The following is a 144,179-nucleotide window of genomic DNA, read 5'->3' as shown; positions in this document are numbered from 1 at the left end:
AATGAGAGAAGGGTGAGTATGCGGCTACCTTGCTAACCGTGGAAGAGAGAAGTGGCTAAACTAAAACACTGAAACACTGCTGACAGCAGAAACGGCGACGGGTGCAAAAGGTAGCATGGTTGTTAGCACGCATGTAACTGAGCTAACTCGCAGCTAAGCTAGCTAACGTCATTTTTTGGTGTTTAATTCGTTTTTATGGTTAACTTCAAAGCTTGGTATACCGCCGTGTCAGAAACAGCTCGTTTCGACGGTCCAGAAATACATTGCTTAGTGATAATTCATCATTCGTCGGATATGCACCTATGTGACTGAAATAAATACATTTAAGGAAATTGATAGCTGTCGATAACGTTAAACGTTTATTAACGTTAGCTGGCTAATGCTAACTGTCAAAGCTGCCTTGTTGCAGCTAGGTTAACTGTTCAGTGCTTTACACTTGGCTGGAAGCAGCTGTCCACATCTCTTCCTTGTGGGTGGGTGTGGTCAAGACATTTTTCAGGCTTGTAATTTTTTAGTGTAAAGTGTTAGGTTATCCTCCGTTTGTACCGGGAAACAACAAATTTAACGTATCCTCATTCCTGGTCTTGTAAAGCCGCACCACTGTCTGCTTGCTAGTTTATACTCTGAACATCTGATTAGGTAAAGTTGAGTTTTTCAGCTCATAAAGATTAGCTGTCCTCCACCTCTTAAATGGCTGAACATGGAAATTGAAATTGGCTGTGTTGTTCCCAGTAGCTTAATAGTTTGAGTGAAAGAATTGGTGACAAAGAGGACTTTTGGTCCTCGGGAGTTACTTAGATCCTGGCTGCTGGGGGTCAAACCTTTTTTTATGGCCATTACATAAGGCCCACTGCTTTGAAGGGATCATGTTTACCATAGTATATAGATGTATTTACATAGTGCCTTGCTGATTTTTAATTATAAATAATAATACATTTTATTTATAGGCGCCTTTCAGAGCCCTCAAGGACACTGTAGTGAATATGTACAACATTGTCAGAATATAATTGATAAGTACTTTATGTATGTTAGTAATACCAGAGATAAGCTTATGACTACCTTTCATCATCAATCATCTGATCCATATACACCTATTACTATATATAATTTAATGAATAATGATCAGTAATTTCTGGCAAACATATACCAGATACTTTTAACAACATTCCCAGATGTGATAATTTGTTGTTTTTCCTTATATTGGCAACATTCTTTATAAATGTACTTAAATTTAACAAAATATTATTTTGTAAATACTTTCCTTGATCATGTACATTTACACTGAACCACTTTCTCTTCTCTCCCTTGTGCTCTGGTTCTCGGTACAGAGTGCGTGTCTTGTGACTCAGCTCTTGTGTAGCCATGGAGAAGCCCTGGAGGCTGTGGGGGGCAGTGGAGCGTTGTACCCTGGCTCTGGCCTCCTGGTCCTGGGGTGCTTGTCGAGTCTCCCTTTTGGCCCTCATCCTCACCTTCCACCTCTATGGAGGATTTTTTCTCCTCGCTCTTATCCTAGCTTCTGTGGCGGGCATCCTCTACAAATTTCAGGATGTGCTCCTCTACTTCCCTGACCAGCCCTCCTCTTCTCGCCTTTATGTTCCCATGCCAACAGGAATCCCTCATGAGAATGTATACATTCGCACCAAGGATGGCGTGAAGCTAAACCTCATCCTGCTGCGTTACACAGGAGGCGACACGCCTCCTGGAGTAACCCCTGGCAATCAAAGCAACCCCACTTCCTCCGCTCCACCAACCATCCTTTATTTTCATGGTAATGCAGGTAATATTGGTCACAGGGTGCCAAACGCCCTGCTCATGTTGGTCAATCTGAAAGCCAACGTGGTGCTGGTGGACTACCGTGGCTATGGAAAGAGTGAGGGTGAGCCTAGTGAGGATGGGCTATACCTGGATGCCGAGGCCACACTGGACTATGTCATGACCCGTCCTGATCTGGACAAGACAAAGGTGGTACTATTTGGCCGCTCATTAGGGGGTGCTGTCGCTGTGCGCTTGGCATCAGTCAACCCTCACCGCGTAGCAGCCATTATAGTTGAAAACACCTTCCTCAGCATCCCCCACATGGCAGGGACTCTCTTCTCCTTCTTGCCCATGCGCCTGCTGCCCTTGTGGTGCTATAGGAATCAGTTCCTGTCGTATCGACAGGTGGTGCTGTGCCGCATGCCCTCGCTGTTTGTGTCTGGTCTGTCTGACCAGCTTATCCCACCAGTCATGATGAAACAACTATATGAGCTGTCGCCTGCGCGGACTAAACGTCTGGCCATCTTTCCAGAAGGCACACACAACGACACATGGCAGTGTCAGGGCTACTTTGCTGCTTTGGAGCAGTTCATGAAAGACCTGATGAAGAGCCACGCCAATGAGGAGAGTGCTCAGCCCTCATCTAGTGTCACCATAATCTGAAATAAACAGTCAGGGACGGTCTGTTGATTACGGGTTATGGGCTGGAGGAAATTGATTGGATGGACTTCAGTGTTGTTTGGAAAGAATGTACATTTTTTTTATGCTTTTGTCTGGGTTTCTATTTTATTTCACTTTCTACCTTTCACTTTCTGTAAATGTAACATATTTGTTAAAATTATTTGACTATTTCAAGTTTTAAGAGAGGGCAACAATGCCTTTGTGGCTTCTTTTGTGTTACAGCTATGAATGCATGTATTTATGACCTTAAATGAATGAAGCCAGAGCATACATGCCCACACTGCAAAATATGTCACGACCACAAAAGATAGCTGTAATGGGTCTACTGATTAAACAAAAATTAAACAATTGTTCATAGTATGAGGACCTAAAATATTAGAGTGAAAGCCGATTGCTACTGGATCTAAAATTTCACATCTTCTGATGTACAATACTATACAAACGAGACACTGATAATGTGTAGGCCTATACTGTATATATCTTTGTTAATACAGAACATTGCACTCCTTTTGTTTAAATTTACCCAAGTGTGTTATGTAGGCTAACATCTTCTGAGCAATACTTTGAGGAGCATTGGGATGTTTTGGTGCGGAACATCCTTGCAGCATCTTGGCATGACATGACATTGTTGTACTTATATAAATATACCCTTGAAATGTTGTTGGGCACAATAGCATAAACAAACTTGCTGTTGAATAATTAAATTCAGCCATAAAAAAGTTGAGTGCTGAGATGAAGTGGTCAGTAAGAAAATGTTGACATGTTTGTTACTTCAGCATATCAAAAATAACTTTTTAAGATCTTATTTCTTGTCAAATTAATTCTGTTTCCATGCAATTTGGATATCTACAAGATACTCTCCCTGTTACTCAGTCCTATTAAAATACAACTAGCACAGAATATTTAACTGTTGAATGGGCTCAAGTTGCTATTCAGCGACTTTGGCTCCTGTAGTTTGATAAGGAACATTTGGTCTGTGTGTGGTTTTGTTGTTAAAGGATGGGTGCAGATTTATTCATGTCTCTTAGTACAACACGATTACACAATATAAGTTGAAATGTTATTGGTTCTCCTAATATATATCCAGAATGATCCAGGAAGACATGATGGATTAAATCTACTCTCTTTTTTTATGAAAATAATTGACTCCAAAGTTGAGCAGAGGTTTCAACCATCTGAGTAAGATGAATGAAATGGGGGTGGGATGGAAACCCATGTGAATTAGCAGGGATAAAATGGATATATGATATTTTGCCCAGACTGTATTGAAGTGCTATACAGATGGAAACAAACCTTTTACCAAATTATATGCAGGCACAATCCCTTAGCTGTGAAATTCACACAATATGAAATGGTCCATGTGGGCATTTGGCTAGAAAATGAGCTGACAATGGGCTGTGTGTAAACGTAGGGTTTACAATGAATAACATAATTTATTAAAAATATAGAAAGTAATCCAAACTGTTTGCTCCCACATGGTAACCACTAGCTAGCAAAATCTAGTAAACCTTCTAAACTGTGTACTTTGCTTTAGGCTACAGGTTAATTGAAATAATTGTTAATAAATGTAGCATGTTGTCTTTTGGGTCAGACAGTGCAGTAACATTGGCAGAACTGTGCTGAATGCATGGCTACAATTCAATTAAATGTTCACAATTTTAACCAAAACATGCCATGAGACATAGTTTTACTCGTTCACAGAAATTATTCCGACCCTTTGTACCCCTCGACAGGAGGAACAATTGCGACCACTTTCTCTCTCAACAACATTAATATGTGTGTATTGTATTAAGAGAGTCTTTAAAGAATGTGAACCTATCCTTTAAGAACTAAAAATAAATGTTATTTTCAATCAAATGTTGGGATTATTTGTTTGCTATTATCAGCATCATACTTGTTAATTTGAGGATTCTATGTTCTCGTCTCTCCCCATGCTGTGGCAAAATGGATTTACTCACTTGGAGGGCTTTTGACGAGCTAATTAACCTTTCCTGCATGTCTTCCAAGGAGTCTAAAAGCCTGATGATTTGAACATCTGCTCTTGCTTTCCAAATGCAGGTTGCTGCACTGCAGTGGTATTAAAGCCATTTGAATACAGATGTCCTTAGCCATATTGATACTGTTTCCAAACAGTAAGCAAACAAAAATTAACAAATATCAAAAGACCAAATTTGTTTGTGTTAATGTGAACTTGAACAATGGTGTAAAGGCTACTATGAATGTAAAGTGTGGTCTTAAATTAACAAGTGTGCTTTTACAAGAAATAATGTATAGATGTTCTTTTCTCCCTTTTGTAGTGTGACTTTTTTTTTTGCCACCAGTGGTACGGAAAACTTTCAGGCATTTATTTTGTGTCGTATCAAATCCAGTAGTTGAGTTTGATTTGTTCCATCATATGTTGCACAACATTATTATCCACTCATTTTGTTCCACACACTTTGTTTTGCACACTTCTGCTGTTAGTTATGTTGCGCCATCTTTCCATTCAAGAACAGATGTAGAAACTCGTCATTGACTGGATTTATTGTTTTGGTTGCTGGCCTACAGTAAAATTGGGTTTTTATCCTAGACAATTGTATTCTTACTGTCCAATGAAAAGAAATGGAATCAAGCTGAATGTCTCTTCATTTTTTTTTTTATAAAGAAAATAACTTGCCAGGTATTCTGCAAATGCACTGTAGAACATACTTTATATGTTCATATGATTGTTAATAGTGTGGAATGAATGCCGTTGGAGAGCGTTGGCATAATTTGGAATTTGCATTTGCATTTGCAAGCTGGCATGTGATTACATTGAGTCTTGGCAAAATTCTATAATGGACCTGCACAGTGTTGACATTGTTTGTGTACATCTACCGTGACTTACAGCGACTCGACATCAAAGAAACATTGATGTGATTTCTATAGAGTCAGACATCTGAATGATTCATTTTTATCTTCAGTATGAAGCAGTCAGTTTGAGGGTTTTTTCCATTTTACTTGTTTTTTTTCTATTTCAAAACAATGTCGACAACTTCTTTTGTAAGCACACATTTCACTTTCTATTTTCTGTACTGTAACACGCAATAAATTGCTACATTGAAAGTGGTTGTCTTGTTTGATTTTTTTGTTGTTGTTGGTGTAAACAACCTTTTTTTTCAGTGCAAAAGTTCCAAACGTATGTAACCTGGCATCACTTCACTTTTTTTATTCGGGGAATTGCAGATTGTTTTTTTTTTTTTTTGCTGTGTTATGTTGCAGTTGAAAGTTTTTTTGTACTTCCTTCTTTCAGTGCGTGTTGTCAAATTAAAAATGGAACGCAGCCATTAATAATGTCTATTCCCCCCCCCCCCCCCTCTCTCTCTCTCTCTCTCTCTCTCTCTCTCTCTCTCTCTCTCTTCTCTCTCTCTCTCCAAACTATTTCCCTACCAGACTGTCACTTATCTAACTGCCTATCTGTCTTTCCACTTTCTACTAACTGCAACTATCACACGGGGTATTTTTTAGAATGTGGAGAAGAGAGGGAGAGAGGCTTATCGGGTCAGGCAGGAAGCCGTGTGTGGTTAGCTGAGCGGAACAGTAGAGGGGAAGCTGTTCTGCCCTTTTTTGTAGAGTTTTTGTTCTGCGTAGCCCCTGAGACTTAAGTGGAACCGGCTACAGTAGGGACAAATCGAGAGTTAAGGAAGTCGGTGAAGCTTTTAGACGGGGATTAAGGTTAAGTCAGAGGCTCTAGAGACGGCATTGATGACCGGAGCAACGTCCACCATTCCTAACCCAAGTCTATCATAAGAGAGGCAGTGTAGTTCAGGCCAGAGACTGGTCATGCCGCCAGCGTGACTTTTCCGGAGATTGTATGGGCCCAGCGATGGTGGCTTTGGCAGGTGCGGATCCCAGGGCTGGACATAGAACAGATGAAGGGAGACTGTCCTGGCCGGTTTTCCTGCTGACGCTGGCTGCCGTCACCTCCTCCTCTCTCTCAGCGTTGTCCCTGTATCAATTGGTGGCTCTCCGAACTGAGGTCGAGGGACTCAAATCAGAGGTCTGTCGCAGGAGAGAAGAGGGACAAGAGGCCAAACATGCAGGCCAGGTGAGTGACGACTAGGCCTTGAGGACTTCCTCATCTGCACACGATTGGAAAGACCAGCATTTTTACCAGCATTTGTTGTTTTTTCCAAGCACACTTCATTTTGTTTCCACAGACTGAGAATATCAGTCGGAGAGGCAGCCAGGAGTCGTTGCACCAACAGGGGTCCCAACATGCATTCACCCTGGTCAGGAGGAGAAGATTGGTCTCTGGATCAGAGCCATCAGGTAAGACGGTTGGGTGTGCCTGAGTTTGAAACCTCACTGGCAATGTGTTATGCAAATCTTATGCAAAACTAAACTGTTTCTTTAGTTTACATGGAGCGGTGGTGTATTACAAGTCCATTGAGTGTGACCGATTTCATTCCTACTATTTAAAGTTCTTCAGTTCATTCTTTATTATCATATTTATTTATACAGCTTGAAATGTCAAATCTGTACCTCCTGCCTGTAAACCTGTGATTCAGGAAAGTGGGGGGAAAATTTAGAACAAGAGTTATAGCCGTGTTAATGATAATCAGCTTTGGTGATAACCACTTCACTTGATGAGATAATGCTACCATCAGCTGAAGCTATTTGACAATCCCTCGGGTGATCAGGACACCATTACATGCAGTATGCTGTTGCTAAGTGCTCACTTTGTCAATGAAATGCCCCGAAATGGTAAACGGGAAAGAGCAGAAGGAAAAGGACAGAAGCTACGGGCAGATTGCCAGGAAACCGCAACTGACCAGTGTTAACAATTCCTCTTGTTCGTCACAGTTTCTCAGCCTTGTCTGCAGTTGTTGGCCAACAGTAGCAGGAAAACCTTCAGGAAAGGTACAGTACAGCTGACCTGGTCATTTGTAATAAAACATACATTTGATGTCATTTACGTTTTACAGTTTCGCATTAAATTTTGTCTTTGGAAGTTGTCATTCAATGTACTAGAATTCAAGTATATTTCCCACTAAAATGTTAACAAACATCTGTGCAAAAACTGTAATCAGACACCAGTAATTTATTTGAAACATGATGTGCTTGATGATGTTTAGCTTTATGTTGCTCTGACTTTTTTTTTTTCATGAATTTGTATTTCTTGGATCAGAACATAACTCGGAGACGCACACAGGTATCCCCTGGCAGGCTGGGCTGAGGAGAGGCGCTGCCCTGGAGGCAGACGGAGACAGCATGCTAGTCAGAGAGGAGGGCTTTTACTTTGTGTACAGCCAGGTAGGTCTGCGTGTTGTAGTTTCATAATCCCTCCACAGGGAGGTGCTGCTAGTCTGTTTCACCACATTTTACAAGCCAAAGAGGATTTGTCACACATTGCAGAAAAAAAAGGGTTGTGCTTGATCTAAGAACACATTTGGTTAACAGAAAGGTCAGATGAAGTTGTGTAAATGTTGCATGCATGATAAATGAGGCAGCAAGTGATTTACAACCCGCCTGACTGTTTACACACATGCCTCGTATCTTAACACTGAACCCGGTGTTTCTCATGTGCTCAGGTCTACTATATGGACAGCACCTTCGCGATGGGTCACGTGGTGATCCGGAGGAAGAGGAATGTGGTCGGAGACGAGCCTCAGTATGTTGTCTTGTTCCGCTGCATCCAGAATATGAACCCCATCTACCCTTACAACACCTGCTACACAGGAGGTGAGCCTGATTGTTGTCTGTGTCAAGCTACGTTCACCCTATTTTACAACAGCTGTTGGAAGGTCAGTGTTTTTTTTTGTTAAGCTCTCAAGCGTGTCTGTCTGTGAATTGGCTGCAAATGTGTGTCAGTAGTGGGGAATGAGTGATTGCTGTTTGTGGCAAGAAAAAAAAATGGCAGGTCAGTATCTGAAGTTTACATTTGCGTCCCTCAGGTATTGTGAAGCTGGAGGTCGGCGACCACTTGGAGCTGCTGATCCCTCGCTCCTCAGCCAACGTGTCCCTGTATGGGGACGCCACCTTCCTGGGTGCCGTCAAACTGGCTTAAAATGCATCACCTCACACTTGGACCCGAGGGACTCTGTTCTGGTGGGAGGGAGGTGCCATAATGGGAGCATAACATTGCACGGGTCTGGTGACCTCACCTGACTATTGGTGATGTGATGAGGCGAGGCGAGGTGAGAAGAATGCCGGAAGCAGCCATTTCTGTACCGGCTGAATGATGGACTGTGTGGCTCCTAGCTTGTTCAGCCTGTGGCACATGAAGGGGACTATGAGTTTCAATGAGTTGTCTTTACTCTTATAAAAAAATATGTTCACCATATGCATGTAACTACTGCTGTATCATGCTCATTCCTATGACCCATCATGACAGAATGTTGTAAAAACTGTCAGAATAAAGCGATTTCCCCCTCAAATAACACTTATGAGACGTCACGTGTTCCTTGTGTGTCATTCTCATGCTGTTGATCAATAATCTTTCCTTCTGTAGCAGCAGTATAAGCAAAATAGTTCTCACATGCTTTGTTATTTTAAGACATTTGGATATTAACCATTTAAGTTTGTCTAACTGATTGGATTCAGATGCAATAAAGTGACCGCTCTGTGCAAAAGCATCTGGGTGGAGGTTGTTGTTCCTTTGTTGGCCACTAGAAGGAAAGACTTCAGCGTGGCAGAACACCTCGCCAGGCAGCAGAGAGAGAAACAGAGCTGATGTTGAGCAGGAATAGTGGAACTCAGGTAAAAGTGCCTATTTTTAGAGTCACAGATTCAAAGGAGCTGCTGCTCAATGCCTTTGTAATACCACAGGAGCCTGGAGGAAATAGCCACATGTCCTCCAGGGATGATTCCTCATGTTAAGTGGAGGGAGAGAGAGAGTTGTCACCTGTTGGCAGGATTCAGGCACATTTTGACCGAAGGATTTCAAGATTTAAGGCACATTTTCATAACCGAACATTCTGTGTATTCTGGGAAAATCACTTATAATATGTGATGGCAGAATACCCTCTATTATATTCAGAGTACATTAGTAGTAGCTATAATTCCATTTTTTTTTTGGACAGGAAACTGTATTTTAGGCTGCTATCTGTTGAATAAATACAACTAAAACAACCTATGTTTTGCCGACACACATTTGTACTCATTTGTAGTTTTGTCAAATTTTGTCAAACAGAAAAAACATTCATCATCCAACTCTGCGATTTCAGTGAGGAACCTTCACATTAGTTTGGAGTAAAATCCAAAAACACTTTTTCTGCCTTCGGGACATCGTCCCCCCACCGCAATATTTTCAAACTCCAAATGGCCCCCGCTGTGCCATCGGGGTGACATAGTGTAAAGCACTCTGAGTGGTCGGAAGACTAAAAGCGCTTTATAAATGCAGATCCATGCTTCGAGCAAAACCAAACTGCTAACTTCAATAAATACATTATTACAAAATTTTAGTCATGAATAATAATCTAGTTTCCTCCCTTTTAAAATTTAGAAATGGTGACACATCATTATTTTTTTTTGGTTTAGCTTCAGGCCTAAACCCTTTGAAGTTAATCCACATTAAAGTAGTCAAATGCACTTGACCTTTCAAACATATGTTTTACTTAAGCCCCTTTATTGCCCCAGCAGATAAGTTCTGTTCATTTAGAAGAGATTGATGTATAAATATTTTTGCAGTCCACCTACCTCTGTGTAACTCACTCCCTCACTCGCTCGCTCACACACATACAAGCCTTCTGTCCATCGGGGCAAAGAGTTAGACAAAGCCCAGTGGGTGGTCACTTCTTCACTCGGCATTTTGCCCTCGGAGTCATGGCTCCATTCGACAAGAAGCGAGACCAGAAGAGGGGGAGGGAGGAAGAAAGTCTAAAATAGAAGGCCGAGGAAGAACGATTTCAAATGGACTTAATGGATAGTAGTAGCCATTAGTGGAGGAGCAAGGGGAAGGGAAGAGTGGGGCTAAACCAGAGAGAGAGAGAGGGCCAGGCCCTGGGTACTACAGCCATGGAAGTCAGAGAAGCTCTTTGATGATCTGGTAAACAGAGCAGGCGGCTGTACAAACATGGTAACAGAAAAAGAAGAAGTAGGAGGAGGGTGGGGTATGAGAGAAGAGGGGAGCACAGACCTCTATAAACGTGTCAAGCATGATCCCCCCCCCACCCTCTGGGCCAGAAATGTCTTTGTGTGGTGCCATGGTGACGACTGGTGTGTTGGCGGAAGCTGATGTCATTGTGGGCTCGCCTCTCAAAAGAGAAACCAGCATCGGACCGGAGAATCAGGAAATGAGACCTGCTGTGTACACATGCTGGCACTGTGTATAGTTCACACACATGTTGTGAGTGCACGGAGTCATAATATTATGCACAGAAAAAATGTAATTTAATTTGCATTACAATGACGTATTATATTGCATGTATTTTTAGGTGGAGCTGACAAGAAACAAGTCGAATGGTTGCGCTAATATGTAAAAAAGCTATAAAAACACTGTCAAGTCTTAAGAAGCAGATCTTTTAAAAACTAGGCTTGAAAAACAACACACATATTGTTTTTTATGTTCATCTAACAGGCACCATCTTCGCTGTGAAAGCTATACTATCCACAGGAGGTAGAGTAAGCACGATAACCTCATTTCGATTTTTTTTCTTTTTTTTGATATTCTCATGAGTACAGAATATTTTTGCTTTCTTGTAGGAGAGAAGGGTACATTCAGCAGAATCATCCCTCCCCAGTCCTTAGAGCCTGTCTCCTGACTCTCCCATCTTTTAAGGCTGCATCCGCGTTAAACGTGGACTTAAGCGTCTCCGTGTCCCCATCTGTCCTTTCCATTCCCTCCCTCCTCCCTCTCTCTCCCCGTTTGGGAGCTTTAGGACAGGTCTGACTGATGACGGGGGCTAAAGGTGATCCCTGAATCCTGATTATAAAACGCAGCGTGTTGTGTTTCTGCCAGGCGACCACCATAAACACACACTGCGGCTTTTTGCCAGTAGACATAAGACTTGTGCATGCACATAGACATCGCATTCCTCTAAATACCGACAAAATGTACAGCATTCACATCTTCTCGCTGTGGTATGGTGTACTACACGGTTGTTTCCGTGTACGTCCTCCTCTAGTATTTGGGGATTACTTTGATCTGCTGCAGTCGGACCAAAGTAATCAGGCTGATCCAGAGCCCTCCAGCTGAACTGGCAGGATTTCTCATTTAAGTGAGGATTTGGTCGATCAACAAACTGGATTGTGCCACCCGCTCCTCTAAGGTCTATAAACGCCATGCTCTGTGCCTGCCACGCTGACAAATTCTAATCGAGTCAGCCTGAGAAGACACGCACTAATTGTTTTCGATCCGAAAGATGTGACTGACCCAGCAGAATGAGAGGTTTAGTTTTTAACAGCGTTAACGTTACATCTGGTTTCTTCTCCCCTGACTGCATGGGATCTGGCAGGAATATGAGCTGATCTATAATTCATATAGTTCTGCCTCCGCTTGGAATCAAACCGCGATGAAACGCCAGACTTGCAATCTGCATGTTTGCAAGAAAAGTGAGAGCAGATTTAAAAGTTGTCTCTATTCGACCTCGTCTTGATGAATCTTGATTTTTTTTTCTTGGTATTTTTCTTGAGGCCATCTGCCTATTACACGAGTATAGAGAAAACATCACATTGAGTAGAGGAGGGAAGGATTTTGGTTTGTCACAACCCTCCTTTGCTCCATCCCGACTCCCACACGGCTCCAAGATAGAGCTCTGGTGCACGCCAAACATTCACACCATAGATTATAATATTATTATTCTGTGTCCTGAATAAATCCTGAGTCACTGAAGAAGGCAGATTAATGTTATTTTAGGTATTTACTTTTTCCTGTCCAATCTCCTGTTCCACACTCCCGGCCAGCTGGTGGCGGTAATGCGCCTTTAAGTTGGTAGCGACCCCCGATAAAAGAGAAAAATAGCTAATTGCGAGTTGAGTGAGCGTTAATGCTGCAGCGCTAATTTGAACGACGATAGTCACGTCTTTTCCCCAAGAAAGGGAAACGGGGGTCACAAAAAAGAAAAGAAAGAAAGGAAAGAGCAGCAAGGAAACCGACGGAAACTAACTAACTGTTTTGTTTCTAGAGAAAGGTGAGTACACGGTTTAAGAATGTTTTAAGCTAATAGCGGTTGTTTAGATTGAAGGCGGTTCACTTGCTTGGAGCATAACTGAATTGTAAAACATGTATTAATTAATATCATAAGTTAATTAGCATTATGGGCTCATATAGTGGCAACTAAAAGTTATTCAGGTAGCCCGTATTATTGCGTACCAGGCTAGCAGGTTAAGAGGGTATGTATGGGTTAGCAAACTAAGATTTTAGCTTTGTCTTATACCATGGTAATAAAAAATACTAAAATAAACATGAACATAATAATGGTCTTTTTAGCATCATACTCTTAAGCAGTTTAATGCACGACCTGGTTGACACAAATGAAACACAACAGGTGCATGCTGGGTATAGCTGTATTAAATATGCTAACCTGCTAGTAGTGGAAACCCTATACCCATGGGTGGATCCTACAGTGGTGATTTCTACATCAACATAGACATGTTTACCTTCATTAAGGTGTGTGAGACCTTTCTGCAGTAAATCATTGTTAAATTTGAGTTGTGACAGAAATGCTGAGACCTGAAGAGGCAGAGAAGTTGAACCCGAAGCGGACTGAGGGAGTCTTTCAGGTGCTCAGATCGCCGACAATGACCTTGATACAGGTGAGTGACTTTGCAATAACAAAGTCATTCATGGATGCAGATAACGTGGCTCACTTACACTTGCTATCCGGTTCATGCTGCCTGCTGCGTTCACGTTCACTGCTACCCTCATAATGCTTCTTGCACCAGCCGTGTCCTCCTTTTGATTTATTGTTGGTCAATTTCTTGCCGTGTCCTCTTTTCGTGACGCTGACATACATGCACGCAGCACAAGTCATTTTACTTTTACAGGAGTATTCTCGTAGCCTAGCCTACTCTTTCCATCCTTGGAGTTAAGGGAATGAGAAGGCATGTAATAGATAGCATGCACATCAAAGCTGCTTTTGTCCTCCTATTTTCACTATATGGTTTCACTTTCAGTCCATTGTGTGTTTGTGTGCGTGTTGGTGTGTAGTGTGTGTATGAACTCCTGTGTCAGTCATTCCCACCAGCTGCTTATGGGCTTGTGATAAGCAGTTGTAATTAGAGATTTAAACTCCCGTCTCACTCTGTTTTTTTCTCTCTCACAAACACACACGCTCCCAACTCCCAAATCTCTCTCCCTCACTGACTCACGCTCTCTCTCCCTTTTGAACTACCCCCCCACCCCCCTCTCACCCAAACTGGCACACTCCCCTTTCTCTCCCCCTTTTCTCTGATGGGATGTCATTGGAGGATTTGAGCCTATGGGTGTAGATGCAGAGAGAGCTGGGAGTTGATTTTCTCTCTCTCTCTCTCTCTCTCTCTCTCTCTCTCTCTCTCTCTCTCTCTCTCTCTCTCTCTCTATCTTCAGATCTTCACATCTGAGTCCTAGATTGTGTCTGGATGTTATTTTCCTAGCTGCAAAGAAACCATGAAGAACTACGGGGGAAATGCTACAGTGAGGTACAGTGCCATATGTCTCCTGTTTGTGTTGTTCAGCTGTGTGTGTGTTTCTCTGTTTGCCAGGCCTGATGGCACAATGTTTGGCCATTGGCAATTTGTTCTCACTATGGTTTTCTTTATTGTTCACGTGTGTTCCGTAACTGAACAAACATCTTACATAGAGAACGAGGTCTTTCTGCATCCTTTCTGCTTTATTTGTTTTTCCAAGTGGAATCTTCTTAAACGGCCTCCGTCTTTCCGTGGACTGGCCTTTTTGTTTATTTCTCTTTTCTTTTGCCTTCTTGCGTTCCGTTGTTTGCCCTGTTGCATGTGTGCCGGCTGGCAGCACAATAAAAAGGGAAAACAGGTTTGTTGGCTCGATCACCGCATACACTGCAAACACACTCCTCCAAAAAAAAAAAAAGCCTTTGGGGTACGAGTTGTCTGTTGGGAATCGTCCCAGATTCAGAGGACCTTGGGCGGCTTTCAGCCAAATGGCGTGCGGTTGTTGTTGTGATGTGAGCGGCGTCTGCCCGTGTGTCAGTGGTAAGAGAGGGAGACAGATGAGAGACAAGAAAACACAACAGCAGAAGGTAGACAGGAAAAGGTGAAAGGCATCTAGACATGGAAACAGAAGCTTTGTAATGGGCAGAAAGAAAAGAGCAGCGGGGAGACCGTGAGGAGAATAGTTTCTAAAGCTTTCTGCTTGATGTGACAAAACGTCGCCGAGTACCAGACAAGAACATAACTCTGCCTGTGTCACCCCACAAAACTCTGCTTTTGTTTCACGGGAGCTCACAGATGGGCTCATTCAGGGGGCTGTGTGTGTGTGTGTGTGTGTGTGTGTGTGTGTGTGTGTGTGTGTGTGTGTGTGTGTGTGTGTGTTGGTCTGAGAGAGAATGGGTGGTCGTGTGTGTTGAAGTTGCTGGCATTAAACCCTCGGGATGCAGAGTTGTACGCGTTAAATACTTTGTAAAAGATCCATCATGGTAAAGTGAACCAGCCATTTCAGTCACGCCCCCCCCTGCTCCCCTTCCCTTCAACAAGATGTGTGTTTGTGTGTGTCCTACACCCATCTGTGCTCATCCAGATTGAGTTATATGGATGACAACGTTGCATGGAGGTATCACTATCACACAAATTGAAAAGATTATGTCAGCCACATGGTTCCATTATGCCATTTTCCAGCAGTTGCCTTCTGGCTTGTTGTTCTTCTTTCATATGTCTCTTCCTTGTAACATGGCAAAGTGTGTTGCGTTGGTCTTTGGGTGTAGCCGGCGAGAGGCCAATGTCTCAAAGCTGTAGTCTGTCGGTCTGCGTCAGGACGCGGGCCCAGTCCCCTGTGCTGTGGTCAGCTGTTGAGCCACATGGTCTCAAGACTTAGTCACCATCCTCCCTGATAATTATGGGTTGATTTATGAGTTAAAGAGAATGATGGCGAGGAGCAGGAGGACTGGAGGAGGAGGACAAAGACTTTACCCCTGCAAGAAAGCTGTTTGATGGATATGCTGCTGTCAGAGCTCCAGAGGTGTTCAAGGGAAATACAGCTCCCCCCCCCACTGTTTCACTCATGTAAAGCAGTCCACCGGCTGTGTTGCAATGCCGAGGCCCCGTGGCTGCGGCAAGATTTAAATGGCACCTTTTATGCATGATTAAGGAGGGGGAGGCTTGTTCTGGCCATGTGGCATGGTCATGAAAGTCACAACTGCTTAACATTCAAAGAGGAAAAGCTAGAAATGACAGCCACCACCTGTGTACCTGGATGGCCGCCTGATCAGTCAAATTAATCGGGTGACAAATTTGCTAACACCCAACTGTGGGCCTGATGGTCCAAAGCCTTTGTCTGATTTATTTACGTCTTGGTGTCCACGGAATGATCTATTCTTACATGTAGATGAGACTGGCTGGCTACCACGCTTACTGGATTTCCCTTCCTTACCTCCACCTCCCCCACCTTCCCATCAGGAAAAATCACATGCTTACACACACATACATACACCAAGTAGTTAGATGCAGGTGACGTCAGAAGGCAGACAGCTGACTTGGCAGTCGGAGGGGGGAGGTTGGGGTTGGGATGGGATTAAGGGAGTTACCGTTCATCCAGGGAAGCCATAGATTAGTTTCACCCTCAAATCTGATTAGTGCAAATTGTAATCCCCACAAATGTGCTATTTATAATTGGCAAACTATGACTTGCGATGCCTGTCGTGTATGACTGGAAATGTGCAATATCTATAAGAGACATGCATTTGACTGACAGAAAGAAAAATTAAACATGAGGTGTAACGCATTCCCGTTCTTGTTGACATTTTTCCTCCATATATTTCAGGTGTTTGCGTGAGTGAAAAGAGCCTGAGATTTAGATGAAATCCCAGACTACTCCACTGGGTCCCGTGAGACTAGGCAGTTGGCGTCCTCAAACAGCAGCTAAAGCTAATGACAGGTGGTGGGAAGCACCAGCAGCAGCAGGAGCAACATGTTATTTGGGTGTGGAACACTTCCAGCAGGCTAAGATTAAATCCAAACCTTTGCTCTTCGATTCCCCCCCATCTGATGAAACAATGTCATCAAAGCAGAGCTGTCTGCATGGATGCAATACTAAGCAGGTGCCCTGGATGACCAAGCCGTATAGGATGGTAGTCGTTGTCAGAGGAGGGGGAGGCTGCTCCTCATGTCGCCCTCATCTTTCTATAGAAGACTTCCTCATGTTAATGCCGGCTTGCCGCCACTGGCATGTGACCGGCGGCCTTGCAGACTTTGTTTCCCTTCCAGGGCTATTATTGTACACCGTGTCAATAAGGGACATCAATGTCAGGGTGGATGTCTGGACTTGCCAGGACTTGCTTCTGCTGCGTGTGTGTGTGTGTGTGTGTGTGTGTGTGTGTGTGAACATGTAAGGCTTCCCACCTGTTTTGTACTCAATCTGGAATAGTGCTGTATTTCATGCGAATATTGCGATAGAGCAAACAGGGCTTGAATGTGCGCTTGTGGACGGAGAGGAAGAGCACTACAGGTACTTCAGTGTTACGAAGGTAATTTTGTGTGGGAGTGGGAGCTGGAATGAGGCAGGCGGCTCGTGAAGCCGTTCGTTCTCTCTCCTCCCTGGAAGGTGTACAAGGGCAGGTCCATGAAACAGAACCGCTTTCCTGCTCCCGTCACTATAACACACACACACACACATGCACGCACACACGTACGCACGCACGCACGCTCACCACAAAAAACCTGTCCAGCTACCGGGGTCTTGCCTGCAGCTAGACAGTGTATATTAGAGGGTTGAGTATGAGCCCAGCTGCAGAGCCATGCAAATGACTTGGAACAGAACTGGTTAAGCATTCCCTTTAAAAATATCCGCTTTGATCTATCCAAGAAACTATGGGGGGAGTTTACGCTGAGATGAAAGATAACGCCCGGCTGTGATGTTTGTGTGCTTGATTTCAAACATGTCATCCCTCACATTCAACCTTAATCAAATTAGGTCAACACTTAATGGGGCATGATGTTAACCCCCCCCCCCCCCCCTTTTTACAATGCTACGATCATGCTAATCTACCCGTCAAACTGTTGTCTACGAAAGAGGGGAGAGTTGGATGACGTGTGGGTGAAAGAGTGAGGCAAGAAGTGGAGTGTGAGAGGCGAACGGTTGAGAATCAGATTTAACACACAGCGGAGCTGGAACATAGTGCTGGAAAAAGGAGGGGAATCAAGGTGAAGGGTAGCGTGAGCGGCGAAGAGGAGGGGATGATAAAGGACTGTCTCTCGGTCTCGTCATATCCTCTCTGCTCATTTCTGTTGGTGCAGATAAGCGTTCAGAAGAGAGGGATAATGTCTAGGTAAAGCAGCATCTCATCTGCGGAGGGAATTGCTTCGGCTTTGGATTACAGGTTCCCTCCTCAGGTGAGTGCGTGTACGTGAGTGATTCTAACCACTAGTCTGGTAATTTCATGCCCCCGATGTACCTCAATTCAGAGATTTAATACACGCTCACCCCCGTAACCTCACCCCACCTCTCTTTCTGTGTTTCCAACTTCCCACCTCCGTTCAACCTTCTTACATTTGCCAATTGACCCTATTCCAGAGTAGAGGGTTCAACCGGCGCCACGGCCACAAACATAACTCACTGTAATGCAGTAAGAAGGTGTTGTTAAGTAGTGAGTTGAGCCCGGCTACAGCTGGAGCTTCATGGGAGGCCTGGGACTGGTTCTTTGTAGCTGTGTCTATGAACGAAGTGATCTCCAGTCTGACTGGACCAGTGCAGTTCTTATAGATAAATAAACATTACTGCAGTCTGCTGTATGTTGAGTATTAGCAGGCACACATAGTAACTTAATTAAATTAGCCCATTCCATTTGTGTCTTCTGAGCAAGAAGATAGAAAAAAAGCACGTTCAAATTCCTGCAGGAAAAATTTACTCACTTTTCAGTATACATCAGTCAACAGCTGAAGTAAACTATCAGTTACCAGCCATGGGAATAAGGCCCGAGAATCCGGTCGGATAAAACCACAATTAATTGTGTGAGAAGCAACAGAGAGATTAAGGAAGGACGGGCGCGGGGATCGATGCGGACAGATGGGGAGATTCTCCAGGAGGAAAGCACGAGAAGCTAATTAAAAAACAGATGATCTACGAAGAAAGAACAGATCCCTGTCTTTTCTAGAGACATCTCTCTCTCTCTCTCTCTGTCAGCTTCTTTTACAACCTCTGCCTCTGTGTCCTTTGTCCCACTCCAGAGCATCGTCTCCTCGCTGTCTGACAGGTGGACATTTTGAAGTTATTTCCCTCATGTGGGATCGGTAGGAAGGCAGTTTGAAACGGTCGGGAGGAAAGGGCTTACTGGGACGTGGTGTGTTTAAGTGTGCGTCTTTGTTTGATTTGGCTCTCGGTGACCAGCACACCCCCCCCTCCCCATTTCCACAAGGTCAACACCAGGATTATTAGCAGAGAGGCACCGACGTAATTATGGTGATGGTCATTAACTATTCATCACCTCACACTACTCTGCTGGGCCAAGTGTTTGTGCTTACGTGTGGCTCTGTCGTGTGTTGTTTTTATGTGTGTGTGTGTGTGTGTGTGTGTGTGTGTGTGTGTGTGCAAACGAGACAGCTGGCTCACGTCTAAAACGAGAGGTTCTCCAGACGCACCTATTGAGGCTCTGTTGTGTCTCCCAGTTCTCTTTGTCTGCCGGCTCTGTCTTTATGGGGCAGCCTTGACAAAAGTACACCCGTTTGACCACAAACTCTTCGGGGCGTGTTCGCTACATGAGGTGAATCCCGGCGCCTCCCCTTTATGTGTTTTGTACCCTCCCACTCAGTTGTGATAGTAGAGAATAGGGTGGGGGGGTGCGAAGGGGGGTATAACTGTACCCCCTCAGATAGAGTAAGTGGGCTGGGTTCACTGAGGTCTGGAGAGGGGGGAGGGACGTCAAGAGAGAGAGAGACACACACAGCCATAAGAGAATGAACAGCTCCAAGCAGCAGAGTTGCCATGGCTACGGGGGGAAACGGATGAATGAATGACATCACAGTGGCGGGGAGGTGAGAGAGTGTGAAATTGATTTGGTGGCGGAGCACGGGGAGGTGGCTCTTGTTGGGTTTCCGTCGGGGCAGACACATTTCTCTCTCTCTCTCCTCCGTACCTTTGGTGTCTCCCGTGGACGAGCTCTCACTGGTAAGGCTTTTTTTTCTCCGTTTCCTCCCGTCCGAAGGCTCATTTACAGGCATTCACTCCGATGACTGTCTTGTCAACATGTGAGACGGACATAACGAGGGGACGTGTGTGTGCGTGAATGTGCCTCGGATGTCATGTGGTGCTCCCGGCGTGCCGTTGGGAATGAAAGGGAAGGCAGATGTGCTGTGCAGTTGTCGCGGGTCTATATATACATGCAATGAGACGCTTGGTGGGGGAGAATGTGTGTGTTTCTGGCTGGGAATGAACAGCTGATTGTGCAAGAATGATTCCAATGTGAGTTGAGACCCTCGCTGTAACGAGAAACAGTATCTGTGCATAGGTTGTCATGAACATGAATCGGTTGTTATGTTAATGTGTATGAGAGAGGGACACGGTATCTTTTAGTGTGCTGATCGCCCTCTCCACGGGGACATCAAAGCACATGGTCAGCTATTGAACAGCACCCTTGGAGCTGGTAAAGTGTCGCTAAAGAGCACTTCTGCAGAGAAGCTGCTTTTCCAGACCTCGGAAAGTGAACCTGGCTCCTCAGATTCAAGAAGTGGTCCAACTTGGCGGTGCAGGAACCTGCTGCGAGTTCATGGGCAAAGCCTGTGCCATTCATCCGGCTGTGTGATTAATTGCAAAGTTGACCTGCATTGACCCCCCGGGGGACAAACAGTCAGAGTTGAAAGGCGGGTGCTAAAGGTCACAGCAAAGCCAATCAGAATCCTTAGCTCAGTGTCTCTTTTCCTTTGGCCAGCATCCAGAATGGGGGGAACAGATTACATCGGGGATCAAAGGATCAAAAATGTAGGCTAGATTTGGAAACCATAATCTATTACTAGGACTTTCAACTGGTCTGCAGATCTGTTGGAATGCACCCCGTCTCACGTTATGGATGGACGTTTGGGCTGGTGGTTGGTTTGACATCTTTTCAGTGGCTAATGGCTAGCATCAAGGCCACACATAGAAGCAGAGCATTCAAGATCCAAGGACGCTTTACTGCAGTCTGCAGGCAATCTAGTATGGTGGCCCTTCGGGGCAGGTATAAGAACAGTGCTGTCTGTTTGGTTCAAGGGAGAATATGTTAAGAGAGACATTTACATTAAGATTTGCATAATGTATCTGCTGTTCCCAACTAGACTATCTTGTTCTGTTCAGAAAATCACAGCAGCCAATATAAAGGGTTATTTTGAAGGCCATGACGAGACATGTAGCACATTTACCTGCATGCTTATGGCTGATAAAAGTTTTAAAAACAGCAGGGGGTTATTGTTGCTATGTGAAAGTGGGGAATCATAGTCAACTTAGTTTGCTTCAAACTTTAGTCCACAATGTGCAAGTAGAGCCGAGGATGTGATGCTGCGAAGGTGTCTTTGAGAAGGAGTGAGATGCCAGAAGTCAATCTGTCTGGCCTCAGCACATAATGCAAGCTCAGGGCATCAATTATGAATAGGGAGGGGATGAATATGGATGAGGCTATTTCAGACAGTTTAATTTGAACCTGAGGCAGGTGTAGCAACCTGCACTGTAGGTGTGGAGATTTGTGGCAGTATGCCCGCCTTCTTGTACAGACAATACAAGGGAGGTCTGTCATGTCTTTTAAGTCAGCTCGCTGAGTGAATTTTTTCCCCTAGTGTTGTAAGTAAATAATGAAAGTCGACTCTAAGTCACTCCGCTCAGATTTTGCATCCTTTCTTATGTGAGTTCTTATGTGAAAGCTGGAGGCGTTTCAAGGTTGCGTTGCACCATGATGAGTTGTGTTTCCAGCATTAAGTCAGGTTCAGTGCGTGCATGTTTTCGTGAGTGTCTTTCCTCCTGCTGGTCTCAACTGGTTGGCAACGCTGTGGTCCGATATGGCGACTGGACCTGAACATGCCCTCATACACAGACTGTGTGTAGGGTTTTAGCATGTAGGCCTACTTTATGAGTGTCACAGGGATGTTAAAACTGTTGGATCAGTAACATTCATTATACTCAATGTACTTTGGGGAAGATGGGTAAAGTAACATGTGTTGTGGCACATCATGATTGCTGTAGAAGGCCATACTTTGACATATCAACAGATTAACAGCCTAGCACTTTCTCTTCCTCACTCCCTCTCCCCCCATCTCTTTCTTTTTAGCTCATCTCTATTGTATCTCTCTTTTTTCTGTTTGTGTTATGGGCCTTTTCACTGCAGGATGTTTTATAGGGACCATGGAGGGTTTTACCTTCATTTACATCACTGGATCGTCCCTTTTAATCAGCTAACTAGCGTTAACCCAGGAATTTGTCTGTGTGTTCACGTAGCGGAGACTGTCCTCTATCCTCTAACTGGAATTATAATTGTAATGTAATTTAGTGTTGATTTGTGAGAGATTGAGTGAGTCAAATCGTCCATCTTTGTTTCAGTGCTGTTCTATACTAAAGCAGAAAAATAAGTGAAAAACTCAATTTCTATCACATCGGTTAAGACATCACACAGTCAAGGAACATCTGAGCACAAAGATGATAAATGACTGTGTTGTCTACTCAAAAATGGTTCCTCAAACAAATCAGTCACTTTTTAATATTTCATCGGCTCGATGCTGCTCAGTTGAGATGCTGAAATGCAAACAGGAATGCACGAAAGCGAGTTGAAAAGTTTTGGTTATTACAGTTTCTCTCACTGCCACTCTTTGCTCTTAACAACGCGTCTCCGCTCTTCTGTGTGCTTTTCCTGTTTTTGGTTTATCAAGACTTTTCCAGTCGACTGCAGAACGGCTACATCAAACTGAAGTTTCATGAAATTGAATTATTGTTGATGCCACTGTGACCAAATGTCTGTATACTTGCTGTGTTTGTCTTGTGATCTGTCTGTTTAATGACTCTTGCAAATCGTGGGGATTTCAGTGATATGGGAAGCCCTTTGTTTTGCGCTTTTGGTTTTTGTCTCAACGTCAGCTAGTCCAGCTACAAACTGGACCAGAAGAAACATGGCATTCTTATCTAACTGCACTTCGAGATCCAAAGTCAATAATTGTTGATTCCTAGCATAGCTCCATTTTCATTTCATGTAGAATGTCACAACTTCCATATGATGCAGACAGTGCTATAAAGTTGGGCTGCACGATTAATCGCAATCCCGATTTTGGCTTCCCACAATTCAATGAACATGATCGACTGGGATATTGACGTAAATAATATGCGTCCCGCTCATCGAAAACTCTGCTGCATATCAAATCAAGTGCTTCCCGAACCAACAGCGAGCCACCAGGGGGCGACGAAGATGGCTTCACTCACTGGGAGCTGTCTTTTTTTGTGAAGATCTTTTCTCAGTGTTGCAGCTCCTGTGTAGAAGAGTAATATATTGTGTATAATTACAAGCTCAGAAGAGCTTAAGAAGAACCATATTTTAAGTCTTAATTCTGTGAAATAGCAGGAATGTAGCACGACATGGGTGTGAAAGCAGTGTTTGGTTTATTTAAACGGGAAATTACGATTACATATTCTTCGAATCATTACACTCAAACCTAATTATTATTACACTGGTAATTATGCGGTCTTTCTCTTACTCTTGCCTCACTTTCTACCATTTTGCGTCACTCTGTATCGTAACAGCTGGTGAAGTATAATTGTAAATGTTCTGTGTGTTTTGCTGCGTTCACTCTCTTACACACTCAGCAGGTATTTTAGGGAAGATTGGTACTTGAATTTGAGCAGCTGTGAAAGTGGCACGATGGCCGTAAGCAGAACGGCGATGTGGGTTAGGAGTTAGACCCAACTGTGCACGCGGCTGTTAGCTCACAGTGAGTCACTAATACACCGTGTGTCAGGCACTGGTCATGGTTTTCACTCTGAGCCAGCCGAGGACAGAACAAGAGGACGCCGCTCGCCCCCCTGAGCCGAGTGCTGAGAGTATGCGGGACTGTGCCGCTCTTTTGTTTCGTCTGCTTATTGATTGTCTCCCGCCGAAGCTCGCAGCCATCCTTTATGTTGCCATGTTGTCCATTGTGCCAGCTTGAAACCAGGGAGCTAGGGAGAGGGAAGTGAAGGAGAGACAAAGGCAGTCAGAGAGAAATGGACCCGCTATCCCAGTTTGGGGGATTTCCGGGGGTTGACGAGTGGAATGGAAATATAATTATGGGCAGAAATTCAGTGCTGTAAAGTGTGAGGGGAGACAAACTGGCTCATATGTTATTAATTGTTATAGCTCTCCTCTGCCTTTGTCCTATACTAATTTGCTTCATTTGTCTGTCAAATTGTCCTGACTCAGACAGGTTTTTTTTCCTCTTTATTTCCCCTCGCTCATGATACCATCATGCCCTTTTCTTTCTCCCCACGTCCAGCGGTGATAATGAGCTTAATCAGTCTGCCAGTGCTCCATTTGTAGTAATCCACCAGCTAGAACATGCTACACATGTTACCTCGGTGTCCTTCCCTCACCCCTTTTTTCCTTCCTGCTGTTGTGAAATTACAGGAGTTTACTGTGGCTGCTCAATTGCTTTGACAATCTATGCCACAGTGTAGGAATTATGATATTATTATGGTAAAGTTATGACATGCTATGTCTCCCACCAGATCACTCCGTTAGGATCATATCCCTTCAAAGCTAGCAAGATGAATTATGAAGTTTTTTTCTAGTCTGTCTGTTTCGTGGTGATTTGGAAATCATATCTTTTGTCTTGATTGTAAGTTTGTATGATGATCCTCAGAGGTGACTTGAGTACGATTGAAGGGTCAGGAGCTTTTTGACACATTTGAGTGTGTACTTAGCAGACCGATCTGCCTGACAGCAGGCGTGTGGAGCTGAGTGAGTGATGCAGCCTGTGTGTTCCAGGGCAGATTGTCCAACTTGTGGATGACTTGTTTCCCAGAACACAAACAAGTCTCAGTTCAGAAAGAAGGAATGTTATTAAGATTTTATTGGCAATGGCCATTACTGTTAGGGCAGTGTATTGTTTGATATTTCTCAATACTATTATCAATACAAAAAAATCTATAACTTTTTTTAACCAAATATATGTATTTTTAATTTAAAGAAAGAAACAAAGAGCCACCAAATTCCAGGAGATTGAGCATAGTGTCACTTCGCAGCAAAAGGGCTTACAAGTATTGCTTGTTCATCCTCATACCCATAAAGCAGATTTATGAGGAGGAACTGTGTGACTCTGCAGACATGCCTGTTCGATCAGAGAGCCTGTGAGCTGCTGAAAGCAACACTTGACTTGTTAACAACTGCCTGCGATTGAGCCACACTATATAAGCAGGCAGTTGTTTTGTTCTCCAAAAGAACTGTGAAAAGTAATATTGTGTCGGTCTGCATTTAATTACCTTCTATATGGATTCAAGCAAAGTACATAAAGCTCTATTTGATACCGTGGACTTTCTCTGTGCTCTGCACCATCATGCAAGGAAGCCTTTAAATCCTCCGCTCGCAGGCAACAATCCACCTTGGAATTCACCAATAGAGCTGCAAGGCTATTAACTAGTATTATGAATATTAAATAGTAAGCCCTGCTGTTCAGTTTAAACCCATTTTAAAGGGGGAAAAAAGCCTGGATTACAATATAATCTAGCCTAAAGGTTGATTCCCAGATTATAAAAATATTTCACACAGAGGTCTCAATCTACACTTATGGGAAACTGTATTTTTTTTAAAGAAATTCAGCAATGTGCTGAAACATCAAAGTGGGGTTTTGCGATATGTTAAAATATTCCAATCATCACCGTCACCTCAACAACCTGCCACAGTCTGTCTTAACCACACAGACATTAGACACTTAAACAAGATGCACCTTTTAAATCGGCTACCATCTAAATGTTGTCGGTGTTTGCATCACCATAAGATATTTGTTCAGCCTTTTACACTGAGGTCATACATATTTCATTCTTTCTTGCACATTTTCATCTCTTCTTTCCTCAGCAGCTAGAAAACAACCCACCAGGGTGTAACTCATCATGTAGACCGTCTGTCAGCACCCTTGTTAATGCATGGCTGCTCACTATGAAACCTAGTTGTTCCATATTTTAACATGAGTTTGAACTAATCCTCCAAAAACAACCATCATGCGGCTGAAAGGATACGGTGGAAGAAATGCTGACGTTGCTTTTGTGTGTTTTTAAGGTAAGCTTAAGATGATAACAACAACATAAAGTCTTAAGGTGTAATAAATAATCGGCCTTATAACATTCAGGTTGATACTATAGGTTGTGGTGCTGTATAGTTTAATTCCATTGCCTGTGCCTTCCAGTTCCATTTCCAATTAGTTACAACCTAGTACAAATATAAAGTCTCACATAAAGAAATAAACAATGGGCCATTTCAGAGTGTTTCATCAGTGGCATAATTAACAAAAAACAACAACCGTGCAATTGGCAATTTAACAATAAAACCCAATGTAGTGACGAAAACACAAGCTGTCCCTGCACAGCTGAACCACCACAGCACTGCGTATTGCAGCAGACTTTGTACAATGCACATGGCAAATAATAAAATTCACTGTGTATTTAATATAAAATGTAGTGTTGCGCCCCCGAAGCCAACACATTAAGCAAAAATGCTGCTGGAAATGCAGGACAATCAAATGACTTTGACCTTGTGGGTACAGAGGTGAGGAGTGAAGGTAGAGACGGGAGGAGGAAAGGGAGATAACGTAATGAGCAGTGTTGTAGCACTCAAGATTGGTCTTGGTTACGAGACCAGTCTCGTCTCGGAATCCACCACATTATTACTTAGTCTTCACAGACAAAGAGCTCATTTTATTGCAAGACTGATAATTCATTTGATTAATTAAAGAAAACAAAGGAAAATTCCCCAACGTAGAATTCACCTCTGCAACGCCTTTTTAATGATTTTATAAAGGTATTAATCATGGTACACTTATAAATACAAACATTTATAGTATGCTAATAAAACAGGTCAATAAAGAGGACTGTTAATCATTTTTTCCGTGTCGGTTTTTTATCAAAATGTGGATCTTTCAGATCAATTTGAGGAGGGCCTGAGGTTTGCACGTTCCACATTTTATAGTAAGTGTGTCATGCAGTGTGGGAATCACTCTTGGTCTCTGTCTCAACCCCCCCTACGTCTTGGTTTTGTCTTGGTCTTGTCTTGGTTTCGATTTAGTTTAAGTTTAGGTGGTTTTGACTACAATGAGAGTTCCTCATTAACAAGAGATTGTAATCACATAGTCTTGTGGTCCATGGGGATTTGAGGTATTCTAGTTCCTGTTAAATGACCATGCTTGCTTGTTGAAAAAGCTCCATTTTGTGTGAGTGTGTGTGTGTGTGTGTGTGTGTGTGTGTGTGTGTGTGTGTGTGTGTGTGTGTGTGTGTGTGTGTGGCTGCAGGTTTTCTAGTCAGTACATAAGGTATTTATTTGCACGGCAACATAAAGCAATACATAATACATGCAAATGTAAAATGTGGCTGGTAAAATAAATAAGTATTTATTTGTGTAAACGTATCAAATTTGATAAATAATAAATCCAAAGCGATCTCTTTTCATATATAATGCATCACCGCAAACTTGCCAAGTGCCTTCAGCCTTGGCATAATTGGGCAAACCATCTGACATCCCCGCATTGTTAGCGCCGGTGCCGGTATGTGAGCATATGCACACACTCTAGGGTGTTACCCATAGAGTCCCACGGTGGTAACACAGTCGTAGTATTGACTGACACCCGGGGGTGATGATGGCAGAGCGATGGCTGTGTCAAAGAGAATGACGTTTGTCATCTCCTGTGGGACGAAAGCTGTTATAATGAGAGTTTGTCAACGCTGTATGGAAGCAAGGAGACGCAATCTACCAGCGTTCATTCACACCATTAGTGCTGATCCTCGACAAACGTGCACACAGATGTTGTTGCACGTGCTAGGATGATGGGGGAAATAAAATGGGCTGCATTTTTAAATGACATTCATAATGGACGCCTTCTCTCTGTTATCTATCTCTATTTTCTTCGCTCTTTCTCTCTGTACCTCAACGCTTAGGAGCTTGGCCTAATTGTAGCTGCAGAGCGGTAGAAATGATGAGGACGGGACTCTCCAACCCATTATCCTGTCGCCGTTACACAGCAGATGACTTTGCTTCTGGCGGGGTATCTCATATTGAGACCTTTTGTTTCTTTTTGATCTCAATGCCATAACTTCTCCTCTGATATAAGCAGTCACATGTCTAGCGCTGCAGGTGCAGGCTTTCTCCGTTAATGCGTTAAGAACATTCGGATGAAAAAGCATGACATTTTTTGTCAGATCCACACTGCTGTGAGGTCTGGGTGTCATTGTGTTATCCTTGGCGTGTGTTGTCTGTGCGAGTGGTGTTTGACTTATTTAGGAGTCGAGTATAGTGCGCACACACACACACACACACACACACAACCTGCATCATACCTCGGTAGATGTTGGAGTAGTTGTTCTGGCAATGTTTGGAGCTGGAGATGCAGTGAGCTGCTTCTGTGACCTGATTTCCTACGACAGGAATTACTCGAGCATTCACACACACACACACACACACACACACACACACACACACACACACACACACACACATCCATCTCCCAGCCTCTGCTTTCCTCTCGTTCCCTTTTAAGTTTTCTCTGCTGCTTCTCTCCGTTCAGTACCCTCACCTGCTCCTCACATCCGTTTTCATCCCGTCTCCACATGCACATGTTTGACAGCAATAGGAGATAACAGCCCCCACCCCCCCCCCCCCCCACAGAGTGCAGCATGCTACTGTATATAACCTGCAGATCTGTGAGCACCGTGGCACAGATTTCTAAAATGTGTGCCACGATCCTGCTTTATTCACACACGGCACACCTCGTTAAGCTGTTTTACGCTCCTCTCTCTCTCTCTCTCTCTCTCTCTCTCTCTCTCTCTCTCTCTCTCTCTCTCTCTCTCTCTCTCTCTCTCACTCTTTAGTCTGCCGTTCTTCCCCACTCCCCTCCCGGGTCTTTCTTTCTCTTCTCCTCTGCTCTCGCTCATCCTCACCTTCTCACCCTGCTCGTCCAAATCCTCTTCTCGATGCAAGGCTTTGGTATTCATATTATGCAAATCAGCCTCAAAGCACAAAGTCACAGAGATTGCCCGACTGACACCGCAAGCACATCACTTAACACTGTGTGTGTGTGTGTGTGTGTGTGTGTGTGTGTGTGTGTGTGTGTGTGTGTGTGTGTGTGCGTGTGTGTGTGTGTGTGTGAGAGAGAGAGAGAGAGTGTGAGCGTTGGAGCATGACATCATGACATGATATAATGTGTGTTAATGCACTGGTCTCAAGCCCTACCATTCTACTAAACTGTACTTATCAGTAGTTAATTTGTGGCCAGTTTCAGACTGTTGATGAGCACTTAACCTGTCACCGCACCAAAAGCCGCACTGCAGCAGCTTTCTCTCTCCCTCTCCCTCTCTCTCTCTCTTTAGCTGTCCTTTTATCCAATTTAACACTCCCTCTCTCTCCCCCGTCTCTTGCCATCGCTTGCTTATTTTTCCTTCTCTTGCTCCCCCTGCTGTATCTGCATTTCCTCGGTTTTCCATTCTTATCTCGACCCTTCTGTTTTCTATGACGTCCCTTTTTCTCTCTCTCTCTCTCTCTCCCTCTCTCTCTCTCTCTCTCTCTCTCTCTCTCTCTCTCTCACTCTCACTCTCACTCTCACTCTCACTCTATCTCTCCCTCTCCCTCTCCTTATCTTTCCCCGCTATATCTAGTATAGGAAGGCGCAATTAATCCCACCCCCCGGCTGAGAAGGTGGAGGATAGTCCAAAGAGGTGTGCATCTTATGAATCACTGCGTATGTGTGCGTATGTGTGATAGAAGGAGACTGTGAGGGGGGTGTGTGAGGAGGTGAAGAACATTGCGTCATTGGGGGTGTGTTGAGCCGGAGGTGGGCAGAGTCGGCTGTCAGTCAGTGACGCGAGCGGAGCACGTGCGTTGGTCATGGCTGAGAAGACGCTGTGCAACGTTTATCTGGCTGTGGGCGAGGAGAGCTAGGAACAGCCGCAGCTCCTCTTGCCGACGGGTTGATCGAGGGAGTGAATGTCTGTGTGAGTGTGTGTGTGTGCGTGCATGTGTGTGTGTGAGAGAGAGAGAGAGAGTCTGGATCTGTGCGTGTGTAGATGCTGCACGGGCTGCAACCGGAGCTGCTGCTGTTGCCGTTGCCGCTGGTGAATAATGCAGACAGGGGGACGGAGTTTGGATAGCATGCAGGGAGCCAGATTAATAATGCATCCTGCCGGGTTACGAGCTCTGCATTAGTTAGTTTTGCTGGAACCTGTAGCTGCCTACTGTCTGCCTGCCTGCTTGACTTACTGAGTCCCTGCCAACCTTTCTGCCTGCCTGCCTGCTAGCCTTTCTACCTGACTGGCGGACTGTCTGACTGAGTCAGAAAATGTCTCACTACCATTTCATCAAATGCTGTAAGTAGCCATTCACCAGCTTTTTCTGTGCATGCCAGTGTGTGCGTGTGCGAGTATCCTTGTATGCCTCAGCCATGGGTGTGTGACTGTTATACCCACACTTACTATTTATATATATGCAGGTTCATTATGCTGTGAGTTTACGTGCCGAAGAATTCTGTCACCAGCTGCTGACACAGCAGCACAATCTCAACTTCAAATTCTGTGTCCCTGTGTGTGTCCTTGTGTGTCTGTGCATGTGTGTGTCTCTCTCTGTGTGTGTGTGTGTGCGCAGTAAGTGGGTGTGCGAGGTTGCTGCAGAGAGCTGCTGCAGATGTGTGAAGTTGACCGGTGAATGCGGCAGGTACTGACAGAGGGAAAGAACGATGAAATAGAGTCCCGAAAGAACCAGATCCCATGAGCTTCTGGCATATTCATAACACAGTGACAGACTGGGAGAGAGAGAGAAAGTCATTGCAGAGGGAAGGACAGATGGAGATGGAGAGAAACTGAGGGTGATTTTAGAGGAGCATTGCAGAGAGAGAGGGGGGGGGGGGGGGGTAGCAGGATTGGGAAATGGAAAGGAGGTGATGGTGACGTGAAGAATGCGGCCAAGTGCTGAGAAGAATGATGAGCAGACTTGGGGAGGAATGAGGGACAGAGATGCTGATATTTGAGAGGTGAGGACAAGAAAGGAGGGAAATAGGGAGAATAAAAGAGGAGGGGAAAAGTGAATGAATAGTGGTGATGCATGCTGCCACAAAGTCTCTCCTTGGCTCTAAGAACCCTACCTGTCTCACCCCTCAGCCTCTACATGCATCCGTCTACATCCTGCACATTTATGGTGTCTGCAGTTGCAGCCTGTGTATGTGTGGTGTGCGTGCGTATGTTTGAGCACATGTGTGTGTGCTATTTTCTCATTTACAAGCTCCTGCAGTGCTGTCAGTGTTATTAGCTGGAGTCTGCATGGTTCCACATTGAATCAATAGCTGATAGCCCGGTGATGGGATAGCAGGGGAAGAAAACTAATCCTTCCTAGCCCCCCCCTTCCTTCCTTCCTTCCTTCCTTCTGTCTCTTCACTCACTCATCTCTCAGATTCATTCAGCGTCGTTTCCCATTGGACTCAACTCTTCTGTCGTTTCCCTCTCATTCTCATTCCGTCTGTCTGTTCAGAGCCATTCATCACAGAGGAGCAAACGGCGGCGTTATCTTTGTCTACTCAGAGCAGACATTATGTCATAGTTTTTGCAAATGTTGGAATTAAATCGGAATTATTCGTGTTTTTATCTGTTGTGTTGATGCCAATTTACATCACGTTTTCATTTGAAAAATGGAAATTCAAGCATTTATTGACTGAGGGCAAGTTGTTATTGATCTTTGCTGTCAGCGCTGGCCACATCTGATGTTTTCATGTAAAAACGGAAGACAAAGAAATTCTCCTGGGAATAATACACCACCCAATATTTGTATATTAACAGCACATCCAGCCACATTATACACAGCAACACACTGCAGGCTATGGCAAGGATTTTATAGTCACAACATATCACAAAATTAAGTGCCACGTGTGAACCGCTGTGCGCTTAAAGAGAACCTTTTAGCAACACTTACCATACATCATTATTTATTTAGACAAATGCATTTGCATCATTTACTAACGCAATGTCGTTATTTTACGCCAGGATGCTCATAAATTAGTTTTTAATCTAATGGATGCCCATCCACCACATAACTACCGTCTATATACCTTAATGTCTTGTGAGTGAGTCATGTCTGTACCTTCATGCCACATTATGTGACGCCTGTCGTGTGCAGGGAGTTCATGGGTTGATGCGACTGTAGCCTCGGACGCCTGTACAGTAGATGAGATATGAGGTTGACAAAGAGGGTGAAGGATAAAGTGAAACCAAGGAAGAGCTGACAGTCACAAAGTCAAGGCAGAGGTGGAGACATGAACAGATAGGAAAGTCGAGTTCTGCTCCGATTGTACTGCAGCCCTGCACTGTGTCAGCATTGGACACTTGAGGGTTTTTACTGTGGACACACACTGGACACACAAAACAACTCCTACTGCGGGTCACATATCAAAATGGGCTGTGTAGAGGTCATTAGGGGAGGAAAAAAAGGAGACAATGACTCCTTTTGCTGGGGACTGTGGAGAGATGTAGTGGTGTGATATTGTAAAAGACAGGCGGTTGAGTGTGTTGCTGTGTTTCCATGTGTGTGTCTGCTCAATGTGCAGCCAAGTTCCGAAAATAAAATACAGTTGAAGGAGGCACCTGGCATGAACAGTGTAATAATGACCCCCCCTCTCTTGTCTGGGCCTGAACACAAAAGAAGCTTTTTTAAATGTCTAACCAGAGCAGATGGCACTGGTGCATTATACAGGATGTGTGTGTGTGTGTGTGTGTGTGTGGCAAACCAGGGTGAAGGGGGCAGGTGTTTGAATAAGGGTGTAGATGTGAGAGAGGCGGCACCTCCATTTGTCTGCCTGCATGGCTTTGTCTCTGCCAGATAAAGATCCGGTCCAGACACACCTAAGCCCCTACAGAGAAACGGCAGTTCACTGTGTAAAGTAGACACAAAGTAGCAACAGTCGCCCAACGGCCAGTCGAGGACAACGTTCGAGGAGTTTCTGGCTCCTGAATGTTAGACTGCTCAAATACACACACAATGCAAGGTGAAGAGAGACGGTAGCGAGAAAGGTACGGACGTGGTTTGGGTACAACGTGTAGTACTTCAAAGTCGCCCCACTAACAATACTTTCACAACAGATTGGTGTCACCAAAGAGAGATGAGACGCAGACATAAAAAGAACCGCCGGAGATGAATGGAAAGACAAGGATACTCCAAAGGGGGCAAACTTCAAACAAAAATGGCCCCGACAGAAAGAGAGCAACAAAGTTTGATAAATGAATGAGGTGTATAGACAGGATCGGCCAAAGAGGGATGAGTTGGTGGGTCAGGACACGGTTCCTACAAAGACACGTTCCTCCTCATATTGTACCTGTCCGTTGGAGTGGCTGTAACATTATCAATATGATAAATGTCAGATAGATGCACATACTTTTACTTAGAAACCACCTTATATAATGTTTTGGTTTATGAGTCACCCATAATACTATACAACTTAGTATGTCAGAAAAATATTTAGTATGTCCCCGATACATAGTGTCAGGTGCAGAATGCCAAAAATACGAGGATGTCCCACTGCATTCAGTCACATTTGGCAGTTTGCAAGCAATGCTTCTCTGAAACCGAGGCCGATGGCAGCCTGATGACATGTCACATCACATCGGATGTATAAGCACGAGAGTCAGAGCCCAAGGTGCAACGTTACGGTCCCGGTTGTATGCATACTCAGTAAGTGAGTAAGAAGAAAGTGAAAAGATAGCATGCAATTTGGAATGCAGCCTCTTGCCGGAGCCCACCTACTGCACAAGCGCTGGACGTGCTCACCATCCAAGCAGACCATAACAGGTTTAGCTGCTGCCTGGGATGAGATGTGTTTGGCTGAGTTCCACTGAGAGATTATGCGAAGTCAGGACAATTACTGCGACAGGAGAGACGGCACACGAGACGCTGCGGTGCTTCTCCCTACTCAGCCCCACGGCTAAACAGACACAGCAAATATCCTTTATAGTACATATGATAAACGCCCCCCACATGCAGCGTTAGCATGTGTTATCACTTTGACACTGTCTCATTAGCTCAGTATCAAAGTGTAGTAGAGTCAATACTACTGCAGCGTTTTCACCCATTTCTCTTTTGCCCTCTAGGTTGTTTCCAGCTATGTAATGTCTTTCGTCAGAACATGGAGATAGACCAGTGCCTGCTGGAGTCTCTCCCCATTGGCCAGCGGCAGCGGCTGGTCAGGAGGATGCGCTGCGACCAAATAAGGGCGTACTACGAGAGGGAGAAAAGCCTTCAGCGCCAGCAAGGTGGAATCAAGGTTCGAGTGCCGCCTGCCCACCGCAAGAAGCGCCGTGTCCGCTTCAGCCTCGCCGATGTCATACAGGATGCCATCATTCGCCATGACGACAAAGAAGGTGGGCGCACGTATGGTGTGTGAGGGTGTTGAGTGAAAAGTAGAAAGCTTTGAGGCTTTGAAGTGGGCCAAAACAGTGCTTGCGACTACAAGTCACGCAATTTGTTCTGCTGGAAGGTTGAAACTGTCTGGGGAGAACACAGGGAAGCTTTTGTATTGACACAAACCGCTGTCAAGTAAAAAAAAATGTACCTCCGCAGAGATGATGATGTCCCCTTTTGAGAGCAAAACAGTAATTCCACAGAATGGCAGTCACTTTTTGTTGGACTCTCTGTAAAAGCGGCTGCACGGTTCAGTCACACGGGGGGTTGAAATATTTTTCAAAGATAAACCAAAAGTAAGAAAAATATACAACAGATCTTTTTGGTTGGTTGCTGGGCCTGGCTGGTTTGTGGTTTCATGTGGGTTTTCTGATGTGTAACACAAACAATAAGTAATACATCAAAACAAATATTAGCATGTTGAAATATGAGACAATGGATTCCAGGCATTGTTTCCAACATTCAGGCATTTGTTTCACACAAATGGGACTTTGCTCATTCTGGGTGAACTTGAATGATTTTGACTTTTAAATGCAGATGACAATGATGATAATAATCAAGATTGAATATGCACTCGGGACAAGTATCCTCTGTCAATCGGGCAAAAGGACTATGGGCCTCATTTACCAAAACGTTTTTTGCTCTTAATCAATGTGTCAAAGTGTCCTGCGATAACTTTTTTTTGTGATGTGACACTTTACATATAATTGAGAATACTTAAAATTGTGTTCTTACCAAAGATCAATTCCCACACAAGAAGACATTGGCAAAAGTCAGGATATTGTGAAAACTGCATAATTGTGTGTTAAGAAGAACTTTCTTCTTTAGATCAGGTGCTGAATGAGGCTTTCCTCATAGGATTGCAGCCTCCTCGCCTCACAATAAAGCCACACTAGAGTACTGGATGTTTTTGTGAGATCAGAGTCAACAGGTCCTCACACTTTACTCTAAAAGACATTGATTTTTTTTTTTCTTTTTGTCCAACCTCACCGTCTTTCTTTCTTGGCTATGCCAGTAATTTGCCAATCATTTGCTCAGCTGTCTGGGTGTATCTGTGTCAGTCCTACCAGCAGTCTTTGCAGGTCACTGTGTTAATCTCTACTCTTTGACTGCCAATGAGCTTCAGCTGGAGGTCTGTGGAAGCAGCTGGTGTGCCATTGCAACAGCCAGACTGAAAAGCAGGGTTTGCTGGCTTGGCGTGGATCAGATCTGCCACTATGCTTAACGCATGCCTACCAATCAGCCGCCGTCACAGCATTAAACTGGTACCAGGCTAATGTTTGCATTGCTATGGGAAGACCTCCTGACAGGAGTCACCACTTAGTTTATAACAGACCTCCTTGGGTCGAGGGATTTTTGTGAGCCTGTGGATCCGTCCAAACCACTTTGAGGATCAGCACTCGCTCCATCTTGACAACATTTCTCGAGCGTTCCTCAATGGTCCTGGTTGCCAGATTGCTATCACTTCGTTCTCACTGTTGCTGCTTAAGGTACCTCTCTCCTCCTTTTGTACGGTGATAGAATTTGCCTCAGGCTCGGACTTTCCCCAGAGTAATGTTAATCTGAATCTTTTCCCCTTACTACAGAGGTGTTTTAAGAGAGGAGGGATAGTGTAAACACACTTGTTGCAATGAGAGCCCAGGGGTTAATCTGATGGGTAGCGGTTAAAGAATAGGTCTCTCGCCTGGAAACACACATTTTAAATGGGATATGTGAGGGCTGATTTCGTCTTTATGATGGAAGTGGTTTCATAAAATATGACGATTTGTGATATCTTTATTATTGTATGCAGTGAGTGTTATTGTTAAAAGCAGCCATGAATGAAGGTTTAAGTGTGAAATAAAACCGATGGACTGTGTCGAAACGTGGTAAAAGGCCAGCAGAACTGCCTGTTAGTAGAGATACAATGATACCTTTAATATTGCCGTTACCTTGAATGAACTGTACTCATGTCAACTTAATTAGTTGTCAAATTTACAACGTGTCCCCCAGATGTGATGGTTTATTGTAAAAAATGGATGGAAAGATGTTTTGGTGACTCAACATTGTTTAAAAAGACTTGTGAGAGGAAGGGAAAAGCCAAATAAGACCCAAAGAAAAGAGGCGGAGAGGGAAATGGAATGAGAGCGATTGAGTGAACACTTGTTATGTCTTAATTAAAGCCTGTTTTCAGTCAGCCAGCTTGAGAATTAGATTCATAGATAGCGCAGAAACTCAGTCTGCTGACAAGGCGCCCAGGTAATCAGAGATATCCCACAAATGCGGTCGCACAAGGATTTGTTTTCTTATCGGCTGCATTGTACAGGAAACAGGATGAAGGAGAACGAGATAAAGTGAAGCAGTGTGGAGAACAAAGGAAAAGTTGAACACGGTGGGAAAATGAGAAAAACTGGAGAGCCGGGGAAATTGAAAGGCAGCAGAAGCGAAGCGTCGGGTTAAGGTTAAGGTGAAAAAACGAACGGGAGAACACAGACTTATAGTGGAGTACAGTATATGATAGGAACATACTCTATCTCCCATTCCTATCTGTCATATAAACATCTGGCTCACTTGTGTTTTTGACATTTGGTGAAATTGCTTTTTCCCAAACCAATCTCTTAACTTCATCAACGCAAGACGCCGGTGGAAGTGCAGCAGCTGTTAGCCTCGTAGCCATGAAACCGACAATCTATTTTTATTTTGTCTTCCCCCTTCGACAGAAAAATGATATTAAATTTGACGTTTTTGGTCTCTGGTGAGGATTCCCTGACAAAACACGGTTTGAGAAATGTTTGGAGGTGATGTAAAGCATTTACAAGCTCATGTGTCTCTTGCTAAGTATTCTTGAGCTAAACATTGCACCCTCATCTAGTATGCCACATGCCGGCTCTAGCATTGCAGCCGGATTGAATTAGCATCCTGATTTATCCTAATGAGATTTTAAATGATGCTACATCATCTGACATTGCTGTACTTGTTTAGTTCTAACATGGTCTATTGCTGTGAACTCATGTTGTCTGCATCTGCATATGTGCACACATTTGCAATCTGACTCCAAAGCATCCGTCAGACCTACCGTTATTGATTAAGTGAGTATAGATCCGTCCTGCAGGGGATCACAGGCTCCAATCAGTTCCCCATAGTCGGGAAGCGAAACTAAGAAGCTAATAGCTTATCGGTATAGCTTTCGGCCGTGTGCGCGGTGTTCTGCAGCACTGCTTTGGACACAATTCATAAAAATGGATCATAACATTGCTAAAAATAATAGTGGCATGTGCACCATGTCTAGTGTTATACAACGTACAGCCATTTGTGTTGATGCAGTCCCCGCCTCCAGATCAGTGCAGCAAAGCTTCCTAACAGAGCAGTTAAAAACTGGGCTCCCACTGAGCCCCTTAATTCAGAGGAACTCTGCAACAAGGGGAAACTGGTGCTCATAGTTCTCCTTAGGCCTCAATATTGAACCAATATCAATATTCAAATGATCATAAATGATAAATAGGTCGTTTCTTTCAAAGGAAGTTGAAATTCTCTAGTCATATTCACTTGTAGTTGTAATGGATGTGCTGGAAGACAGGGAAGAGGAGAGATGGGGAAATAGGTGAATATAGATGTTAGAGAAACGCAGTGATATTCCTCTGCGATTGAGTATCCTGGGATCAAAGGCACGTCACACACCCGTCATGTTTTTGACAGAACGGGGCCTCGGCCCAAGGAGGTGGTAGAGGAAGATGTCATGATATTTTTTTTGCTAGAATCCAATTTAAAACCAAAAGACTCCAAGTCTGGTACGTCAGGGATACTTTTAATCTTAACTGCGTCATCAGGCAGCATATAAAACCTTTCATTGGCAGCTTGTTTATCTGAGCTTCTAACATTAAACCTTTGGTTCACGCGATGACTCAGCATACCTTTTTATATTCAACGAGACGACTCCTTCGTTTGAGATGTATTAAAATCCAAAGAGACACGGTAAACTCAATATAGATGTGTGCAGGGGATTGCATCCTATTTTCCTCTGATAATGTTATATTGTGATTAGCACATTTGTGCTGAAATCATCATCTAATTACGCAACATTTTGAGGTAACGTTTCTGCAACGCTACTGCAGATTCGTCCTTGGAATACAGCTAATCTTACTTTGTGAAAATGCATTTATCACCCTGTTATGTTTTCTGCGTGGCTGCTGAGATATAACACCTGCAAATCCATCCATAAAATCGTCGTATTTCAGTACAAGTGGGCAGGAGACGCCTGTTCCATTTTACAAAACTCACCATATAATAATCTGCATTTAGAGTCGGGCATTATTGGAAAACTGTACTGTGCCTTTTTTCCATCAGGATCATAACCACTGAAAAATGTCAACGCTCATTTTGGAAACATAGAGTTAGGTGAGACGGCGTCTCCTGTGACTCCGACTGTGTGATTAAGGCCCAAAGAGACAAGAACATTTATGATGGTGAGGGATTTTGAACAGAATCTCATATGGTGCCGCCAAGGAATGATGCTGTAGATGGGGCGAATGTGTCTAGGTTGCTAGATGAAAATTGCATATTATGGGGGATACGTTATAGGGATTTCTTATTGAATTCATGGAATGTCACGGTCCAGTGAGATGAAGAAGAGCTAAGGAATGAAAAGGCGGGAGTTGAAGAAAAGTAGCTTTAATCTTGTACTGTCACCACAGAGCATGCACACTCAGCATGTGCATAATAGCCACTTCAACAAGTTCAACAAGGACTTCTATTGTAATGACTAACATATCTTGCTGTGGAGGTCTGTGATATTGCTTCGTAGCGTTGATGGAACATATATTGAAACACCCTCACTTTTCCTCTCTGTGTGGGAAAGAAGAGCAATATTCAGGTGCTGTAAAATCACAAAGACAAGTTAAGAGGAAAATCTCTGCTAGTGCGAATGACGCCATAGAATTAGAGGTGAGAAGGTGAGTCATCAGGAATCAGAAAAGTACTAATTCACTCTAGTTTTTACGTGGTTTTGAGCTGCGGTTTGCCAGTAGTGTGACGCCTGTCGATGACGCAGCGCCTTATTTAGGGTTTCTCTCTCTCTCGTTTCTTTTCTTTCTTCCTGTCCTCTTTTCCACTCTGGTACCAGTTCCCGTCTGGTTGCCATGGAAACACCACATACGTCTCAAACAGCTGTTTTGCAATTTTTCCACAAAATGACAGTCGTCTTTGCTCGGCGCCCACTCTCCGTTCCCTTATCAGCAGGAACACACACACACACACACACACACACTAACAAAACCAAACCAGTATGTAATCAAACACCTGACAACGGCCACATGAAGCTTTAACACTGAGAGAAAATTACTGTTGTTGCTCTGGGACCAGTATATTATAGCTGGTCTAAAGATATACTTCTCTATAATGACCAAATTCCTTTTCCATTTCATCTACATTACAACAGAGACATTTTTTACTGTAAACCCACAACACACCTCCTGAAGTGAAAACTCTATGTTCTTGGATAAAGCTACTTTTAACTGTGAAATGCCACAACAACAGAAGCCTGTTCTGGAATCCACCTTAAGCCATTCAGATCGGTCGCCAATTCTAAAGACCCTGACACACCAAGACGATTATCGGCCGACAGTCTAAAGCGCAGACAATGGCAACACATGCACATGCGTGCTCTGTGTTTTGGTCTAGAGATGTTCCATCATTTCTGGTTATCTTTTTTTGGGGCGACAATACAGATTCCCGCTGTTTGCTGTTATGGAGATATTGCAAATCGAGCGAGAGCAGAACGTACGCTCAAGTCTATTGGACGTCGGATTGGTGTGTCAGGGCCTTATCACCTTCAGAGCATTAAGACAAGAAAGTAATTTGTATCCATCCATTGTCTACCACTTATCCTGTATTCAGGGTCGCAGAGGGGGCTGGAGCCGATCCCAGCTGTCATTGGGTGAAGGCAGGGTTCACCCTGGACAGGACGCCAGTCTATCACAGGGCTGACATATAGAGACAAACAACCATTCACGCTCACATTCACACCTACGGGACATTTAGAGTCATCAATGAACCTATCCCCATCCTGCATGTCTTTGGACTGTGGGAGGAAGCCAGAGAACCCGGAGAGAACCCACGCTCACACGGGGAGAACACGCAAACTCCACACAGAAGGAACCCGAACCCGGGACCCTCTCGCTGTGAGGCGACAGTGCTACCCACTACACCACCGTGCAGCCCTCATTTGTATACAAAGTATCCATTGTTTTATGACCACGTGTAAAAAGTGAACCTGTCCTTTAAGTTACTGTTATCTCAAAAGAAACTGGCAAACTCACTATTCATGCAATAAGCAAATGGACGACTTCACACAGACTACAACAGTGGTCTGTTTTGACGACTCCTACGATGGTACAAGAGTACTATTGATTCCCGATGGCTATACTACCAGACAACGTTTACCTTCCTCCCCCCCCTCTAACTGCCTGATGGTCAATATGTGACTCTTGACCTTTGACCTCTCTTTAAAGACATTCAATAATGTGCCATGAAACTCTGATAGGTGCTTCTACCAAATACTAACACTAACCGGCTCCAACAGATGGGATGTTTTGCACACCAGACAACTTTTCCTGACAGCTCTCATTCAATAGTACATTTTCTGTGAAGAAGCAAATTGTGTGAGAAGGCGCTTGCTTAAAAACCACTGCTCCACATTCACTAATGAGCAGCCCTGTGATATAATGTTTGATAGACAGGAAAGCAAGAGCACTATTCCCTGGTAGCCGCTTTAGTACTAGACAAGCCTTAATTGGCGGTTCACAGTCTGAGCCCCAGCAGTACATTGTGGAGACGGGAGATAATTGTGCTGATTGACTGAAAGGTTGGCCACTTTGTTTCTCATCAACCATTTAAAGGCCATTAAGCACTGACGGCCACTAGAAAAATGGGGATTTGGCGTGTGCGCTTCCCAAATGATTAGTCAATTAACTGATTAGTCAACAGACAGAGAATTGACTGATGACGATATTGATACTTGCATAAATAAGTTCTGGAGAATATGAAACATTCAAAGGTTTTTGGATTAATTAAATAAAAATGTTGTTCAAATCCCAAACCCACTATATTGGCTTCAATATAATAGGAGAGAAGGGACCTCACATTGGAAAAAATATAAAAATTGTACCAAAAAATAATTAATTGACATAATTAATTTAAAAAAAGAGTTAAATGATTTTGTTTTGATTGACTAATTGATTGATTGGTGTTATGTTGTATGGTAACCGTTATCTTTGACATTTCTTGGTAGAATACATCATTCACTTATTTTTGAAAAACAAATAATACATTGAATCTATAATGAAAACAAATATCCTTACTAATAGTAGATTTACCCAGGGTGCCTAAGAAGTGGGATGATGCATGTATGCGTGTCCCTGTGTGCAGTGTTGGATGAGGTTACTTAAGCATGTCTGTCTACATAATGACCCTTTAAGTGAAATGACCTCATGGGGGTCGTCAGGGGCTCATTAGCTAAAATTACTGTAATTAACTTGGTTGCTGTCCTCAGAGCAATGTGCTTTGCTTAAAGACTGTGTGTTTGCGGTGGGATTGCGTGACAGCGGTGGCTGTCTTGCTGGTAGTCTTCCAGGGTTTAGTCAGTATCCATCTAGTGCTGTCAGTGTCAGTGAAATCACATACGTCCAAACCACAGAGCTCCACCACCCACCCCATCTCTGTTTGCCCATCCCGCTCTATTTATCTGTCACACACTCTCTCTCACTCCCCTCTTGGGCCGAATAAATAATATATCAGTGGTAAAGTAAAATCGCCGCGACCTTGCTCAGCAACTACGACTGTCATCATTTGTTTATGGTTGACTGGCTGATCCTGTTTGTAGTGGTGGTGTGTTTTTTTTTCAGTATATCCGTGTCGTTGTTTGAATGGGTTGTGCTGCTCACTGGAGCTGAGAGCTGTGATGTGGATGTGTGTCACCCGGAGGCTTTCTGACCAGCTGCTGGAGCAAGGAGCTGCCGAACACCCACAACCGAGCACTGATCCACGCCGACGCGTCAAGGACAATCAGAGGACACTCGACACACATTGGTTTCGATAGAGTGGCATGCATCGGTGTGTGGGTGTGTGTGTGTGTGTTAGTGTTGTCTAAGTGCATCTTCACTGTATGCCCTGAGCGCCGGCCTTTCTTCACATACAGCAGGTGTTAACATGTGGATGCTTGTTGTGTTGCAGTGTTACGTCTCCTGAAGGAGGGAGCGGACGCCAACACTGCCATTGCTTCTGGGGGATCCTTGCTACACTTGGTAGGACACACACACACATGCACACACACACACACACACACACGCGCACACAAAACAAATCAATCTTAATCTTAAAGCGATTCTATATACGGCATTCAGGGCATGCAATGCTCCCCAGCTCATGTAATAAACCTTCATATTACCTTGTTATTTATTGTGAATGGCGTTTGTCCCCACAGCATTCCCTTGCACTCGACACATACTAGGCAAAGGTGGAAAATGTATTACAAAATGTGAAATATCAACATTAATTTGAGCACAAATTGTGTACAGTAGAAGTATTATCTGTATGCTCTAAAATCACAATATGCAAAAAATATATATATATTTTTTTATCTACAGTACAGCTACGCTAAATGAAAGTTATTTTTTTCATTACTCAGTTGTTTTATCAACTATCTTTGCATGCAGATGTGTCCATATATACACACATATATATGGGGATTTAGATTTCCAGACCCTAGTAGCCCTATACATTCTGAATCTTTCTCTTTTTCAAAATCAAATCTGGAAAATGTCACTGAAGTAAATATTCCAGCAAGAACTGGGGTGGTGTTGTCCCAATAACTGTGATTCATGTCGTTTAATCATGAAACATTTTACCCCTGTGGTGATACATGTCAGCCTATGTAACTCTTACAATTTTTTCCTCACTTTTATTCATTATTTTGCACCGAACCACTCATGTGTGCTGTTTATAGTTAGCAATGCTTCAGGAAATACACACTTGTAAACACTAATAATATAATATCTGCTGTGATCGCTCTCTGCAGTGTGCTCGCCATGACAACGTGTTTGCGGCGGAGCTCCTGATTGAACGAGGCCTGAATGTGAACCTGCAGGACGAAGACCTGTGGACTGCCCTGCATGTAGCCTGTGTGTGCGACCATGCAGACGTGGTGCTGCTGCTGCTGCTGGTGAGAAAAACACACACGCCTATGTGAACATGCAGTATGTCGGGGAGGATGACACAAGCACACAGACAATCACTAATACGCGGACGCATAGTTTGTAATTTAGTAATTTGCTCGTTGAACCTCGCGACTCCGAGCGTGTCAGCTACAAATTAGATTAGTGTTTTGCAATGGCTTGGCATCCTAACTCCATGTTTCCGGTCGGCTTTGAAGTAGCTGCATTCACATTAGTCAGCCAGAATTTTCCTATCCAAGTGGAGCTTCTTCCATTGACGAGGGGTTTTGGATTACCGAGGGTCTACTTTCCATTCTCTCACAAAACCGGCTGAAAAACGAGAATATTTAGAATTTGGGCATTAGCATGAAATCAAAGAGAGGGCCTGCTCCGTGGATGGTGTTTCCAGCTCTTGTCGGGTCTGTCTTGACACGAGCTGCAGTTGTACTGATTAGGTCCATAATGAGAACGGGGGCCAGCTGCAGGGGAGGGCATGCACATCCAGCCCAGTCACTCGGTGGGCTGGGTCTGTTCTGCTGCTGTTTGATTAGACCCAGGGAGTCTGCAGCTCCGTAGGATCCAGTACCGCCTGGTTCTGCTGATTGGGTCCTGAGTGATTGCTGTCTGTCTGCAGGCAGGAAGGAGACGTTTCCCGAGAGGAAGCGATACGTTTGAAGAGTTGCCATGCGAAGGATGTGCAGACGGGTTCTGTCAGCCTGTAGCGACTGTTTCATGTGTGAATGTTTGCATATTTGCGTTTAATTTCCCTCGAAGCAAAGATTGATGCGCGCTGCCTTGTTTGCAGAGTACAGTGTGATATAGATACACCAAATGCAATTTAGTGAGTTATGCTTTCATGATAGACAATACGATGAGAGGAGAGAGAGAGAGATTTAGTACTGCTCCCTGGGAGGCAGTAACTAAATGTCTCCCATTCACCACCAAGACAGAGCCATTTTCTAATAAATGAGGTCATGTTTACAAAGAAGTCAGCCCTGTTTGCAGAGAGCAGGGGGTAAAGAAGATGGAGAGGATGAACATTTCTCAGAAATTCCAAAAATCACATTCAACACTGGAGAGTTCAGTCGTTTTTTCCACTTCAGTCTAGAAGCATCAAAACATTTCTTCAGCTTTCACGGCTTGAATGCCCTTTGATACTAAGTGCTCATATATGTGACTGCATATGCTTCTTTGTGTGCGTGGTTATGACCTTGTGCATGCCTGTGTGATCGTGCAAGTATGCGTGTCGTGAGGAGACAAGTCAGATAGGAGTCACGAAAAATGTATTAATTACCAAAATATTGCACATTTGCATGGAGCGTTCATTTCTTTTCCCGGTTTCATCAGCAGGAAAGCTCAACGCTCTTCCTGTCGGAGGGTAAAAATAGCTTCAGTCAAACCACATTTCAGATAGAGATGCGATCCCCCCCGTTTCTTCTATTCATTCATTTTGACACCCGTCTCCTCCACCACAGACCCTGCCAGTGCCCAGTCATTCTGCTCTGCCGCAAGCTGCAGCCTTATCGGAGCTGTAAGTGGGAGATCTTCCCCCCGAATATGACGGGTTTACATTTTAATGAGTAGTAGAACAGTGGTCCCGCCAGAGGAGCCTGACTGGCAGCTTTATCTTTGATTGGCACACAGGAAGGAATGGTGTTGCTAATATGTACTAATCTATTGTGTCCTACTCCCCCCACATTCATGTGTTTCCCTTCCCATCGTCCTCTGCTTCTGTCCTTCCGTCTTCTGTCTCTAGTTCCTTCATTCAGAAGAGGTTTTTGCTGACAGAGATGTTACCAGGCTTGTCTTGTGGTGAAGGCGGGGGGGGGGGGGGGGGGGATTACTGCCAATCCGGGATCTGTGTCCGGATTGGCAGTAATGTTAACTCTCTTATCTCCTGCCTCCAAACAGCAGGGGAAGAGTAAGCCAACTGTCTCATTCCCAACCCATTTCCAAACATATTCTTCGCTCCAGCTCTGGTTAATGTTGGTCATTGTTGGTTTCCGAGCAGATGAAAACATGGCATGTGTATTCTTTAGGAAAGATTACACTAAAATATTACAATGTTATTGTAATATTAAATGGAAAACAGTCGTTATAAAACAAAACCAGATCAAACTTTACCTTTTCATCTAGATTTCAACGTCGTCCGGTGTAGTTAGACTCAAACACGTGCATCAGAGTGAATTAACAGAGACTCTTGATCTACATGTGTTACGTCTTAGCTGGCCTTTTATTTAAAGCCACAGCCCACACAATACTTAGCAGATCTAACTTCTTATAGAGGCTCAATTATGTAGTCGTGCTTCCTCTGAAACTCTGAACTGAAAAGATGTGTTGAATGATTTAACTTAATTGCAGACTTGCCCTACTTCTGCGTCGGTGTCTCCTCGAGAGAAAGTACACAGTGTTGAAAATAAGGACTGTAAAAGAACATAAAAATGATTACAAACTGTTAACCACCACTTTTGCACTTTTTTTTTTTATCAAAATTGTTCTTCTTTCCTTTTCTTCCAAGTCAATTTGCGCCGGGGAAGATGTAGCAATGCAGTCACTGGATCCCTGGGAGACGGGGTTTGTTTCTAAGTGTTATTTCTCATCTTAGAGTTCAAAAACCAACAGGGTTACAGTCGTAGAAGTGACCCACTTTCCGTGCTTGTAAGCGATGAATTTAAAACTTCTGAACTCTGAGTCCTTTGAAGTCACGATTAACAGCAAGCCCCCAGCTGCTCTTCACACCAGTTGGATTTCTGTGGATTTGCTGTTGGTAATGTAGTCCTCCGTCCTCCAACGTAACAGTGGTTCATCGAGCAACTGTTGCACGTTCCTATGCTCCATAATGTGCTTGAATTCATGTCCAAACCTTCAAGTATTCTAATTCAGATGTATCATTTTGGGAACAAACTGCTTAGGTATGACACAATCCACTTAATATTCATATAATGCTCATGTGAGTAAATATTTAAAGTCGTAATGAAGAATTGTCCTGGCTTTTAGTCTGTTTTCTTATTCTAGCATTAGTATTTGCATGATAATATCAATGAGAAGAGATTTGCGGTGATTCACAAGTGTGATCATTACAGTCTTCCCAGCAGCCTCTGTTGTTTACAACCCATCACAACACCACAGCTGAGCAGATGTTGTGTTCATCAGTTCAGAAGGATATTGCTCAGTTGCTTGTTGCTTGCTTATTTTGATCATTCAATTTTGGGGTTCTCTGCCATTTAAAAAATGAAAATCGAAATAAACAAATGTACAGTATGAGTAAGCTAATGTTTTAATAGAGACTTTTCAGTTAATGTGCACGTACATTTGGGGATATGGAGCGCCGATCAACCTACAAACGCCAAAATAAGACAACCTCGTCAGTTTTTTGCCTCGATCAGAAAGAAAACCAAAGTGTATGGGGACCCTTGCTTTGGATGATTCCTACCAGGCTGTGACTATTGTGACAAACAGTGTGACTCCCCCAGGGAAAGCTTTTCACTGCATATCTGCTAGTTGTTATTGATTCGGTGGCAGTCACTGCCATTATGAACCACGGACAGCGTAGTATGAACACATTTCCATCTCTGGGACGTCGAAGGTGGATTCATCATATTGTGGCTGGGGAGCGTGTCGGGGTCAGAAGTCAACCTGTTAGCCCCTCGCAGCCTGCGGGGCTGCCAGCCAGCGTCGACTCGTTTATATCCGTCAGCACTTATCATGTGAGCGCAGGCACATGATTAATGTCTCTGGATCAATGGCCCACGCATCACGATTCCTTCACCATAATCTTTTGTGTGCCATACATGGAACTACAGATAAATTATTTCTCCAGTGACAGTTTGTTTTATTGTTGTTAAAGCAAGTATAGCATTAATTTAACACATTCTTCACAGTACACATTATGTTGGACCAATTTTTGCCTCCTGGTGTGAAATATTACTTTATTTCACATTTTAATAAAACTATTCTCAAAGCATTCATACATTTCACGGCCTATCCAGCTGTGTTTTGCTCGGCTGCGAGGGAGGCCGGTCGCTGGTCAGTGGCCTCCTGACAGACAGACAGCGAGATATATCTGTCAGCTGATAGCTTCATCCAGTCAGACCTCTATTGATTTTTACTTGTCCTGTGAATTGTCTGGGTTAACACACCCCTTTATTGGCCACGATGCAGAGCGCACACACACACACACACACACAGTAACACACACTCACATGTTAACAGGTCTACGCAACACAAATGCAGCTGTCAGGTTTATGAGGAAGTTGACTACTGTTTTAGGGTCGAAGCACAAATCACGAGGAAAATAGATGGAGAAGCCTGAGTTTGACATTAGGGTGTAAAGGACGGGGGTGGGGAGAGTTGGGGAGACGGGTGGGCTGAGGGGACATGATTATATGTGCTCTGACTAGCTCATCTCATCTCATGCTCTTCAAGCTGTGCCCCACGTTGCGATAAGGTTTTCTTGTTTTCTCATGAAAAGTGGATGTTAATTCATTCCCTTTGTTAAGCCCTAGCGGGACCCTCTTAGGTGAGCGGCGACAGCTCCCACCAGGCGACACAGATGGGTGCACAATGGAACCGCGGCACTCACCAGAACATATCCTCTGATAACTGGGATTGACAGCATTGTGCTGCCTGAATGCCGCTGTAATTGCTCTGCATTTCTTGAACGAAGGAAGTTTCCCTTTGAATATGTATCACTGGAAACCAAACATGGGCTTGTTTATGAATCGATAAAGAGTTTTAAGGTTGCACAGAGGGTTTCAGGCTCGGTGTACTTTGTGGTTTTGCTTCTTGGTCTTCGGAGCACTAAAGTTAACAGTTTGTTTCTCGGTCAGCCGACATTTCCAGCCCTCTTGCTCCCATTTCTTTCTTTCTTTCACCCCACCCCTTCCCTCCCGGACTAACTAAGGACTAGGTCATAAATCTCTTTGCCGCAGTGCAACTGGGTCGTTAGAATTCTATTAGCTGTAAATATTCAATAAGGATCCTCAATTAGAGTCCCCTGTCCCTGTTATCAGACCTGGTCCAGCTACGATCGTTACGCCGGCTTGTCTTTTATGGCTACGTCAAACACCGGGAAGAGATTTATGGCTGACAATCGCCTCGTGAAAGGATGTATGTTACTTTTAGTACCCAACCCCAAAGAGGGAATGCTAAAAAAAAAAAATGAAAAGGACGGAAGCAAAGTCCACACAAGTAATGTGGCGTCGCTTTATTGGCATATACACATTTCCGCTCTACTGGTAAAGCGTTGTAACATTTTTACAAATAATGAGTGCAGTCGGGTTACCTCCGAAGAAAAGCAATTAATCATAACCATATTGTGACCAACGACTGTGCTGTCAGAGTAACAGCCCGAGGGAAGGCCTCGCCAGTTATCTCCTGCTACTCTGGCAGGGTCCTTCTTGAATAAACACACATTAATCTTGTCACACACACACACACACAAGCTCACCCCGATGAACCCAGGTAACGGTAACCAACACCCCCACCCCCAGGCCCTTATTTAATGAGTTCTTTAATTCACTGTATTGTCTGTTAATGTCTCCATGGTTTTTGCTCAGGTACTCGCCTCTGGGAAGCCAAGATAATTGTGCCCACTTCATCATCGATTTGTCTGTCTGATGAACCCGCCACAGCTAAAAAACTCTGTTGTATGTGTCCTCCCTGATTTCTTCTGATCTGCGCGCGGAAGGCCGGGGTGAACGTTCTGCTGCAGGACGTCAACGGAAACATCCCGCTGGACTACGCATCCGAGGGAACTGAGACCAGCTACATCCTCCGAAAACACCTGGAGGAGAATGGTAACCCTCCCCACCTCTCATTTGTTTTGCATTGCACGGTGACAATAAGGACAGAGAGGTCACATCAGTTTGATTCATTAAAATACGTTGGCTCTGAAACAGAGCAATTAAGCGTAGTGTTTATTCCATTTCCTACATTTAGGAAGGGATAATGCGAATGGCTGAAATGTCATACTGGCAGGTAAACAGGAAGCATTCTGTGTGTGTGTGTGTGTGTGTGTGTGTGTGTGTGTGTGTGTGAAGGTGAAGTACACCCACGGGCCTAATGATGGTGGTTGGCCATTGGGGCTCTTGTCTCCCATAGAGAAAAGAGAAGGTCAACACAGGAGCTGTGAATAACAGAGATAAAGGCACAGGCGAGTTGGAGGCACACAGAGAAGAAGCGTGGTGGAGGCACAGACGTAGAGCGACAGAGGGAGAGGCGGAGAAAAGTGCCAGAGAAATACGGAGAGACACGCAGGGATGAGGGGGAACGGGAACCTGCTGACGAAGCCAGAGAGAAGCTGATCTAGACAATGATGGAGATCCATCTGCCATTGGCCACGAGTTCACATGACAAATGCAAGCTTCTGACTGCAAACGGCTAACTCATCAAAGCTCAGACCACCCTACACTCTCTCTCTCTCCCACACACACACACACACACACACACACACAGGCTCACTCTCTCTCCAGCCACCAAATCTTGACTTCTTTTCTGAGCTTCTGTCTGCCAGCCCCCGTGGTGATCTCTCCCTCCTGCCCACCTTCAGCTCCCCCACCCCACGAAACACGCTCTTACTCACACAGGCTTACTCTGCCTCTGTTGCTATAGCAACTTGGCCGTACACTTCCTATCCCCGTCAAGATTGTGTTTGTAGGGAAAAAGATAAACTGTCCATGTGTGTCTACAACAGGGCAGAGTTCTATTTTTGTTCTGGTTGTCGTCGCCAAGTCACTTGTGTTTCATGTTATATGGATCGACCGTAGTATTGGCGTTGTAGAGAATGTTCTGGTAATGTTCCTCTGAGCATTTCTTGAAAAGCTACACACCCTTTGGCTCCCGTTTGTTTTTATAAAATAAACTCATTGATTGGCTAATCCAACCAGTCTACTTGGAAAAGTCCCATTACTTAGTGCCCTAGAGCTTATCTGAATGAAATATAGATTGATTGATAATCAATCAACACCATTACAGCACCCAAAGTCTGCTGTGTGCATGTGATTATAGAGCAGTGCATTGATCGTCATAGTTTGAAACGGACGCCCTTGTAGACCTCTGTTTGTCTGTGTCGGCCCGGGAGATGAGTAACCTTGAGCTGATCTGAAGTCAGGAGCTGGAGCTCTTTATGACTGTTGGATGACTGTCAGATTGTTTTTATTGAAGTGTTATCAACATCAGGATCAATTGTGGCCATCACTTGTAGATGTGTTGTAATTCAGCAAAATGTGAAAAAAAAGTGTGTAAGAAGTCTTTCCTTGAATGTTACTCATCCCTACGAATTGCAAAAGTCAGTAAACTTCAGCTCCTTAAACTCTAACGGTTTAATATTGGGTTTAGGGTTTAAAGGAATAGTTCACATTTTTGCAAGTTAGCTGTTTCATCAGTTTTTCGTCAAATTCCTAAAGATCTGAGAGTGACTATTCTATTTCCCAACTGTCCAATTATTCCTTCAAGTATTAGAACTTAATGTAACATGTGGGTCTCAATCTTTGTGTTTTTAGGTGTGGATGTGTCATCCATGCACGCCATGAAGATGCAGAGACCAGCAACGATGCTGTCTGACGTTAGACAGCTTGTAGCCACAGGGGGAAGCGTCAACCAGCCCAATGACGACGGGGTCACACTGGTAAGCAAGGTCACACGTGTGTTGGCGCGTGAGCTGACCTCTCTCTCTTCCCCTGGTCATGGTTTGTTTTCTTTCAGCTCTGTTTTTATTACATACTGTAGCTTCTCCTTTTTGCTGTCATAACTCCATCGTTCTCTCTCTGTAGCTCCACATAGCTTGCGCCAGTGGTTATAGAGAGGTGGTGTCTGTGTTGTTGGAGAGCGGAGCCGACCCTCATCCTGCTGACAACAACTTCTGGACTCCGCTCCACCTGGCTGCTAAATACGGACAGGTAACTCACAGCTGCTCAACACAACGTCAGAATGTTGTCGGCATTGATGAATTAGCCCCCCTTAGTTTCTACTCACCTAGTTACGCTGATCCAATGTGATTGTATACAGTAATTGAATGAATGAAATAACGAGGAAATTATTGATGGATGGCTGCCTCCGGTTACCCTGCGCACACTCTGATAAACTGCTCTTTTTGGGCCTATTGATTAGAAAGTCAACCTGCTGGCACAGAGCAGCACTGCGCATGCATTTGTTAGAGCATTTTAGATGAGCAGTTTAATGGTCTCTCTTTGAGGAAAAAAAGAAGATTGATTTCCGGATGGGTGGAGGTGAGCAGCTGGGAGTGATGAGATCTGCTGGTTTGGGAGGGGTTCGACTACGGAGGAAGAGAAGTGATCACGCTTCACATCTTGCTGACCCAACTGGATATTTAATTACATTTCTGGATTGTGTGCTTGGGCTGCTGACGAAGAAAAAACATTCATTCGGTATTTACAGTCGCTCTCTACTTCTTTGGTTCATCCACCCTGAAGTTTCAGCCTGTTTTAAAACGTTATTGCTTCCTTGTTCCATTCCTCTCACACGATCCCTTCATCCAGCTGTTTGTTTGTAAACGATCTTTCAGATAGCAATCTTCTGAATGCAATTATAACCTCCTATCGTCTCTTTGCTTTTTAAGACTTTCTGCACACGCAATTACTCTGCGTGTGTGCGCGCGTGCGTTTGTGTGTGTGCACGTGCAATATGTAAGTGCATCTGACTTGAGAGTGGCAGTCTGGAGGATTGGAGAATCGATTGGTTTCCCATGCAGCGCTAAATCACCTCGGCCTTCAGCTCTTTACTGGTGCCAGGGCTTTGCCTCGTGCATACCAACGACTCCCCGGGTCCTCTTAACGCTCACTTCCTGTCACCGTTCCCTCATACTGACAGTGACGTGTCAGTAGTGCTGATATTTTGCGTTCAAGATTGCTGTATGTATTGAGCCAACTAAATGGCTGGTCCCAGTAAGAAGAGGTTTTGCTGGTGTGAGGCAGAAGCAATCTGTTGCCTGGAAACACTTGCTTGGCAACTGTAACACTAGCTGGTACGTTAAACCCAAAGACCCCCTTCTGCAGGGTGGCGTACGTACTACATTGACCCTTTAAGAAGAAACATGACCCTATTACTGCAGCTAATTAAGCTTCCCTCCCTCGGCCTCGCGATAAGTTCGACCCTCTCGGCGGCCCTCGCTTGAGGCGAAGCTCTGCAAGATGTGTTCTCTTGAGGGAGGGATTTAAAATAGTTGTGTGTGTGGATTTTCAAGCAAAAATGACAGGATGGTCAAATACAGCTCTAATGGGATTGGATTAATTTATTCCGTTTTATAATGAAGGGAGCAGCCACGTGGATCATTTAAGTACTCTAATGTTAATCTCAAGATTATTTTTCAGATGTGTGAAATATTATGAAAAGGACATTCGGGTCCCTAGCAATGTCTATTTGAAACTACATCAGCTATGAGGTTGCTCTGTCCCCGGTGATCCCGATGAAATGACCTTTTCCCGATCCCCCCCCAACCCATTAAAGAGTTCAGATCTTGTGGTGCCACTGACGCGCTCTCCGTATTTATAGGGTGTGAGTGCAGCTGACGGGGTTGTGCATGCAGTAGAGATGCTGTAGACTTGGAGGCCAACAGCTGTTGACGTGGGTCAGAGCCAGCCTGCTGAATGTGCTGAGTCACTCTCTGGCGTATTGCTAGCGATGTCATACCGCTGTAGGACAAAAAAAAAAGTTCTGCTGCTTTGGGTCGCTCCTCCAGAGCCACAGAGGACGTTACACAAGTGTGTACAAAAATGGACAAAATCATCTTGATGTGGTAAATTGGTGTAGTGCCCCTTTATTGTTTTTATATCGTAGGTTTGATTACATTGAAGAGCCTTTTTGATGCAGTAAATGGCTGAATCAGTAACAATAGCTTCTAGTTAGATTTACCAGCTCAATTAAGTTAGCTCAAGCATAATAAAGTGGCAATTTGCTCTTTAATATACTCTGTGTACCAGTTAACTACAAAAAACAAAGCGTAAATATGTTTGAGGGGTCCTTATATACAACTGCATTGCAGCTAAATGTACTAGAAAAACGTTTTTTGTCCAAAATAAGGAATATGTTTCTAATCAAAGTCAACATAGGGAGGATGGTCGGGGCACAAAGGACTTTTACCCAGACGCAACGTTCAGGGTTGCATAGTGAACAGCAGAAAGGGATCCGTCAGGTTTATTATTATCTTAGAATGCTCTTGTTAATTAGGTTCTTGGTCTCATTGTCATTTTTGAAACAGTGCTTTTCTATTCATCGAGCCGCCGAGACGGTCGCTCCGTCATCTCATCTAAATGACCAAGAAATGATAGAAGAAGATTACGGTGCATTATAAATAAATCGAGTCACACTTAATCACAAATCAGTATTCACAGATCGTGCAGTGCATCACACGTCCCGGATTCTCCACTGATGATACTCAGAGAGAATGCAAAACGAAGATGAAGGAGTAGTGCGAGGGAAAGGAGGACAAGTCTGCCTGAGAGCCTGTGTGAGCGCAGACTAAAAGAAAAAAACCTAGACAGAACAACTGAGGATGCAGAGGTGACAGCCGTCACATGTCACTGTGTAGAAATGAGGGTCGACCGCTTTGGGGTTCTCCCACTCTGACATGTGACAGAAGATACGCTCATTATTAAAGGATCTCCTCAGTCAGGGGGCAACGCTTGTAGACCTTTCATGGGTGACATACTTTTTTTATGTCATCTTCTCACTGCCACAGCATATTCTACATTTATACATATACATCTGCAGTGTAGCCATAACTGTCTCTCCTATAAAATCTGCTATGAAATGCTTGTTTTGTTCTCGCGCTGGCGGTTTGAAAGCAGATGAAATGTTGCCCTAGAAATGTTTGATTTTTTTTTTCTTTTCTTTTCTGGGATCTAATGAAAATGGATGTGGGTGTTTCTCCCATCTCTTACAGACAAGCATCGTTAGCCGGCTCCTGAGGCACAGAGCAAATCCAACTCTGTCGAACTGCAACCAAGACAAGCCCTCAGGTAACGCATTTAAGCATTCATACACACACAAACATGAATGCTGGAATGGGAAAACGCGTTTTAGCAATTAAGAGTTAATGACGCAAAGAAGAGGAGGAATTGATTTTTTTTTTTGTTACTTATCAAACTGCAAATGCATAAATAATCACTGTGATCATATAAAACACAGGCTCATATACACAAACACACATGCAGTGAATGTTCCTCCATCATCATCAGTTCCTGTTGAGCCTATCTGTGCTCATCTGAGTGTATCTGCAAGAGGGAACTCATTCAGGCTATTAATGAAATAACACCTTACTTCTGCCCGTACACACATGCACTGATTAAAATGGGTTGTTAGCAGTAATCAAAAGAGGCTCGCTTGATTGTTTTGCTAATGGGCATGAAAGAACCGTATCATTATCAGGGGGCATGTAATATTATTTTTTTTTATGATGGACGCTTACCAGATAGAGTAGCAGTCATTCAATGCAGGGTGTGCATGTGAATGTCTGGTTAAGGTGATCCCATGTTCACTGGTAGGTACTACAGTTCAAGACTGAATGAAGGATCAGTGATTTAATAATGAGTTGCAATACCGCTACCATCTGAAAAATGATGCCTCACTCTAACAGTAGTATTGTAATTATGGTCCCCCTTTAAAATCTCACCTCCGAAATAGATTTTGCATTTAAAGAACCCTGTCATATGACCACTAGTGGTGCTGTGGAGCACCGTTCTGCTCTTAGTACAAAACCACATAAACGTACTGGATATAGTGAAGGGTGATGTAAATTAGGGGTAATTTCTAATTTACATACCGGCATGTTTATTCATTTCAATGATATTAACGTTTGAGTGAAAGGCATTATTGAAAACATTTTCAAACTCCCCTCCCTCCCTCCCACACACACACACACACACACACACACACACACACACACACACACACACACACACACAATCTGAATAGAACTGTTATAAAACCATTCACTGAACCAGGCTGCTGCCGAATGTTGTGTCAGTGTGAAAATGATGAAATGTGTCAAAGAGGGGCTTCGGGGCGTCTATCTTCTCCATTGTAGGGTACAATACCATAGCTGCCTCGAACCATTTACTCCCATGGCTTCATCACTCCGGCCGTAATCAATAGCCTTTCTAGCATGTGGGCTCAGAAAAGAGTCGAGACAAGCCCTTAGAGACTGAGACAATCCCCCTCGTTCTCACTTGGAGCCCCTCCCTCGGCAGCCAGATGACGAAAGGAAGCCAGAGTAAGAGATGGGAGTCTAGGGGGTTGTCAGTCAGACAGAAATAAAAAGACAGGATGAAGCCATTCCCCCTCCCTTGTGCCCTGTTAGACCTCATTACAGATGGGGGATCTTATCTCCCCCTTCCTCTTAAGCACAGTTGGATTGATCCACAGTGGGGTTCACATCCTGCAGCAGTGCAGGCTCATCTACGAGGTTGGCCATGGGGGAAAGAAAAGTGAACAGAAACAGAAACAGAAAGGCATGCTTGGGTGTTTTAGAGTGTATTTTAATCTTTAAAATATTACTAGTGATATGTTTTTTATTTTACTAAATGGTGAGAGTTTTGGAGCTTACAAATTTGACCTTTTTAAAATGTTCATCTATATCATATTAAACTGGTGTCTGTGAACTTCAAATATCACAACACATGTCTGCTCTGATTAGCCTGTCTTGTGTGTTATGTCTCCAGACATCTCCGCGTCAGAGCCCATAGCAGAAATGCTGCTGAATGCAGAGGAGAGCTGGCTGCTGAGGCTAAAGGACCCCTCTGCTCCTCTACCCCCCACTGACCAACGCTATGATGGCGGCTCTCACGACCTCAACACTCCTGTCAAGAACTTGTGGGTTAACAGTTTCATGGGCACAATTATTTTCTTATGGTTACTTCACAGATTGTGCATTTTCTCTAATTCTTCACCCTAAATCTGCTTTCTTTCCCTCTATCTACTGTCTCTTTTCCAAATACTTGCCCACCCACCTATCACACAGAAACCCCCTGGGTCTCTCAATTTCTAAGCGGGACAGCCTGCTGGAGAAGTGTGCCATGTTCAGAGAGGCAGGTGGAGCGCTGACCCGGCAGCCCTCGCAGGACAACGGCCTCGATGGCCCCTTCAGCTCTGGAGCCAACAAACTGGAGCAGGTACCTTGTTGTTTTAAAGCTCCCGCACAAAAAAATCTGTTTTTGTTGCTTTGCTTTGTTTTTTATAAATAAAGGAGAGGATAGAAGATATTCAGCTCCAGACCAATTTAAAATTAGCCATTTTTATCTATTTCAAGGACTTTTTGTCTGCTTCATCAGGTTCAACATCACACAGTATGTAATAACTGGTGTTGTTTCATAGACATCTATCAACAGACCAAGAGGCAGAAATGAAAGCATGATAATTGTTACACACTTGAGTCATGAAGTTTTAATTGAGAACTACTTTTCACTTTGCACCTCAGGTGAAGCTGATGCCTCCGGCTCCCAACGATGACCTGGCGTCCCTCAGCGAGCTGACCGACAGCAGCCTGCTGTACGAGATGCAGAAGCGCTTCGGCAACGACCAAATCTACGTAAGACACCGACGTCCTTGTGCCGTTCAACGAGTCCCACTCAGCATTAAACATGCATAACACACACAGAACAGAGAGACAGACAAACATGGACACAGGCGTAGCTGGGCCACTACAGTTGTTTATTTAGTGTTGTGTTGTTTACAGTCTGGGAATTTCAGGGGGTGATGTTTGGATCTCATCGTATGATCTTAAACCCATGAGTGGGTTTCCCTTCAGCACATGCACATGCAGTGTACTTTGCCTCTGAATTGTAAGGAATGCCTCCAAAATAGCGTATTACTCTCGTGAAGACTATTGTGCAGAGATTATTTGTTGATGCCGAACTACTTTTAACAGCCAATGGTTGGTGGTGTAGTTATTTTTTCTGAACGTAGTATCTTTAGTAGCCTCAGTAGTCTGTACACCCTTCTGTGTTCATGAGCTGAATCCTCTCCCCTCTCTGCCTGCCGACTTGTAGATAGGTACCTAAACATTCTCTCACACACACACTTACACTGGAGACCGTTGCAAAATCAATAGCATTTAGATTGATTGGAGAGATGAATCTTTATATTCAGGAGTAAAGTGCCACAATCTCCAACAATTGGTCCATTTCTTTAGTCCTGCCGTTTTCTCCCTCCCTTTAACACTGCAGACTGGCACCTACTTCTCCGTGGGGGCCGAGCTCTCTAAAGACTGGAACCAGATCAATGTGGAGCTAACTGGTGCACTCTTTTCTCTGTGAAGAGGCGGTAATAGTCTGTTATTATGGAAACCCAGATGGGCGACAGACAGTGGGGTTAGCCACAGCAGGGGACAACAGATAAGGGGTATGACAATAAAAGGCAGAAGAGTGGCGGATGAAGAAAAGAGAAATGATTAGAAGTCAGAATAATGAGTGCTGGACTTGAGGCACAGTCCAATTTGGAAGAAGAAAAGGTGAAAAGAAGGGACAAAGTGCAGCTATCATGGGGAAGTAGCGGCACGCTAGATCCGATTGTGAATAACTCGTCTGTCAAATAGGTGCACATGGTACAGTCATGCATTATGCTCCGTTCTTATCGCCTCCTCTGTCCACTGACCTGTATAAGGTATGACCTTGTGTACATTATAGAGAGCATTTCAAGAAAGAGGTGAACAAAGCAGAGATGTGATGAAGGACAGGAAGAGGGAGGACAAAGACGGTGAATGCTCCATATGTTCCCAGCAGGGTGGTCAGAGATGGGGCTTTGAGGAGAGGTCTGCTGCCTTCTGCCAGGATGTAAGGACCAGTGCACCGTTAAACCCCTAAGCTAGAACTGTTAATGTCACCGTCAATAATCCAACCTTCTTCACTTAATATTGATAAGCTGTTTCTCAGACGAGTTTTACTCAGTTGGGTAAAAAAAAAGAGCTAAACTTGTAGTGTGGATTCTGCTCTGTGTCCGAAGGCAGTGGGAATATGTTCAAGTCATTAACCTTGAGCCCGGGCCTAAGGACGGAGCAGCGTGTTACAGAATGTTAGCGATGTCTGCACTGTCCCAGGGGACGGAGCGTTAGCTTTCAAACAGCCTCCGGGACACTTTGTGAGAAACACAGGGTTAGCAGTTTAGTGGAAAGGGTCAGGAATTGGTTATTTATTTATTTATTTTTTATCTAAACAGCCTCAGGGTTTGTGTTTATGCTGCGTGGGAGGGGAAGGATCGTTTTGTCTTTTTTTTTTTATTGGTGCAAAGTAATTACTGAGGTTATAGTCAGCCGTCAGCCACGAGATTACAATATTCCTATGGTAATAGAGATTGTCACCGCCATGGATTCTGTTGTAAAGGAAGGAGTGGAACAGCACTGTTATTTTCAGTTCAGTGTTAACTTCAGGCAGTCCTGTGAGTAATTATGAGCCAGCTTCAGCCTGTTTTGTACCCCAAAATGAAACGTTGTACACAAGTGGATTCACAAGTAAAAGATCAGTCAGGTGGGTTCTTCTTCTCTTTTGTAGACTTACATCGGACACATCCTCCTGCTGGTCAATCCCAACAAAGAGCTGCCTATCTACTCCACTTTGGTAAGCCTGCATTCACATGACCTCCATTTCACATTCAGGCTTACAATATATGCCGTGCTTTGCTCTCTTAATGTTGAATCTGCAGGTGTGTGTGTGTGCAATGATCCATGCTTAAAACATGTGCCTTTACATTTGGTAGGCTATGCATTTTACATGCAAACACATACTATAAAGCAGGCATGTTTGCTGTATAATAAGCAGAGCATGAACAGATTAAATGGACCTTGTGGTTGATAAATAATGCAGTTTTCCTGTCAGTGATACACAGCACAGGGCTGACTCTGCATCCGCTAAGGAAGTGAGGGATCCGGTTTAGCACACACACACACACAGACTGACTATTTCCCTCCCCACCATATAGATAATATATAGAAAAGCGGCATATTTGCCATTTGCAGCAGCTAGAGGAGAATGGCTGGACCCAGTAGGGGTTGGATGGAGGGGGAGACATCCTTCTCCTGCCATGGCAGAATGAAGCCAAGCCCCCTCCGCCATCCCATTCCTGCCTGTGGCATCCATACCCCCGCTGAGAGGGTATGTGGATGAGCAGGGAGGAGCCACGGTGAGAAGGACATATGTCACAACATGTGTGATCTGCTGTCTGTCTGTCACCCCCCTCTGGTCTGGGGGTCCACATGGCAGACATACATTGTGCATTGTTTAAACTGTTGGTTCTGTTGTGATATTGATCTAATTAAGTTGTAGTTTTTTCTGTGAAAGACTACAGATTGAGAAGCAATGATATCTGGATCAGAACCTCCATATAAAGAGTGAAACACCTGAATTGGTCAGAAGCCCCAAAGAAAAAATCTTCCCCAAAACTCATTTTCGGTCCGGTGAAAAGCCCTACTTGAGTTTAATTATTCAAAGTTCTAATGGATCTTTTTCAAATTTGGGTCCCCTAGAAGAATAGCGGACCCAAATGATGTGACCGTTGCCATGGTAATCGTCATTTAAAGTAGTGGATTCGAATGAATCATATTTTAATGCCTCACGTCGGGGTCCTGCTCACCTTCATTTCTCAATAATAACCGGCTCGCTGTACATTCTTCCTCACTTATAATGAGTTATTCTTAGATGGATAGTGCTGGTTCTGGAATGTGTGAGTGCTGTCCCGGGTGCTGAAACACAGAGGACAGTCTCAACAAACCCAGATATTTTATTGTAGGTGCAGTATGTTGCTCTAGACTAGTGTATTCATTTATTCATTCATTAGTTTTTATGGGCTATCCCTAGAAAACATTTGAGATGTTTATTGCACATTTGTAGCATTTGTTTTCATTTAATTACGAGGAAAATCCCCTGACTTTTGACCTCATCTCTTATTAGTTAATAATAGCAAAGTAAAGTACAATATTAGTAAGTAATGACCACGAGTTTGAGGAAAGTTCATGTTGCTCAGCGCATGTGTGTGTCTATGATACTTAAGGTTGTAATCCAATTCTCTCTCAGGTCAGCCAGCTGTACCTGAGCTCCACGGGTCGACTGTGCTCCTCTCTGCCACCTCACATCTTCTCCTCGGCGGAGAGAGCGTACCACATGATGCTGCAGGAGAGACGCCCGCAGTGTTTCATCTTGAGGTACACCCGCCTACTTCAACATGCAAACGCACACCCTCACACACACTGAACTCTTTTATTATTATAAGACGAAGCAAGGCGTTCAGCTGGCCATCTGGTTTGTCCACACCCCTCTGCCGTTCACCTGTTAAACTCTCCCTGAGGGACTTATATCTCGTATCTTGAGTTGAGCTGTGGACCTTTTCGATGTTCTTGCAGCGATGGGAGCGGTGCAGCGCCTCGCTCTTTGTCCTTGGCTGGACGGAGGCAGTTCCCGGATTGCAATTAAATCCCGTTCCGGCTCTCCAGTGACATACCCGCTGAGTTTTAACCAATCTGGCAGAGAGTTAATGCGCCCTGGCCACAGGCTATCCATCTCACTCACACAAACAAACCACATACACACACACTAGGACACCATACCATGCATTGCCTTGTATACACACTCATTCTTTCCCCACTTCACTATATTCCACCTTTTCTTTCGTTGTCCCCACACACGCACAAAACACATACACACACCTACATCAATCGGAGCCCATCATCCCCTGAGGCCAGTGCTCTAACAAAATGTCCTTGAAATCTAATAAAACCTGGTAAATGAAAAGACAGCGGAGAGGCCTTTGGACTCAGCACTCAGCAGGGCCATTAGTTGGAGACCTGGTAACACACGTACAAACACACAGACGGACGGCGCACCGCCGCACACTGCGGTCATTAGTGGAAGCTTCTGACCTTCTCAAGCCATCTGCCTGGCGTGACTCTGCTGGTCTCAGCTCTCTGCATGTCGGTGAGCGTCGGAGCATGTACTGTAGAGGTACCTTATGTCAGATTAAATATCCACTCAACAACATTAATTAATTAATTCAAAAACAGGCCTCCACCGTAAGACAAGTTGTGGCCTCCACTGCGTGTGGACAATAGTGATCAATGGAGCATCTTTAGTCATGTGGAGGTCTACGCAGGGGCAATAAGATAAGATAATATACACTTTATTGTCCTTGCAAGGAAATTTGTCTTGGAATCCAATGCTGTCATATAAAAAGCTGCTTTACAGCTTTTTCAGGTAGGTGGAGACGTGTAACCAAGGTGACAGATGTGTGAAACACCCTGATGACTAATGCATAACACCTATTCTTCTGAGACACATCCAGAAAAATGTAACGCAGAGATGCTTGGTCTTTGTTCTGTTTTATTGTTAAAACAAAAGGCAGGAGTGACATTAAATCCATATTTTTCTGTGTCTCTAGTGGTGAAAGTGGTTCTGGGAAAACAGAGGCCTGTAAGCACATAGTGAGACACCTGACGGCCCGTTCCAGCCCCAAAGGCTTTGCGCTGGAGCCCAGAATGAAACACGTAAGTCTGGTCCTGATGCTCTTCCATTTTACACTTCAGGCAGTCGCTGCTTACATGGCTCAGGAAGACGTGATGCAACCGCAGCTTTGTGGGCACGAGTCTTGAATCCTTTGTTGCTCTCGTGCTCTTGTATCGTTACTTTGGATTTGCTAAAAGGAAACCAAAAATCTTCCAGTAGACGCTGTTTTTCATTTCAAATTTCATCCTCTGCACAATCAGTCCTCCAGTCGTAGAGAAATGCACAGTATTCACGTGGTCTCCAAAGCGAGGCGCTAAACTGGATCGTGCATCCCTGCGCTCATGTCTTTACTGTGCTTATTGTTCCGTGTCACACGTCATCTCTGATCAAAATTCAGATAGCACCCAGTGTAAGGAGGCGGTGGCCATAGTTGTGTAGATGCGTCCTGCTGTTCTTCTTCCTGCCGTGCCGGAGGAGAAAATAGATGTATGGATTAGGACACACAGTGTGGGGGCTTTACTTGTGTGTCTGCCTGATAGATGTTAATTTGTCAAAAGGAACCTTAGAGCATTCAGACCCAGTGTTTAGCTTCACATCAAGATTTCCATTGAGGCGACTCAATCTCTTACAATTCTGTGTCTTTACAGAATCTACAGAGAGAATTGTCTGGGTGTTATTCTTATGGGGCCTTCCCTTTTTCTTATACTAGTGTATATATATATTTTTTAAAAGCAGTGTACAATAGTACATCAAATGCCTTTATCAGCTCCATGATGGATTTTCCAGTAAAGCAGGAGAAGCTACAATGGTATAGAAACACATGTGTCTTATTATTGTGTGAAAAAGAAAGAAAGCCCTCTTGCCTCGTGTTGTATTCCCCGTTGTGTAGTTATGGTTCAGATTGTGACATGATGGTGGTGTTTAACACATGATTCACTGCTCCGCACTCCGTCCATCAGTTGAGTAACAGAGCAGTGTGTAGCCTGGGATTGCAAGTGCTGTGTTCTGATGAAGTCATCGTTATGTAGTCGATATCTGGGTCAGCTCGCTCTCTGATCATCCAGGGACACAAAAAATAAATAAAAAATAACACTCTAGTCCTCATGTAACGGGTGCATATTGACATCTGGTGGTAGAAAGTGGAATGGGAGCAGAACCTCCTTTTTAATTCAGGTTTAGAAATCTGTGTTGGAATTATACTATGCGTTGGGTTTCATTATTTTTTAAAAGAATGTGTGAATGTAATAGATATTCAAACTCGCTGCTGACATTTGGTTTGACAAAATCTGCAGGTTAACTGCATTCTGGAGGCCTTCGGTCACGCCAAGACTCTGAGGAACAACAACTCGAGCCGCTTTATCAGGCTGTTGACCGTCCAATACTGTGACAAGAGGAGGACACTGCTCAGAGGTAACCTCCGTTTCACTCAATGCAAACTGATTGATTGTTTGTAGGCTTTGCTGAGAGATAGACAGGAGGGGAATGAGAACCTGATGAGGGTCAAAACATTGTTTTTAATTCTTCAAAGTGTCTTTTATAATATATATAATAATAATATTTTGGTTTAGATTTGCTATACCCTAACATAAAATGTTCCATAAAAAGTCCATTAATGTGTGTTCTATTAAATAATCAATAATCAAATATATATTGTGAAAAAAACGGTGCAAAAGAGTTATTGATTTCAAAATGAGGATCATTACTCTACAGAGATCCTGGTTATAAACCATTTGAGATTTACAACACGTCACAATGCTACTGTGTGATGATTTAGTTTGCTGTAGGATCAGGTGCACAATAGTGAAACACCAGCAGGGGGCAGTACAAGCTCATGACACGTTTTACAGTCCTGTTAACCTTATTTCACTCCAGTTAATTTGATCGGTGAGCAGTGGCTACTACTGCTGTCATCTGTGGAAATGTGACATGTAACACATGTGTTATTGACATCTGATGTTTAAGCCCGCGTGTACACCCACATGCTGGAGAAGTCTCGCCTGGTCCACCGGCCTGCTCACCAACACAGCTTCAACATCTTCTATCTGATGGCTGAAGGCCTCTCAGCTGAGGAGAACAGCGCTCTTTACCTCAACAATGTCCTGGCTCATAGGTACGTGGCCGTCAGCCGCCGTATGTGTACTGATTCATTCATTCATTTTAGAGGGCATTACTTGCTTACATGAAGTACATGCTGCAAGTAACAATATACAGTTCAATCCGACGCGGATGATATAATACATTCATATTTGATATCTTACATTCATATTTGATATCCTCAGAGTGTGTCTGTGCATGCATGCATACATGAGTGTAAAAGTGTCAACTTTTAACAACAGTGTCTGTGTATATCTGTGTCCCTCTCTTAATTTTATCCTGGTTTTTAGTTGTATTGCGTTGAACATAGCTACTCATGCATGCTCAGCGTGACAGTGACAGTGTGATTGTGGGTTACTCTAACTGTTCGGTAATCCACTGTACTCAACCGGTGTGGTAACCACTGACCTGAATCGTTATGTTTGGGAGCCTGAGAAGGACTCTAGCCCCTTTGTTATGACACCAACCTTATGTGTCCCCATGCGTCTTTGCCGAGTGTGTGTGATCCAGTCCTGCAGATTAAAATCCCTTCTCCTCCCTCCCAAACATAGCTCTCTGCATACTGTGACTGGAACTGTATGTAACTCCCCATAAATCTACCTCATTAATCTTTCGGATCTTTGTCATCCAACGATATGCACATAAATTCCTGCTGAGCACACACGTTGATGTTCGGAACCAATGCACCTGTTCACTGACCATAAGACACACCTTGTCCTCTATGATTGTATTTGTGGTTGTCTAAAATATTTGTCCACATTGTCTCATCCTCCTGTCCTTACCAGGTATCTCAGTGGAGGACTTCCAGGGGAGAACCCTCCAGTAGCTACAGCCTCTGCCCAGAGTAGGGAGCGCCTCGCAGCAGTCAAACAAGCCCTGCGAGCCCTGGGCTTCAACAAGCAGGTATCGATTGGCTTTGCATACGGCCTGTTTATTTAAAGGTTATTGACATTCAAAGTGTTGATGTTACAGACCCGTTAGTAGCCACATATGAGGTCGTTGAAGAGACTTTACTCCAGGTTTTCACTTAAGGACCAGGACCCTCCCACGGTGACCTCTCTAACCTCACCGACAGCAAAGCTAATGGCCCATTCTTTGGGATTTTTGTTCAATTTGTAAAGGCAAATATTTAAAAATAATGTATGACCAGGATATTATCCCGGTAATACCTGGTAAATAATGACATGGTCACAAGTCATTTCCAAGTGGAAGAGGATTGCTCATGCTCCATTAAGCAATTGACCACAGCATAATGGATTGTGGGATACTGAGGGATGCAAAGGACACGACAGCGTGTCCTGCAAGTTCAGGTACAAGGAGTGTTTGAAATGGGATGATATGATCCTGAATCCTCATGTATTTTGTATCTAAAGATCCTATAAAACACAGAAGGAGAAGGAGTTTAATATATGCAAGCTGCGTGCATGTAGTGCGCTGCAGTGTGTGGTACAGTACGTCCTGTGCATCACCAGCTGCGCTCCCAGCCCATTATCAGGTTCTATTCTTGGATTCCCAGTCAGCATCTGTCAGCAGTGAGTGACCACCATCTCACCTTTTAATCCAGCAGCAGTCAATACACAGAGGCAAGGGCTAAGAGACCCGAGAAATAGAGCGACAGATAGTCTTATAGCAGAGGGCACTGGTTCTCCACTGGATAAGAGAGAGTCCAAGGGACAGGAGGAGTGGGGGGAGTAGGAGTGGAAGTGATAGACCACCCATTGGTCTCTGTCTAAGTCTAATCAGGGGAAGACTCCCAGTCCAGACCCAAAGGTCAATCGTCATTAACGCTCCCTATCGCTCCTTTTCTCTCCCTCTCGCCCTCGCTCCCTTTCTTCTCCTTTTCTAAGCTGGGAACGTCTGTCTGTGTATAGAGTGTCAGACAGAGACTAATGCTTGTGTTTATCTCCCAGATATCAGCTCCAATATCCTGCCTTGGGAGAGAGTGCACACGTAGACATATTCACACACACACACCCTCAAACTCGAACATCCCCCTCAGAGAGAGAGAGAGGGAGAGAGGGAGAGAGATTCAGAGCAGTGGGTAATGGGGTATTCCATTAAGCGTCCTCTACTCAAGGGCAGAGAGGAAGGGAGAGTGGGATGGAGGAGAAGAAGAGTGGGGCCGAATGAGGAGGGTTGATGCGTCATAAAAAAATGTTCAGTTTTCTATTTTTGCATTTATTCATTTTTCATGGGATTTACAAACAGTAAGATGAATATAGAATATCCCCAGTCCAGAGGTTGGATTTAGGATCATAACAGTTCCTCCTCATGTCATGCAGTGCAAGTTGGTATTCAGCAGGAGGGAAAGCGTAAAGCATGATTTTGATTTCACCAAGATTTTACTAATTTTCACCTGCGAGTAGTTGTTTCCTTTCTAACTCCCCACCTTCTCTCTCTCTCTCTGCTAGGAGGTTGACTCAGTGTTTATGCTGCTCTCTGCTGTGCTCCATATTGGGGACCTACGTTTTACTGCGTTGACGGATGCCGACACAGCCTTCCCTTCTGACCTGCAGCTGCTGGAAAGAGGTCAGTGCCCCCCAGTCACATGACCGGGTTCACATTTCCAGCCTGTGTGGAGGTGGGATGGGGCAGGAAAGGGGGGGTGCATGAGACCCCCTCATCTTGTTTACCTCTTCGTCATAGCTCCTCCCTTCCTCACCCCCTTGGAGTTCAGCTCGGCAGCTCGCCAGCATTAGCTAAAGGCCAGACAGTCACCTGTTTGGCAAGCCCCGATTTCTGCCAAACCGTAACCACGGTGAGGAGAGATCCCTCTTAAACACACACTTTCCAGCTATCGGTGTCGGTATTTTCTCTCTTTCTCCTGATCCCTCATTATGCAACCGCTACGTTTACTCCTGTGACCCCTGACCCTAGTGAGATGGTAAACAGATGACATCAGCGACCGAACGGGAAAGGGCTAGCTGTTGTCAGGGAGATGTGATGTCAGCAAAGGGATTCTGGGTCGCTGTCACCTGGTTCTGTAGTTGTTTACGAGTCCTGCTCAGAAATCCGCTGATGACTAACTGCTGCCAGCTCGACTGATCGATTATGTGGGAACGATCTGAAGGAGCTCAGCTTGTTGCGCTGGCAGCGTGATGTCATCGCGACATCATCGTCAGATTAGAGAAGAGCAGGTTTATTTATGGGATGTTTGCAGCACGACCCTTCTGACATCCTCCCGTTTAATTATTAAGGCTGTTTAATGTGATGTTTTTCACTCTGTCATCATGACACCATCAGCTATTCTGCTAGTTTCATTCTCTCTCCTCCTCTTCCGATCTTCCTCTGCACAGTTGCCGGATTGCTGCAGGTGTGCCCCAACGACTTAAGCAACGCCCTCACCTCTGACGTCCAGTACTTCAAAGGTATCCACTCACCGGCCTTCCCGACATTTGGTCCTCTCTATTGTTATGGAGGATAGCCAAACACACTTTTGTATGATAAGCTTCCTGTTTCTTTGACCTTCTATCGAATGATCTTCTATTGTTATTTAACTGTTACTCAGAGGGATCTTTGTGTCTTTCAATTGTCAGTCTGGCTGAAACATTGTACAGGTTTGTTTTTTCGATTCCCGTGTTTTTTGCAGACCCTTCATACAAAATAACATCAATTTGAAAAGACGACTTTCTACCATCTAAAGAGTAGTTCTCCAAAACCATCTGAATGTCACAAATTATGGAAGGTGACCCCAAACCTTGTATGTTTTAACATAAACATGTGACCAAGATATGCGCAGAGCGTGGCACTACAACATGTATTACTACATTACCTCAAAACTATAATTGGATAGGATCTGCACGATCTTGTCAGCCAAAGCTTTATGCGGAAGCTGAGATGAGCTGAAACCTGCCGGTGATATCGGCCCTGCAAATGAATCAGATGATCGATGTTTTGCAGTAGGACTTTCTTTATTTTGCAGCAGAAAACACCTTTTTTTTTTGTGACATCGCTTGCTGTCGGCTAAGTTGTCAAGAAATAGTTTTTTGCCTCGTCCCCTTTTGTGTCAGGTGACGTGATCACTCGGCGCCACACAGTGGAGATGTCAGAGCAGCACAGGGACCAGCTCGCTAAGGCCATCTACGGACGTCTCTTCAGCTATCTGGTCAACAGCGCTAACGAGTACCTACAGGGACAGGACGACAGCATCGGGTACAGCCGCGCGCGTGTGTGTGTGTGCGTCAGAGTCTGTGTGTGTGCGCACTGATTTTTATTTTTGTTTCCAGCGTCACCTCGTCCAAAATAATTTATTTGGAAGCCCAGGCTGTTGATAACCCAAACCCCACAGACGTAATGTATCTGTCATCGCATGAGAGCAGTCTCTCACTCGTTGCTTCTGGAGGGACGGCGCTGATGTGTTGACATGATTCATAGTTTAGAGTGGAGGTTTGTAATAGTTTACATGGCATGAAAATCACGTATCGGCACGCTGAAATGAAAAATAATGAAGAACAAGATTGGAGATAGAGGACAGACCCAAGGTTTAGGTGAAGGTCTCACACATGACAACATTAAAATCACACACACACACCCAGGTGGAGGCCACTGGAATCCTTGTGTTGTTGATGTTGTGAGGTCTTATCACACTCTGCCTGATAACTGGTGCTCCATTTTCTGGAATGTGTTCGTGCTTTGCCTTGTTTACACACAACATCATAAATGTGTCAAACACACTACTGGTGCACCCCCTTCAGATATGCACACACACACACACACATGCATGATAATTGTTGTCAGAGTAACGCAAGCAACAAAACAAGTTCTCACTGTAATCCAATGTTTAAAATTGTACATTTTTTAAACATTATGTACATAATACATATGCTGGCTATCTGTTTCTTCCAGTGATCCTGCCTTGGAAATTGGGATCTTGGACATCTTTGGCTTTGAAGAAATCCAAAGGAATGGGTTCGAGCAGGTGGGACGATACTTACTTTTATTAGATTTCAGTCAAGCCCAAAGGAACACACTGATGTTGTTGTGTTCCTCTTCCCTTGAGGCCAGCAAATTACTTCTTCTAATCAAGCCGAATGCATTCATGGCATTCCACGATTAACATTGCTGGCTTCCAAGGCCGTCCTGAGCTATAGAAATATTTGGGGCTGTTTTCTATTTTAGCTCCAGACATTTTGGACTAGTAATTGTAATGAATGAGATGAGGTCTGTGGCCGACTGTGGCGTGATTTTCAGCTGTCCTCAAATGAACTGAGAGCCGACACAATGACCGGTCTGTGTGTGAAATGTCCGAGTAATGGGCAGCTTCAGACCACAGTGTGTGTGTCTCATTTTTATATGATTTACTTTATATTTTTGGAGTCACGATACAAATCATCATTGATTCTTTATTCAAAATCAAAGCTTGTTGCATATAAATTTCTCCAAACTTTCTTTTATTCTCTTTCTTTCATCATTCTTGCTTTCTTTCTTTCATTCATTTCTTCATTCTTTAGTTCTTTCTTGCCCCCCCCCCCCCCCCCCCCCCCACCCTTATTATGTACACAGATGGAGGAGCGTGTCTGCGATGCTAGGTTGTTTTCATGATGTCAGTGTGTGTGATTACATTGCGAGTGCACAGAGAACATCATGTGCAGCTCTCCACAGCTCACCTGTTATGGACTGTAAATCTGTCATGTGCTAATCAAGCATTCACTGTTAATAGACTACCCCATTGTAAGACCAGCAGGGATCAGGCAGACAAGTGTATCACTGTGGGTGTGTGTGTGTGTGCGTGTGCGTGTGTGTGTCTTAGAGTGTAATTCATAGTACTCAAGAGGTTAAGTGCTTATTCCTTCTATTCAGAGCTTACATTCCCTCCCTGTGGAACTCCCAATCGCCTCCCAGCCTTTATTATGGCCTGTGTGTTTGTTTTTGCTTACATGCGTGTGTTTTTGTGTGTGTTTGTGTGTGTGTGTGCTTGTGTGTGTGGCATTAAGATGTCAGTGGTCTTAGCCTTCCACTGGATATTCTCTAATCCAAGTGGCTTGGACCTTTTGTCCTCGGGTCACACAGAGTGCAAGTGCCAGAATGGAAGAGAAGGGAGGAGGCCAACAAAACGAGAGAGAAAAAAACAAGACACTATCTCTGGCAGGTGGTGGCAATGCCCACCTCTTCCCCTCAAACATCTTCTCTACCGTCGCTGCCAAGCTGCCTATCAATATCGGCCGGTCACACCACCTGCCACCCACACCAGAGAGATGAGCGGCGAAGCGAAAGTCTGGAAAAACAAACTCGATGATCCCTTACAGTAGATGCGCCACATCGGTGACGAGCAAGCCCTCGCACTCTGACATGTTTGTACACACGTGCAGACACATACACAGGCAGGCTCCACACGCCCAGCGTGATCAGGGTCATTAGGGCTTGTTAATTAGAGCTGTGTTTGTCAGGGCTGTGTTGTACCTGCTCAGCACTTTGCTAATGAGCTAACTCAATCAACCACCTGCTGGGACTAAGCCTTTAATGTACTAGACTTGGTTGAAGACAAGGAACAGACAAACGGTGAAAAGCAGGACCATGCTCTCCTGCACTGCATCACAACAACGCTCGGCCAGATCAGCACTTCTCCGTGGGCAAGCCGTGAAACAAAATGTGGGTCACGCCATTGTCCTGATTCAATCGCATGACAGCGCCCAAATAGGAAAAAGTAAAGCATGTTTATTTATTTTCACACCAGAGGAACAATCAGTCTTTTCAGTGAGTGGACAAATCGTGTACACATTGTTACCCAAAAGCAGGCCTTTATGTGAGCACCGAATATAACATCAGTATTTCCCTTTATTTAGGAGCTAGTCATTATTACCAACAAGATTTGTGTTTGACTACAAAGGACAGATGCATCACATCTGACAACTCGCCGGAGTACAACAACGACAAGTTGATTGCTAGACTACGAGACTGTAACAGGTTTTTCGTGTTCCACTTTGGTGTCCCGTGTTATTCCACTTCATATTGGAGGTTCCTTCTCATTACATCAATGTGACAAGATGTACTTGAGTCTCTCCTACCCAGAGCTCCACACGCACACACACAACATAAACACACACACACACACACACACACACACACACACACACACACACACACACACACACACACACACACACACAACTGATTGACTCCTGCTTTGATTGGTTGACTGTTGGGTTTGAGAGTTCATGTGTCTCAGCAGGAACACTGTGTCCATATTATAGTGGGATGGAATAAAGGCCCTACATGGGGACATCTATTACTATGTATACCATGCATATGGTGTCCCTGTAAACAGCTCTCATGAGTTTGGGTCTGGTGTGTCATTTGAGTCGTCACTTCATTTATCCCCGATTGACTTCCTCGCTGGTGCCACAGCAGGTTGTGTTCTGTTTTTAAAGAGGAATGTCATAGCGTGTGCACCGGAGTGTGTGTTTACAGGTTGATGTGTGTGTGTGTTTTGTGCATTCCAGCTGTACGTGAACATGACCAACGAGCGGCTGAGGCAATACGTCTCCGAGGTGCTATTCCAGCAGGAGCAGGCTGAGTGTCTGCAGGAGGGCATCGCCATGGAGACTCCGCGCTCCCCCGGCAACCAGACAGCCGTTCTGGACTTCTTTCTTCAGGTACTGTATGCTGTCTGGTCCAGTTTGGTGTCTCACGGCACCAAAAAATCACACGGCCTAAATGTAGACTTTCAAACATTTGAATAACATACACATACATACATGTTCCTGTAATACAGACTGTTTTACTGTAATATATCTATCTATCTGTCTGTCCATCCATCCATCTCTCTCTCTATATATATATATATATATATATATATATACACACACACACACACACATAGAGACAGATAGATTTATGGATAGAGGATCGATGAGTACCATGTAATTGTCCCTTATTCGTCCTTCATTGCATCTTACCTTTCCCCCTGTTTCCTGTCTGTCTATAATCCATATCAATAATGACTGAAATGCCCCAGAAACATCTAAAATAGAGCAGAATGACCATAGTTAGTTGATATCGGAGGGACAACTATACCCTACAGGGATCAATAAAAGTGTCAAAATGAAAATAATTTATCACTGTTATTATCAAGAGTGCTTTGTAAACATGACTGACATAAATAACATGTCAACCCCTGTTTGTCCATCCCCCAGAAGCCTCAGGGACTGCTGTGCGTGTTAGATGAGGAGAGCCAGAGCCTGCGGCCAGCAGAGCAGGCGCTGTACAAGAGGCTGTCAGCCCAGCTGGACTCCAATCCCACTCACGGCCTCTCTCTCACAACCAAGGATGGCAACGGAAACCCCCCGCCCAAAGACCAGGGCCCAGCATTCACTGTCAGCCACTACGCCGGACAGGTTTGTCTGGATTACAGAAAAATGGATGTGTGTGTTTGTGATATAGAGGTGGTAGGGCTGGGTAGTATAACATGAATCCATCATGACTAATTGTCATTTCAGAAGACCTCTAAAAGGCTACAGAAAAACTATAGGAGATAGATTTGGCAACCTAAACACTAGATCTATTCATCTTTCCAAAAAAAAAAGCTAATATTCAATTTCAAACTGGCTCATTCACTATTGTTTTGTCTAAACTCTAAAAAGTAATGATATAACATTACTTATTACTTGATCTCAAAAGTAATACTTATGTTTCTCATCACATTGCCTCCACTTCCTGGAAGCAAAATCAGTTCAGAAAATAACCTGTAATGCGGTCGGAAGCCAGCAAGTCAGTAAATCAGTCTGCATTCATCTATGAATGAAAGTGGTTGATTCCTACAGTATCTGTGATTGGAAATGCTATACCTTCAGGCAGCAGGACACGTGTTGATAAATCCACAGCCTTCGAGGAGCACAGAGCTGTTACGCACGGCCATCCACCCCATTTACCTTCATTAAATCACCTGGAAACGGTGCCAGGCTGCTACAGTATAACCACACACGTCAGACCGGTCGGTTATTACTCGATATTCTGCTTGTTTGCGAGTGAGACATCTGGTTACCGGGGCACATCGGAGCCTCTTTCCCAGCAGTGAGACCGATGATGTGAGGGAGTATTTAATAATCTCCACACCTGCTGATCGATGGTCAGCTTTGCCCAGCTGTTTTACACGTTGCGCTGCGGCACATACGTGAACCAAAACAGAAGGTACGCACAGAGCCTGTCCAGTGCAGCAGTAACACCTACAACTACACACGCTCCTGAGGAAACTAATAATGTTACATTTTGACTTCACAAAGCTTTACAGGTGTGTAGTTTAAATCAAACTGTAGGCTGGGCTCAAACATAGGTGTGGTCCAAGGGAGCCAGAAGCAGGGAGAGGGGTCATTGGCCCCCCAACTTTGCACCCCTGACCCGGTTTGATGTCCTTGACTTTGGCGATCCTATTACAAGATGGTCTTTGCTCAAAACGATAATTTTGCACGTACGGTTAATTTGTTTAATTTGTTTTTCCCACCAGGTCTCGTATGACCTCACAGGATCACTCACAAGAAACAAGGACTCCCTAACTCAGAATCTCCTGTTTACGATGAAGTGTGAGTACCCGATGAATAACACGTATGAGCACAATGTGGCGTCAGAGCACGCTTGATCACAAAGATGCACTCTTGTCTAAACTAACAGCGCACAGAACCGCTCTTTGTCTGTTCACTTGTGTGTGTGTGTGTGTGTGTGTATGCGTGTTTCTTCCTATACGCAGCAGACAGCAACGTCTGTGTGTATATTGTCTATAGAAGGTGCCAGATGTGGGGTGTTGTGGTTAGCGGCACACAGGCAGTCGTTGTGTGACTGCCAGTCCAGCCTCGCATCCAGCAGCCTAATTGCTATAATTTCCATGATGAGGCTAATCTTCTAAAGGCTAGCCCTTCACTCACACTTGGCTGTTGTCCCTGCGTCTGGCTTAGTTGATGCGTCGCTGGCATTCAGCTGCACACACATACGTACAACGTGGTTTCTTCTTACGGATGTGGCCACCCCCTCCCTACTTTGAGTTGAGGCCTTACAGCTAATAGGAGTGGAGAGCTATCTGTGTAAGGCTATATTCAGGCGGCGGCAATGATTGCTTGAATGATTGCTTAAGTGAAAAGACAATTACTCTTGAAGCCGTGTGTAGTTAAGTCTTAAATGAGTCCGGGACGCATGTTTGTTTTTCTTTGCATGATACGCCTACCTGCCGTCATCCTTTCCTCTTTCTCTCCGTTGGCCTTTCAGATGAGAGCCACGCGCCCACGTTCACACATGTTGTTTGGCTTTCTGAATGAGCACATTGTTGTTGTGGACCACTCCATGTGGTGGACCACCCCCACTTGTTGCCTGGGTGATTGTTTACATGGAGTCTAACTGTATGCCGCCTCCTCTGATGCTTCTCCCCTTCCTCGTTTACGTCCTCCCCGTTCTTTCTTCATTTCTGTTCATCCACCTATTCCCACCCTCGTCCACCCCCTTATTTCCACCAATGCTGTTGCTTCTTTTCATCATTATTTTCCCCTCTCTCTCTCACTCTCTCTGCCCTGCAGCCAGTGAGAGTGTGTTGCTGAAGCAGCTCTTCCAGGCCAAGCTGACTCAGACTGGTACTCTGGTGCCAGCAGCCCAGAGCCGTGCCGGGCTGAGGGGGGCTAAAGCTGCCCTGTTGCTCCACAGGATGCCATCAGCCTCCCTTGTCACTGCCAACGCTGCCCCCCAACAGCCCCGGAGGTACCATGACCTTACCAAGGTACAGTACAATGTTCACAGAGTGGTGAGTGCAGGGCTTACATGAACCACACTGTAGCTACAATCAACTCAACAATGCACTTGAGCATCAGAGGATGTTGAAGGCCATGTTCATGTTCTGGCCATTAAGTGATGGACGACACATTCAAGAAAATAAAATGAAGGAGCTGAACAAATACAACCTTTCGCAAGGGTTTTGTTCCATCATGGCAAATAACTAAGCCGATCAATGGTATTTTTGGAAGAAAAAAAAAACAAGAAAATCTAATTTAAGCTACTTCCCACCAGAGTGCTATATATAAACCTCTGGGAATTGGATTAGTTTCAGATACAAATGTCACAAGCATGCATACACATGAACACACAGTCATGTGATCACACACTAATCTCATCACACACAATTATTAAACACACCTGAAAATTACGGCCAACCCTGTGTCTCTGTCTTTTTTTTAAATGTTTTGAGTAGATTGTGCTGGTGCACTTGTGTCTAGAAAGGCTTGCTAGTTGTGCAACCTCCTGGGGGTCCTGCCTGCTGTCTCTGTGGCTCATTAGCCATCCAGAGAGCAGGCTTACATAAGACCCCTCTTACCTCCCAGATCTGTCCCAGCAGCCTTATACGGTAACATAAGGTCATGTTACAGCACTACACTGGGTTCAGAGACAATTAATGACACAATAAGCGGTCGAGTTGGACTGTAAAGCACATAAAACACGATAATTGCGGCTGACACGGAAGTGGTCCAATGTGACTTCTTAGTGTGCTTTGCAAACATCCTGCACAAAAACAAGACAAAAAGGATGAACTACCTAGTGAAAGCCACGGAGCCTAATGTGATATTAATATGTGATGATTATGTAGTAATGAACCCATATTCCTCAGTGGCCACTTGATGTACGATGCGATGCCATCTCATGTTATTTCTCACCATTATCTCTTTACATTGTCAGATCTTGAAGAAGAAAGGCTCAAGCTCCTTCCTCCAAAGGCTAGAGCGTTGTGGGCCCATTACAACAGCGGTCCAGCTGAGGGTAAGTTCCACTAAACCCATCTCATCACATGTTTTTTGACGGGGTTGGAGGAACGTCTCTTGTGTCATAAAACCTGATATTTGGTCCTGTTTTCCTTAATAGCCATTAGCATTTTGCCTCATTAGTTAGCGCTTGTACCTCACAGCAAGAAGGTTTGACTCTGCCGGCCTCTTCTGTGTGGCGTTTGAATGCCCTCTCCATGGGTTTTCTCCCACACTAATTTGCTCCCGCTGGGAAAAGGCGGGCGGGTCAGCTGATTGGACTCTAAATTGCCCATAGGTGAAAATGTGTTTGTCTAGCCCTGTATGCTGACAGCTGACAGCATACCCCCCCCCCCCCCCTCTCACACAATGCATAGATTTAGGATTTTAGGGTCTTCTGCAAAATAGTAAGAAATAAGAACCCCAAAAATCATCACAAGCATCTACTGCAGCACATATACTGCGCCCTCGACTGTTTTATGTTATTTATTTTACTGTTTTTGATGCCAATCAGACAAAACCAGGCTGCGCATTTTACTAAATATGTATTCCCTAAATAGAGTATCTGCAAACATCTGGATCAAATCTCAATATATAAAGATTTGTTTATGAAACTTAATGTTTTGTGTGAATCAAGAAATCACTGCAAGGTGCTGTGATTTCATGACTATAAAAAGCAACAACAATATTCAGTGAGAGGAAAATAGTTCAGTGCCTGCTGGTGACGCAAGGGGGACCGTTGGCTTGAATGAAGCCAGTGTGTTGCACAATCCGAGTTGTGAGCTTATGGTGGACAAGTCCCTCGGGAGAATGGCAGGGAAGGAGAGAGTGGGCCGAAGAATGATGCTGTACCAAGCCAAGCATGAAGCCTCTCCACATGAATGAATGAACAATGAACAACAACCACTGTGTGCCATGCGCACGCAGTTGTGTGCGTGCTTTGCGCACGTTCGGAGGCCGGGCGGCGATGTAAATGCTGCTGGTGACGTTCAAAGATAAGGGGCGAGGTGGCGATTGTGGATTGATCATTGTACCTAAGGGTATGCAGAGTGTAGGCTGACGTCAGTATGAAAAGTGGAAGGAACACAGATGTAAGTGTTTATGTTCCTGTTTTTGTGTGTGTGTGACCTGGATGCAGTATCTGTGAATTCAGGGCTTGAAGAAAAGCTCTTTGTGTTTTTACTTCCTCCAGAGGCAACCCTCCCCCCCCCAAAAAAAAAATCAGACCACAAACACTACGTGATCTCACACCAGTCACTGTGGCTCACAAATCAAGTTACAACATCAAAAGGGAAATAGCAACAGAGCCCTTTTCTTCTCATAACTCGTACAGGAACGGCATAAATAATGTTGTTAATCGGAGCAAAACATATCATTCTGTTGTGACTGAATCATAAGTTATCTCCTCTCCTCTCCCCTGTTTCAGAACTCGCTGTCCGAAGTCATCAGTAAGCTGCAGGCTTCCACTCCTCACTTTGTGGAGTGCGTGCGCCCCAATGCCACCGGTCAGCCAGACAGCTTTGACAGCTTCCATGTGTCCACCCAGCTGCAGTACATTGGGGTGCTCGAGATGGTGCGCATGATCCGTTATGGATACCCCGTCCGCCTGTCCTTCCCGGGCTTCCTCAGCAGGTAAGTGCCGGAGCATGTTGCATAATTAAGAGCGCGGTGACTGCGATAAGTCGTCCTCTGGAAGGTGTTGTTCCCGTCTCTGTGTGCGGATTCATTCACTTCCCAGCCTCCTCTTCTCTCCCAGCTTCTCGTTTAAGAGAGAGCTCTTAAAGATGATGGATTTGTCTGCTTTCTGTCACTGATCTCCCTCCCAGCAGGTCGCTGCGATCTCTGTCAGTTTATATATATATACTATATGACAGGAGGAGCAGGTCAAAGTGAAAAGGAAAGCTTGACAGCACATGCCTTCTCTACATCTGCGAATGAATGCGAGGGGCATACACACGCTCACATGCAGACTGACACATTAGCATTGACAAGTCACAGCAACCCTTACTGGCGGAAGGACGGAATGACCTTGAATGGCTTTCCAGAGTATAATGGGAGTCTATTGCAGCTGATGAATGCCGCTATCACATTTCCCATGTCAGCCCGACACACACACACATTAACCAGTCAGTTGTGTGTAAGGTCTCCGTGACCCCACACTTGAATGCTCAGCATTATTTCTCCCAATCACCTCTTTTCAGAACGTTTTTGCCGTGTTCCCGGGTTCCTTGCAGAGTGGTACGTCCCCGTTCCCGACTTAAACTGCTCCACGACCCCATCTCACCTCTTACTTTCTCCTCTGGCTATTTGTGAAGCACACTTTTTCTTCGTCTCACTGTCTGTTTGGCTCTTTATCTCTTCCTGTCCTTCCTCTTTATATGCCAAAAACCTCTCTGAAATATTTGGGCAGCAACCAAAAACAGTAATATTAGCAGTAACACAACAAAAAATACAATGTATAACATCTAAACAGTCCAAATGTACGTGAATCTGTGTTTGATATTATTATAATTGTCACATTTCTTTTCTTAGTCCTCCTCCTGGCCTCTCTCTCTCTCTCTCTCTCTCTCTCTCTCTCACTCACTCTCTCTCACTCCTTTTGAGGATAAAGGGATCAAAATGAACATTCCTGGCAAACAATAAGAGAGGACAAAGCTGATCACATGACCTTGCCAAAAGTTTCCACTACGCTGCTGTATACATCATCCCATCACCCCACACACACACACACACACACACACACACAGATTGTAGGCAATGTGTCCCAAAAGAGAAAATACAGTTCCTCAAGATCAATGTCAGCTTGTCTACATTTTAAATGAATCATAAGCAAGTAAGTATTTTAATACTAAAGAAAAACAAATGCCATCGCTCACACTCCTGTAAATTTCAGGGTTTCTGGTCACATTCTGTGTCCTGCATTGATTTCCTAACTGGTAAGTAACACTTCACCAGCAAAGGGAGGCATTATACAGAAGAGAGGAAGCAGCTGCACAAACACTGTAGAGTATTGTGCAAAATCACAATCAGAAACAGGTTTTTTACCAAGGAGGTTTTTTTTCACACACATATGAATTTACCTCAGTGTTTTGGTGCTTAACAGACACAATAGGCATAAAAAGAGAAAAGAAAAAATAACTGCAAAAGTGGAGCATGTGCACAAAAAAATGTGGAATCGTTCACAGTGTTTTGTGTGAAAATGATAACCCACGAGGTGTAGTGGTCTGGTCAAACATACGCCAAATGAAATAGATTATTGAAACTCGTATAATAGATTTCCACGAGGGAAAACCTGAATGGGGAATTGAATCTGGAGAACCGTGTGATACGGTGAAATAAATTCAATATACATTGTAGGGTTGTGTGTCCATAAGCTGCTGCCGGCTCGTTCCTGTGTTTGATGGATAGACCTTGTAGAGCCAACTCTCCTGTTGTTCAAGCAGTAATTGAAAGATTCCTGGTGAGGGTTTTGTGAAATCCGTTTGTTAAGCTGTGTGTGTGTGTGTGTGTGTGTGTGTGTGTGTGTGTGTGTGTGTGTGTGTATGTGTGTGCGTTTCGTATGAATTTAGGCAGCAATGGGTAGGACCAGCAGATAACTGAGCATCACAAGGGAAGGTAAAGAAAAGTGGAAACCTAACCGTTTCTGGGTTGGATATACAATCTTTGAACACACCGGATATCTGAAAAGTGATAAGCCTCTGGGTGCAAGGGGCTATATTTCTGGGGCTCGGGTGTAGCCAGCGGATGTCCGGCCCATGACTTCTTTTCTGTACTCATTGTTTCCGGTCTGATTAGCAGCTCGAGATGCCAGACTGGTGTTGGAGCTGAGACGACACCAGATCGTTTCACAAGTAGCCAGTTTACAAGCTAATTTTGAACCTATAAAAATCGTCAGAATAGCCAGATTCCAGATCTGAAGCCAACATATGGTAACATTCCAGTGACATCATATAGAGGATGGTAGTCATTAAATGAGGTAAACTCGACTACATTCTTAGGTCTGATCTTTTGCTTGATGCTTACAGTAGGCTGGAAATCTCCTCTTAAGGCCAGCAAATTGTTTGTGCTCCTGCCTTGACGGCTAGGTCATTCCAATCCCCATATGCTGCTCCACATCCAAGAGATTAATGGAGCAGGAGAACTGACCAGTATCTGAACGTAGGGAAGTGAATTCCACTCTGTCGGGGAGGCGATCGTCAACGTTTATGGGCAACTATTCCAACTCCTCCAGATGCTCCAGGGAAGCCAGCTCATTTGATCTTTTTTCCAGTCCCTGATGGTAAAGGCAAGCGGCTCTGTAAACGTAAGGGTTCCCGCTCACATACCTCATCCTGAAGTCCATTGGATGGAATTTCTAGTGGACTGGTGAGAACGCTTTACCAGCGAAGTGATGCTTAATGAATTCCTAATGCATACTTCATTTATTTAAATTCTTCTGGATCCTCCAGCTGATCCAGAGAAGCCAGCTCATGTTATCTTTCCTGCCATCCCTGATGGTAACAAGGGACATCCATTCACAGTACACAGCAGCTGTAATGCTGCGTTGTGGTGAAGAATACCGACGCTTTGCTATCTCTTCATTAAATATGTGTAATAAGCAATGAGTACTACGTTTATTTATTTTTTAAACTACATTTTTTAAATTTCATATGCACCACTGCATTATAAAACTACATTGTGTATTAAAACCTGGAATAAAACTGGCTGCTCATCTCATCTGCCCACTAACAGTCCAATTCAGGCAATAGAGTACTGAGTTGCGGCGGTTCGTGGGACCGTTTTTTTATTACGGTTTGAGTCACTGCAACACTCGGTCGGCAAGAGAGTCGAACTTCTGTGGGGAACGGCCTCGGGCCTTCCTTTGGCAAGTGAGCCATGACTAGAAACTGACGCTGCATCGCTGTGGACTCGGTCTCGTGGTCAGCTATTGCAGTTCTCACAGTCGCGGTTCTTTGCAAGTCACAGTATGTAGAGCTTCCACATATAGCCAGTAGAGGCGCTAGTGGACCAGGAGCCTAATGTCAAACACCATAGAACAAGACGGGAGTGTCTATGACTGAAGCCAATTATACCCACTATCCCACCCACCTAGTGTTAAAGCAGCAAGCAAGCCTAATGCTTAAAATGTTGAAGTACTGGGATAGGAAACGTGTTTAATTACTGGATATCGCATCATAATCCCTCTAGTGGAAAAAAAAGTAATCAAATTACTTGTTATGCTTTATTTTGCAATGATTGCTGCCCAGCGCTGGTTTGTGTGCATTCCGTACGGGTGTTTTGTGTTCATACAAATGGGCCTTTTGAGTGTTGCCTTTGTCTGACGTGTGTCCCCGTTCTGCTGTTTATACATTAAGGCCGTGCTTAATTTGAGTGGCTGCCACTCACAAAGACACCAGTCAGCCGAGCCCAAGTGCCATTCATATCTCTGTGTCTCCTCCGTCGGGTTCAGCACGGACTTGGCCAATGAATGAACACAGGAAGGGGGAAGGAGTGGGTGGAGGGATACGCTGCTGTCTTCACAGAGCTCTTTCTCACTCAATTCCTTATCCCTTCCTCACATGCTCTCTCTTCTGAACTGCCATTTAATTTTTTTTCTTTAATCTCCCTGACCCCAACATTTTTTTTAATTTCTTTTTGTCCTTTCAGTCTCTACATTTACATCCCTTTTTTTTACTCTGCCGCTTTACTCTTGCATACACACACACACTATCGCAATTTTGTCCCGTTTCTTGTTTCTTTCCTTTTGTCACTCTTTCAAAACAGGCCATGTCCCTTGACTAATCGAACTGACAGGACAATAAATCAACCATTAATCTTGAGGTTGCTATATTCTCGTGAACACAAATACACCAATGTGTACACACAAGTGCACACTGGCGACCTCGCTAAGTCGCAGTGGCTGTCTGAAGCAAATTACATTATTGTCGGTAACCAGAGTGATTTATGAGGAAATCTATTTTACTGTTGCTTTTATTTGTCTTTTATGATAGACTGTGTTTTGTGGCTGAATTTATTTTCTGCCAATGTGTTAGGTCAAATACTACCTCTTGAACCTTGCATCTTTCCTCACTTCTTCATTGTTACAAAGTGGATGAGAAAGAGACATCAGTATTCATGGAGCATGTCACAAATGCAGCGTACAGGTCATGTTTCCTGCATGGGCAGTCGCAAGTCCTCATTACCTCCCACTGATGGATAAACACACACATAGGCTACTGTATGTAGGTAGGTGTATCCATCATAATCTCACTGAACATGGGATGGAAATCCATGACCAAACAAAGCCAATAGGCTTTGAGAATGTGGCGGGAAGTTTGTCTGATGACGAGGAGGAATTATAGAGAGGATGTGAGTGGGTGATATGGCTTTCACCACCTTTGTTACGCTCACTAACAGTGCTCTGATGGCCTGCTGGTCAGAGGACCACGTTAGCGCCCTGTATCTTTCCATTTAAACCCTTATCAAAGGTGTTATTTCACTTCTTTGACTCCACATGAAGCCCCCTTGGGTCTTGTAAAAGTAGAGACCATCGATGGTTTTCATATCCTCATAGGGGAGGTCATGGGTTTACAGAGTTGCTTTGTGTTTTATGGGCCCACGGGGACAGTGTGTGCTGTCTGCAGGGCTGGTATTACCATACAGAGAGAGGGTTAGGGAGAGTTCAGACAGACCCCACTCCTGCAAATCAAACGCATCCCACATTCACGTGCACTTACTTACTCACTATTGACAACACAAGTGGTTTATGCTTCCGAGCCATCTGCTTGTTATATTTTCCTCATATGTGTGACATCATCAGATGGCTCTGCGTCTCATTGATAACAGAAGGGGCTGAATATTAACTGACAAAATGCAGTCCAACTGATAGGAAGTTTGGAGGGTGTTGATATTCAGTTTCCCGATAGACTGTACAGAAGTGTAAACAAAGTAATAGTGTCTCCTGCACCATCAACTTTCATATTTACATTTACTTACCGCGGTTCATTTAGGTACGTTATCGTGCATGAATAACAACTAAATGAGAAATGTGTTGTTGATTATGCCTTTCATTACTTTTCCATTATGTTATACAACAATCCTCCTGGGAAATATATACTATACTTACTTGGTGATTAACTTTTTTAAATATTTCAGTAACTTCTTATATTTATGCAAACAATTAAATGAATGATGGCTGAAATACACTCAAGTTCAGGGTCCAGGTATTGTACTTGAGTACCAGTATTGAAACAGTAAGATGATATGTCACCTCACCACTAGAAGGAACACACACTGCGTCCAGTTACACCAGTTTAAATACGTTCACCTCCTCTTCAGTATAAACTGTGTTGCTCCTGAGTCGCGCTGGAGCCGCTCCTGTCATTAAAATAGTAATTTACTTGATAAATCCTTTTCTGCCCACTTATTACTACTCAATAATTCATGTCTACACATTCAGAATTCACAGCACATACAAAAACATACACAGTTATGTACATATCATTTTTCTGTCATTGGATTCTGTGTCAACATTTCTCACAGATCACTCTCCCTTTCACCCCCACCCCTCCCAGGCACAAACAAACCACCGTCTCTGTCCAGCTGACCATATATAGCAACCGTTGCCTAGGGCAACACCAATAGGAACAGATGCTGTTTGGCTTGTCTGCCGTATGACCTCACTGACCTTTGAACCTATTGTTTCTGAAAAGAGGAGGTGTTACTATGTCCTATCTAAGTTTTTGAGTTTAGTACTGCAGCTCTGATGTTTTCTGTTTGTGTTTTTGTGTCTCAGGTATAAAGACCTCGTGGTCCCAACTTTAGGAGACAAGAAGAAACTGTCACCAGGAGAGAGATGTCGCTCGGTTCTGCAACAGTCCAAACTGCAGGGATGGCAGGTGTGTGTGTTTGTCTCTGCTGTTCCTCTTTTTCTGTCACCAACAATAACAAAAGATTTGCCAAATTACTTAATCCCTGACCCTCTATTTGAAAGATCCCATGGAATCTTTGACAAGTCGTTCCAGCTGTCCCACCTCATCATCATTCTCCTCACACACACAGCAGCACGGACCCGTCCGCCCCCCCCTCTCTCTCTGGTCTGTCTGCCAGACTGCTGTTGTGTCTGAGTGTGTGACCCCACAGGTCACGTTAGCTCCCGCCTCATACACGTATACACACACACTCCTCCACAATGCTCATACGGCTCCGCTCTACACACTAACACGCGCACCGCTCCTTCCAGTAGTGTGTGTTGGAATGAACGCCGTCTGTGGAAGCGTTTCACCCCGACAGTTCTGTGCACCTGGTATTGAGTGACCTCTGGTGACCTCTAAATCCAGGAAGTGAATGCGGTGTCGACATGCAAACTCCGTTCCCTTCCCACACTCCGCACCCACCTATTGTCATACATCATTACCACGTCACTGCTCTCCCATCTCTCAGCCAGCAAGTCACACTCTTCTCAGATTTCCAACAGCAGACAGCCAGACTCCCAGCAGCTGACGATGACAGCAGCAGCGTAGTGTACAACAATGCTTTCGCCATACATGTTTGATCCGACGACTTGTGCTGTTGTGTGTGTGTGTGTGTGTGTGTGTGTGTGTAGATGGGCAGCAGCAAAGTGTTTCTGAGATACTGGCAGGCAGACCAGCTCAACGACCGCTGCTACCAGCTTCATAAAAAGATCATCACCTGTCAGAAAGGTAATGTCCAAAATAACAAACCCAGCAGCCCACGCTGTTCTTTGAGGTCAATCTATCCCTCTCCCCCTGACACCTCTGACGTCTCTGCCTTCCTCTCCTCCTCTTCCTCGCGCCTCAGTTGTGCGCGGTTGGCTGGCCAGACAGCGCGTTCGTCACAGGCTGTCATCGCGGCAGAAAGAGGGGTGCAGTGTGCAGCGTTTCCTGCAGGGCGCGGAAGACATGGGGCTGCGAACCTACGACCAGTTGGTCATCCAAAATGCGTCCGACATCGCACGAGAGAGCGACCGCATGCGCTGCCATGGCAACAGCCTTCTCAACCCCCTCAGCAACAGCCCACCGCTTGGTGAGAGGCCTGAGCCGGTGGGCAAGGAGGAGGATCAGCCCGTCAGGAGGTGAATTTGCAAACTCACAACTCACATCATTCATTCAGATCTGAAGGCAAAGATTTGGGAATATTAGCAAAATTGATATGCATTTTTTCTCCATTTGTTTTTTTTTTATTCCTAAATTAAATATTAATTTGCTTAAAAAGTTCACATATTGTTTGGATGCTACTGATAACTTCACACTAATGCAACCAATCAAGACTATATTCTCACCGAAGTAGGGACTTTTATTACCAAAAGCAATATAATTCATGATATTAAACTACATACTAAATGAGACGCATCATAGTGACTTTATTTAGTTTACAGTAGTAAACAGTCTGCAGTCACTGATATTTATGACTGCATGAAGGTATTATTTGGCTTTATTTGTGTGTCTTTTTATGAGCACATGTTTCTGTGTGTCTATGTCTGCACAGCATGTGTTCGCTCTGTTAATGATGTCATTGTATCCCCGTGCGCTGTCAGCTTTTAATTGTAAGTTTCATGATAGATAGTCAGATAATGGGTTGCGTTATCAGATTGTATTTGTATTGTGCTGCACTTGTGTTATCCTTATCTCCACCTCGGCTCAGTCTAATATCAAGCCTGGAGAAAATGGAATAACCCTGGAGGGCCGAATTAGAAAGGGTTAAAAAAAAGTTAATTTAAAGCTCTTGGGGAATGATAAACGAGCAACCTTCATTTTGAACATTTTATGGCTATACCTAAAATACGACTTATGCATGTCAGCACTAATAAACCTGTAAACACATGCATATGATATTTTATTTTATGTGCTCGGTGGTACGCTGCATAATAAATGCATTTATTATTTCAGAGGAAGCATTTGTGATGATTATTGCCATTGTTAATAATACTGACTTTCATCTCAGCTCGACAGTGATTGGTTACTTATATGCTAATGTATCAAGGCGTTCTGGCAAAATGACAAAATATGTGTGTTCACAACATTTCTTTTTAGATTGTGTCTCACACACAGTGTTTTGCTTCTATATATCATCTGAGACAAATATCAGCAACTTTAGCTTTAAAGTGTAAAAGGAAGTAAAATTAAATCCAGTGGAAAAATAGTCACTCCGGCATTTCAATAAGCAATGGCCATTTTTGCCACTTTTTATATATTCTAATAAGTAAATTGAGTTTTAGGTTAGAATAGAGCAAATCATCTTAAAAGCTGGTCAAATACATACACACACATTATTTCTGTGTCCTCTATGTGTCCTTGTGCATGTGACATCTGCTGCTGGGACAATAGACAGGGAGCACAGGGAGGCTTCCACCAGGAGGAGGAGGAGGAGGAGAGGAGTCACACTTAGGGGAATAATATTCACCTAAACAATTTATCTGCAGGTTTTAATAATATTTTCACCTCCACACATGCTCAGCCAGCCCCTGCCTGTAATCTTGGAACCAACAGATTATACATTAGCAAAGGAAATATTAAAACTAGATATTTAGATAGTTGAAGCAGGCTCCGTTGAGTTCGAGCATACTGATATAGATTATCATTAACGCAATCTGGATTAGAAAACTATTGTAAAAGGTTGTGCCTGGTACGAAAGTGTTCTCTTGTGAAAAGCATGAAGTACGAGTGATGGAGATAATACATATTTTTTCTTCCCATTTGTAGGGTTGTGGAGAAAAGTGGGAAGGTGTATGAGGGTTCTGTCAACGGGGGCGGTCGAGTTATTCGCCACTTTCGGTCCAGCTCGGTACCCACCCCCCTCGCCATGGAGAACATGGTCCATTCCTGTGCCAGTCCATCCATCAAACCGGCGCTGCAGCATGTAGCTCATACTAACGAGGACGTGGCAGGCGGGGGAGGTCTCTCCTCTCCTCGGAAGCAACCTCCCCCCAAACCAAAGAGGGACCCCAACACCCGTCTGAGTGCATCTTATGAAGCAGTGAGTGCAGGGTTAACGATGGCAGCCAAAGAGAGCCCCCCTCCGGAGGGGTATGATTCCCCAGCTGGAAGTCCTCCTAAATCCCAGCTGTCCCCAACAGACCCTGCAGGTAAATCACCTCGACCGGTTTTTAAAAGATGCAACAGATGGTGCTTTTTTTTTTTGTACCTTGACTCTGCCTGTATCTTATTGCTTCCTTTTTCATTTCATCAGCCTTGTCCAAGCCCCGCCCCCACAGTGATGACTACACAACCATGAGGAAGGTGCCACCCCCCAAACCGAAGCGCAGTCCCAACACTAAGCTGTCGGGCTCATATGAGGAGATCAACGCGATGGCACCCCACATCCACCAGTTGCGTCCTGCTGATGTAAAGCTGGCCTTGCTGTCCCGTGCCGGGGGATTTGGAGGTTTTGGTGGTTTGATGCAGAAAGCAGCCTCCATAGATGCCCCACACGGAGTGGGGTTGAGCCTCTACCAGGGCCAAGACGACGAAGACGTGTACATAGAGATGTTGGGCTCCCAGCAGCGGGCTCGGAGCCTCCAGGAGCCCCCCGACAGTCCAGAGCTGGCTGACTCAGAGGCCGTCTATGAGGAGATGAAATATTTCCCTCACGAAGACGGTGCAACAACCACTACTGTGGTAAGCAAGGCAGCCAAACTAGAGGCTCTAGGCTTGTGCCTGGTGGGATTGGGGGCATCTCCCCCTCAGAGCGGGGACACCAAACGGATGGCGGCAGGGGGGACTGCTGCCATGGACATCAATCACTCACAGAGCACGTCCACCAGCGGAGCTCCCAGAACTCAGCATGGCAAAGATGGCAGCTGTGACATCCCTGCTCCCTTCCCCAACTTGCTTCCCCACCGTCCACCACTCCTGGTCTTTCCCCCCTCTCCCGTCACTTGCTCTCCTGCTTCAGATGAGTCGCCCCTCACCCCTCTAGAGGTCAAGAAGCTGCCTGTTTTTGAGACGAACCTGAACTATGCCACTGGCCCAGACAGCCCGCTGTCCCCACAGTATGCCCGCCAGAGGGCCGACTCTTCCCCTAGCCTCACTGTCCTCATGCCAGATAAGAAGCCCACACCTCCACCACTCACCCCTCCACCTCCACCTCCTCCCCCCAATGCCCTTCCTCCCCCCTATAGACCTCCTTCACACTTCCCCTTCCCGCCTGAGTCTAACTTCCTGGCTCTGACCCGAACAGCATCTGTCACAGGAAGCTCTGACTCCCCCAAAACCATATCCTCTCAAAGGGCAAGTGGGGAACCACTGGGGAAGCCACCTCCCTACTCTCCAGTGAAGATGTCTCGCCCCGAGCCACGGAGAGCACACTCTTGCTCCTCCTCTCCCCTGCTGTTCAACCCGGCCAACGGCAGACCGCTGACCAGCCCCCTGGATGAGCTCAACACACTGTTCAGCTCTGGACGCACCCTGTTGCGGAAGTCCACCTCAGGCCGCAAGATGAGGGATGGAGGTCTGTCAGTAATTCTCTTAACACACGTGCACACCAACACAGTTTCACACATCTAAAACACTTTCAGAGAGAGTTGGCCTTTGCTATGTTGTCATTTTTCACAGTGTGTACCATTCAACCCACTTGAGTGTTGGTATTTGTGTGTGTGTGTGTGTGTGTGTGTGTGTGTGTGTGTGTGTGTAGGGCTGCATGTGTCCATTATGTGTTCTATCTGCTGTGATGAGTTCATGATCAAAGTCTCAGCCTGCTCCATGCCACATGATTTATTGGGTACTGGGTGATTACCGGGCTGATTGTGCTCCTGTAGTGTGGGGTTGTAGGTAAGTAATAACCCACCATTTTTTGTGTGGGTGCGTGTGTGAGTCTGTGTGTGTGCGGATTTACACACACACGCTCTGCGTTTGCGTGGTAGAGAGGTTAGACGGAACAGGCAGCGGCCAACTACGTTTCTCCCAAATCCCCCTTCTCTACATTTAGAAACTGCTTACATGGATTGCGGTGCTGTAGCCAGCCACCCTCGCTGGCCCACTTGAGGCAACCCCATTTGTTACGGTCTCCAGTGCCGTACCCTTTGGCCGCTGCAGCTGCCTTCTACCATGTTACCTAATGAGCTAGCAGGAGTAGCCCATTTAGCATTATACTGCACTATAAGTATGACCGAGCTGCTGCTACATGCAGAGCACATACGGCCCTCTGTGACACTGATGCAAAGGTTGACCTTCGCAAAAAGAGGCCAAACGTATTTGTCACACTTAATCAATGAAGAGGGAGGGTCCCCAGGTCAGAGTTTTCAAACCCACAAAGAGATTACTTTGTGGGGCCGTCATTAGAGTGAATTCCCCCTTGATACTTGCAGCTTGATAAAGCACGGGCGTACGAGGAAAAAGTACAAACTGCGTTGTCCCACTGTGTTTTTATCCGAGTCTCCGTTTCCTCCGAGTGTATTTGTTGTGGCTGGCTTAATAATACATGAGCAGTAGAATGATGAGGATGGGTATCAAATATTTAACAGCTCATTCATGTTTCTACTGAAAGCGGTGTGGCTGCCCAGCAGCAGAAAAACAGGACACCCCGAATAGCCGGGGAAAAAAAGGCAATCTAGTGAAAGTATTCACTGTTGGTCAACTTGCTCGGGGCTCATATTGTCGTCAGGCTGCTTGATTTACGCGAGACACCGTTGAGTGTTTCATAAGTCTATTAACGTAACAAGTTCAAGGGACAGGAGCTGAACTCCTTATAAGAAACGGTATGAGATCAAGTGCACACGCTGACGCAGGCGCCTCATGTGACATCATGCGCTTGACTCTATGTCAGCACCTGGACCTGCGGAGGGAAAGCGCTGGCGTCACGGAAACTGCGTGTGTGTGTGGCAGGAGAATCTGGCACCGGGGTTCACAACCTTGCTGTTATTTTGAGTGGGCAAAGCAAGGCGGCCCGCTTAGATCAGAGCTCGGATGGATGCCGACGGGCTTAGCGGGATGGCCTACTTCCGTTCCCCCTCGGCTGTTAGTGTGATACCTGACGCTGTGGGAGTGGCCTGGGGTTACAGTTGCTATCCCAGATATCTCTTGTGAAGAGCAGCTGCCTCTCTCTCCTCCTCCTCCTCCTCTCCTTCCTCATCCTCAGGGAATGAGAAACCACAGGAATGCCAGGGGGAAGTTGGTCTCCAGGCTTCAGGAAATCACTGTCACAAGACGCCTCATGCATCGACATCAACACACAAATTTCAAGTCCGATTCGCCCTTATTATAGCCCTCACTGTGACAAGCATGCAACGCTCACATGGAATCCCTTCCTCTACCTTGCCTTTTGTCCCCTCAGAAACACACACCTGCCCCGTGGGACCTATAACAGAGTCTGCTGAGTTTATATTTAGGCCTTGTGTGACCATGGGAGGACCAGGAGGCAAACATTCTCAGTGTGGGGACGGCAGCTGACGAATTCCCATTCACACTCCCATGCACATATGTACCCATAGTCACTTACCCATTCAGTATTTGAGAGCATGTGAGCCCCGAGGAGCAGCAGCCGGGCCAGAGGGAGGTCATGTGGAGTCACCTTCCTCTCAGACAGAGCGGATGAATGCTTTCTAAAAAGGCTTGATGTCATAGGCGGGGTTGGATTTGGTGGAGAGAAGATACTGATATCAACACATGATTAGCTGAATTGTAATATATCTCTTTAGTCAAATACTATGCATGATTTAATCTAAACATTTCATGGACATATAAGCATATAATGTCCCGTTTATATGGCATGTACTGACATATAGTGTGTTTTTGGCTATATTCTTCCCAGGATTCAATTCTAATATCAATCTGCCAGGGAGGGAAGATTGTGGCTCCGCCCCTACCTCACCGTCTCCGCAGCTACAGGACAAGAACGCCAACAACCACACGCATCCTCACTCCCAAAGCTCCGCCCCCGTAGAGAACGGCAACCAGATCTCCAACGGTAACAGCCCAGAATATCGCACAGTTTTTCTCAAATATTGTCCTCGTGAATCGATGCCAAGAGTGAAACAGATTTTAAATAAATAATAATAAGTCCAGGTTGAATTAATTTTGAATTAATCAAATGAAGACATGCAGGTGCTGATGAGTATCTGTATCAGGCTCCCTGTAGGCCATGTGTTTATAAATAAAGATAGGCTACTGCTGTAATTAATGTCCTAAAACTTCCTGCAACGAGATTAACACTACTGACCTGTGGAGTGAAGACTTGGCTGTTGAATCTCCTTTTACCCTTTAACCCATGTCACAACAAAGTTGCATAATCAGTTTAAATTCATCGTGGAGATGCCTGAAATTACAAGCACCGCATGTCCACTGAGGTAAACAAATGACATAATGAAATGACCTTAGAAATGAGGAAAGAAGACCACAGATGTCATTAGAGGGACCCTTACTGTTCACATGCAACCAGAGAGTGATCACAGTGTTCCTTAAATGCATCTCTTTCTTAACATTGGCTTCTGTGAGAGAGAAGCTTTTTCAGCCCCTGCTTGTGTTTGAGATGTCCTTCAGTCGGTGTGTGGGAGGACTTTCAGTCAAATGTTTGTGCTATATAATGTGCCTTTGATGTTGTGTGCTCAGGGTCGCTGGAGGATGAGAGTCACAGCAAGTCAAACTCCTCCAGCTCCGCCTCTCTGCACAGACACATGGACAGCCATCACACTCAGGTAAACACACCCAGACGGGCACTTAGCGGCACAAACGCACACTAACGCGCGCACACTGACAATGTGACTATATCAGGCCTGCATTTCCTGGTGGGTTTGTTGACATTTTGAGTGGACAGGAAAGTGGCCTCCTTTGAGTACCATGTATCACTCATGACATGTGATCTCCCTCTGGCTCTGTAGACAGGTGTACGGTTACGGGATTGAATTGAATGTCTTGAGCTCACTCACACACTCGCGTGCCCACAGGCCTCTGATATATGCAACTTATAAAACCGTGACGACCGAGAGGAAACCGTCGTTAGTGCAATTAGCTTGGTGGGCCAATGATTCTGTATTGGATTGATAGCTTCTTAGACTTCCACTTTAGATCATTTCATTGGAGTTGAATTGGTACGAGCCGCGTTCGCTGGGAGAGAAAACGGAAAAGGTCTGGTTACAAATAATACACTCACTTCTCCTGAGCGGCTAATGTACACCGGAGACATTCTAGTGTGTGTGTGTGTGTGTGTGTGTCCACTGGCAATAACAAATGTTAACGAAAGCAACTGTGCTTTGAGATGTGTGGCTGTATGGACATTTAAAATGCAAGGCTGTCATGTATTGGTGCAGCCACAAAGCATCTGTTGCACCATCGAAATAAACTGCGTTTTTAATGTTGTAAAACGTGAAAAATGGGGGCGGCACGACTTCAAATCATATCAGAAATGTGGCCGCCGGAATATGTTTACGTCCGAGGAAACACACACATGCTGGAACACACACTGCAAACACTCTCTTTCTCCTTGCTGTTACTAAGATCATGTCCACAGGCTGAGCACCGAACCCAACAAAGTCTAACAGGAAATTTCATTTATTTAAGCCCCCGGCTGTAACAATAATCGATCTACAGATGTTCTCGCTGCAGCCTTTACTGCACTGCAGTCACTCCGCCACTACACAAATAATGCACGTTACACACGCGGTGAAGCGTCTTGCATAGCAGCGTTACACTGTAAATGCTCTCCACAATATTCCCTGTATAGTTAACAGCCATAGTTGTTTCGCCCCAGTCCAGGCTTGTACAAGAAAGTCTCACGACACGGAAACGGATTCAGATTCATCACAGACTCAGTCAGTCAGTGATTGAGTGTCACCGTCCGTGGTGCGTGAACAAAGCACATAGTGTGCCGCGTTCAGAGAAGCTAACACGCCATGTAGCAACACAAGATGCTGCCACTCGAGACGTGACGGCACACCGTGTGTCCACTTCACACACCTCAGGTTGACTAAACATTCAGGGGGAACGCACCCATTTAAGGCCGTCTGAATGTTGTTTTCTCAGAATATGTGAAGAATGTGGCTGTTTGGAAATGACTCTTTCTCTCTAACTTTCTCTCTCTTTCCCTTGAATTCTAATGAGCTTGGCTGTGACCCTCTCACTCCCTCCTTTATCTTGCAGAGGGGTCATCTCAACTTTTCTCCGTTCGGTGCGGGGGCCGCCCTCTAAAGCAGCGAGGGAGGGGGGCAGGGGGGTTCACTGGAAGCCCGGTTGACATGTAGGGCTGTGGTGAGTGTATGTCATTCCTCGCTGCTCTCCACCCCTAATAGCAGTGTTTTTCATAGAGCCAGTGTGGTATGCTCAAAGAAAAGAGGGGGGACCTCAGAAGAACAGAGTTCCCGGTAATACCCCACCCAAAGTCTATTATTGGAGTTTGTAGAGTGGCTTTGTAGAATGTGTTTGTTTGCTCCCTCACGGAGAATGGAGGCTGTGGTGATTTTAAATGAAATGCAGTCACAATTGGTTCCAAATTCCCTCTTACCTGTAGTGTACCTGTCATTTTGGTGTGAGTTGCCTTGGTTAGGAGTTATCAGCCGGAGAGATGCCTGCCTTCTCTTGAATATAATAACACTGCACACGGCCCACATAATACAGAGACTTTGTAATATCTTGAGAACCGGGACATTGCTGTTGACTCTTTTTTTTTTTTAGTGTGCTTTGAGCTCAACAAGCGGAGTGCAATTTAATCCTATTATATTGGAGAGAAGGCAGACACCTCTACGGCTGATATCTCCTAAAATAAGCAACTCACACCAAAACTATCTAGATTGAAAAGCACCACAGGTGATTTGGTGACCTGTCACTTTAAGGCGGGAAAATGCTAATGTTTTAATCCAAATATAAACATATTGTGGGCCTTTTAAAAACACTGCTATCGCTCGCTTGCTCCCCTTGATTACTGTTCTCTTTGTCCTTAAACCACTGGTCTGGAATCAGATTAGCTATCTGCCCTTTCTTCTGTCGGGGAAGAAAAGTCTGATCCTAGAATCAGTGACGGAGCTGTTTGTTCACCACCAACACTTCTTCTTTTTTTATCCCTCATTTCTGAAAGGAAACTGCAGCTCTTGGGGCTAGTGAGACTCTCTGCATCTGTATAGCTGCTCACCATCACTGCCAAAACATATTCTAATCACACTTTGAAATATTAAGTTCATACAATACATTTTCCTTCTCATTTGAGCCTACCAGGGGTGCACATGATCAGACAGCATATCCATACAATCAGAATTAGAATACTTGATGTACTTGAAATGATATAGCTGCAGTTGAGTTAGGAAGAAAGAAAAGAAAGAAAGACAATAAAAGTGCATCCACTCAGGTTTGAGGCCTGTTAAATGTACCAGCTATATGAGATATAGGATACGTGGATGATTCATTTGGCAACAGCAGGTGCTTAAATGTGCTTTCATTTATTGTAATTGAATCCACTACAAAACTGACAACATCTCTTCAGTTGAATGGTTAATGCCTCCTTTTGTGTGGATTTCAAGACACTTCTGGTGGGATTAAAGAAAGCATATTTCTCCCATTAGAATTTTTTTTTTTTTTATTCGTTTTCTTTTCTTTTTTTTCCCCCACTTCAGGCAGCAACGTGATAGGCAGCATTTTACAGGACCATTTTCAAGGTTGCAAGTGCTGTGGAAAGAAAGAAACCCAAGAAATAAGGGTTTTTGAAAATGATCTGCCAAGAGTTTCTACATTTGAGTTGACATTGCTTTTGTTCAAAATAAAAAAATGACAGAAAATGAGTTAAAAAAGGCAATATTTTGGCTTCCCTAAGGTGACAGGTGACTGGTGTTGATCAGTTAAGTAAATGCATCTCATAGTGGACAGCAGGCATCCTTGTTTCCTTTGACGCTCCCCTTGGATTAGCATAATGTTAATACACATGCAAATGAGCACGCACACCAACACTGATGGATTTTACTACCAACAGACACTCAACAAAGGAGGGCTGCAGTTTTCATTGTTGCTTATTCATCTGCTGGGATTTTTAAGTTGCTGAATCCATTTTTATACCTTTCAAAAATCGCCTTCCACATTCTTTGCCATCACTTGTGTGACATATTGCTAAGAGTTGTACAACCTCAGAAATGACTCCAGGGCTTCATCCCCATGTGTCCGATATTATCTCTGGGTAAGAACTGTGAACGTGTGGCTTCTCACTGTTACCACTGAACTTATGAAAGGGAGACACTTTCGTCTTGATTCCTCACTTGGCTAATCTGGTGCGTTGTCTGGAACAGGTTCATTACCATGAGTTCATTCAAGAGATGGGAACAACTCTGTGACCCAGAATGCCTTTCAATTAGCTGCATTCCAGACCGTGTTTATGCAGGATTAGCAGATCTAATGGGATAAATGAAAAGGAAAGGATGAAGGAAGAAGAGGAGGGGGGCGGACAACTCTGTTAGGAATGAATGGACTGGCTTGTTTTGGTTCCTGTAGTTAGTAGTCAACAGCAGTCTATACTAATCATGCAAAGGATAGGCAGACCGTCTGCCTGCTAAATGATTGGATGGACATAAATATTCTTTCCTTTTCCCTTCAGAGGATCTAGGCAGAAGTTATGATGTCTAAAGTGGGAGAAGGACTGCGGCACATGTTTGCTAGTCAGAATAATAACAGTGAGGATGAGAAGGACAGACAGGGAGCCTTGGTGTCTCCGCATGAACCCCCCTTGTTTGCCAGGGTTCAAGCCTACGTGTAAATAAAGGTGTCCTGCTAGTTTCTCTGAAATCCCCCTCGGCACCCAACCCATCCGGGGAAATTTCCAGGAATTAATGGGCTCAATGAGAAGACATACAAGCATGCACTGTATGTGTGTGTGTGTGTGTGTGTGTGTGTGTGTGTGTCTGTGGAGAAGCTCACAGGATATGGTCACAAACAGTAATAGTTTGGATTGACCTCCAGACTTCCGACATACAATCCGTTTCCGTTAACATATTGGATATGGGGGATGGAGGAATGGAGTCTGGGGGTCAAAAATGTTTTGTTTTGGCTACTTTATGAAATTGTTCCAGCAATTTAATAGTTATTCTCTCATATTAGTTTTGGAAGGTGAGATATTTTTAGGGAAGGTAAGGTAGGAAAGGTAGGTGTTTAGACAGGAAAATAGCCCCGTGGGTTTTTAAATGCAAGGGGCTGCCGTTATGGAGGTGAGTTGTTTCAGGTTCCAGTGAGACGACATTTTAAAAAGTCCAATCTGTGTCACAGATTCTTTAGTTGATGCTTAACAAAGCACTGCAAATGATTGATTTGATTAGCCGAGGCAGCCCCTTGCTGAATGAAACAATCTGTAAAAGCTGAGCTGGGTTCAGCTTTTTTGCGGGATGACCCACCGGCGCTCTCTGAACATGGCCTAAATCTACCGACTCAACCTTTCTGCAGAAGTCATCACTTTTTATCGGCTGTGGTTGATGTAGAGGCATTATGTCTAAGGCTTGTCTGCCCATATGTACGTATGTTCGGATCTATGTCCAGCCGGTCCGTTCTAGTAAATGCGGTATCTCCGGAAGACTGAAGGAATTTATTAGACTCTGATCAGCTTCTGGTGCTGTCCCATGGTCTGGCCTGTTTCCATTAATGAGATATCTCAGAAACACCTTGAGGGAGCTGTCCATGCTCTTTTGTATACTTCTGGTCTGGGGCAGTCTTTAATGGTTAGGGCTATGGTTTGAATTAAAGGAGATCTTAAGGCTACAGGATACAATGAATCCCTTCTGCAACACTTTGAGGAAGCCCCTGTCCTGTCCACCAAGACATGCTTTTTCCGAATTTGGTGTGGAAGAACTAGTCTGGCCTGAAGAAACTCTGAATGAGAGCAAATCCCTGCAACCAGGTTCCAAGAAGTTGTTAAAGCAGTATATTATTGCCTGTGGTTTTGAAGTGAGATGTTCCAACAGTCACACGTTAGTGTGATGTTCGAATGCCCGCATACTTGAGAGAGTTGCAAGCATTGGGGGTAAATGAAATTACTCAACGTAGCAACGCGATCTTACCGTGACACTCTGACGATGATTATTATAATGATTTATATTTTCAGGCATCAAGGCTGCAAACTATTAATCTCTCAAAATGTTCTTCTGTCAGAATTATTGGATTGTCAAAACTGTATTTGATGTTTATTGCATCAGTGTGTGTGTGTGTGTGTGTGTGTGTGTGTGTGTGTGTGTGTGTGTGTGTGTGTGTCAGTACAGTCATGCATTGCAGAAGGACACAGTGTTCCTACTTGTCTACTGTTCCAGTAGCTGGTGTTCCTGGCTGGCGCCAGTGCAGAGAATAGCCTGGCAGGGAGGTGTAAATTATGGATTAGTTCACTGAGTATTGTGCCTGTGCAGGCGATCAATGTGTGCGTGTGTTTGAGTGCATGTGCATATGGACACACATGTGTGCGGTTTTCCAGATCCTGGCTACGTGTGTATTTCAAAGTATGTAATGTGTGTGTGTGCGTGTGTTTGTGTACTATGGTATGGTCTGTGTGGAATGCATCACTAAATGTACTGTATGGCAATATGCGGAGAAAATGTAGAATTGTATGTACTGCTAACTTGATTTATCTCACAGCTCCAACTCCAGCAGAGATGAAAAGCAGAGGGAAAGGAACTGTGATTACAGCATGAATTCAAGTTTTAATCAGGATGTTAAAAGATAGGACTGACAAAAAATCAAAAATGAATTGATTCTACTTGATTCTACTGCAGCTTATTCCCCTGGGGGTTCATTGTTGTCCCAAACTATTGCAACACATAATTGAATCACCCCATTGCACTGGATGTTCCTTCGTAATGAACTCAGGCACTCTAGTTTATGTCATTGAGTTTGACTCAATCCCACATCCACAGCTGTTATACTCACGAGTGCAACACATGTTTGTGAATCCACAGCTGAAAATGTACCATTTACCTTCTGTTTACAGTTCAGAAAATGTTTTTTTTCAGTAGGAACCAATGGGGTTAGGGCTGATTGCTATGGCAGTGTAGGGAGGTCATGAAGCACACAATAAGAAACGTATACAGTATAGTAATACCTGTCCTTGAGATAAGGTAGGAACCTGTTTTTTTGCACTTCAACAGAGCCATCAACAGCCACCATCACAACCTCCAGCTCCTAATCTGGTCTTGACCATTAGGGCTCGCTCCTGTTGCCGGTATTACTGACTGAGGCAGATTGGAATTCCTGTGTGATTGATTTACTCGGGTGTTGACTGGCAGATGACAGACGATGTGCTTTGCACGGAACGATGTGTGCACCCGTGTGCATTGTGACCCGAGTGCCTCCGAGCAAGAACAAGAGCCACTCAAGTCGCTCGCTGTACAAAGTTCCCCAGTGTAATTCACCAGACCCCCTGTGAGATGATGTGTGGAGGGTCCAGAGAGAGAATATGGAAATGAGTCACTGTTAGACTTGTCAATCAGAGAAGGGATCCCCTCCCCCCCCCCCCGGTGTTTTCTATCAACCGTCTCATGAGATGGCTCGGTGCCAGCTCCAGATTCATCCCCGTGATGTTTATTAGAATGATTCATGAGGAAAACCTGTCCTACTTTCAGAAGAGAAGCCCACCCAGGTGATCACTGCCTCTTTCAAGATGATTGATCAGACAAAACTATCCCATTATTTCTTGCTCTGTGGCTTGATGGTATATTTTAAATATCTTTGCCTGTTTTAGGATGCTTTTTCCCTGACAATGAGATCCTTTTTTATTTTATAAAACGGCTGCTCGTCATTCATGCTCCTCCTCTCCCTACCGCCTCCAATCACACCCTGGTCATTTCAGCTTTCTGTCATCTACTTGTCAACCCATTCAGGACAAAGTCGGTACTGTGTGTGTGATTTGAACGTGTTCTCGCCTCTCCCCTCCCCTCAAGGTGTTCCAGCGCTTACGTCTGTCCACCGGGGATGAGAGCGCCGCCCTTGCGGAGCTTCTGCGATGGCGGCGAGCGCAGTCTGAGAGGCGGGGTGACTGGAAGCACCGTCCACCTCAGTCCCCGACCCTGCCCCCCACGCTGCTCTGGACCAACAGGAAGGCCTCTCCTTGACAGAGGCCGTGCTATGCAGTCACATGTATTGGCTATGAAGTTCCTCCATTCTCTTTTTTTATGTGGACCAAGTAACCTCGAAACCCAGGGGCGAGGTTGAAGCTCCGAGCCCCAAAGCGTGAGCCTCGTCCCTGGGCTGAAGGTCCCGCCTCGGCGCCTTTTGACCTCGACTGTGGAGGATTCGCCCAACCCAAAAATGTGATACAATGTAACACTGACCAGTGTTATCTATGACAAACACGCGGAATAGAGACACAGTAGAGGTCCACCTGGAGATGTTTTTTGTTATTAACAAAAAGAGATTATTATTTATTTTCCGTTCATCAGAGACTAAACGTATGACGTCCGTCAAAGGGAGGCGGATTTAAAGAGCAGTGTTTTCATAGTAGTCAGATATTAAATAGCCATTTAGTCTGCATCTTGTTGTCCTGCTGCACACAAAGAAGCTCCTTCCCATGACGTGGTGCTGGTTTTACTTGACGTGCAGTCCCGTGATTTCCCCATGTATGCTTCTGTGCATGCCCCCCCCAGAGTCTCAGACCTCTCTGAAGTTTACAAGTCAAGCCGACGCTTTAATACACCTCCAGTTTTTAGCATCAGTGTACTGGCTCAGACACGGGGACCTTTTCAGGTACAGCTCCCAACTAGCCTCCTACGTTTTGGCTCTTAAGTGCTACTGCAGGCCCTGGCAACAGGCGACCAGGGGTCAGGCTAACCTCAGTAATATCCCATGGTGCACTTCTCTTCCCCATTGTTACCACCAGCCTTGGAGGAACAAAAACCTCTGGCCAAAATGCAACCTACTGCACTAACCTTTACTAGGAAAAGAGGAGGAACAAAACAACCCTGCTTTGATTAAGTTATCACGGTGAAGCTAAATTAGCGTAGCTTTAGCTGCCAGGTATAAAGTTTATGTTGTGAACATGAACTCTGTGCCAAAGTAGAGACGACTTGTGAAGGACACGTCTAAAATAAGAAGTGTAGTTATAAAAAACGGTGTACACATGTAATCCCCCTACATTGACGTGGACAGACTCACACAAATGACCAAATCTTCGGTGGTGATTCAACGTGTGAACAGAAGGCAAAAAGAGGAGGAAAAAAAAAAAACAGCGGACACTCATCAGCACCTGAACGGTTTGACGGTGTTCGGCGTTGTTCGGGAGACTGTGCAGGGCTCAGGAAACTCGCACAGATGAACTCGGTTATTGTACAGATTCCTCCACTGCGGCTGCGTCCGCCCAGGCGCCCATGAACCTCCACGATCTCCGCCCCCCCTCCCTTTTGACCCCGGACAACCAGACCCCTTTCACCCACTTGGTCTTTGACCCCTCCCCCCACCTTCCCTTAATGGATCAAACCGGCTCTACGGGTGTTTCCATGGCGACCGCTTTGTAAATAGTGACCAGTGTTGTATGTTGTAGCTCGTACTATGGCGGAAAAAAGCACAGAGGTTGAACTGAAAGATGAGGAAGAGATGAGATAATACTGTCTATGATGGTGAAACGGAGATTCGAGAATGTCTTGGGTTAGATGCAATGAATGAAGAAGAGAAGAGGTTTATTTTAAAATGTGAATATCTTTTTTCCCCCTTTTTTTTCCAGAATGATTGTCTATGTCTATGAAATTCTTTATACTCTATTTAATATTATTTGTTCTGTTCCCTCTTGACCCCGTCGTTCTGTTCCTATGATGCAAGGCAGATGTTTTGGATTGTATATGGATGTTTTATTGCACAATGTTTATGTGGTGTCGTGTTGACTTCTGTAATGGGCTGGGTGTGTCTCAACAAGCCGTTTGATCTTCGGCGATCGGTCGGGATTGTCAGAGCCGCAAAGTATCAATAGCTCTAATTGATTTCTCATTCCCACTGATCACCCACAATGTGTCTGATTGATTCAGCCTTATGAATTAGCAGGCCCATCACCGGATCGATCTCAGCTGCTGTCGGTGCACCAAGGTGCACAAATATTCAAGAGGAATTATAGGGGATCACTGATATTCACAAGAGACGGCAAATCAGCAGAGCTGCATTTTTTTTGACTGACTGGCTGAATGTATAAAAGCAAAGTTGTTTTTTTGTTTTTTTCACTGCCTGTGTATCTTATTACTGGAAACATGCGGCTGTATCTAAACGGTGTACCCGACTCCTCAATGTTGATTATTGTATGCAGAATTTATGTGTGCAGTCCTTTTTTTTTTCTTTTTTTAAAGCAAGTTAATCGTGATGCAGCATTTTTGATAAGGTATTGATTTGCTCTGCGAGTCACACCTGCCGTGCTGCGATCTGGGGTTGCATGAGTAGTACAGTGCTGCACTGCAGAGCTTTGTCAAACATTTAACATCATAGTATGGTTCCTCTCATTCAGGCAAGGACTCGAGCCCGTCTGTGATCAAGCAAAAGAGAAAAGGAACCGAGATTAAGCTACTCAACCGTGACAATGCCAATGATAGAGAATTTATAGCCTCTGTATTGGACCTCCATTATGATCAGGGTTCTGGTTAGTCAGTGTCCATCACGGTTTTGTGTATTACCATGGTAACCGAAATCATGAAATGAGGAGATTAATTGTTTTTTTTAATTGTCTTTTCAAAGCACATCAGTGCTTTATACCTTGCATGACCACATGTTGGGCCTGGCCCTTTATAACGTGCTCATGCTGAAAAGTCTAAAGTGAAGAACTGCTTCCCACTGCACTGTGAATCATTGTCCCCACCCCCCCCGTCTCTCATCCAAACACTTCATCCATTCACTTCCTCCTTTAACTGGACCGATCTGCCTACGTATCGGCTCCATCATCACGATCCCCGATGACCAAGCTCAGTCTGTCGTAAGCATTACCGAACTCCGGCAGCCCGATTACTGCCAGTAAAAAAAATCCTCTGCTCTGAGATCAGCTCTCTGGTGCTACAGCCAGTGTCGAGTGGCCATTTTATTGTCCCCAGTCCATGTATAGTTGTTCAGAGACACGAACCTTTTAGCACCTACACAGGGGTATTTCACTGCCTTTCATAGTGTTGTTTTTTATTTTATTGTAGTCTTTCTTTTGTACATGACATACAGTATATTTTAACCTGCGTACATATGTGTTTTGTGGAAAGAAAAAAAGATTGTATGTGATATTTCATAATTATCATGTTCCCAATGTTTTATAAGTACTGTACCTGTACAGCAATAAAGCACAATTGTGTCAATGCCAGTCTTGATGTGTGTCCGTGCATGTATGAGAATGCTGCATGTCACTTCCAGGACCATACAGATGGTCTTGGTTGCATCGCTTCAGATTTTGCATACCTATATTTCTGCATAGCTAAGTAAGAAAGTATGCTTTTAATTAATTTAGACGGACTAAACCTTTAAGAAGATGTGTCTTTGCCAGGCCCAATTATAATGTCAGTTTGAAGTGACATTTCCCAGGGTGAAGAGGTTGCCCCTCCAGGTATTCACTAACCTGCAGCGGTTTCTGCTCAGATTCAGGTCAAGACAAGCACAAGTCATGTCAGCTGGAACAACAACGTCTTCCCACATTAATAATCTGCTATAGTAACTTAGAGGAATGTTTCCCCTGAGCAGTAGTGACGGGAAGGCTGTGTTTGAAGTTTATGTGTCAGTGTGTGTCACGCTAAACCGTTTCTGGGGTGTGTGCTGCGTTTACTCTGAGATAATGGAGATAAATAATGATAAAAATGTTACTTTTGAGTTAAAAAAAATTCAATATATAGGCCTACATATACAATATTATAGATGTCATGCATAACCTCATAGCCTACAACCACAGTACAGTGAATTTTTTAAAAGAAAATTTGATCTTTTCTTTAATAAAATAACACATTTAGAAGGATGTGGAGTTGTACGAGTCCTAAAACCTGCAAATGAGTTTGCATTGTTAGATTCTCATTGTTAGAGATTAGATAGTGGTTTACACGAGCTTAAAAGATGTTAGAGTTTTGAATTCCCAAGCTTTTTACAAGGCGGTTGCTAACAAATTGCTAAATAAGAATACAAAACAGCATCACGGTGACCAACGGTTGTGTATTCTCACACACTTCTGATGATTATATTCACTCCAAATTTTTTTTTGAGATTTAAGATTATTCATGCCGAACTAAAGGCGGGACTATCATAAACTTTGTTGTCACAGAGCTGATTTCCTGCAATAAATTGAAAAATCCCCTTGGCTTTTTGTCAAGGCAACCATTGTGATGCTAACTTATGGGTTTGGCCTACAAAAAGGCTTCATCCCCGCCTCAGCACTGTACTGTCCTACTGTACGCACAATTACGTATTTTTCTTTTACAGAAATCCCCTTTTAAGTGTTAACAGGAACAAAGCACCACAGGAGGGTTGTTTCTGACTTCACCCCCACCACTAGAAATGGTAACAACAGGGGGAGGGGGTAAATGGCAAAGAGGTAATTTGGACCAAGCTGCCCCCTGATGCTACACCAATAAACCCCGAATCAAACACAGGTCCCCTTCCTCCCAGCCTTCCATTTAGGCCCCTAACTGTGGTCACCTTTGCTATAAATCCTCACTTTCTCTTGATTCTCTTTGGTCTCCATGACTCCCCCGGGGCCACTTTTAAGGAGCGGTTTGTGCACAGGTGTGTACTACGTCTTTAAATAGCATCTGTGTGTGTTTTAATGGTCAAGAGCAAAGCTATGAAAGATGGTGGAGATGGCGGCTGGGCTGACATCCACTTTTCCTCCCATTGACCATTCACTGAACCGCTGCTCCGAACTGCAATCGTCCAATCAGAGTCAGAATCAGAAAGGAGTTTATTGCCATTAAGTACGTTTTCACATACAAGGAATTTGCCTCGGTGTTCATTTACCAACAATAAATCAAAGTACTGCAACCAAGAACATACATAAAAAAGATGACAGCTTTAAGTACAGCTGTAGATGAACCCAAGAAGCATTGAGATCCAAACTTGGTCACATATTTTTAAGCATTTTCCAATCCTTTTCAGTCCCTTCTGTTTTTGGGGAAATAGTCAGTAGGCTAGCAATCTATAATAAAACAATATGCTTATTCTATGTCAACTAGCACATTTGAATACATTATGAAATTGAATGAATTGTTTTTAAAAATGATTCAGTGAAATGTAATATCTGGTCATAGTTAGATGTGCAGTGGTGATTGCTGGGTAAAGGCTATGTATGCTGAGGTTGTCCAGTGGCAAGTATCTATTTGTCATTTGTCGTTTTGTGAGGAAAATACAATATTCTGTCTGTCATATAATCTATCGAGACTGACAAGTTGAGCACACGTGCAATCAAATTGAGCAGGCATGCGTTCCAAACATGAGAGAAAAGAACCGGAGGAGAAGGTAGCAGAGCCCACGGTGTCTTCATAAGTAACATGATGTCACAACTACCTTTTATCACTGGTGCATACTAATGAGTCCTGGGCCACACTGAAGGACCGCTTACTCAACACATCTAATGTCTAGGGGAACAAGGTCAGTAACATAAGTGATGTATTTAGAATTAGAATGTATGTATTTACAATGAAACACTCTTATAAACTGAATTTATAAGAGAAGCAAATAAGTGGTCAGGGTCTCCAAGGGAAAAACAACAAACAACCCACCCTAGATAGAAAATGAAACTTAACTGGACTATCAAATCAAAAAAGTACCTGAGGGTTAATATGCTGGTCCACTAGGTGATGATGATCAGGTGTGAGTGATCAAGCAGGAGGAGTGTAGCAGGCAGAAGAGGCGTGGCACACTTGAAACACAAAAGGGAAGCGACTGCTCTCTTCTAAAGAGAGACTTTATACACTCCTCTCTAAAAGGTGCCATTAGCCTTTGAATGGCATCAGTAAATTACTTTGTCTTTAGCTAGCGAGGTGCTTCCTTCCAACACATTTTTGCTGAATTGTGGGGTCACAGGACCAGTACAAATAAAAATGTTGAATGTTACGCCTAAACTTAAGGACAATGCTCCTTAATGTCCAATATAAATGTATCCTTCCAATCCTCTAAAAGGGCTAACTAATTCAATGCATGTGCGTAAATTAATAAGTGTGTATTCTGTGTTATTGTGAAAATGTACTGGGAAGTTTACCAAAATAACATAATCTACAATGATTGACAAGACAAGGTATTGATTATATGTGCTTTGGTCTACAAACCACTTTTTCCAACTCGCCGGAGACACACAGCACTGTTTGTTTTTTGTCTATATGTTTATGTGCACGCCTGACAAAAAGCACGAGGAAGAAGAAGATGAAAGCTGCCGGAGCCCATCTGAGACATTTCAAAGGCCATGAAACACAGTAAACACGAGTCCCACCTCTATTGATTACTTGAGCACTGGTTGTAGGGTTTGTAGGTTTTGTTGACTTATAAACAGCCTGGGGACTGGCTTGCTCCCCGTCTGATCGATGCCGGGAAGCAAAGGCACGGGTTGGAAGGGCTGTTGGCTTAGCTGTGAGCCTTCATCGGCTCTATGATAGCCAGAGGGTTAGAGTTATGCTCCAAACATAAATTAAGTGGCAAAAGATGAAAGCTATTTTACAGGCATTTATAGGCTCCATAATGTCCATCTTTCAACCTCACTTTACTGCACACCCTCACCCCCGTGATCCCCTTCTCTTCCACGTTTGCCCTCTCCGCTCCTCTTCCCAACCCCCCGTCTCATTTCCTCTATCCTCCTTTGACCCCGCTGTTGTTCCCTCATCACCTCTTCACCGGCTCCACGCAAAGGCATGGACTTCCGTATACTGCTGGCGGAGAGCGTGAAAATCAATAACATCATCTCAACACTGTCTCAATTTTCAATTAACGACACTGAGGTCCGTCTCTCCCGACACATCCATCACATTGCATCAGACCGGCATTCGAAGCACCGGATTAGACGGAGAAACAGAGACTTTTGCATCCACTAATAATGTTCTTCAAGCTGCGCCATATTTTATTAAATCAATGAATCAAGGCTATGAAACGATATCCCCGGTTCTCTGATATCAGAATAAGATGTTTAACCAGCACTTCCCTCCTCACGTAGACATGAAAAGGAACCAGTCTAGAGGGATTTGTGAGTAGTGGGTCGACTGGTAAAATGAGGGGGCGTGGTCTGTCGATGGTGTCATAGTTGGTCCCTCCAAGGCGAGTCCTGTCGTGAAACACCTTACTCTGTTATCAAAGAACCAGAAAAATCCACAAAATGACTTAGTACTACAGATAACTATGTACATGCAGAGTATGCTATTTGAGTAGGTATACTCAATCACTTTCCACTCTGACCATCTCCCAACAAACACTGCTCTCATCAGACCCGTTGGAGAGGCTTGTTGTGTCAATAGCTCAGCAAACATATGTTCTCTCAACATACCCACCGTGGAAACCCAGTAATACCCAGAAACAACCAGTAGGCTCGCTACACTATCTGTATCTCGACATAGAGCCACGATGATCCAGTGCTCGTATGCCTTAAAAGGCAAACACAGTGATAAATCATTGACAGCAGATCAGTAACGGCAGATGAATCCTGTCCGCTCCACCCTCTCTGAATCCAGATGGGAGCCAGAAAAATGATCCTTTTTCCCCATTTCCTTTTTTTTGCCGAGCAGTCAGCAGATTGGCAGACACCAAGGCAGTCTTTGATGATAAAGCTAATTAACGTGGCAATTAAAAAGCCCCCGTATTGCTGACGAGGTCAGACGGACATTCATTTTTTCATTCGTATAGATAGACACGCCCATATATACATGCGTGTGAGGAAAGGTTCTCATAGGGGATCATGAGGGAACAGTAATTAGGTGTAATTGTGTGGTGTGGTGCAACAACAACAGATCACTACTCCTAATCCAACAATTCACACTTGCTTTCATGTATGATAACGTTAAACGGGGATGGATATAGCATCAGGTGCTTTCGCTTCCAGTCCCCGGCATCAAGGAAATGGACAAAGTTATGTAAATGTAGGATTCCTGGGAACTCTCTGAAAATTATGTCAATAACCTCTGTGTCGTTTCCTTGGCAACAGGAGGCCTTGTCAGTGCAGCGTAACCATTGTGCTGCAATGCTGCTCCCCTCCCCAGGCCGTCTCTCCAAGGATCTCTCTTTGCTGTATGTCATGTTTACATTACCAACCCACGCCACCCCCAAAAGCAAACATATGGCACTCTATATACCTCGGATTATATGTCTGCGAAGAGCAGCGTAAAAGCTAAATTCCATACGCCATCGCAGCTTGCATGTCCAATCAGTGGGGGGGGTTTGTGAAACTGATCAATTCCATAGATCTGTACATTGGCGAGTGAGATAAATTATGCATTCCGTGAGTTCAGAAGAGAGACGTTTGTGCAGTAAAATCTCAGGAATATGCAGATGCTTAGCAAGAAATGCAGTCTGGTCAAGGGGGAAAATGGTAGAGGTTTCCCGGCTTCGTCTTGTGGGCCTCGCCTTTGTGTGGTGGCCAGCCTTTCCCCCCCATTCATTTATCTCTGCTGTCAGCGGTAAAATGAAAGATTAGAGAAAACCTCAGACAATTTATACACTTAACATCTGAGGGAGACACAGTGACAAATGGAGAGAGGAAAACGCCCTACCGTTTTCTTTTGATCCTACATATATATACATGGACCTGTGTTTACTTAAAAAGATCTGAGTGCCCGTTTTTGCCTATCCTCCCTCCCAAGTGTGAATGGCAATCAGCACCGCATAGTGCTGTAGCACTTTTTAATCAAGCATTGGTTAACTATCTAATCAACCACTCGCCAACCAATTAAATCTCATAATTGCCCTACTTAAGAGGTATAAGTAATTTAATTAGCAGGGGCTCCTCTTTATGGGTGCTATAGATGAGATGCTTGGTCCATCCTAATTTACCTGCGAGGCACCCACAGGCCATCCGCATGTATCGGCTGTCAAGAGAATGAAGGGTTAAGACCTGACAAGCACACAAAGACACACCCACACATACACACTAATCGGTATTGTTGGTTGTGTGTGAAAGGAGGAGACTGTGTGTGTGTGTGTGTGTGTGTGTGTGTGTGTGTGTGTGTGTGTGTGTGTGTGTGTGTGTGTGTGTGCAGGGGTATGCACACGGTTTGAATATGTCACCTCATAAATATGGAACATTTTGGGTGACTTGATTTAAATTATACATATTATTTAAATAATACATGCTGTTAATAAGTGGCGCTGCTTCCACAATTAACAGCCCCAGAGTACTACTGTGTCAATGAGAATGATGGGGGTTTCTTTTATAATAATTAGAGACAGACGTGTTGACATGCAGCAAACGTCTTGGCGACGAGGCCACCAGACTTTTTACATGGAGATGCGTGGCTTAATGTGTACACAAGAGTCACAACACGTTAGCAAATACATTAACACATTGCGGTAAACGTTCACAAGTCCCTCGACACCTTTGCACCATCGGTAACATATCTGCATACAATTCAGCAGAGCAGCAAGCAATTAAAAAAAAAGTGTTGTATGCGTAGTCATACACGGCCTTGAAATTCGCTGCCTTTGCATGTGAGCCATGTCGGAGTACCGGCACCATTCTGGTTCAAGTCCACTCAATTAATGGCTCTCATCTCCTCGTCCTATCAGAGGAGTCTGATCCTAATCAGTATATGCCCACGAGATGCAGCCGGCCTCGCACAAGGCTCTCTGTTACTAACACAGAGGTGACACAAAGACACACACACACACACACACACACACACACACACTCAAGCTCTACCCATTCCTCTGGCATCTGATTGTGCTGCCTGCACTTTGGTGTATTGGCAGGAAAACGCTATTAGATTTAATTACTTGAATTTGCTGTATTATCTACATATAATAATTGTAATAAAATATAACACTAAATTGATGGATCCACTGGCGCTGAGCTTTGAGTGTACTGTTGCACTTTTGCATGCACTTACCGTCCACGTGGAGGTTGCAAACAATCAGGTAGGGATACCAGGTGGGGGTTGGGAGAGGAATGGAAATGTGAAAAACAAATCTGTAGTAAAAGTGTAATGATTTTAAAAACCTTTGAGAGGCTTGCTTCCTGTAAATGTGCAAATTTCATCAGTTTCAAGGCTTCCTCTTATGTGTGAAATAGCTCAGAAAGACACAATAAAATAATTGTTAAACATGACGCTTGGCAGCTGTGTGAGTACTCACTTGCAATGGCAATTAGCAGAGCGTCTCTTTGTTTCTGCATATTGCAAGTCAGACGTTTTGACAACTTCTGCTCCACAGAACACGAGGCAGACTATTAACGAGGAATTCTGCGAGTTCAGCTAAGGACTCGTCTCCTTCTGTGCCTCCCCGTGGTCGCCGTGTGAGACGAGTGTTGAGTGGTAAGGATAACACTGTCCGGCACATTCTCGCTGCAGACTCAGTCAGGGGTCCTAAGCTGCCCCTCCAGAGTCTGTTTTGAACAGTTTCACTGACTGAACAATTCACTGGAGGAAAAAAAAAGCTTCCCTTCCAGCTTGGATTTTGGTAATCTTCTTCCAATAAGCTGTCAACTGATGGTTTCCACATTTTCTTTATTTTCCTGAAAGCCCCAAACATTGTATGCGTAAATTGCAACAGCAGAAAAACATCTGGACCAGGGTTTGTGTCCACTAGAAATTGATGAACCTCTGCCAGAAGCTTGAAGGTGAAGCTAGCTGGCATGACGGAGAGCGTGGTGTTGAGGTGAGTGTTTTCTGTGTACACAGTGCTAACAGAGGCCTGCTCTCACCTGGGAGAGCCCCACCGTCACACAGCAGCTAAACAACAGGCTCAAAATTTGTTGTAGAAACATTGTGGCTGGTTTTCTGGGCCCATCGCCACATTCCTAAAAGCATTAAAATGTTTCCACTGTTTGCATGCAGTGCTCTCTGTTTACATATGGATCCTCTCAGACGCGCACTTCATTGCCTAAATGTGCTGACAATTTGTATATGTCACTCTCACGCTCGAATAAACCTGTCCTTAAACAGTAAAATGTGACTTTTACTGGCGTGTTTCTGTGTTTGGTTGTTTCCCTTGGCGCTCAGACGTCTTGAACGCTTTTCCATTCAACGAAATCTGGATTGTCTGATGTCACGGTTTATATTTCAAGAAATCAAGGACGTTTTAGCATGTCGTGTTAGCCAACAGTCGTCTTTGCATGAAGCTATTACAGAGCATTTACTATTTCAAAACCCAAAAGCAAAAAGAATCCAACACTGTAACACACATTCCTGGAAAAAAAGACCCTCTGAGTGCTTCTGGTTGCACACGAGGCCGACATGACACTACGAGGTCACCTTGCTCTGCTTGAAAAAAGGTGCTGAGAAGCACTCAAACTTCTGTTTGCCACTTTGCCAGGGGTCTCGTCGTTCCCGGGTTTGGGAACGGAACGTTACACAGCTGCAGGCAGGTTTTAATTTGGACTGCTTAGCACCCTGCGTTCCCCCGGGCTGTCAAAGCAGCATCGAGAACACCCCTTTCTCTCAGCCGAGGTACAGCGAGTGAAGAATTCGCAATACACACACACACAGAAAGATTACGCATAGAGCTAGACAGAGTGTTCCTCGCTCAAATTGGAAATACCAGTTCATTATTGACAGAAAAAGTTTCTGCTGATAAGCAAGAGATGCTTTTATACTTTTTAGAGGCGAGCTCAGCGATTCAGCAGTAGTTCTCATTGCATGAATGTCCTTTATATTTCCACTTGAAGAATTCTGTGCGTGCAGCCTGTGACGCTGCCGCTGTGTACACACACATGCATGACTACCCATTATCACACACACACACACACACGAGCGCAAATACATGCATAGACCGATTGTACAATTCATAGTCATGTGCTTTCCATAACTGAAGAGAGCGATAACACACAGCCATTATCTGTAACCATGGCAACACACTGGATCCACTGTGGGCCCTCTGACGCCTGTTCTGAATCTGCAACGTGTCGTGAATGGTGTTCAAACAGCTGCTGTGGGAAAACCGTGAGATAGCAGGACCTTCGGTGACGCTTAAAACCCAGAGGGGGTTGTGGGTGCACTTTATGTTCCGATGACACACCTGAACACCTTCGGCTTATTGAAAGCCAAACATGGTTGCCCCAGACGACCGATGTAAAAAAAAGGAAGAGCTGTATGAAACACACATTCAGACGCTGCTGTAGGCCGAGGCAGAATGTTGTCTGCATGTACCGTGGCTGACAGATGTTGATAGTAGTCCGTGTTTGGACCTGAAACAATGTGTTCTTTATTTGAGGTAGCCATAACAAGAGGCCAGCGCCCAACCCCCCGCCGTCTCCCGTCCTCTACAGACAGAAAGGTCAGCCGGAGAGCACCATAAAGAGGGGTAGAGCGTGGTCATTGAGTTCCTCTAAAGTTCAATCAGATTCAGCAGAGGCCCACTGCACTCTCTCTCTCTCTCTCGCTCTCTCTCTCTCTCTCTCTCTCTCTCTCTCTCTCTCTCTCTCTCTCTCTCTCTCTCCTGTTTGTGGCTGTGTGTGTGGTTGTGTGTGTGTGTGAGACACTGAGATTTTAAGATTGTGTTTAATAAGCAAAGGGGGGTTGGATACACTGACCCTGAGGCAGACTGACCCCCAGGGTCAAAACAACAGGAAGGAAGTCACATGACCCATTCAAACTCACAGAGAGTCGATGGCGGAGGGTAGAAAAAACACAGACAAACACAGAGGAAGACAGAGGGAGAGAGAGAGAGATGGTGGGGGGGCGGAGGGATGAAGGGGTGGGATTTGTTCTTTTCACTCTTGTTTTTCCCAGTCGGTCTGACGCAGGTGTCTGCAGACATGCTTGGCGCCCGTCCAGGTGTGGATTACAACATCAAGACCACGACAGGGAAAACAAGGAGCACGGTGAGACGGACGAGGAGCGAGTGAAAGCGATAGACTGAGGCAAAAAAAAGAGGGTTGTTTTTTTTCCCCTTTGCATAACACTTCACATTCTCTTGTTGTCCACCACGCAGCATTTGTGACCAAGACAAGCGGCACTGTCAATAAAAATGAAGGGACGAAGCTGCCGGGCAACGTGTAGCCCGCTATGAACTAATGTCTCTGTGTGGTAAAAGCACGGAAAAAGAGACGGTTGGTGGAGTCATCGGTTTGAACAGTGAAGAAAGAGGGGGAAACAGGTCACTTTCTTCCTTCCTCTTTTTTTTTTTTTTTTTTTTTTTACGAGCGATGTCCAGGTCAAGAGGCAGGATAAACAACGGTCATTAATGTAACAAGTTATTGGTCCCTCAAGTGCTAACAGAGTGCTAGTGTGATATTGGGTCATATGAAAGCGGGCTGTAAGAACTGCTGCTTTATTGCCGGGTTGTTAAACTTTGGCCTTTTTGATGTTTCCTGTGTGAGATCACTTATGATTGGACAACAATAGTGGCCCTATCTTTGCTGTTACCTTTTTTTTGCGTGCGTATCAAAGCTGCTTTTCAATAAGATAAAACGATAAGTTTGGTGGTCTTCTATATTTTTTGCTTATTTTCAACTTACAATGTAAGGCAACCATTGTTTCTGCTGGAGATATACATCTTTGAAAATAGGTCACAAGTAGTAGTTTTGAGTAGGAGTAATTTCCCTCCTGCATATGCCATCCCCACCACACACACACACACACACACACACAAACACACACACACACACACACACACTGGTATTCAGAATGTTCCAGGAGAACGTATGCATACTTCAAACCAGATGTACAGATGGGTTTCTAAACCGAGACAAGGGTGATACGATAAGGTGGAATGAAAAAATAAGATGGACTCAAGTAATAAAACATTTGTTGGTTTAGGTTATTAGTCGGTTTCACTCTTTTGATTGTTTGTTGTTGTTTTTTTGCGGTCTCTTGTTTTTGCAGCCACGCATGCGCCCTCCTTCATACATGTGCTCCGCTGGCCGCCACGTTCTTTGTCAAATATAGGAAGGAGATTATTAGCTTCCTGAGGAGCTGATGGGACCAGCAGGCGGGGGGGGGGCAACAGACAGAGGGGACAGGATGAGGTCAACGGTGCTATGGATTGGTTGGTCGGAAGCTCTCTGTATCACTTACCGCACAACCTCGAGACATTTCGAAATTGAGAGTTCGGGTGGGGGTTGCGGCAAATATACTGGACCGGGTGGATTAAAAGACAAAAGTAGGGATGAATGATGGGAAATGTCAACACGGGGCTTTTGCGCTGAAATCAGTCACAGTCATTCTGGGAGAGTGATGGCTGGCTGAGAGGATGGGGAGTGAAAGTGATATTGTTCCAGGCAGGATGTGGAGGTCAAGAGGCTCTCTGACCGAGGATACACCACGGCCAAAACACTCCATTAAAACCGGCCTGATCTTCAACCTGCCACCTCTGCCGGAGGGACTTGGACCAAGCACCAAAAAGTCCAGCACGCCTCTTATCGGCTGTCTGATGAAAATTATTGTGTGTGTACAGTCAAATACGCGTGGCTGCCTGTCTTTGAACAGCAGATACCTGGGAGTGCAGGCCGGCAAGGTCACAGTGTATCTGGAGCCGGAGTCCACAAGAGGAACGAGACAAGTTGGACCAAAAATGCCAATAACAACAGACAGGAGAGAGATGTACAAATGAGCACATAGAATGTGCTGACAGGCTGTACGACTGTGTCCGCTATGCTTTTTACTTTCCTTTTTTTAACCCTCCACCCCGTATTCCAGCTCGTGCGGTATATCTGCTGATGGTGGAGGGGAAGGCTCATCACGCTGTCACTACCGCAGAGAGGAAAAACAGAAAAACACGCGTGCTCACGGATTTTCACGTAAACACAAACACATCCCACTCGCGCTGTCTCTCTTTCTCTTATGCGCAAACACATTTGCCCAATCCTGCCCCTCAGCGCCGCTTTGTTCCAGCGAGCAAGTGGATTTAAAAACAAATGACGTGCTTGGCCTTTTATTATGTTCCGGACACTGTTTTTCCTGAGGCTGGAATGTGGACAGGAATGTGTTGTTGCTCTGCTGGTGCTCAGAGGGTGAAAAACCTATCATGCCATCATGCTCGAGGAAAAAGAAGAGAGAGAGAAAGACAAGAGGGAGAGAGAGAACAGAGTGAAGCTGGGATTGAAAGAGAAGTGTGTGTGTGGGGGGGGGGGGGGGGGGGGGGGGTGGAATGAGAGGAAAGTGGCCCAGGCCAAAATTAGTTGCAGAAAAACAGCCTGTTACCGTTAAGGGTAAACTGGGGGGTAGTGTTTGGAGTTGTGATAGAAGGTCTGTTGCTTACTAGCCTACTCTCTCTCTCTCTCTCTCTCTCTCTCTCTCTCTGTCTCTCTCTCTCTCTGTGTCTCTGGTTTTCATTACAGCTGCTATGATGCTCTGTGCTCAGGCCAGGCCAACACTCGCCTTCATGCCTGTTATTGGCCTGCAGGTCTAAACCATGCTGTCAGTCTCTCTCTTTATTGATGTACAGTTCTTCTACTTCACCCAGCCAGCGTGCACGGAGTGTGTGTGAAGAATTGACAAAGAGGGAGAAGTTTAAACCCTCCTCACCTTTTTTTTTTTTTTTTTTACCCCTGCACACCTGGTCAATTGCCGTGTGAAATGGGTGTGTGAGTGTCGGCTTGTCAGTTTCGGAAAAGCTGCCAAAATTGATGTACGCAGCTCCCCACTACTCCGAGGTTGCGTAGGTCTGGAGGGAGGGAGTGTCGCTGTTCGGCCATCCGGGAAGCACGTTTGCTTGAAGCATGCTGACACTTTCTGCTCCTCCCAGATAACTCCTTGGGTGTGAGAAAAGGGTTCTCTCTCGGCCGAGTCCACACGGAGACGGTTTTTTTTTGTGTGTAAACGTAGGAGTCGTGCAAGTTTGGGCCGACCGTCCACACGGATCCAGAGTTTTTGGTGCCCGTCAACACACTTTTTTGAAACCAGGTCCCAGGGTCCCTTGCGTTTCTTGTTCGTGCTCGTGTAGACGGCAAATACGCATACGATGATGTCATCGTCCTACGCCTCGACCCTCTAGACTTTGACTTCTTATCCCCTCAACGTCTCATAACAACAACAATGGCGGCCTACATGCTTGTGATCGTGCTGCTGCCGATATTGAGCATATTTGGGTTTGGGTCCTTTTCCACTACACAGAGCGAAAAAGGATTACCGACAGCCACCAACGAGCAGTCACTTGTATTCTCTCTGCTGGCCACCAGTGGGCGACTCCTCTGGTTGCAAGTCCGATTCCATGGAAATCTACGAGAAAATTACCCTCCTTCTGAATTGATTCATTATCTCAGTCAAAATTTTGGTCGCAATCACTAGTTTTGTGTCTTCTTCAATACAGCATGATGGACATTAGTGAATTATTTAGAGTCAAATAGACGATGGTATGCTTCAGGGCGTGGCTGCCTTGTGATTGACAGTCCACAAACCAGTGTGTGACATCACAATGACTACATCCACGTCTTATAAACAGTCTATGGTGCTCCACAGGGTCTCACGCTGACTTTATTCAGCATTATTCCTGGTGCTGCACTGCGACGAAGATTCCCCGAAGACAAATTTAGTTGCGATTCTCATTCCACGATGTGTCCTTCAAGATTGTGATCCGTTTTCCGATGTGAACAGCAAACGGGTTCGCGGTGGGAATCATTTGAATGGCGCGTGGCTGCCACGGGAAAGCATTACGTTGCATGTGAGATGGATTGTATCATCCATATAAATGGAACGAGCACGAAGGACATCAAGCTACATGTCTAAGAAAAAAAAAAAATCACTTGGTAATGGAGCCAATTCATGCGTTGGTATCGAATGGGAGAACTGGATTCGAGGCTGATCTGAATGTGAGAGCGCATGCACGAGAGGGCAAAGACGAATTAACAAGCAAATAAATAATAAAGTGTCTTTATGTGTAACAGGCTCATCCTTCACCGGGGGCGCTCGGGGACCTATTTGTCCCAGCAGGGAGAGGCGGCTGAGGGATGAGGTCTAGAGCCCCTCGGCTTGTCTGGTAGATCGGAGCAGGGCAGGAACACCCAAGATGGATGAGAGGGGGGCTAAACGAGAAAAGGTGGATCAACGAGAGCGGAGAGAGAAAGGGAGAGGAGGAGAGGATAGCTGGTAGGACCGGGGAAGAGAAGATGAGCGATGGGTGGACAGTCTTTCTTTTGATCCATCATTGAGTGATGCTCCATTCAATCTGTTGACTGAGACCACCTGGGGGACTCCGGGGGAGGCTGTGTGTTTGTTTATTAGCGCTTCGGGGGGAGGGGTATCTCTCGGCTATAGATGGCTGTCAGCCTCGCATTAGGGTGATTGAAGGAAACTGATGGCCCACTTCCAGACAGTGTCAATGTCTTCAGAGCGCTCAGTAAGCCTGCTGTGTGATCTCAATGATGGAAAACAGCTTTCATTACACAGATACAGGAGAAGCCAAACAACAAAAATCTTTTGTATCTCCAATCCATGTTGCTATTGTCGTCAATGAAATGAATAGTCGAGTTGGGAAATCAATCCATGCCTCTTGTTTGATGAATGGAATTTTTGTCCCCGCATTCCTGTTTTTTCTCTCTTAGTTTTGCCTTAAAAACAAAGAGCCTTGTGTTCTTCAACCGTATGTTTCCCTAATCATTTATTTATCCTCCCTTCACCGCTACCAGCCTCGTTCATTCATATAATAATGTGGTAATTCCCAAATGAGGCTTCCCATCCCCCCTCACTTCTCCTCCCACTCCTCCAGCTCAGCATTCTGCGCCTGGCCACCGCTCTTTATCGTATGCTTGTGTGTTTTTGAGTGAGATTCTCTCTCTCTCTCTCTCTCTCTCACACACACACACACACACACAAATGACCCCGTGCGAGGGTCAGTGCACAGGCTGAATGCTGTGTGTGTAACCAAAGGTGTTATAGATCAAAATGTAAATGTAAAATGATGATATGATGATATGGCTCTCGTTCACGTTCCACCTCTTGCGGCGTAAAGAAACCACGCGTCCTTGCTCCGCTCTGTGCGTCATGAGGAGAGCGGCCGCGATAAGACCCTGAGAATTCAGAACATTATCAAAGATAAAGAAAAAAATGGAGATTAGAGGAACTGAAACATTTGTGGTCATCAGTTAAGATGATAAATACCTTTGAAGAGCAGGTAAAGAGAGCGGTGGATGGCGAGAGCGCGCAGACGAAAAGCAGGACGTGCATGTTTGCGTTTATTTCACGTCTAAATGATGCATTTTCTGAAATACAACAAATACATTATGTGTATAAGTAGCTAAATGCTCCATTACACAGTGTACACATACCCACTCACCCACAAAGGCTACTATGTAACATTCACTGTTCTTCCCAAAAAGCCCTGCCCTTTAAGATTGTCCCCTTTTGACTGATAATAAAGTCTGACTGTTACAAGTACAGTGATGTGACATCAACCACAACATCAACAAAGACACATCACGATGATGGTGTGGGATTGTGTGCGTGTCGGGTGGTTTGTGGACATTTAAAGCAAGAATGTGTAACTTTTGAAGACAGAAATACACATAATGTTTCCTTTACAAAGACATTTGTTGAATTTATTACACTCATACACTATACCTTTACTTGATTTTGGTACCGATAGCTTATGGTAGCTTGTGTCAGCTAATGTTAGCTAACTTTACTTAGCTAACATTAGCATTAACTATTCAAGGATCACTTATTTTCATTATGCAACACATGCATGCACAACAAAATGCAGTTTGAGCCCAATTATGGCACACAAGACTAATTAGACAAAACAAAAACAGCAGTGCATTCCTGTAGTGCATTTTTGAATTTGCATCAGGAAGAATGTAAACAGCAACAACAACAAAAAATGATATGGACAGAAAACATGACCAGGATAATAACATTAAACGTTTGACATCAGGGAAACATTTTCCATCAACATTGTAGACACAGAGTCCACGTCCTCTGTGAAAGGGCTGTATGTAGCTCATGGTCGATGCTTAATGGTTAGCTGCTGGAGGACCTGTAGACCCAAATCCCAGTTTCACCTTGCAAACCGATAGTTATTTACATCTATATTTAGGGCATTTAGCAGATGCTTTTGTCCAAAGCCACTTCCAATAAGACACCACACTTATGAATAAGTGTCCTTATGTCTCATTGCAGAATGAAGACAAATTATCAAGGATCCCAAATCATGTCCAGGTGACTTGTAGGTAATTATCAACAAAGACATCCCTAGATCTTGTCTTTTGGATATTTGACATTCACATACAATAAGTCTAATGTGCTTGTATTCTTTCAGAAATGACAAAAAAAGAGAAACTTCTATACAGAAAGTTGGCACATTGTTAAAATCTCACTTTGACTGTGACCATGTGTGACCCGCTACACACCCGTGTGCATGCCTGACTTTATTTCATAGTTGTGTTTGTACTTTTGGGCCATGACTGTCCTTGTCGTATTGTCCAAACAACTCTGAGGTCTGAACACTAAATGAACCCGATCGCATTGACACTGTAATCCTGAGTGAGACCTAGTCATGTTCTTAATTAAATGTTAAAAAGGCTTGTGAAAACTGCTATGCCTGCAATGACTATCAGCAGGAATTTCACCAAGGTTGACCTTGTGTTGAGAGAGTGAATTTTTGGCAGGTTGGGATGTCAATGACACAGTTTCTTTTTTCTTATGACTATAGAAGCAAGTTGACGTTGCAACACATAAGTCTTTTTCTCAAAGCAGAGAACCATCAGCTGAACCAAATAGAGTTGTTTCTTTTACAATGACTTGACACATATGAAGGTCATTGACACTAAGCAGCCAAAAGATTTTATACAGTTTTTTTTGTTAACGCTAAGGCACTAGCAGCTAGCTCTGAAAACATTTACAGTCATTTTTGGGGGAAGGTTATTCTTCAATATATTTCTAGAAGGATGTGTGATTTGATCAGAATGGAATGTGCTGTCTGTACTGTATAAAAGGACTCTTATTGTAGTTAAACTCATTCAAAAACTCAATCAAACTGTAGTTTGCCTTGTTTGGAAGACATCTACATCTGTGAAATTCCACGCTGCTTAGCTCCAGTCCAGCAGTTTCTGTTTTTTTGTCTAGCACAACTGTTTTTGTTGTTTTGCATGCACTTTTGTCTTTTGTTGTTTGAGAGAAGAAAAAAAATTCCCTTATTTGTATTTGATAGTGGTTTATGTAAGACATACTCATTCAAAAGTTTTTACATTTGGATATGAAAGCAAAGGAATCTTTTGCATAATCAAATGATGGTGTGTGTCTGTGACCTGCATTGAGGCAGAAACACAATTTTTAAAGAGGTTAAAACATTTTGTAAGATTTTGTAATTTTTTTAGCTTTTGCAAGTATACTGTTCAGCTGGTTTAGAAGTAAGGTTTTGTGGTTAGAGTTCTGCAAAAACAGCCTATAGTTTCAAAGTTAAGCAATCAAATATAACCGTTTGCCATCAGCCTGTAACTGTGTTGCGTTTAGTGTTTAAGATTGTTTTGCTTTAACTGACATGCTTATTGATCGTTTGTTTGGCGTCTTTGTTCACACTTGCATCACTGAAAACGAGTATCTCCCTCTATTGATTGAGAGTATTTAAATAAAGGTTTGAATGAATAATAGAAACGAGCAGATGGCGTTTCCTTCTCAGGAGCTGGTTGTCGTCTGCAGGTCGTGTGCCGTCTCCACCAACCACATCCATCACTTTGAGGTAAAAACAGGGAGAGGAGCGGACAGCTTGCAGCGGGGGCCCACCTCTAAAATATCTCCCTCTCGGGGGGGAGGATGCGGTTACTCTCAAGGGACTACACACTCAAGAGTTTCCAAATGTGTAATCCTTACATCATACACTCTGCGGGGCTACTGGTTATACATTTCTGTTCAAGGAAGTTTGTTCCCTCTTCCCGATGCTCAAATTCACTTTAATTAGGGCCAAGCAGCGGGTTGATGAAGAGGCAACGCTGTTGAAATGCTATTATGATGAATATCTCTACCTGTGCTTGAGGAAACATGTTCCCCGGCAGTGTAAAAAGGACACACCCTGAGCTGACCTGCAGCTGTAAACACATGCAGAAGCACCTGCCAAGTGTGAGTCACATTACGGTGGGCAGGGCCAGGAGAGGGCATGAGCTCATCATGTTGGTTCCTGCACATTCCCACATCTCATCTTCACCTCCGCCCCCGCCCCCTTCCCTCTGTCTTTGTCTTTCCATCTCTCTTACCTGCCTCTTCCCGTTTCTCCCTCTTCACCCCTTACTTGTCCCATTCCCTCTTCCATTCTGTGTGTGTTTAGTGTGCTTATTTCCCTGTCTTTGTTGTGGCTGTCCCTCTATCATCAGAGACAGGAAGGGGAGGGTGTGTGTGAATGTGTGAGGTGGGTTTTTGTTTACCTGGTGGCCAGGTAAAATAGGTGGGGCAGTGTGTGTGTGTGTGTGTGTGTGTGTGTGCGCGCGCACAGGGATTACCGTCAAAGCAGCCAGCGTGAGAAACAGGAGATGCACAAGAAGCGTGAGAACACTACCTGGAAAACAGCTGGGAATGTCCGCCGAACAAGCCGGCCAAACGGACACGTACATATATACATAAACATATTCATACACACACTAACACATGTGAGCAACAGGCTCTCCCACACACGCATTCCTGTAAAATGCATGCAGACCCAAGTGGGACTTCTATACTGACTCACCTCTCAACAATCGTACTTTCAGAGTCTGGGAACTAGCAGACAAAAGAAGCGTTGCATGTTGCTTAAAAGGCGTGAAGAAGAGTGTAGGATATATTGATTTGGGCACTGAGAGAGATTCATTTCACGATGCATACAGTGTGTTTGTATGTGTGTGTAAGCGGATGGGAAGAAACAGTTTCTGCTGTATCGAGTTTCACTGGAAGGGGAAGTTAACGCTTGTTTACTGCACGTCTGCTGGTAGATTATGCAACACTGAAAAGAGGATTTGAGTGTGTTCAGTGCTCAGTAACATGGGTGTGTCGGGGTATGCTCTCTCTCTCTTGAACCTGTCATCCAGCCTCCCCCCACGCAGTATATATACACAAATATGGTGAAAACATTCTGGTGTGCAATAGCGTTTGCATTCCTGCTCGCTGGATCTGTGGGAAATATCTGGGAAGCTGAATATAGATGAATCTGTGCGGCAGCAGACCACATCTGCAGGCGGGCTTCGCCGACCGATTTCACAGCTTGACGAAATCCAAACATTTGGCTTGTGATCCGACGCGAACACCTGCGTGGATTTCAGCCAATTCTATCCTCCGTCAAACCGGGACCACCAACTCTGTCATGTGCACTTTGTCTTCAGGAAAGACTTTAAAAGGCTAGCTTAATAAAATAAAGACAACATTAAGTATCTTATCCTCCAGAGCAGATGAAAACATCTATGAAGATCATCAATACCACCAACAGGCCTCCGAGGCAAAAGCCTCTCTTCTTTGTGATGTTTAGGCTTTTCAATCAATCGGAGGAACAATCGTGAGGCAAGGGTTGTGAAATCTTTTGTCTTCAATCCCAAACAATGGTCCCAGATGTCACTATAAGACACATCTGCCTGTGGCTGATTTAGAGCCGAGGGAACTAAAACATCATCAGAATTCAAAGTGTCAGACATTCATGAACCACATTTTCACGACATAGGGCTAGGGTTGCATTATTTTTGTCCTTTCTATTGCAGCATCTCGATACTCTGAGCATTTGTCATGCATGCCTGCGAATACATATTTTACCGTTTACCATAGGTTGCAACCAAGATTTGATTAAACCAATATGGCAGTGTGGCAGTCAACCTTATCAAGCAGTATGCCGGGGCCTAATGGCTCCCCACCCCCTCCACTCTTCCCTCTCATGGAAGTAACAATGGTCACATCATTTTTTTTTTACATTTTCACTCATCTGCTCCAAGGAAGAATACAATCTGTTTTGTTGTTTTTTTGTTTGTCTCATATTTTTGTTCAAGGTAACCTCTCTCTAGTGCACTCAACCTATAATGCAGGAAAGATGTTGCACGCTGGCCGAGCCGGTCACACAAACCAACTGAAGACTGATTGTTGTTGTGGGGGACATGCACAAACCCTTTTAAAGACACACACACACACACACACACACACACACACACACACCGGGCCACTAATGCAATGGCGGTGTCCCAGACAGCTTTCCGGAAACATGCCATTTCCTGTGGAGCTACTGCAGGTCTCTGTCCATAAGGCTGATGACTCCCTGGGGCAACTGGCTACTTTACACTACTCATATGGACCTATCTACTGTTGCATGACCGACCCCCTGACAAACAAACACACACACACGCACACACACACACATACACACAGAAGCACGTACACATCCATTGACATGCCAGCTGACACGTAGAAGATATTCACATGCAAGCTAGTCCATTGAGTTTAAATGATCTCACTGTAATAGCGATTTGCATGGTGCACAGAGGCTATGATCAGGTATTATCTTCTGTTTGACTCCCTCCCGACATTTAGTAAGGCAAGTATTGTAATTTCCCCCTCCTCCTGATCATGTCTTTTGACAGTGAGCAGTAAAGAATAGAGGAGAAAGACAGAGAGACTAATGGCCTGCAGCTCACTCTCTATCCCTTCCTTACAATTTAATGAGATAAATTAGAGTCTTTAATTAAACTTTAGGAGCAAGAGGGAGAACGGGAGCAATGAAGAGACCAGTGATGGATGAGATTTGGTTTACAGAGAATATGTCATACTTTGCTCTCTCATTTGCCTCCTAGTTTCTACGTATGCTGCGAGGTCATATCCGCCCCAATGGAGGACATCTACCTTCCTTTCTACCCTTTAGACATGCTGCATCTGCACTGCTCACATACTCAAGATTTAAGTACAAACATGCCGTGTCCCCTCACCCAGCGCATGACATAGAAACCTTAAAGCCCACCCCTCCTCCCATCCAAACACACACCACTCGCCACAGTCGACAATTAGACCTATTTCTTAGCATTAATTACCATTTTAATTAGCAAGACTGTGTGAATGAATAATCTGACAGCATATGGCTAAGGGTGGAAAATCATAATCCTATCACAGTGTTATTTATTCCCTGGCAGTTCCAGGGGGTGTTTCAACATGCTGGTCTAATTACTATTGCTGGGGGTGGGGACTGGAAACCAAGCACAGAAAAACAATAACAATGCTAATGCTGGAGGCAGAGCCAGGTTAGGCCTACACCCAATTCCTAATGCAGTCTTTCTCAACAGGGAGTAGGACTTTAAAAACAAGGAGGGTCAATGAATGGAAGAGAATCAAGATATGTCATCTCCTTCCTAATGAGGGTTTTCTTAATGAAAGAGGCAGGAAACTGAATCGAAACATCTGCTCTGGCGAGTGCCTATTCAAGTGAAAGATGAAAAGCTAGTGCTTGTTTGTGACGTGACGGGGAGGAGAGAGGGGAGGAGAACGGAAACACGGAGGCGGATGGCTTTTCTTAAATAACATCATTATTTATTGCATGTGTCTATAAAGAATCAATACAATCTTAAGCAATGAACTAAGTTTAAATTATCATCTCTTAGTAACATCACAATATGCAAGATGTGAAATATGTACAATGAGAGACACAGCAAGAGAAGCCCATATCGTAACCTTTAGATGCAGAATAAAAACTTGAAACATTATCCAAATGCGAAACACTGCTAAAAACACCAGGAGGCTCGATTAGCAAAAAAACAAAAACACAAAAAAGTTTTCATTTCAAATTTGGAGAGAGAAAAAAAATGTACAAACAGCAAAAAATTGTTTTTTTTAAGGTTTAACAAACATTATTAACAGTATTTATACATTTGGTACGTCTTTGTAAACTAATTTTCAAAAGTGTAAATATTGCATATATGCCATTTGTGTTGTACCTAAGTAACAAGAATGAATTATGTCAAGTATTAATGATTTCTTTTCAAATTATTGAATTTTTTTCTGAATTACAGCATTAGAAAAATGTCCTCATAGTGGCATCGATTTCACAAGACTATCCCATAACAAAAAAATCAAAGCCAAACCATACTGGTTAGCAGATAACTTAATTAGTGCTTTTTGTTGTATCAGAAAGTTCACTCAAACACATATTATGTACAGTACAAACAACATAAGGTATTTAACTTAACATCTCTCAAAGGTTTCTCAGCCTTTGTTTAAATGTAATTCTCTGTAACACCGCACTATTTACAGTATAGAGGCAACAGTTAAGTACCAGTGAATTCAGATAAATAAAGAGAGGCTTGTATCTGCGTCGTAGGTTTGGATTCGGTACGTCTGCATGTTTCATTGTTGTTGTTGCAGTTGTTGGGGGAGGAGGAGGGGTTGTTGGTTGGGGTTGTGTGTTCCCAAACTCGGAACACAGCGTGTACTACATTCAACGCGTCTTGTGTTACAATCTAGAAAGTTTGTAAGTGCAAGACCATGCGTTAGCTCCGGCGTGTCCTCACCGAGCGGCCAGTCAGACCGCGTCATGCGTTTTTTCGCCCACACTGCCCAGCACCTGCCAGCCAACCGCGTGGTGCGACAGAGCTTCGCGATGAGGCATCAGGTGAGAAAGTGTAAGATTCTGAGCTGTCCAGTTACTTAGTATAAATCACTTCAAAAACATTCGTGTCCCCCGTCCCTTTTTCCCTGACAGGTCATAACTTCCTGCAGGCTGTGCAGGACATCACAGGTGAACAGTGGCTGAGTAGGTGAAGTGTATAAAGGTGCTGAGACTCGCGCTCAGACAGGCCACAGATCTGGTGTTCAGGTCCGGCTGAACCCGGGTTCATGCTGCAACGTTGCAACGCGTGACACCCGCAATGCACGTGTGATGCAACGCAATGTCAGGTATTCCTCTAAAGTCCTGTTACTGTACGAATCCTCCGTTTCAGGCATATTCATAAATATATTACTCTGGATCTTTAATACATAATCTTGTCATAAATGTAAGATGGGGAGAGAAGGAACTTAATCTCAGAGAGTTTGTCTCTCATTCGGCTCTGATGAACATTCAGTCTATAAAATGATCGGTTCAATCTTTGATATACGTGTTTATAGGTCCAAACTTAAAAAGGTCCATCAGATAGGGGCTGACGGCTAGAGTAAGGCTTTGGATTGGTGATTTAAAAAAACAAAACAAAAACATTCACCTCGGAAAATAAATATTTTATATATATTTCTACTGTGTGAATTGGTACCAACCTGGTTTTTGCTGAGGTAGGGTATTTTCTTTTTTTTTTTAGCAAAAAGTTAACTTTGATTTTTAAATATGTTCATAAATGCCACCTCTTTTTTTGCAGTACAATCTGTTTACAAATTCACACACACTTCATTGAATGCATACATACATGATAAATAAATAAATATATGTAATCTGTATGCATGAAAGGGTTTTTTTGCGTGTAAGTGTGTGCACACTATGCTCTCCAGGTTTGGTTCACAGGTTTTTCAGGTGAGAGTATCTGGCAACGACTGGCTGAAGCCAAAAGACCAGTTGAAAGTGTATGAATGGCAATAATAACAATAATAATAATAATAATAATAATAATAATAATAAGTAGGATAACAATATACTGCAGAATAATTTTGCAGGCCTATGCACAGAGATAAATAGGTACCTATCTATGGTTAGAGTTAATAATCCGTTTAAGTTCTTGTTATTTCTTTAAGTAATCTAGTACAGCAGCAGCAATGGCAGCCGAATGTTTTGGTGCCGAGGAAAGCGGAGGGAAGATTTGGGGCAAGGGTCAAGTGTCCGTGTTGCCATGGTGATGGCCGTCCCCGTGACCCCCGAAGGCGGCGAAGAGGTCAAAGGACATCGACTGCAGCGCATGGTCCAGCTGTCGCTGTGGCGACCTCATCACTTGGCTGCAGTGAAATCCTGCGTTCGCAGGAAGCAGAGGGAGGGGGGAGGTGAGGGGGGGGGGAGGGGGGGCATCAGCCTTCATTCTGAAAGAAGAAGAAAAAGAAAACATAAGTGAGTTTCTTGTCATGTGATTTACATGAAGTTTCATCTAACTGAATAAGATTTGTTGGCCAACAATCCCTTCACAAACTTGATTTACAGTCAGCCTGTGTACATATAGTCTGTGGGATTCATGGTGTCGGACAGAGGAGGGGAGTTCAAACGGATGCCCCCACTCTGTTACCAAGTAAGGCAAACGTGCTCTCCAAGCGGCCTGCCTTTTTCTGTGTGTGTGTGTGTGTGTGTGTGTGTGTGTGTGTGTGTGTGTGTGTGTGTGTGTTCCTCAGCTGGTAGACACTAAAGTGGCAGGTGCTTTCACGGCAAGGGAAAAACAAGAGTGGCATTTAGCACTGTGCAGCTGACACAGGGCAGTGTCCAATGACGGCGCAAGAGACAGCAACAACACTCCCACACACACCGACAAACACACACACACACACACACACACACACACAGGTATTCTTGGTAGCACACATACTGAAGTCAAATAAACAAAAAAAAGGTTCACTCCCACACACACACACACACACACACACGACACAGCTGTGTATTTTCACATACTATAAACCCCGGGTCTTCAGAGTGTCACTTTTCTCCCAGTGGAAAGCTGTGCCGACCCTTGCCCCGGTGTACTTGTTTGTGAGGGTTTCATTTGCATGCAGGGCTATCAAATGGGAGCGGAAGTCTTGGCTGACCCACACACACACACACACACACACACACACACACACACACACACACACACACACACACACACACACACACACACACACACACAAGCACACACAAAGCCTTGCATTTCTTCCTTCATTCGCTGTCTCCTCTCCCTCTTCCCCAGCCACGAACAAGAGCTGTTTTCACAAAGCTGGATGTGATCATTCTCTAAAACAAACCTTTCATTCAGAGTCCCCACTATTACCCCCTCCTCAACGACTCCCTCCATAAACACACGCACACACACACTCTGTTTTCTCTCTCTGGCATATATACATACATGCTATAAAGTCAAATCAGAGGCGGATGTCGAAGTCGAGCTTTATAGACACTTGCCACAACTCTTACCGATGACCAAAACATCAGAGGGGAGGAAAAACACATTGAAAAGGCAGATGCATTTCCACAGATTCTGGAGTATGCGTCGAGATGCAAAAAGTGAATTTGAAAGATAACATAATTGGTTTCTCTCCGGAGGCCACCTGTGCCGGCTTAGCTCTGTTTCTTTATTGCCATGGAGCGTCAAGAGACAGAAGAAAATAGAAACACCGGGGGTTGGAAGTGGTGGAAAAACCACAGTAACAGAATCAACCTGACAGAGAGGAACGGGAATGCAGTGAGGTCATGGGACCGACCGTCCATAACAATCTGTGTGTGTGTGTGTGTGTTTCTGGAGGGGCTGGGCCAGGCAGTGGCCTGTAGAGGCAGACACTTGGGTGAGAATGACTGAGATGTGCCGGGAAGGAGGACTGACTCACGGCTCAGATTAGCATCCAGGTGTAGCCACGTACATCTACGCACACAAACACATTCTTTCTTATTATTATTGCGTGAACAAACGCGATGGCGCGATAAGACAACGTGGCGTTCGGGGAAACTCGCCACACACAATGCTATTCAAACACATGCTGATCGGAGAAAAGTGTGGGTGGGCAGGGAGAGAGGGGTTGAGAGAAGGGGGCAGTGGTCCGGCGGGGGGGAATGAACCCGATGGCTCCTACCCCTCCTTTTTTTTTTTGGAGTACACACACACACACACACACACACACACACCCCTTCGCCCCTCCCAAAACCCCACGTCTGTGCCCCCTATCCCAAAACACACACACACACACACACACACACACACACACACACACACACACACACACACACACTCAAGCTCTGTTCATTATTTATTTAGATCTCACGGACTAAATTTAGCCGTGCTCCATTCAGGACTAGGACACACACACACACACATGTATTCCTCTCGTCCTCTCTGGTGCTTCAGAAGCAGAGTAAACATGTCCGTTGATGCATTGCCTGCTGGAGTAGCTCCGTGTTGTTGCAGAGTTCAGTGAATGAGCTTCTAGGGAGACTGCTCCCACCATATTTCTGAGCGTCGACAATAGGAAGAGGATCATCAGCTGTTTAGGCACGCTAGAAAACCAGCAAAAGCAACAAAAGCCATGCTAAGAGCAGGTTTCCTCCTGCAGAGGCTCGGAGGTCTCTGTTTACATTCCTGCCCCCCTGGCTCCTCCCACACGGCTAGTTCACAAAACCTAGATGGAGGATTAAGCTAGGATTTTCCAGTTATCCTGGCTAAATTTAGCCTTGACTCGGTTTCATGAAAGAAGTGGCACATAAGTTACCATGGAGATGTATTCTGTGTTGTTAGCCTGCTCCAGACCAGGCTAACAGCCAGGCTTCATTAATCCTGGTGCCTCTGTTCAGTCAGCGGTCACTCTGCTCGGAAATCAATGTGTTTTTTTACAGTTATTCCATTTTTTTATCTATGTATTTTGCCATATTTATATAAAACTGCTGACTGTTGTTATTTTAACATTGTAAACATGATTTTCAAAGGTGTTTTCAATGAAGTCAGTCATAAGGGCAACATAAAGTCATAAACATGTGTGGCAACTCTTTTACTCCACTCACATAGTTAATACTAGCGAGGTATAAACAGGTCACTTCCTGTTTATACCTTTTCAAAATAAGAGTCCCGGATATTCCAGTATAATGTGCACTAAAGCACACATGAGCAATGGTACAGAAATGATGGTTTCAGTTAAGAGCCGTGGTTAGTAAATGTAGACTTTTAGGCTTCGCACTCAGTCGGTCCGCTATAATTGTCTGCCGCGCTTTTTCTCGTTGCTTTATTACAGCGGTCTATTTCCTTTTTTGCATATTATATATTTTATGTCCTCATGCAATTAAATCTGAAGCTACAGCTGGCTACAGCTTGTGTTGTGTGTAAGTACTATGGCATGTGCACTCATGTCACACAGAGAAGCTCTATCTCTTCCTCATCCTCAAGACAAAACAAGCTACTCAACAATGTCTAATCCTGAAGTGAATGCAATCCTTCTTTCCTCCAAGCTAAATTGAGGATATCTGTTTTTTTTTTTTCATTTTTTCTTCATCTAGTGCCGGAACATCCTGTCCTACTTTACTCAAAGTGTTTTGTATCGGACGGCCAGCAACCCTGTGTGTGTGTGTGTGTGTGTGTGTGTGTGTGTGCTTTGGAGGGGTATACAGGCCAGGTGAGGAAAACAACCGTATGTTCTTTCAAATAAAGTCACATAATGCATTGTTGCCGTTAAGTTGAGTCAAATTTGTGAAGCAGAAACCAGAGAAAATTTGGAAATTTTGCTTAAAATAAAATATTGAAATGAGAAATCCGACATCAAAATAGCTGGTGATTCAATTTTCCGGCAATCAGAGCAATCAGCTCCAGACATTTCAAGTCAATCCTTTAAATCTAGTTAATAGTTGTGTGTTGTTAGCAGGGTGAGATAAACCAAGCAGCAAGAGGAGTGAGAGTGGCTCTTATCAGATATGATTAGCTAATTGTTTAATGCATCGTTAGACAATCCTCTATGGCCTCTCGTGTGAAAAGCCAATCAGAGACAGTCCACTGAGGTCAGATAACAACGGGAAAAACACACGGCTCAAACGCACCGGTGGGGAGAAGGTGTGGGTGTGTCGGGTCACATGATTTCTGAAAAACAGAAACCAATGCCTGGAGAGAAGAAGGGGAGAACCGGGGGATGAAGGAGGAGGAGGAGGAGGGGGGGTTGGTGCATGGCTTCTTGAGACTGCCTGGCCACACCCCCACCTTCTCCCTGTTGTTGTTGTGGCAGATGGTGGCCAGTCATTAGCGTATTGTCACTCTCCTCTGAAGGGCCAGATAACCAGTGAGCAGCGCTTGGCAGGGCAGGTGCAAAAACCCTGACCGCCCCTCCACCATCTGCTGATGGCTGCGTATATATGTACGCACACAGGAGAGGAAGACACACAGACAAAGTGGAAGTGTGTGTGTGTGGTGGTGAGGCAGTCTGGGCCCACAAATGAAAGGCATGAAGAGTGTGAGTCAGTCTGCACCCATGCTTTTAGCCCGGTGTGAGAACAACTAGATAAATGAGGACAGAAGTGGCAAAAGAAGGTGACGGGAGGATGATAAAGCAGCTTTAATGGAGAGACGAGCGGCAGCTTTATTCTAAAAAGGAGAGGTAAGGTGGGGGCAGCCAAAGAATCGGAGTAAGAAGTTGTAAAAATAGTACACACGCCTCCCGGTTTGGTTGTCCCTATGGCAATGCCCTCCCCCCAAACCTCAGAGTCTCTCAGGGCCAGTTCAAAGGTCAAGAAACTGACATTGTCGACAGGGCCAGAAGGCGTGCACTGAAAGCTAAGCAGCCCTCTCCTCAGCCCCTCCGCCTCCCCTCTCCCCGCACGGCATGTCAGGGCCAAAACCCAAACAACAACAGCGAAAGCTCTCAAGTAACCCACTCAGCCATTCCTCACCGAGCCGCACGAAAAGCTCCATATACAGACAGGCAGGATCTGCTGAGGAGCCGAGCAGCGACGTCTCCCTCCCTCCCCGTCTTCTCGCCTATAACTTCGGCCGTCAAATGACGACGGGTGATTTGATTTCGTAATCTGGAACGGATGCCACCTGCGTGGAATGCAAACTATAGAGGGAATGTGGTATAGCCTGCCACCTTGTAGTAAACATTCATGCCCTCTTTTTCCTCACACACACACACAAGTATCAGTGACATGCCACACTGGTCACATCCCTAATCAGAGAGCCGAGTCATTCACTATTATGTACACGGATATTTGTTTGTTAGGGAGGGCTTATGTAACCAAGATACAGTAGCAAAGGCTAACTTACCAGAGTGACACTGATCTCTATCTATTTCTGTGTTCCTTTTCTTCCTCTTCTTGTTACTCCTCCATCCCCCCCCTCACTCTCTCTCCCCCTCCCTCCCTCCCAACAGCTCAATTGTCTATTTTGTTGTACATGAAAAACAAAACAAGTCATCCATCTCTCACCATTGTTCCTTCACCTCCCCTCCTTCCTCCTCCTCCCCTGCTCTCGTAACCTTGGACAAACGTCTCCACTGTGGTGTACAAAAAAAATTCAATATTTGGGCCTCTGTTCTCCGAAACACAAAAGTACCAGGACACAATGAAGTGACTGGACAATGAGTGTGAGGGTTCACAAGTATGTGTGTGAAGTCAAATATGTTAGTATGCATTAGTGAAGTTGCTCACAGTAAAAAAAAAAACATTTTTTTTAAAGAATCCTCCAAACCCCCCCTCTCCTCTCTGAGTCCATCCCACCAGGTTAGAAAAACAAGTCCGCATTCACCTCTCCCAGCAACCTTTGCACACAGCCCGCATTCCAGTCCTGAAACCCAGTACCTGACAATTGATAAACAACTGACTCACTTGTTTTTCTGGGGAACCCGATGACTTGCACTATGCCCCGTGCTGGCCGTGCTCACGGCATGAGAGCCAGCAGAGACTTTGGTTGTGAAACCACAAACAGCAATTAAACTCCCGTATCACACCATCAGGAATGCTGCCTCCTGACTCACGATGATCCAGACACAGAGTGTCTTCTTTACGAACAACAGCAACTTCTGACATGCCCCCTCGAGGTCATCTACCCATGAATATAATCCCCCGCCACTGAGAGATGCGTGAAAAGCCACTGTTGCGACAGTGAAGGAAACGAGGTGAAAGGTAATATTTTCATGGCAACAAAGGCACTTAGTCATAAGGATTTCATGGTTTATTCACACACATACCAGGCTTATAAAAGCTCCAATACACTGTTATAAAACGGAAAATAAAGAAGTGCTTTTTTTGCCCGTTCTAGTTACTTCCATGTGCGCATCATGTGTAGTGCTACATGCGTCACCGGATCAGTCTAGTTGTTTTTTTGTAATACTGACGTGGAATTCAAGTGCGTCACTGAGGGGAGACCAGAGCAGACCATTCACACAAACAGCAGCATCAAGCAAGGCACCATTATATACAACAGCTCCGGCTGTAGTTTTCAAAATAAAACGCTTACAACATGAAATAGATTCAAGTCGGGTGAATCCTGGTTAGAAAGTTAATGTTTCCCTTCAAGGAGATCAAGGAGACCGGGAGCGCAAAACCGGAACGCTCCAGGGAATGTGGATGTCATGTTGTCGTTTCCCCGCTAAGCTTTTACTTGGAAGGAAACACCCTTGTTGTGCGGTGCTTCTGCTCTGATATCTAATATGCAAATTGACACAGATGAAAGCCCTCAGCAAACAGCGTCCTACAGACTTGAGATTTGTCCATGTGTCGTGGGTGTGACGAGGAGGTGACGAATGCTGTCTAAACAGTGCAGCCTACACCCAACAGCACTGTTCAAAACAACTTCCCTCGGCTGCTGCTGCCGTAGCCTGACAAGACTGTACAGCATGTGTGTCGGTATGCACCCTCACCACCGTTCATGGAAAACGGATGCAACTGATGTTTTATCAGCCAATACATAACACTGCAGTTCATGATTACGGGCAGTGGCTTTACCTCTCATTTCAAACATAAACTACAAGTAATAAGTGTGCTGTTAAAAATATAAAAAAGGACGAAGAAAATAAATAAATACTGTATGTAATCTTATATTTAGTCAGTAGGTTGAATCCGAATTCAGAGTAAAACACGTGGCCTAAACTGCAGACGCACCAATGAAGCTGTTTGTTTTCAGCATGTTCCCTTGAAGAAGAAAAAAAAGCCATTATTCCCAACTTTGGAATGAAAATGAGCTCGGAAGTGCTGCTAAGCAACGAGCAGCCTATCAGCAGAGTCGGTTTCATAGTAGCCCCGAGGCGGATCTCTATCCTACTCCTAAGCCCTGACGCCACTCCCTTCATGAATGAAAGCCGGCTGAATGAATGAGTGTGTGGCACATATGAAAAAAAAAAGCTCACCTTTCACAGCAGCGGCAGTCTCCTTGAATCCCATGCTGGCGTAGGGGCTAGTGTTGAAGCCACTCATGCCCCCCTTGCATCCACAGGCTGTCGTCTTGAATCTCAGGAGTCCATCGCAGCCCCCTAACCTGCATCCTCCCAGGTTTCCCTCCATCAAGTTTAAGGCAATGTAGTTCAGTCCATTTTGATAGCCGGCTGACATCTCCCTACACATGGGGCTGTTGCTGCCGTAGTCCTCGTCAGAACCCTCAGAGCTGCAGACGGCGTGGGACACGTTCTCCACCGAGGCGGAGCTGTGCCGCTTGGTGTCGTGGGCAAAGGATGGGCACACCGGTGTGACGGTGGTGGTGGAGGAGAAAGTCTCAGAGCTGTGCCGCCGGCGCCCTTGGGGGTCAGCCCGGATCACTTTGGCCCCCCTGTGTGGATCCACGACGGTGACGGATAACGAAGGACCCGCCAGGAGAAAAGAGTCCACCGGCACAGCGGGCACCCCGTCCACAACGCTGCTCTCGAGGCTGAGTCTCTGGACACAGGCGGTGGGGCTGGTGGGGAGGGGGGCGTCCTCGGTGCAGAGAGCAGGTAGAGGGGCGGCGGGACTGAAAGTCATCTCGGTGTAGTCATCCTTGACGGGAGCAGGCGGACACACCAGGCTCACCTGCTGTTGGAGAGGGTATTCCTCTACCATCCCCCGCTCCTCCGCCTGTCTCTCTGTTCTTTTTTTCTCCTCTCCCTTCTCACCTCCCTGCATGTTCTGCTGAGCGTTCACCACAACGGGGCAAGTCAAGACATCAGGTGTGTGGTTTAGGCTCCCTGCAGGGGGGGAAGCCCCGGCTTGGTGTGAGCCAAGGTGACCCGGGGAGCTGACGTCAACATTAGCATAGTCTGAGAGTGCCAGGGATCTCCTCTCTGCACCCATTAAACTCACAGAGGACTCGGAGCCCTCTGACACCGTGGACGCCAGCAGCTCGCGCGCAGCACTGCTAAAGTCTATGTTGATGTACTCTCCAGGGCTGCGTGGCTCTGAGGGAAGCGGATGTTCGCTCATACACGGTAGTGTTCTGAGGGATTCTAGAGCCAGGCGGGTGGGCCGACACACCCTACCCCGGTGTACCAGACCTCCATCTGCCCGAGCCACGCTGTGAGGGGACGGGGCAGGGGAAGGGGTGCTTGGTTCCCCTGGAGAGCTGCTGGCCACAGAGTCTCCCGGTGAGAGAGGACAATAGTTGGACTCCTCTTCTATCCGCTGCCTCTGTAAACTCATCACCACGTACTGGTCTTTGTCTGTGGACCCATTGCGCTGCAACTGGCCTTTAAGTGAGCGTGGCAGAGAGCTGTAGGTATAAGGCTGTCTGTGATGAAACTGGGGGTGGGGGTCTCCCCCTGAAGGACTGAGGATGTAGTCTGGGGGTGTGAGAGACACCGGGGGCTCGACGGGAGACATGTTCAGGTACTCTCCATTGGTGAGCTTTCCGTCCGTGCTCTCCACTGACATCTTGGTTCCGCACCACATCCGCATGTAGCCACTGTCCTCCAGAGAAACACTGCCGGGGGAGTCTGTGTTGGGGGCCAGCCCCGCTGAAGGGTGTGAACGGGGGTTGATGATTTGCTTTGGAGCAGAGACACACATGGGGCTCATGGGCATGTAGGGGTCATGCTTTGACCCAAGTGTGTGGGGTGCCACACCTGGCATCATGGGCATATAGCCACTGTCACCGTGGAGACTGCTAACGCTGAGATGAACGTCTCTATAATCCTCGGGATAGATGCCTTTAGGGGAGGCAGTGTGACACCTCCGAGAAGACTGGCTTCCACTGGTGTAGGTGGCCCTCATAAGAGTGTACTCATCCAGGGAGGCTGAAGATACTTGGGGGGGACCCCTCTGCTGGCGGGGCGTAGTGAGGGAGTACGTGCGCTTTCGATAGGCCTTGTCCAGCTCCGACAACCGCCGGTAACCATTCTGTCGCTCCATCACCATGTAGCCTTCAAGCTCACTGCCGTCCCGGGAGGGGGGAGTGTCAGCTTTGAGAGACTCGGGAGTGTTGCTACGGAGGGTGAGCGCTAGCCTCAGATCCCGTGCATCCGCGGGGCTGGAGCCATACTCCTCGCATGATATGAAACCAGCGTCGCTGGGGGAGCCAGAGAAGGAGGCACTGCAGCTGGAGGGGCGAGGAGCACTGCTGTCTGGGCAGGACGACAGGTTCCCCAGGCTAGGGGCGGCCATGGGTGGGGAGGGAGACAGGGGCATAGACATGGACTTACTGTGCTGGAGGGAAGAGGGTTCAACTGTCCGACAAGGGCGCATCGAAATGGTGTGGGATCTGGTCAGGAGGGTCCTGTGGACCCCGGGGCTAAGGGGGCTGCCGGTCACCGACATGGGGCGTGTCATGGTGCCATCGCCCTCGCTGGCCGTGCGTATTCGACAGGAGGAGAATTTGCTCACCGGGGAGGTCATGGCCATGCTGTCGGTGCGCGACCGCCGGGGCAGCCCGGTCTGGCTGGGCGGGAGATTGTTCAGGTGCCTCCGTGTGGGGACCGAGATGGGGTTCGTGCCGGACGACTGGCTCTTGCTGCGCGGACGGAACTCCGACAGCTCCTTCATGGCTTTCATCGCCTCCAGGATGGTCTCGTGGATGTTCTGCGCCACCACGGAGTCGTCCGCCTGCATCCAGAACTCGCCCGGACCCGTGGTCGCGGACCGACCCACCTCGATGAAGAAGAAGCTGTCAGAATGGCCGCACCTCCGGATGTTCATCAACTGGAGGATGACGGAGGCGACCTCGGAGTTGAGCTTGACGAAGCTGATGGTCCGGCTGCTGAGGCAGAGCCGGTACACTCCGATCAGGTTCCTGCTTTGTCCCAAGCCTTTGGATTTCAGGTTGACTTGCCAGATCTCCTTGTAGGCGGCGGCGACCGGCGTGATGACCCCGTAGCTCGCCTCGTCGAAGCCGACCAGCGAGGACGCGGAGTTGGACGCGGAGCCGTCGTACACTTTCCCCTCTGCCATTAAATCCGCGAGCAGCCGGTACCAGCTCTCCTGCTCCGGCTCGTTCTCCGCCGCCACGGCGAAATACTCGTCCTTGGTGTAAAGAGCGATAAGATATTTGTGCTTCGCGTCTGCCCTCTTGTTGATATTGAGGCAGCAGTCCAGAGGAATAACTCTCTTCGCGGCCGATTTGTTCTTCCATTTCTTCTCGCTCTCGTAGTACTCCAGCCGCGCAGGGAACCCTTCGCTCGGCTCCCTCAGAACAAAAAAGCGCTTGTGTCCGTGTTTCTGCTTCTTTAGATATCCGCACTTCTTGATGCCGCTGCTCGCGTTCGTGTTGCCGGCTAACAACGGCTGATCTCCGGTGTTTGGCGGACTCGCCATCCTCGTGTCCGTCGCTATCGAGACACAACGACTCCTCTTCTTTTTTCTTCTCTCTCTCTCCCGCGAGTTGCTTAAATAAAAAAAAATAATAAAAAAAGACGCGCTTTTATTTCTAATCTTGCGTTTCCAGAGCGGCTTGTGCGAGCGTGCGTCTTCTCCCGCAGCCGAGCGATAAATAACACATGTCTGCTAGTGTCCGGACTGAGGAGGGGAAACAACATGTGACGATCTACACATCCAGCTCATGTGTAGAGAGAGAGAGAGAGAAAAAAAGAGAGAAGGAGGAGGAAAAAAAATACACACAGCCGACGGTGGGCGGTGCGCACTCGGCTCATTGGGCTTATTGGTGGAAACGGGATGAATGCTGGAGTGAGATGGCCCCGTTCAAAGGAGGGAGAGAGAGAGAGAGAGGAAAAAGCCCTCCTACTATCACTCTGCCCTCTTCCGACTCGTTTGAGCGTAGTCACTCAGGACTTTATTTATAGCAGCTCTGGTCCTGTGATCCAACATTTGACTACGGAACCTTTTTTTGCTAATCTAAATATACCAAACGAGACGCCCCTGGCCTGAAAAAAAAAGCCAATTTGCGTCATGGAGTTGTGTTGGATTATAAAAGCGATAGAAACAAAATACTAACCTGGATATGAAGGTATACGCACAGAGTAAAGATGAATGGTTTTGTTTTTTAATGCGCTATATAGTCATTATAACGTTTTGATTTGATGAATTGATGTCTCATGTCTCATATGTTTTTGCTTTACTCGCATATAGCATTTTTTTTTTTTTACCCCCGATGGTGTTTTTTCACCACGTCTTGACCATATTAAACGTGTCTGTAGAGGGACTCCTTCCGGTCCAGCTGGTAAACAAGCATCGCCTAGTCGCGACTGCAGCTCTGTGACAGGAATGCAACGTTGCCTGCGCGTCGCACAGCCAGTTTAAACGGGATATTCCAGCCCCTTCTTCCGCTTTTTCCAGAGAAAACATCAACGTGTTCATAATAAACAAACCAGCAGACAAGAACGGGGGGGGGGGGGGCGTTCTGCTTTATTCATATTTGCCTGGAGCTGCTCAGTTACCGTCCGTATCCGCCTGCTTAATCTGTATATTTGTCGTCAATATCCAGAAGCGGAGAATTTGTTTAAGCGTAATCTACAATAAATAAAGCTCCTCCTTCTAGCGTAACAGAGTGACCCATATATGGTTATATAAAAAAAAAAAAGTGATGACGCAAAAAAAATCCTCCTGATCTTGATGCGTCAATGCTGGTACAACGTGCGTAATGATACAAATCCGGGAGCCAGCTGGGTACCGTGGCGCAGTGGTGATGGGAGCGTGGAGCTGGCAGGGGAATGAGATCACCTCTTCCTGGCCAACGGAGGAAACACAGGCTGAAGGCCTGACGGTGAAATAATGCAGGTCAGATGGAGATGCAGGGGATGGAGGCAGCCATAGAAATCAAACCTGAGCTGTAATTAAACGGGGATTAATCTGCATTGCCACTCAAAGCACCTAATCTGTCAATAGTCATATCACTGCGGTGCCTATTATTAATAGTTGCATGTCCCATGATGATAACATGTTGAAAACTACCCCCAACCTCTCTCTCTCACACACACACACACACACACACACACTTATACATTCCCATTTTCTTGTAGATCCCACAGTGCTGGCTCAGCACCAAACCACCCTGTTCTCAGCAGCAAGGTCAATTACCAAGACTATGCAGGTCAATTATGCCACCAGAAGCAATGATTTGACTACTGCCAGCACGAGAAAAGAATCAAATCAGGCGACGACCTCTTCTGATCCATTCCTCAAATAACCTTCAGCTTCTGGTCCATCGGCAGTTCTGAGTAGATTTTGCTTTTCCGTGCGGTTGTTTTTCACCATTATTTGAGCGACTGTGTTTACCTCAGCCTTGCTGAAAGTGCCATGAAGGCATATTTATATAAATAGACAGAGAGCTGGCTGCCTAAACCCTCCCAGGCTCAGATATCTCCCTGTAGGATGAGGAGGGTTCCCTGTCTGTTGATATTAGGTTTCCTACATGACAGAAATGGGCACGGATCTGAACTTTCACACTTTGATGACAAACAACTACTGCAGAATGACTTTATTGCGATGCTTTATGCAACATTTACTAACTACAGTTGACGAATAGGTCGTCCCTCGAGAGAAGGATTTGAAGTCCATGGCAGCTCGTCTTGTATAGGCCTAATACCTGGGAAGATAAACAGAGTGGGGGTGGTGTGAAGTGAAAGCAGGGGCTGAAGGAGTCACTCTATTTTTTTGTGCATAACCCGTGAAGTGTAAGAAATGCATATTAGCTGTCTATAAAATACCAATATGGTGGGCGACTGCCCCATAAACTGTGCTGCTTGCAAACCCAATCTGGTTGTGTCTGCGATACGTCCTTGCCCTTTTCTTAGGTAACTGCATGAATATTTATCACCATCCAATTTACACAGCATGGTGCATTAATTTACAAGTTAATTAAACGGCCAGCTAAACCTGATTTACAAGACTTTAAATGGGCCCTCTCATCGTCTCCTGGTATGAACCCATTAGGTCTTTATAGGTGTATTTGTTTAGGGAAGGATGATGGGTGTTACTCTAAGGGTGCTGCAGACAGATTGGTCCTTCTTACTCTCTGGCTTTATTTCACTCTCTAGCACAAGTGATGTTAAATTGTAAATGTGAGCAAACAATCAAATAGGGTTAAATAGGCAAAGTATGTCTAAATCCATTCAGGAGCCTGTGGCTTTGAAGATCTAATCTCATTCATGCACAAACAGCCTCGCTCGCTCCAATTTGCTGAGTCACAAGCACATAACGTCTCTCTCACCCACTTGCACTGTCACCAAGCGCGACGATTAGTTTCATAAGCTTTCATAAAGCAGATTAGAATAGCCGATTTGACGAGATAAGATTAAGGATGAGGGTTAAAGATTAGGCTCACCCTCCAGTCGCCGCCACATAAGGCCGTGTCAAATGAGCAGCACAAACATGCATTGTCGGCCTCCAAGCATCACACACACTCTTCGTCCAACATCCACCTCATCTTCTTAGTCATAGGCAAAACAGATTACAGCCGGAGCCCAGGGTGTCCCATTCGTATTGTTGTCGCCGTGTTGTTTTGATGTTTTGGATCCGAATGTCCTCCTGTTGTTATGTTTTACCCTGAGCTGGGGATTTTTTGTGTTTTTTACACTCTTTTGTAAGATACTAAATTAGATCAACCTTTGTTGCAACAGCCACTTATTCTGTTCTAATAGCTTAAACATCATACCTAGCTTGAAACTTCATTACTTTTAAGAATTGCTTTTAAATATTAAATTATATATATATATATATATATATATATATATATATATATATATATATATATATATATATATATATATATATATATATATATATATATATAAAACAAAGAACAAATCTAGAAGTAGGGTCTATGGGACCCCAAAGATCGAGGAAGTAAAGCTGATATCAATGACACTGGTGTAAAATGTGGAATTATGAATACAATATATAACAAAGTATATTAGGGGACTGTTTATGGCTAACCATCTAAACTTGTTTTCTTTTTACATTTTAACATCATTCCTGTAAAAAAAAACCCTGTCATTTCCTCGAGCCGACACAACAATGATAATGGAAGCTGTTTCTCTGTGCTCTTGAGCACATAGTGTATGGATTGCTCCATCCAATCTCATGTTGTCACCCATAATTGACTCAATTCTCTAATCAATACGGCAAATGCGAAATTGAAATTTCTCTCCTGGTTAATTTTTGTGCTGATTGATCACAGGCGGGCTGACCCGGAGGAAAGGCGGCGTGTGCCGATGGAGATCTTTGTGTTATTGGACGAGGCGCCGCGTGCCCGTATTGAGCCACAGCACAAGTGATTACAGTTTTGATTACTTCAGTTAACCGACTCATTGGAATGGACATAATCAATTTTTGATTAATTTGGAAATTGGACACAGGGAACACACGGTTTTGTAGAACGGTACAAGAAAGTCAATCATAGCGGTTGATGTCATATTCGGTGTCCTACCCAGACCAGTTAATAATAGTTGTGCGTGTCAGACGGAGAACTGTGGCGCTGCAGATATTCCAGGACATCGGGACACTCTTCACTGTCATTCCTACCTTATCTCCTCATAATGTGTCCACTTCTCTGTAATTTGTACACATAAAAAACGACTTGGTTTTTCCATTTCACAGGTCACTGAGACGTATATTTATTTGATAAGCTCATTAGAAGGGAAAGGCAGACGTGCCAGGTGGAGAAACCACTGATAATATGTTTATGTCGGATAGACGTACACAGACAACATATTTATTCATGAGCACGTCCTCCCTCTGCAAATTACTCCCCAGGCCACACAGAGAGACGGAACAGTGGCCCATCCTCTAAAATCTCTCTATTGCGTTGATTTAACAGATATGAATGCATATGATATTCAGGCTCCATACTACCATCATCAGTCATTTGTCATAATTATGCGTTATCTGGAGTCACGTGGTTTGATATAAATGACAATGATGCATGAGCCCACTTTCTGCCTTGGTCAAAAACAAGAAAATATTATGACTGTGACTTGAAACATTACCTGAAATATGAATCTCAAGCGCTTCGGTGCTGAAATATAATGACTTTACAGAGTGGAAAACAACATCTGGACGTCTGAGGTTATCAAAGGACTCAAGGTGGTTTCCTGGTGACTGGTAACATGTGGACAATGTTTGGGACATGGCAAATAGAAGTTGTGTTTTTGTCCACTGCAGCGTAGTTGATAATCAATGTGTAGATGTTTTTTTCCTTCGAGTTAATCACACGGTCCTCAAGGCAGTGGAAGGAAGATTAAAGGAAGGTGGGTGGTATTTAAACCGGAACAGATCTAAGTAGGAGTGTGTAGGAAGTTATCCACTCCTGCTTGTTTGTGTGTGTGTGTGTGTGTGTGTGTGTGTGTGTGTGTGTGTGTGTGTGTGTGTGTGTGTGAGTGTGTGTGTGTGTGTGTGTGTGTGTGAGTGCAGTTTAAGCGTGCATTGATTTTCTGCTGTGATTTAGCCTCAACTGACCCACTGATCTAATATGCATTCAGTTCTCCAAAACACACACACACACACACACACACACATACTGTTTTTAAGTAAATGCAGTCGTGTTCATCGGTGTTGTGCTTTTGAGCGTCTGGCACTGATAAGTGAACCAAAATGATGCCTGTGGAGGGTAAATGAGGTCCCTTTGAAGGATCACCTCTCCAGTGTAATACTGGCTGAATGCCCACCGCAGATTAACAAACAGCATACATCGTAGTAGAGGCAAAACAAGGAGCACTGGTACCTTTACTCAACAGGGTAAGCCCCTTTGGGACTGCTGCTTTTGTTTGTTTGATTTTTGCTTTTGGTTTGAAATGCGGCTGCATTACTGCATGATCACCTGAAACTAAGAATCGTGTTTACATGAGCTTAGAATGAGCCCTCCATGTCTACACTGAGAGCGGCGCGTCTTGTTTATCTTGTTTATCATGTTTCTACAGCGACCCTGAACGGACAGAACGAATACTGGTGTTAGCGAAATCCAAAGCATGATAAATACATTATGGGATATAAAGTCATAATAAAAAAGGTTTATTAATAATAATAATAATAATAAGCAAAACAGACATCACTAAGTTAAAAGATTTTTATTGAGATTTAAATCTTGGATTTAAACAAGGCATTCACAATTCGCACTAAAATGCATCCTGGGTGTTCAGAGATAACAAGATAACTGATTTGCTGCCTAAAAGTATGGTATTGTGTTCAAGGGTGTGTCTATAAAAAGGGCCCGGCGTGGCTGCAGCCCACCTATAAATATGGTTGAGCACCATGAGTGACCCCTTGTTAAATCTGGTGGTTGATAGTTTCACGAGCTGTCGTGAAACTGGTGGTACCTCAGCCAACAAACGAGCAGCAAGGAACAATAGGTATAAATTCTACTTTCCATCCTCCACTGCTACTAGTGACCCCTCTGGGTTCCCTCATAATAAAGCCTCTGATGTCACATTCAGAGGTGATCATTACCATCCGTGACCATCCGTAGCATGCTCGAACCTGTATAACTCGGTTGATTGTCTAAAACAACTGGCTAAACAACTAAAAGAAAATGCTAATTATTAGCAGCAGTACCCTGCCTTCGCCCAATGACAGCTGGGATCGGCTCCAGCCCCCCCGCGACCCTCAATACAGGATAAGCGGTAGAAAATGGATGGATTAGCAGCAACATTCACAGGGAAGCTAAATACAATTACCCATTGTCCATTGAGACACTTTTTATGCATTCCCCTTCAAAACGTGAACAAAAATCCACCTTTCGTTACAATGAATACGTTGTTTCAGGGCACAAGATCTGAAGGATTCATAGAGGAAACTGTAATTCAGGTGTCACTGTTTTAAGGAACGGAGCAGAGGGTCTACTTCACGTCTTCCCACTGCTTCTTAACCAGATGCCAGTTTCCATAAATCAGGCAGACAGACCCAGACACACACACACAAAAAAAAACCATAATGAAATGAGGATCATTGCGAGGCTATCACATTTTTCCACGTGGATCGCATGCTTGAGCAGCTGCTTTGTGTGATGGCCACAAGTTAAAACGCAGCCTGGATGAAAGTCTGTCCTTGTTGTGTTTGTCAGTGCCACAGGATGTTTAAAAAAAAACTGTCTCAATAAAGACACAATGGCAAACTCGTAAGACAAGCACAACACTGGGTATGAATGATCGTAACAGTTGGGATCACATGGTGTTAAAGCTCTCGGGGCTTAGTTCGGCCTAACCCTGTTTTCTCTTGACATCACAACTACGTCTTATTGAAATGATTAATGAAATGGAGAATTACATAAAATTTGTTGTTCCACTTCACCTCGGGACCTTTCCACGCTGATGTTAGTCATGGTGATGACTACAAATGCTGGACATCACTATCGGTATCCGCCGGAAAAGCATTCTTTCCCCCAGATCATTGGAAAAGGAGCAACCTGAGTGTCGCAAAGCTCCCGGAAATAATGACTGCAGAATGTCAGATCAGAATTTGATCAAATTGATCTAATAACATTTGGAAAATCGAGACGAGCCTCATGATTAAATGATTTTATTCCGTTCATGTGTGGGAGTCAACAGGAAGTCAGGCAGCGGATGCTTTTATGGCGTATGGCCCAGTGGGTGACTTTCATAAGGAATGAACAGGATGCCGTCTTTGATCGCGGCATCGTTTTCTCTTTAATACAAACATGGTTGTAAAAGCAGGAACAATATCAAAATGCTCTGACATGACTGCAAGTGTTATGACATCACACAAGTGATTTCCCTGTCACTCACTTGGCATGCATGCACCGCACACACGCATGTATATCAGCAAAAACGCTGTCTGTCCAACACACTGCTATCAGATTAGCTAAGGGTTCTTAATGAGTAGTTAATGGCAAAGAAAATATGTGTGTGTGAGAGAGAGTTTTGTGTATCTGTCATGTGGGGACCTGAATACACATTCACATTGTCGGGGCTCACCTTTTTTTGGGGGGGAGGGGGGTAGGTAGTTCCCCATAACATAAATCATTACATTTTAGGGGTAATGGGTTATATTTAAGTTAATGTAAGTTTAAGTCTCCAGGTAATGAATGTAATGTCCCCACAAGTCATGAAAACATGACTGTGTGTGTGTGTGTGTGTGTGTGTGTGTGTGTGTGTGTGTGTGTGTGTGTGTGTGTGTGTGTGTGTGTGTGTGTGTTGATTTCTATAATGGTGCTCATGTATCAATGTGAGAGATAATTCCAGCATACATGTGTGCAGGGGGGGTGTTTACTAATCTTAATGAAGAGAGAAAAGGAGAGCAAACGAGGTCACACAGTTGCGTTATGCATGTAGTGTAATTAGCCAATCAAGTGTTTAAATTAGATGTTGATGACTCTTTTCCACAAACGAGAAGATGACACTCCCTGAGGTCAAAGAGGGCTTTCCTCAACGAAAAGACAATCACCAGCGACAAAGAACACAACTATGTGCTGTTCGTACACTAATATGTTAATTCCGACTAACAGAAACTCCCTGTTTCTTGTGAATATGAAGTATGGCTGAGAAGCCTTTGTATTTTTTATTTATTTATTTATTTTTTGGTTCTCTAATGGTGCCATTAGTAGGTTGTTAGCTTATCTGAGATACGACTATAATTACATCCTCATCACATCCTGTAGTGCAACTGTACTTTATATGCCCAGCAATTTAGAACTCGTTCACCAATGTCCCCATTCAGGTCGTATTGATTTTACTTTCCTCGTGTTCTACAATTGCAACTTCCCTGGTTTAATGTACTATTCAGCTCTTAATCATCTCATCATCATCATCTATAGTATACTGTATTTTCTGTACATTGTATTGATGCCGACATTCTGAATAAAGGTGGAAGT

The 144,179-nt window shown here is 44.7% G+C and overlaps 4 protein-coding genes across 6 annotated transcripts in view; 3 read left to right on the top strand and 1 right to left on the bottom strand.

Moving 5' to 3' along the window:
* Positions 1-5,520, top strand: part of abhd13 (abhydrolase domain containing 13) — a 5,709-nt gene extending 189 nt beyond the window's left edge. The window contains exons 1-2 of the mRNA XM_084023261.1: positions 1-12; positions 1,329-5,520. The exon at positions 1-12 is cut by the window's left edge and continues 189 nt beyond it. Of these exons, the coding sequence (XP_083879387.1) occupies positions 1,363-2,418 (1,056 nt within the window). The 5' untranslated portion in view covers positions 1-12; positions 1,329-1,362 and the 3' untranslated portion in view covers positions 2,419-5,520. The remainder of the gene's footprint in view (positions 13-1,328) is intronic.
* Positions 5,521-5,856: 336 nt separating this feature from the next.
* tnfsf13b (TNF superfamily member 13b) lies at positions 5,857-8,825 on the top strand. Of its 2 annotated transcripts, none has more exons than XM_084022523.1 (6): positions 5,857-6,502; positions 6,615-6,726; positions 7,261-7,317; positions 7,610-7,710; positions 7,989-8,139; positions 8,352-8,825. In XM_084022523.1, the coding sequence occupies exons 1-6, from the start codon at positions 6,269-6,271 to the stop codon at positions 8,462-8,464; spliced, it is 768 nt and encodes a 255-aa protein (XP_083878649.1). In that variant the 5' UTR covers positions 5,857-6,268; the 3' UTR covers positions 8,465-8,825. The 2 variants fall into 2 exon arrangements, with proteins under 2 accessions (XP_083878649.1, XP_083878648.1); XM_084022522.1 differs by having other exon boundaries at positions 5,861-6,502; positions 7,586-7,710.
* Positions 8,826-29,501: 20,676 nt separating this feature from the next.
* myo16 (myosin XVI) lies at positions 29,502-100,693 on the top strand. 2 transcript variants are annotated; one of them, XR_014598092.1, is made up of 36 exons: positions 29,502-30,040; positions 33,800-34,069; positions 42,315-42,385; positions 43,159-43,302; positions 48,984-49,092; positions 50,797-50,921; positions 51,067-51,192; positions 54,195-54,270; positions 55,972-56,122; positions 56,271-56,421; positions 56,727-56,837; positions 58,795-58,860; positions 60,313-60,440; positions 61,670-61,775; positions 63,027-63,144; positions 63,697-63,844; positions 64,614-64,731; positions 66,240-66,357; positions 67,125-67,196; positions 67,839-67,980; positions 68,674-68,746; positions 71,268-71,420; positions 71,961-72,161; positions 73,268-73,343; positions 74,325-74,521; positions 75,472-75,552; positions 76,960-77,165; positions 83,308-83,410; positions 84,118-84,214; positions 84,333-84,606; positions 86,234-86,616; positions 86,721-87,980; positions 90,279-90,434; positions 91,076-91,161; positions 92,603-92,710; positions 98,350-98,481. XR_014598092.1 is itself a non-coding variant. In XM_084023242.1 (35 exons), exons 1-35 carry the CDS (start codon positions 30,013-30,015, stop codon positions 98,518-98,520), a joined length of 5,895 nt encoding a protein of 1,964 aa, XP_083879368.1. In that variant the 5' UTR covers positions 29,502-30,012; the 3' UTR covers positions 98,521-100,693. The 2 variants fall into 2 exon arrangements, 1 of the variants encoding a protein (XP_083879368.1); XM_084023242.1 differs by lacking the exon at positions 92,603-92,710 and having other exon boundaries at positions 98,350-100,693.
* Positions 100,694-122,891: 22,198 nt separating this feature from the next.
* irs2b (insulin receptor substrate 2b) lies at positions 122,892-136,099 on the bottom strand. The gene is made up of 2 exons (XM_084023330.1): positions 132,349-136,099; positions 122,892-125,376 (listed from the first exon to the last, which is right to left on the bottom strand). Exons 1-2 carry the CDS (start codon positions 135,713-135,715, stop codon positions 125,372-125,374), a joined length of 3,372 nt encoding a protein of 1,123 aa, XP_083879456.1. The 5' UTR covers positions 135,716-136,099; the 3' UTR covers positions 122,892-125,371.
* Positions 136,100-144,179: the final 8,080 nt, after the last annotated feature.

Source organism: Eutrigla gurnardus (genome assembly GCF_963514095.1).
Source record: "Eutrigla gurnardus genome assembly, chromosome: 12".
NCBI lineage: Eukaryota > Metazoa > Chordata > Actinopteri > Perciformes > Triglidae > Eutrigla > Eutrigla gurnardus.
The sequence above is the reverse complement of the archived record's forward strand: the minus strand, read 5'-3'. Positions and strand labels throughout refer to the sequence as shown.

Coding starts and splice junctions, on each gene's coding strand:
- irs2b (XM_084023330.1), bottom strand. CDS start 135,715: ATGGCGAGTCCGCCAAACACCGGAGATCAGCCGTTGTTAGCCGGCAAC.
- myo16 (XM_084023242.1), top strand. CDS start 30,013: ATGTCTCACTACCATTTCATCAAATGCT. Junction 67,197..67,838: donor TGACGTCCAGTACTTCAAAG/GTATCCACTCAC, acceptor CTTTTGTGTCAG/GTGACGTGATCACTCGGCGC. Junction 90,435..91,075: donor CGGCAACCAGATCTCCAACG/GTAACAGCCCAG, acceptor TTGTGTGCTCAG/GGTCGCTGGAGGATGAGAGT.
- tnfsf13b (XM_084022522.1), top strand. CDS start 6,269: ATGGGCCCAGCGATGGTGGCTTTGGCAGGTGCGGATCCCAGGGCTGGA. Junction 6,503..6,614: donor AGGCCAAACATGCAGGCCAG/GTGAGTGACGAC, acceptor TTGTTTCCACAG/ACTGAGAATATCAGTCGGAG. Junction 6,727..7,260: donor CTCTGGATCAGAGCCATCAG/GTAAGACGGTTG, acceptor TGTTCGTCACAG/TTTCTCAGCCTTGTCTGCAG.